We start from the raw sequence: 143,449 nt of genomic DNA, 5'->3' as shown, positions 1-143,449 counted from the left end.
TAGAAAAACCCTCTAGGGATGGAGATTCCATCACCTCTCTAGGTAACACATTTAAGCCCTTCACAACCCTCCTAGTGAAATAGATTTTCCTAACATCCAGCCTAGATCTCCCCCACTGTAACTTGTGATCATTGCTCCTCATTCTGTCATCCAACACTACTGAGAACAGCCTCTCTCCATCCTCTTTGTAATCCCCTTCAGGAAGTTGAAGGCGGCTATCAAATAGACCCTCACTTTTCTCTTCAGTAGACTAAATCAGCCCAAATACTGAAGTCTCTCCTCATAGGTCATATGCTCCATCCCACTAATATTTTTTTCTCTTTTTTGTCCCTGTGCTGAATCCTTTCCAATGCATCCACATCCTTTGGCTAAAGGGGAGCCCAGAACTGGACAAGCTATTCCAGATGTTAAATTACATGTGTATAAATGAGAACAAAGCTTCCTCACTGACCACGAGGTAAACCTATTGGCCTAAGACTTTATTTTCCATTTCCCCTGCACCCTCCCAAATCAGAAGGTTGGATAGTGCAGCCTTGCAAATGGGTACTTGTTGTAGTAGGCTCTTGTTGCCTGAGGGTGTGTCTACACTACAGAGTTATGCTGGAATAGCTTATTTGGAAGTTATTATTCCAAAATAAGCTATTCTGGAATAACATGTCCCCACTACAGAGTAGCCCCAAAATATGCAAAACTTAAGTCCAAACAGCACATCCACACACCACAGAACCTATTTTATAGAATCATAGAACACGAGAACTGCAAGGACCTCGAGAGCTTACTGAGTTCAGTCCCCTGCACTCACAGCAGAACCAAGCACTGTCTAGGCCATCCCTGAGAGATGTCTATCTAATCTGCTCTCAAATATCTCCAGTGGTGGAAATTCCACAATCTCCCTAGGCAATTTATTCCAGTGTTTATTCCCCTTTATTTCAGGCAGGGTCTACACTTACCTTGAATATCGATGGCTGCTACACAATTTTAGGTACACCAATTGCATATCAAAAATCGATTTTACAGCTGTCAATATTTGTCTCTGTCCCTACTGTAGAATGTTAAAGGGAATGCTCCTCCTGTTGACATTCGTTAATTCTTGCCCTCTCAGAAGGACTTCCAGGGTCGACATTGACCCCAGAACATGCCATTTTGTGCATGCACAAAATGGCACCCCTGAAGACAGAAGCTAAGCGTTCAATCTCCTGCTGCGAGTATAGACCCAGCCTCAGAATAAGCTATTCCAGAATAGCTTATTTCAAGATATCCCCTATCCCTGTTTACACAGCCACTATTCTGAAATATCTATTTTGGAATGCGCACTGTTCATCGTAGAATGATGTTTACAAATTCAAAATAAGTTGACTGCTATTTCAGTATTCTTTCAAAATACTGTTTGCATTGTGTAGATGCCTGCAAAGTTACTTTGGAATAGTGGATGTTATTCTCAAATAACTTTTCTGTGTAGACATACCCTGAGTGATTATCCTGTAAGGGGAGTCTGTTAAAAAACTGGCCTGTGCATGTTCGTTGCCTCAATTTTCCCTCTGTTCACTTCCCCCACCTCACTGAGTCGTTGTGAGGCTGAACACACAAAAAGATTATGAAACACACTGCAAGTCTGGGGATGGGGACCAGATAAGCACCATAAATCCTGGTAAGACACTGGAATAAATTGCCCAGGGAGGTTGTGGAATCTCCATCTCTGGAGATATTTAAGAACAGGTTAGATAGACGTCTGTCAGGCATGGTCCAGACAGTACTTGGTCCTGCCATGAGGGCAGGGGACTGGACTCGATGACCCCTCCAGTTCCCTTCCCTTCCTAGTGTTCTATGATTCTATCATAAAGAGTGACAAAAAGGAAAGTTTTCTCCCACCTCATGCAGCATTCCATAGACAACAGAGTAGGCCCAGAAATCAGTGAGGGAATAGTTCTCATCCTTAGCCGCCTCCAGAAGCATTTTCGTTGCCTTTGGGAGGCTCCAGGTCACCTTGTCCAGTCTGGCACACATACGTTCCTCCAGGGCTTGCAGTTTCTCTGTCCAGTTGTCATGTTTGTAGAGAGACGCCATACACCTATGAAAGAGACAAAACACACCGTTGTAGGTGGAATGGGATGTGGGCTATTTTCTTTATTAGGCTATTATTGTGCATTGTTCCTCAAAGGGTTAAAAATGCACTCTCCGTAGTGCCAAAACTGGGGCCAGAACACATGACCTATGAGGAGACGCTGAGAGATTTGGACTTATTAATTTGCAGAAGAGAAGAGTGAGGGGTGATTTGATGGCAGCCTTCAGCTTCCTGAAGGGGGGATCTAAAAAGGATGGAGAGAGGCTGTTCTGAGTAGTGACAGATGGCAAAACAAGGAGCAATGGTCTGAAGTTATAGTGGGGAAAGCGTAGGTTGGATATTAGGAAAAATCATTTCACTAGGAGGGTGTGAAGCACTGGAATGTATTACTTAGAAAGGTGGTGGAATCTCCATCCCTGGAGGTTTTTAAGTCCCAACTTGACAAAGCCCTGGCTGGGATGATTTAGTTGGGATTGATCCTGCTTTGTGCAAAGGGCTGGACCCAATGCCCTTCTGAGGTCCCTTCCAGCCTTTGAATTCTGTGATTTTATGATTCTGTGAAACTTGAGCCAAACTAAGTCCCAGGGCAGGTTATACTACATGGATGGAAGAAGTCTTCTGTTGGCTTAGCTATGGCCCCATCAGGAGCTGGTTTACCTATGATGACTGAAGAACACTGCTCTCCAGTGAAGGCAGTGTGAGGGGACCAAGTGTCATGATATTACAGAGATACAATATTTTGTTACCCCTCATATTCTGTCTTAATTTTTCACATTTTTTCTATCTGGTTGTCCAAGGTCAGTGTTTACTCCCACAGTGACTGGACTCAGCATTAGCAAGGGAAAGACCAAGACAATGAGGATCAGCCAGTCCAACAACAACAGCATCACACTGGGAAGGGATAAACTGGAAGATGTGGAGCAGTTCACCTACTTGGAGAGTATTGTGGGCAGAGACAGAGGAACAGATAAGGACATCAGTGCCAGGAGAGGGAAAGCAACAGCTGCATTCAAGACTCTCTGTCCCATATGGAGCTCACAAACAATATCTGTGAAGACAAAACTACGGATCTTCAACACAAATGTGAAGCATTTGCTCTTGTATCAATGTGAGTCTTGGCGTACTAAACAATCTTCAAATCACTATCTGCAGACATTCAAAAAAAAATAGGCCTGAGGTACATCCTTCATACCACATGGCAAGACTTCATCAGAAATGAGGAGCTTTGGGAAAGAGCAGGACAAGAACCAATTGACGTTCAAATCAAGAGAAGAAAGTAGAGATGACTAGGCCATGCTCTCAGAAAACCATCATCCAGTATTTTCATCGAGCGTTCACATGGAACCCACAAGGAAAATAAAAAAGAGGAAGACCTTAGATAACATGAAGATCTATTGAGACTGAAGGACAACAACTGGGGTGCTCCTGGAGTCAGCTAGAAGTTTTCTCCTGAGACAGAGTGAAGTGGAGGACACTTATAGAGGACCTATTCTCCACCCAGAGTACAAGGGTTTAAGTAGAAGTAGTAGCATTCCAGAATACCTTATTTTGAGATATGGCTGTTGTGTACACATACCCTAAGATTTAAATTAACTAAGGCGTTGGAACATGATGAGCCAAATAATTGTGTTATAATGGTCTTGGATTTGTGAAAAATAATGTTTTGTAGTTACTTCAGTTTGAAAAAAAAGGCTTGGTTAAATTATAGCTAAATAGAACCCCAGTTTTAATTATACAACCTGGTATCCAAAGGGAAATTCATGGGAACCTAATTCCAGGATACAGCTGAGGATCAGCGCTCCCACACTTCAGTACTGGGTGTGATGGGGTTCAGGAGTCCCCAAGCTCTGCACCCCCTCTGAAGACAGGAATGACTCTCACTCAGCAGGAGAACAGCGGGTTTATTAGCTGACAGGACACAGCGTCGTACAGAGGAGTCAGTACAGCAATCAGAGACAGGCAGTCCCATCCATGTTAGGGAGAGGAGGCCCCGAGGGGCCCCCAGAGCCGGGACCTTGCCCCCTCCTTTGTCTCTATCTCTCCCAGCCCAGACTCACTGCTTCCCATCTCCCAATTCAGACTCCTCAGGCTCCACTTCCCCATTTGTCTGCAGTCCAGAGATGTCACCTGGTCACCTCAGTTGCCCTCAGCCTGAGCGCCACACCCTCTGTGAGCCACACACACATACACACACCTATCCCCCACTATATCACACTAGACCTATCACATCACCCAGAAACTGGAGTGTTGGAAGTCCTAATCTTGACTGGGCATCAAGAAACATTGATTAGCAAAACCTGTATGCATAGCATAAGCATTCTATTTTGGTAACTGTTGGTAAAAAGAGGTTAAGGGTATTACTGCGTAGGGTTGTTTTGTTGGCAGATAGGCCCCACAAACTCCGAAAAGGTTATGCCTGACATGAGGATGAGTAATATTTGGTGCCTTATGTCTCAAGGCCCAGACTGGTAAGGGCTGGATACCAAAATGAGCCCATGTCGAGATAAAGGTGGTGTACTCTTGATTATGCATGTAATATATAGACATACTCACACCTTCTCAAGAGATGAGCAAACAGTGACTTTCCCTTGGTGATTTGGTGCAGAGCATGTTCTTCAGTTAACAATAATAAAAGTACAGGTTGAAACTCTCTCTTCCGGCTCCCTCAGGATCTCAGGTGCCGAAAAAAAATTGTCTGACAACAGGAGGAAAATATTTTCTAGCATATTACCAACACTTGCGCTTCTTAGAATCATAGAATCTTCGAACAATAGAGCTGGAAGAGACCTAAAAAAGCCATTGAGTCCAGCCCCCTTCTCTATGCAGGACCAACCCCATCAGATCAGCCCCGCCAGAGCTTTGTCGAGGCGAGACTTAAACACCTCCAGGGATGGAGACTCCACTACTTCCCTGGGGAGACCATTCCAATGCTTCACCACCCTCCTAGTGAAAAAGTTTTTCCTTATGTTCAACCTAGATCTTCCCAGCTGCAACTTGAGACCATTGTTCTGTGTTCTGCCATCTGTGACCACTGTGAACAGCCTCTTTCCAGCCTCTTGGCAACCTCCCTTCAGTAAGTTGCAGGCTGTTATCAAGTCCCCCCTCAGTCTTCTTTTCTGCAGATTAAACAGACCCAATTCCCTCAACCTTTCTTCATAGGTCATATGCTCCAGCCCCCTAATTATTTTGGTCGCCCTCCGCTGGACCCTCTCCAGTGTATCCGCATCCTTCCTATAAATGGGGGCCCAGAACCGGACACAGTACCCCAGATGCGGCCTCACCAAAGCCGAAGAAAGAGGAATAATCACTCCTCTGGATCTACTGGCAACGCTCCTCTTGATGCGACCAAATACGCCATTAGCCTTCTTGGCTACAACGGCACCCTGTTGGCTCATGTCCAGTTTCTCGTCCGCTACAACTCCCAGGTCCTTTTCTGCAGAACTACTACCGAGCCAGTCGGACCCCAGCCTGTAACAATGCTTGGGATTCTTCCGGCCCGAGTGCAGGACTCTGCACTTGTCCTTATTGAACCTCATCAGATTTCTTGCAGCCCAATCTTCCAATTTGTTTAAGTCAGTCTTCCTTAAGGTGCCCCTCCATGAGTTTTCCAGGGACTGATGTTAGACTGATCGGCCTATAGTTCCCTGGATCATCCTTCTCTTTTTCAAATATGGGCACTACATTTGCTTTTCCAGTCATCTGGGATCTCTCCTGATCTCCACAACTTTTCAAAGCTAATGGCCAAGGGCTCATACGCCAACTCCTTCAGAACCCTCGGATGAATTAGGTCCGGGCCCATCGATTTATGTACATTTAGCTTTTTTAGATAGCTCCTAACCTGTTCTTTCCCCACCAAAGGCTGTCCACCTTCATACCACAATGCATCACTTATTGCATTAGTCCGGGAGCTGTCTTTGTCCATGAAGACAGAGGCAAAGAAAGCATTAAGTACTTCAGCTTTCCCTACATAGTCTGTCACTGGGTTACCTCCCTCATCCAGTGGCGGCCCCACGCCTTCTCTGATCACCTTCTTCTTCCTAACATGCCTGTAGAAACTTTTCTTGTTATGCTTCACACTCCTCGCGAGTCACAATTCCAGTTGTGCTTTCTCCTTCCTGATAACTGCCCTACATTCTCAAGGTATACATTTATACCCCTCCCTAGACATCTGTTCAAGTTTCCACTTTTTGTAAGCTCCCTTTTTCTGCCTAGTTTTCCAAGGATTTCCCCAGTAAGCCAGTCTAGTCTCCTACCATATTTGGGCTTGTAGAAGATATTTTGGGGTAAATTACAGCACAGAACACTGAGAGCCCAGACTGGTGGCTGTGACAAACTGTATGGGATCACAGAAAATTTGTGCACACCAATGATAAGTGGTCTTCCAGTTAACTAAAACCAAGCCAGATGTTGCTGCATGAGACAGTTCCAGATTAGAGAGGTTCAACCAATAATACGATCCACTTTGTCAGTCCTACAGCAGAACCCACTTCCCTTCACACCTCCCTTGAGTGGACCTTACCAAGTGGAACCTGAGACCCCGCACAAATACATGATGGCATCCAGGAGGCCCTGCTTTTGTAGCTCATCCAGGGTCCCATAAAGGGCGATCATGGCCCGGAGACCTCCCCCAGCTCCCAAGATGGCAATATTGGGCACCTCATCCTGAGGGGAAAAGAAACAACATATAAACAAGAATTGCTGAAGAAACACCATTAATCACCTAAATTACTTCCTTGGTTTCTACGGACAAACATCCACGTTCCACTTGGGACATCCCACCCTGGAATTTAGAAGGATATTGTCCCAGTTCCGCAAGCTTTTTTGAATGTCAGTGTCTTTATTGATCCAATATTGGATGTATATGCATTGCGAGAAGATGCAGACTCAACATGGTCCACAGATCCTCACTGCCGCTGCTAACTACTGACTCTTCAGGTGAGAAGGGACCATCTATATACATATTTACACTGATTTAAATCAGAGAAATCCCATGGGTAACTTAGAATCATAGAATCATAGAACAACAGAGCTGGAAGAGACCTAAAAAAGCTATCAAGTCCAGCACCCTGCTCTAAGCAGGACCAAACCCCTCAGATCAGCCCAGCCAGAGCTTTGTCAAGGTGAGACTTCAACAGCTCCAGGGATGGAGACTCCACTACTTCCCTGGGTAGACCATTCCAATGCTTCACCACCCTCCTAGGGAAAAAGTTTTTCCTTATGTTCAACCTGGACCATCCTAACCGCAACTTGAGACCATTGTTCCGTGTTCTGCCATCCATGACCACTGTGAACAGCCTCTCTCCAGCCTCTTTGCAGCCTCCCTTCAGTAAGTTGAAGGCTGTTATCAAGTCCCTCTCAGTCTTCTCTTCTGCAGACTAAACACTCCCAATTCCCTTAACCTTTCTTCATAGGTCATATGCTCCAGCCCCCTAATTATTCACTTCACTCACACTTTTTCCTGACTGCTGTAATACAGGGATTCCCAGCCTATGGATCGGGATCCAAACATAGGTCACAATTAGATTTTCTTAGGGTTGCTGGCTGGGCTCTTCAGGAGCCATTTGTAGTCACCTCCTTGGCTCCCAGGCCCAGTTCTGCTGCACTGAAATGGAAGTCTATTTAATTGGTTTAACATCCAGCAGGAGGGGTCCTGCCCTGAGACCAATTAAACTATGGCCCATTTCAGCCTGCAGGGTAGGGAACTGCCCGCACTAAAGGTGGAGGAAAGCAGTAGGAGGGAAGGGTGGAGCTGGGCACAGAAGGAGGCAGCCCAATGAAGGAGCAGTGGGGGTCAGCTGTAGCAGCTCAGAGCTCCCCTGTGAGGTAGGTGGGGTGGCTGGGGTGGCTAAGGAAGGCTTAAGCCTGTGGTCTGGGGGTGGGGCTCCCCTGGCTGGAGTCCCATGGGTGGCTGTCCCACATAAGTTTTCCAAAAATCTGGCCACCTAAGCTGAGAGGGGTTTAAGCTGGGGGGACGGAGGGGTGCTTTTTTCCCAGGGGAGAGAGCTTCCTCCCCCCCCTCCCCCGGTTTTGAATTGCCTTGGGTCACAAGGACTTCCTGAATTGTCAAAATGGGTCCCCATCTCGAAAAGATTGGGTACCGCTGCCGTAATAGAGCCTGTTTCTACTTCTTTGTGAACAACTTCAATACGAGCTCGAATACACGACTTGTGTATGTACAGTCTTCCCCTGCCTTATGAGGGGAATTCGTTCCTGAAAAACTCCTCTTAGGGTGAATTCTTGTACATCAAAAATGTAATTACCATTAATTTCAATGGGGAAAATTTTATGCGTTCCTGAGCCCCAAAATTTACACCCATTTACGCTAAAACAACACCAAATCCCATTAAAATGAAGACAGTTACTTCAAGAGTTAACATTAGTTCTCATAACACAACCTAACAAGGCATTTTCCCTTCATTAATTACTCTACAATCTGTCTGTTCACCTGCACAGACAGGGGAACGGAAATCAAAGAGCGCCTGGGAGAGGGTGCAAAGCCAGGTAGCTGCCCGCGGCTGTAGAAGTGGGGCTGGTGCAAGGGGGTGGGTGGGGCAGAGCAGGGCATGGGGAGGCAGCCCGGCCTGAGCACAGCTTCGGTTAAGTGGGGAGTGGGCAGTGTCAGGGGCTGGCCGCGTGGGAGTAGGCAGGCACAGGGAGCGATGGGGCGATGCCTCACTCATGTGGGGCTGTGAGGCAGAGAGGCCCCTCCAGCAGCGGCCAAGGTGCTAAATGCAAAGGAACGCCACAGGCAGCAAATGGCTTCCAAGGCAGGGTGGGCAGCGGCAGCCCCTAGCCGCCTGGGGAGCGAGCAGCAGGAGCGGGGCCGGGATGGGCTCATGCCCAGCAGCCATGTCTCGGTGGAGTACCTGGGAGCCTGCAGCCGCTGGCTGGGCCGGGGCACTCTGCTGCTGCAGCGCAAAGGCGGAAACCCAGACCAGCCAAGGTAAAGGCTGGCCGGGGGCTCCGGGAAACCGCCGCTGAGTGCTACGGAGAAACGCACCGGGCGGGATGCAGCTGCGGGCAGATATTGCTTGGGGATGCAGCCTTTCTCCCGCTGCAGGGAGTCCGCGTCCCGCTGAGCCACACGAGATTGAAATCGGTCCTCGTGAATTCGAGGAAATGCCTCGTCAGACAAGGTCGGGGTTTTAAATCAAACTCCTGGTCAGCTTGAATTCTCATAACCCGAATGGGTGTATCTCAGGGTATGACTGTATTATGTATTCCATATGGCGTTAAATCCAAAGCTCAAATCCTAATACATTTGTTAATCTCTAAGGTGCCACAGGACTGTTTGTTCCTTGTGAAGCTACAGACTAACATGGTGACCTTGAGGGTTTTAAGTCCTAGCTGGACGAGGCCCTGGCTGGGATGACTTAGTGGGGGTTGATCCTGCTTGAAGCAGGGGGCTAGACTAGATGACCTCCTGAGATCCCTTCCAGCCCTGTGATTCTGTGAGACTGTGACCTCTGAGAGACTAGAAACACTGTTGATTACAAGAACTGTTGGAAAATATATCAACAGGGTTTTTCTTTTGTTTTGTTTTGTTTTGACTAATGGGCTTTCAGAATAATTTTTTTCATTAAAATGGTTGAATATTAATATTTGTTAGAGGTATAACCAAAATCAGGGAAAAATAATTGCTTAACAATCCAAAGCTGCAATGTGTACAGAATGCAAAACCATAGTGTAATTGTTTCAAGGAAACAGAAAAAAAACATACCCTGTCTGATGTTTTAAATACATTTCAGACCCCGTTTCACCCATCATTTATATTTCAACATGTATTTAAGTCCATCTGAATTGAGGAAAGCACTTCAGCGTGCATTTTAGCTATTCACTTGAGTCTCATCGGGTTCAGTTTGTTCTATCCTAAAACACTCTTTCTCAAAAACACCCAAGAAGGAACAATGAAATCCTAGGAAAACAAAACAATTCCTCCTGCCCTCACAAACCCACAAGACGTCAATGAACACATTTTCACCAGCTCTGCATAAGCAGTGATTCCCCTTGTTAATTTCCTTTTTATTCCTCTACAACCAATAAGACATTGATGGACTCCTACCAGATTGCAGGGAATCCCAAGGTTATCCAGGCATTTCTTCACCCGCACCTTTCGGTTGCTTGTGCCTAGTTTTTCCCCGGCTGAGAGATCATGGGAAATTCTGACTTTACCTTCAACCTGGGGGAAAAAATGTCAGGAGAATGTATTAGCTCTCAAAAATCTGTGAGGGATGGGCTCATGCAGACAGGTGCAGAAATTCCATTAACGTATGCTCCAGGTGGAACCTAAAGCCTCCTTAGCCAGATTCTACTTCTCCTACCCACATGGAAACAATGGGGAAGGGTGTAACTCAGAGAGGAGAAAGAGACACAAGGTGGGCAATGGGTATCTTTTATTGGACCAGCTTCTGCTGGTGAAAGGGACAAGCTTCCAAGCTCCACAGAGCTCTTCGCCACACCTGGGAAAGGTTCCCAGAGCATCCCAGATAAATTCATAGAGGAATAACTTGTTAGGCATAAGGAAATAACACATGCTGCAAGAAATCACTTAAAATCTAATCTCCCGGGACCAACATGGCAACAGCTACGAAGGAAACAGCCGACACCTGAGCACTCCTCAACCAGCCCAGACCAAGTTGGCCTGGATCTTTTTCTGAGCTCCCTCCAGTGGAAACATGTCCAGCTGGAGCGAAGTGGGGAAGGGAGCCTTTCGGGCCCAATGTTCCTGAACTCCAACATCCATCACCAGCACAGCGTGGATACATCACATCGCACAGTGGAAGTAGGAAGTAAGATAAAGTCTGTAGTTTGGACTTTAAGGTGCATTTTATGAAACCCCACAAATATAGCGAGACTGGGATCTATCTATCTATCTATCTAACCCCATACACCGTATCTATCTATCTATCTAGCTATTGATCCCTATACACCGTATCTATCTATCTATCTATCTATCTATCCCCATACATTGTATCTATCTATCTATCTAACCCCATACACCGTATCTATCTATCTATCTATCTATCTATCTATCCCCATACACCGTATCTATCTATCTAACCCCATATGCCGTATCTATCTATCTATCCATCTATCTACCTATCTATCTATCTATCCCCATACACTGTATCTATCTATCTATCCCTATACACCATATCTATCTATATCTATCTCTCTATCTCTCTATCTAACCCTATACATGTTATGCATCTTAGAGAGCATCTATCTGCCAATGCTTCTGTGAATCTGTTTATTCAAGAACCTCTCCTAACCTCTATGAGCTAGGACCACCAAACTGGGTTATTCAGCTTCCACTTACCCTGACTTAATAATCCAAGGCCAGGGTTTGGTTGTGGCATGAAAATTGGAAGTGCTTGAAATAGGATGTTTTTATCAGATCATGGGAAATGAGGGGCACTGAGAGAAGAGACAACATGTCTCACCATGGGGGGCATTGATCGCATAGAAAAGAGATAATGCAGAGTGACCTTTGGTGGAATCCAAAGTTGGAATACTGTGACCAGCTGTGGATGGAGCTCCACGTGGCTGACCACAGGAGATGGAAGGTGCCCCTGTTCCCCAGACTCCCACTGGACCTCAGCTGTAGCCCTGGACAGTAAGAGCCCTTTCAGCCCCAGGCCCTGCCCTACACAACCACCTCCAACAGCTGCTGAAACTAGGATCCCTGCTCCCCCGACCCCCTGCCCAGGATCCTCTATCCCCCACCAGAGCTCAGGTTAGGGCTGGGAAAAGCAGCTTAGACCTAGCTTCATAGGGCTCCTGGGAGCTCACACTGGAGCCCAGGAAAGCAGCCCAGCCCCAGACTCCAAGCACAGACTGATCTGAGAGCCATAGCCTGGACTGCACCCCACTCCCACCCCCATCCAGGGACATGCAGGGGGCCAGGAGCCACAGCCCATACTGGTCCCCGCTGCAGATAGGTGTGGGGAGGTGTCTGGGAGCTGCAGAAGACAGGCAGAGTGGGGAGCCATAGCCCAAACTGGCTCACCCAAAGATAGGTGGGGTTGGGCCAGGACCCACAGCTCAAACTGCCCCACCCCGTAGGACTGATGGGGGCGGGGCTAGGAGACTCAGTTACAAATTACCTCCCCCTTGAGGATAGGTGGATGCACATGGATCCCTTCTGAAAGAAGATTCGTACACCCGTCCCCACCAGTGAAGACGCCAGAGCCAGGATCCAAACCATGGCCTATTCCCTATCCCCCTGGAGGAGATGCCAGGACACTGTTGAGATGCCAGGGCCAAACACTGCAGGATCTTCCCTCCTGACCAGCAACACCTTTGTCACTGTGGGATTTCCCAGTAACCCACCATGTACCACACAGCTCCATGTGCTGGTCCTCCTGCCAAGCTCCCCCACACCTTCCCTAAGCCCCATCCCACCCCTAACCTGCAACGTCCACCGCCTGCCATCTGCCCTCACCGCCTGCCCTCAATCCTGCACCATCCACCCCTCACCTCAGCCCCCTCAGCTGCCCCAGCCTCTGCCCTGACACCTGCACTCCCACCCCCTGGCTCCAGCCTACTACACAAACCCCCTGCCCTGAGCCCTCCGTCACCCAACTTCTGTCCTGACTCCTGCACCACCACTTTCTTGCTCTTACACCCCCACTCCTCATTCCTTTCTCTGAGACCCATTATTTAAATACAGCATGTAAATTTGCATTTTAATTTAAAACATTCACTTAATGACCTGAGCAGTATTGTGGACACTTATACCCTCACCCTAAAACGATCTGTTCAGCAGTTGCATGCCGTAGTTACTGGCTAGCAATTTATTTAAAAAAAAAAATCTCAGTATCATTTATAAACACTTTACGAGCAGTGTGAATACACTCAGTACTGGGGCAATGAGCGGCCTATCAGTGGGTGATTTAGCAGGTCCTTACCAGACCCATTAAATCAAATCCTGGGAGATCGATCATGGAACTTTGATCTCTGGGTAAGTGCAGACATAGGTGCTGGAGAAAATTCTAGATGTGTGAGTAATTTACTTCCCTCTCCTTACAAAAGAACAGAGAATTTCTATATTGACACATCTCCAATTCGTTTGAACTTAATTTGCTAGCTAGCTAGTTAGCTAGCTACAATGTAGATAGACAGATACGTAGATAGATAGAATGGAAACGCTTATAGACAAATACATGATTGAAGATAGATGGACATTAGAAGATAATTAGATAGGTCTATTGATCAATCAATAGATCCTGAGATTTTCAAAGCAACCTAAGTATTTTCCAGGCACAACACAGCTTACGAATTTTAGTTGGCCATGGGCACCCAACTCACATAGGTTCTGCTGAAAAGACTAGCCCTATTAGTAAACTGTTCCCCTCTTGATACGAAAGACCAAAGCCTTCCTTTATTCACACAGGCTCCAACTAACAAAACAAAAAAGCACTCAAAGTGCTACTTGGCTGAATTTTTGATTTGATAGTATATAGACTAGAACGTCTCCCTCTCTGTTACAGCTCCAACTAATTGCGCACAAAGAAAACCAGGCCAGCCCAATGCTGTCATCGGTGCTGGTTTCTGACAGATCCTCTCAAGAGAGCACACAAACCGAGCTGACCCAAGAAAGAAGCATCGCAGAGCACAGCTGGCTTTGTTCTTCTCGGTGGAGGTCAGAGATACTGATTCTGTGAGTCTGAGAAATAGGCTTTGGTTGTACCTAGAACAACCTGCCTATCACACACTTAGCTTCTCTTCTCCATGGGTAATAAACAAAAGCACTTGGAGGACATGTGTGTAACCTTCCGATGCAGTGAGTGACACAGGCACTATTCTTTTCAAAGCAAAACTTCTTTATTAACATAACTAACCCTCCCTAGTATGGTGTAATCTGAAACTGAAACTCCAAGTTAGTTCCCGTATTTAAGTGAAAGAGTTTCTGACCCACACAGTTCAAACGTTTCCAAGATGTGGGCTTTGCTACCGATGGCCAGGTTGGAACGCATCGCCGACGGCAGGTTTGAAATTACATGCTCTACCATAATTCAAAACAAAAAGAAAGAAGTTGCTGGCTTACTCTGTCCATTGGTTTTGCCATATTATTTGTCTGCTGCTGGTGCTTCCTAGTCTGTACAGGTCAGTTGGTTCTGCTCTCGGGTCTCTCAGCAGCTTTTAACTTCTTTCCAGCAGCTCCTCTGGACGGCACCTTCTGGTCTTCTGCCTGTGAACAGGCAGTCTTTTATTCTGTCCACGCCCTCAGTTCTTTTATATGATCTATTCTTAACCTTAGCAAGCCCATGCTCACTCACAGCCATTCACTCCTCCTTGGGAGCTGCCGACAGCCCGCACAACTCCCCTCTCATTGTTTACCTCAGAAACTCAGAACTGCTCGAAAGGCATTGCTGTCAAGCTGCCATCTTGGAACCTCTTGACTTTTGGATAGTGAATTTTAGTCACGCTTAGAACCTGCCCAAGTGCCAACAAGTCTGTTCTGTGTGTGTGTCTCTGAAATAATAACCCTGCTGTCTTCCCGGCTGAATGAGAGTCACATCTGACTGCAGGTGGGGTACAGGGCCCAGGGACCCCCACACCGCATGACACCTCTGCAATGATTTTCTTTTGAAAAAACTCCACACAGCATCTGCTGACATCTTGCTATCTGTTCTCCTGGCTCCACAGTCTCCCCTTTCCTCAGGTCAGACTGACCTGTGACACTTACTCTCTAAATCATGTGTGGTGGGGTTCAGGGGTCCCCAAGCACTGCACCCCGCCCGCAGGCAGGAGTGACTCTCACCCAGTAGGTAGAACAGGAGGTTTATGAGGCGCCAGAGCCCAGCTCAGCACAGAGGGGTCAGTACAGCAGTCAGAGACAGTCATTCCAACCCGTCCTGGGGAGAGGAGCCCGAGGGGGGCCCCTCTGGGGTGCAGCTTCCCCCCTCACCAGCCTGGCTGCCTTCCAGCTCCCTCTCCCCCAGCTTCTAACTTCCGCCTCCCATTCAAACCCAGCTCGGCTCCTCCCTGCTCTGTGCTCAGGGCAGAGGTGTTACCTGCCAGCTTAGGGTACAGCCCCAGGGGTCATCCTTAGCTGCTGGGAGCTGCTCTGCCTGTCACACACATCCAGCCTGAGTCTCACATGCACTCCCCCAACTCCAGCACATCATGGCTTCTGGCTCAACTGGTTTACAGGCCATATAATAATCATCTGTGGGGATGACAAGAAGCAAGGACCTTTGTTCTCCTCAGGGTTCATCACTTCTGTAGTTTTGTGGGTTTCTGAGGAAAAGTGACACAATCTGCAATGGTCCCGCAGTATTGTCTTTCCCACCATTGGACCATTTCCTGTAACTGAATGACATTCTCTTCCCCCATTCTCATGACGCAGAGAAGTTGTGGAATCTTCATCCCGAGAGGTTTTTAAGTCCAGGCTGGGATGACTTAGTGGGGGTTGATCCTGCTCTGGGTGGAGGGCTGGACTCAATGACCTCCTGAGGTCCCTTCCAGCCCTAGGAATCTATGATTCTATGACAACTATTAGTCTCTGTTCATTTCTTTTCCTGTCCTAACCTTGTAACACATTACCTGATCCTTCTGCAAGGCTGCCTCAATGTCTTATTTCCCCTTTCTTTGCTGCAGACATATTGTTTAGACCTGCCCCCGCTTCGGTTCCCCAGAATCTTTTCTGCCTTCTTCCTCTTTTTCTAACTCCACACAGTGTGCAGTGGTTTCCTTCTACTCTTCCTCTTTCTTCCTAGCTCTCATCTAAGTGGGGCAGGGTAGGGGGAGATAGTACACATTCTCCCCTTGTTTTCTATATTCTGTTGTTCGCTAGGGTTCCAGGTGATGAGGATTTCTCAATGGGTAGCACTCAAGTCAGTGTTATAGACCAGAGACATCATAGCATGTATCAAATCTGACTCAGCGCTTCCACCAGGCAATATATGCAGAAACTCAGCCGATATCTTTTAAAAAGACAGGCAAAAGAAGTCAGTGACCCACAGCATAAAATATGGTCTTCTGTTAATGGTCAAGAGTTGGAATGCCGGGGTGTTGGATGGAATTAGCAGTGGTTGCATGGGGAGATGAACACCTCTGGATGAAGGAGGTGGCTGGAGATGGTTTTTTCTTTTTTTCTTCTGAGGGAAATTTTATTTTTTGACCCCAAGAAAAAGAAAAAACCACAGCCACAAAGCTGAAAAATACCTTTCAATTGTAAAAATATCCAAAATGTGGGTGTGATGCCTCCTGGGAATAGTCTTTCAGGTCATTCTCCTCTAAGGTCCACATTTCCATGCACTTCTAGTCAAGCTACCACAAGACATAATGTGTGTTTTGGCCGTAATGCATCATGGGAGAAGTAGTTCATTTGGGGAACATGGCCCACAGGGCAGACTGGGAGAATGAAACAGTGTACCAGCGCTACATCCGGCATGGATACTGAGCTAACATTGTCAAATTAAACAACAACAACGACACCCCAAATAAAGGAAACACCCCAAACGTTGTGGGGGGGCGACTTGATTTCAGAATGAAGCGTGCACGTTTTCCAGTTGTTTGGCTGGGAAAACCAGCTGGCATGCGTACAGCTATGTAAGAATGAGTGAGTGTCTTTCAGGACAAGTGCTGAAAAAACAATGCCTTTATCTTTAAAGACAACCTGAAACCCTTCCCCAGAGCCAAGCTTCAAGAAAGAACAAAGAGTTTAAAGGAAATGAACCTTAAACATCACAGAGTCCCTTTAGAATGAGTTGACTTTCTTCTGTTAGGATTGTGAAGGGCCACCTGATTGAATTAATGTGGGGAATACACAACCCACCCAGGAGAACAGTGCTAAGTGGATACTTTCTTCTGACTCCAAAACTGAAGCTAGATGTTTGGAAGGGCCCAGCTTAGACTTAAGTACCAGAAGTAGTGAGCACATTTTTGAAAGTGCTTAGGTTGTTCTTACAACTTGTTCTCAAAAGCTTGTTTCTGGGAATAAGTGAGCAGCCTTTTCTGAATTCCTGAAGCTGGAAAATCACATGCAAAAATGTAACTTGGTCAGGCTTTTTCTGATGATTATGGTAAAGCTATAATTCTTAGATTCAGACAATTATGCTAAAACCTCTCCAGGGAGTTGGGGTGATAATTCCTCACTCTTACAATCTCGCTCTTGCTTTCTATAGAGTCCAAGGCATAATTAATTTTTTTACTCACCAGAGGACAGTTTCAATGGGAGGGACTGAGAGATACGCACATTGGAATATTCCATACCCTGGTCATTAGGGAACACCTTTCCTATCTCACTTAACTATCTGCCATATCCTCATTTGCAGTTAGAGCTTCTAGTCTCTATATTCCTTCTCTTCCTCTTGATGGCACCTCATCTTCTCATCTTCTTGATGGGATCACGTCCACCCTTCTTCTTGATGGTACCTCCTCTGCTTTTTCTGTATAGCAAACCCCTTTACCCAGTCCCTGACTCAGCAAATTGATAAAGCCTACTAGGTTTGATGAAGGATAATTTCTCAGCTCTTCCTCAGCAGCTTGCCACATATGTGCCTGTAAAGCACATTTCCTGTTTCACTGGCATAATTACAGTTTAAGCCATTTTGATTCCCAGCCAAAGTCGGGAGGGTGTTCCTGAACAGAGCTCAGTTCATAATACATCTTGACGCTCGTAAAAAATCAGACAGCCTTCTCATGTCATTCGAGATTTTATCTCCAGCCTCAAATTCCTTCTGAAAACTCTCTGCTGCAAAACAAACAAATAATAACAAATCCACAGTATTAAAAAAAAACCAAAAACTAAATCGCAGAGAGAAGAAGAAACACAGTTGCACTCAAAGGAGTCTGATGGGCAGGACTGGTCACTCCATTTCAAAAGGGATATTTTAGAAATGGAAAAGTTACAGAAAATGATTAATGATGTGGATTGAAATCACAGACTCCTAGGGCTGTAAGGGACATCAGAAGGTCATCGAGTGCAGACCCCTGCCCAAAGCAGGAGCCACCCTAATTAAGTCATCCCAGCCACTTTGAACTTTAGGATGCATTAGCTACAGTGGTGCTGAAATCTCCATCCCTAGATGTTTTTAAGTCCCATCTTGACAAACCCTTGGGTGGGATGACTTAGTTGGGGTTGATCCTACTTTGAGCAGGGGGCTGGACTTGATGACCTCCTGAGGTGTCTTCCAACCCAAGGATTCAATGATTCCTTTCCCCTGGCTTCTTATCCGATGTCAATGGAGATCTCATTCCACCATGTCTGACACATTAAGAGAAGATTTTCATTAGGCTTAGTTCTGCTACTCAGTTTTCACCCAGGACTGAGTAGGAGATTTCAGAAGTATAGAAGTCAGAAAAATGCTTTATTAAACATCCTCAATCACTTGTTTTCTGTTACCATATAATTAATCCCAAGGGACAAGTAAGGAGAAAAAAGATCAGAAATGGTGCTGTCACTGGTCAGGAGACTGGTCAGCATCCTTGGCAGGATGGTGGATGTGTAGCGAGTCTCCAAGCAGGACAAGTTCTCCCCAAAGAAATGTATGTGTCTGTGAAAGTGCTGATCAGACACAATTATCATAACAATGAAGATGTTCCCTCAATGATCATAAAGCAGATCTTTGGAAACTGCATAAAGAGAAGGACATGTAAGGCTGAAAGATTTCTGAATCACAGGAAAATAAATTCCATCACTCGCATTTTATTTTTTCTGTCCTTGATTGCCTTGGAGTACACCTAAGGTAGAACAAAATATAATTCTACTTGCAGAAGGTAAGCCTAAAGCTTCATATGACACCCGCAGTTTAATGTCATCATTTTTGATAATTCTTCTCAAGTACCTGATTTCCAAGCCTAATATATAGTCCAAGAATGCAAATTTAGAAGATAGGTACATGGTATTTTCTAATGAGCCTTTGTATCTAAGATTACTCTGCTGAGGAGATAGATGAGACGAATAAGAAAGGATTTGACATTAACCTTCAACTACCTGAAAGGGGATTCCAAAGAGGATAGATCCAAGATGGTCTAATTGTTAGCAGATGACAGAATGAGGAGCAATGGTCTCAAATTGCAGGGGGGGACATCTATGTTGGAAATTAGGAAAAGCTGTACCACTAGGAGAGTGGTGAAGCATTGGAATGGGTTACCTAACATTGTGGTAGAATCTGCACCCTTACAGGATTTTAAGGTGAGGCTTGACAAAATCCTGGCTGAGATGATTTAGTTAGGGTCAGTCCTGTTCTGAGCCCAAAGATGGACTAGCTGACCACCTGAGATCTTTTCCAACCCTAATTTTCTACGATACTATAATATGGAAATGTCCAAAATGTACGTTCTAGAAATTATTTTGGGGCAGTTTTATGTCTTATACCATATAGGAGTTCAGATTAAAAGCTCTTAATGGTCCCTTCCAAACTTGGACACTATGACTTAACGAACCGAATTGGTATGGGTTCAAAGGGCCCAGAGATCTACAATGGGCCTTGAAATTTAAGTTCAAGTGTAAAAGTGAGTGAAAATTCATAAATTGTCATTGTGATCTTTCATATAAAAATGTTTTTAAAATGGGAGAAGAAAACTGTAGACTGAATTAATTTAAATAGTGGGGTTTTATTGATAGTATCAATGGACATTGTTAAAATTACAACTTGTAAACCAGAAGAGTCAAAGACCAGAAGTCAATGAACTAAAATCTTTATGTCCAAAAATTAGGTCTTATGGGTGGACAAAGAAAGTGATGCTGTGAGGAATAGTCAGGCCTCATGAATGTCAGATGGTTGGTTGTGAGTTCAGTGTCCAGTACATGAACTTGGCACTGGTATTTCAGGCATTGTTGATACACACAGAATGTGTAAACACATTCTTCTGAGCCAAGATAAGAACAGCCCAAAGCTGGAACACAAGAAAATATTTCAAAAAAGTGATGATGACTTTCTGGAATACAATAGCTGGAATGACTCTTAACGTCCCGGGATGGAAGAGTGCAAGAAAGGAAGAGGATGCAGTAGTGAAATGATAAAGAAAAAATGGATGGTGTAAAAATGATAAAGTCTGGATACCAATTTTAGCGGACAGGTGGATGCAACTGGAAGGGATAATCTTTTTGATAAGATAAAAATTAACAAAAATGTCATATGGAGACACCCCAAATTAGAAACAGGGAAGGAAAGGAAAGTTTTTATCTTGTGGTATGTCTTCTTGGGCTTTTGGAGAATATTGGTGAATCTTTTCCACCTTCTTTCCCACTTACTTTTCTTACTTCTTACTCATCTTCATTCCACTCTGTGTGACTTTAATAATAGTCTATGTTGGGCCAAAAGAAATTTGAGGAAGTTCAACATGAACAGATGCAGCATCTTGCACTTGAAATGGAAGAATCCCAAGCATTGTTACAGGCTGGAGACCAACTGGCAGTGCAGCAGAAAAGAACCTGGGGATTACAGCGGATGAGAGGCTGGATATGAGTCAACAGTATGTCCTTGTAGCCAAAAAGGCTAATGACATATTGGGGTGCATTAGGAGAAGCACTTGAGAAGACCTAGAGACTTTATTATTCCCCTTTATTCAGAACTGGTGAGGCCACATCTGTAGTATTGCACCCAGTTTTTATTATCTCAGTATAGAAAGAATGTGGATGCATTGGAGAGGGTCCAGTGGAAGGCAACCAAAATGATGATGTCACTAGAACACATGACTTATAGGGAGAGGCTGAGGGATTTGGGCTTATTTAGTTTGCAGAAAAGAAGAGTGAGGGGCAATTTGATAGCAGCTTTCAACTTCCTGAGGGGGGCTCTAAAGAGGATGGAGAGAGGCTGTTCTCAGTGGCAACAGACAGCAGAACAAGGAGCAATCGTCTCAAGTTACAGTAAGGGAGGTCTAGGTTGGATACGTATTTGGGAAAACTATTTTCCCAGGAGGGTGGTGAAGCACTGGAAAGTGCTATGGAGAGAGGTGGTGGAATCTCTGTCCCTAGAAGTTTTTAAGTCCCAGATTGCCGATTGAAAAAGTCCTGGCCAGGATGATTTAGTTGTGATTGGTTATGCTTTGGGCAGGGTGCTGGACTCTATGACCTTCTGAAGTCTCTTCCAGCCATAGGAGTCTATGATTCTGTGATTCTACAAGCTGACCAAGTCCAGCTCACTGAGAGACCTGAAGAAAGGGCTTTGTCTCTTCTCTGATATACTGAAACCTCTGATTAATGCTCTCATTTACATCCTGCGAAATACATCAGTTAAGGAGGCCCTGAGAAATTATGTAACGCTCCTTTTTCTGTATCCTTATTATCTCTTTCTTTTGGCTTTCACCTCATGCATCTGGTGAAGTGAGTTGCAGCTTACAAAGTCTTCTGTCATAATAAAATTGTAAGTCATTTAGATATGTGGCAGACCCAAGGCTGTGCGCTGCAGAAGCCTAATGAAGGCCCAATATACAGCAAGCTGGGTGAATGGGTTCCTGTTTCCAGCACAGAAAGCACCTGAAACTTAAGGTCTGGCTAGTCACAGCAGACTGACTGGACTCTTGCAGCCAGTTAAGGCCAGGAGGCTCACCTTCAAAAGCTTTCCCCATATCATGGGAAGGGGAAGGAAATAGTTCAGTGTTTTGTGCATTGGCCTGCTAAATGTGGGGTTGTGAGTTTGATCCTTGAGAAGACCATTTAGGGATTGGGGGAAATAGATGCCAGGAATGGTGCTTGGTCCTGCCAAGAGGGTGGGAGACTGGACTAGATGATCTTCTGAGATCCCCTCTGGCTCTAGGAAATGCATATCTCTGATTATTGGGGGGGAAAAAAAGGAGTGGACCAGGAGTCAAGTGCTGAGAAACTGGAGCTCTGTATTAAGAGGAAAAGCCCTCCTGGATACCTAAGAGATAGGGGAAGTGACCCAAGGAAAAGGCTGCTGTGTTTGGGGAATAGGAGAAGCCCCCTATTTAGGGTTGTGGGGGGGCCTGAGCTCCCTCCACCTATGCCCTAAGGGGAAGCAAGAACAGCTGCATTTTTCCCCCAAGCTAAGATTTACCTGAGAAGAGAATGGACTGGTAAGCAGAGTCCCTCATCTCTGGAAAGACAAGACACAGTGTGAGGATCACCTCGAGCCTCTAAGGCTCACTGAAAGACCACCAGGAAGCATGGGCCCAGAGTGAGTAACTGGAGCTCCACCCCAAGTGCCACTGGGCTCCTCATTGGCTGTAAGGTGAGTTTATACGCCTGTAGAGTTCGGGGGAAGCAAAGTGGAGGTTTAGAGAATCCCACTGGAGTTGGATTCTGGGATTTAGGCACTTCCAGTGGTTAGGAGCCAAAGTTCATTTTTGTATCTCACCCTCTTCTTCGTAGAATCTCATTCGGCCCCTTTCTGCGTCTTTAGGCCAATAAATAGTGTAGAAACTCTGGTCCTGAGTGTTTGAAAATAAAGGACCGGGGTGATAAACCCAGCCCCTCCAGGTTTCTGCTTGCATTTTTACAGACTATGAAATAATTGTCCCTCTCATCCACGTGAAACATGGATTGGTTACCATGGAAGCGCAACATGCTGCAATTCTTTGGTATTCTCCTTTTGACAGCGGTATTTTGTATCAAAATCATGTTGAGATGTTGGAACCTTTGAATGTCTACGGTGGCCCCAGGTCTCATATCGATGATGCTAGTGTAAATAGGGAGTAATTTTGCTTATTCCATGGACGTGTCTGTTATCAGAAGCTGGCTCCGTATCTCAATGATATAATAATGTTTGTTCAGACACACGCATGATGCAAGCACAGTGGAATGAGAGGAGTTACATCCGGGACAAGTTAGCCCATGCCATTGGAAATTCACAGCAACTTGCTAGCCATAGTTCATGGGACATGACTCGATCAATGGTGCTGTTAATTAATACCCAAAAGTCCTGATTGAAGTCCTCCATCCCCCGGGGGGATACATTCATGAAGATACAGTTTAGAGTCCTTTGAGAATTCTTGTATTGCATTTATACACCAGTGTTTAAATTCCAAATTCCCCAGGTATTGCAAACCAACTAACTCAAGAGGTTTGCAACAGTTAGCTGGGCTCTTCACTGATATGGACCCAGTAGGTTTTGCTGCTGTCCACATGGTGGTAAAAACCCAATGACAATTTGGTAACTTTGTCCCATTTCTTAGTGGAACCATGTCAAAGCCATGGCTTCAGCTTGTGGCTCAGCACCTGTCTGAGGCCAATAGATGGACCACTGATTACTTCAAGCAGAGTTTGACAGCTTCCTCAAACTATTTTGTTTATCATTCTGTACCTTAAATGGCATCACAGTCAATGGAAGTAGAGAAGTTGTGGAAATTTAAGTGTACAGCACGATGACCCAGCTAATTAATGCCACCCAAAATGGTACTAGTTAAATGCTTCAACATATTCACGAATAAATAGCCCATTTTCTTTGGGAAGAAACTCAGAAAGTGATGGTTTTCTTGTGGCTGAGAGTTTCCAGGAAAAGAAAGGCAAGTGGGTGCCCAATGTCATTAAAAATCACTCAGAGTTGGGCTTCTAACTCCCATAGGTCCCCTTAACATCCAGAACATTCATAGGTAAACATCACTTCATGTTTGTTCATGGAGTATCTCTGGATAGTGTTCTAGAACTATTTTCCAGTTCTCTAAGGCCTCCAGAACTTGGGTTTACGCACCCCCACCCCAACCAGGAGTCCATCCCCAGCCTCCCATGCTTCTCCCACTCGTGCAGAACTCCCCCCCGCTTCCCCCTGCTGACCTCCCTGAAGCTGGGATCAAGTCTGTAACACGTCCCGTGATGCCCAGCCCCTTGGTCTAGGGCGGGCGGCAACAAAAAGGGGGTTAGGGCACCAGCCCGTACTCAGTTCGGGCAGTCAGCGGCTCACCGCTGCCACCATACAGGCCCCTGCCCTCAGTCTAGGGCAGGGCAGCAGTTCACAAGAGTTGTATAGTTCTGGGCCCAGCCCTCAGTCCAGGGCAGGGCAGCAGTCCCAAGTAATAATACAGTTCTGGGCCCGGCCCTCAGTCCAGGGCGGGGCAGCAGTTCACCAGGGTTAAGCACCGGCCCAGCCCTCAGTTTGGGGCGGGGCAGCAACACAAGGGTTAAACACCAGCCCCAGCCCTCAGTTTGGGGCGGGGCAGCAACTCAAGGGTTTACAGACAGGCTCAGCGGGGCTGGCCCTGTCAAGGAGGGGGTAGGGGGTCGCAGGCCCTCCCACTCCACTGCGACCCAGCCCGGGGCCCTGGGGGCCGCTCACATGCAACCCCAGCAGTGGGGATCCAGACCGCAACACACTGCCATTGGTTCGTGAGCGTCGTTCCCTGGGCCACTTCCTACCTCACCCTCTGTTGGCGGCAGGTCCCAGTCCATCTGGTCGAGGGGTCCCCCTAGGTCGGTCTCCTCCGGGTCATCCACCTTCGGGGGCTCCGGCCAGTCGTCCATAACAATTTCGTTAGGGTAGTCAGGCGGCGGCAATACAGGAGATGAAAGGCGGTCCTGGGCCTGAGTGCTGTAAGGATCCGCCGGGGCTCTGGGGCAGCCCGCTCCCGGGGCCTCTTCCAAGGCGGGGGGTCTCCGCCGGTGGGAAGGTCCTGGTAGGTCTGGGAAGTCCGGGAAGTGTCCTTGGGGCATACGGACCCGGGATTGCGTGGAGCCTCTGGGGGCCTGCTCCTCTGGCCTGGCCGGGCGGCCGCAGGCCCTCTTCCTTTGGCTCCGAGGAGCTCGTGCAGGCACGTCCTCCCTGCCCGGAGGCCCAGGCCCGAATGATTCCTGAGTCCCGCCTTTGGCTCTTCTAGCCCTTGGCCCCGCCCTCTGAGGGGTGGGCCTCTGGTCTCCTGACTCCGGCCCCGCCCACCAGGGCCTCTGCATGGCTTCCCCTGCCTCCGGGTCTGCAGGAGGCCATACTGACTCACTACAAAGTCCATCCCCATCTCCAGGGAGAGAGGGAGTGCTGTGGGGTCTGGCCCTAGTCCCCCCAGCACCTCACCAGACCCAGCTGGAACGGCGATGTGCCACCCCCCATGAGGAAATCATGCTGCCATGGGGCCAGGCCCAGTACTACATCCCAACCCCAGGTTCAACAGCCCCCACCCCAACATACTCCATTATGTTTCCCAGCACAGAATTTAGGGGGGTGGTCTGTCATTCCCTGGGTGGTCTTTATTTTCTTTTTAATAAATGGACAATGCATTTGTGCTTTTCCAGTCTTCTGGAATCTCTTCCATCTGCCATGACTTTCCAAAGATGACAGTTAATGGCTCAGACAACTCCTCAATCAGCTCTTTGAGTATTCCAAAATACATTTAATCAGGCCCTGGTGACTTGATGTCATCTAACTTTCCTAAGGAACTTTTAACTTCTTCTTTTCCCATTTTAACTTCTGAACCTGCCTCCTTTTCTCCAGCATTTGCCATGCTAGGCACCCAATACCCACCAGCCTTCTTGGTGAAATTTAAGACAAAGGATTCATCAGGAACTTCTGTCGTTTCTACATTTTCAGTTTTTGTTTTTCCCTCTTCATTGACTAAGGGGCCTTAAACTTTCTTTTTCTTCTCATATACTTATACAAGTTGAACTTCTGTCATCTGTCACCCCTGGGACCCGGCCAGTGCCAGAAGAGAAAATTTGCTGAACCAAGGGAGGTGAATATTGTCTATTACATTACCAAAACTTTCACTACTTCCTGGTTTCTTAGAAGACATTTGGGGTAAATTACACCTAAATAACAGCACAGAACACTGAGAGCCTGGATAGGTGGCTATAAATAAACTTTATGGAACCATGGGAAATTTGGCCACACCCATGATAAGTACTCATCTGGCTAACTAAAATCATGTTGGATTACAGATGTTGCAGGATGAGAGAGTTCCAGATGAGAGAGGCTCAACCAGTAGACTGTTTTCTCATCACCCTAACTAGATTGAGCTCGTTTTCTGCCATCACCTTTCTAAATTTGCCCCTATGTACTTGTGTCATTTATTTATGATAATCTTCTGTAATTTGACCTAATTTCAGTTTTCATAGGACTTCTTTTTGATTTATATATCATTCAATATCTCCTGATTAAGTCAGGGTTGTTTCTTGCTTTACGTCGTATTTTTTCAAGTTGTACAATAGTGAGCTCTTGTGCCCTTAATAATGTCCCTTTGAAAAACTGCCAACTGGCTTTAATTGTTTTTCCTCTTACTTTTGTCTCATATGGAACTCACTCCCTGAGTCCATGTCTCCATTACCCTGAAGATCAACCTGCTCAGGGCTGATCTCCTGGGGTTCAGTTTCACGCACCTGGGAGAGAGGTGCAACATTGACCTATCAGGGACCAGCATTTGACCCCTGTACTCCTTGTTAGTGTGAAGAGTAAGACAGGACAACAGGAGAAATTCTGCTATCAATCTTCCTCATTGAAGACAGCCTGGTAAGTTGATTGCAGATAAGTTGATTCAAGCTACTCAATTGCAGTAGTAAAATTGTGTATCTGCAATTGACTTATCTGCCTAGCATAGACCAAGCCTGAGTTTGCTAAAGTCTACCTCCTCAAAATCCATTGTCTTTGTTTTGCTGTGCTCCTATCTACCATTCCCTGGAATCATGAATTCTATCATTTCATGACCACTTTCACCCAGGCTGCCTTCTGCTTTCAGTTTCCTAACCAGTTCCCCTGGTTGCTTACCCTCTGGCTGCTCAGATCTTTTCTCCTAGCTCAGCCTAACCCTCTCAGTAAGGGCAAAGTTTTGATACTGACCCAGGTATAATTCACAGTTATAGCATTAGGCCGATATTACAGCATAACTAAGACCCATTTCCTGCAAGACTGCTATTTTAAAGTGTCATTGAAAAGTTATGATGGAGTGAGGACAATTATCCTATTTGTATGTGAGACCTAAGCTAATTTCCCCCAGCACCCGCCTGAAGTTAGGCTGGACTTTTGACGGTCACCCCTCAGCCACCTGAGGCAAGGTGGGAAGCCCAGAACTATTGACTCGAGTATTGCCATGATACCCCTGTATATTGGGACAGAGTGGCAGCCCACTAACCCGAAGGGGGAGGAACCCCTCAGGGAGCCCCAAAGTGGCTACACTATGTCTGTGTCATGTTGGAATGTCGAGTGACAGACATTGACTCTGTAGCTATATCAGAAATGTTTTAGATCTAAGGGTACACAACAGGATGTGGGTCGCCTTCCCAGCCAGGACAATGGACTAAACAACAAAGGCCCAGACATCGATTCCACATATTATGTAAATGGACTGGGGCTTGTCGGCAAACTCAGCAACCAATGGCAACATGCCACAGCAGCCCACATGGTTGGGTAACACTGCATGGCCTATGGAAGGAAAAAAAAAGAATTTCCCTCCACATGGGCAAGGATATAAAGAGGACTCTGAGGCCGCGTCTACACGTGCATGCTACTTCAAAGTAGCGGCGTCAACTTCGAAATCGCGCCTGTCACGGCTACATGTGTTGGGCGCTATTTCGAAGTTGAAATTGACTTTAGGCGGCAAGACGTCGAAGTCGCTAACCCCATGAGGGGATGGGAATAGCGCCCTACTTTGAAGTTGAACATCGAAGTAGGGCACGTGTAGACAATCCGTGTCCCGCAACATCGAAATAGCGGGGTCCGCCATGGTGGCCATCAGCTGAGGGGTTGAGAGATGCTCTCTCTCCAGCCACTGTGGAGCTCTATGGTTACCGTGTGCAGCAGCCCTTAGCCCAGGGCTTCTGGCTGCTCCTGCGGCAGCTGGGGATCCATGCTGCATGCACAGGGTCTGCAACCAGTTGTCGGCTCTGTGGATCTTGTGTTGTTTAGTGCAACTGTGTCTGGGAGGGGTCCTTTAAGAGAGCAGCTTGCTGTTGAGTCCGCCCTGTGACCCTGTCTGCAGTTGTTCCTGGCACCCTTATTTCGATGTGTGCTACTTTGGCATGTAGACGTTCCCTTGCAGCACCTATTTCCATGTGGTGCTGCCCAACGTCGAAGTTGAACGTCAACTTTGCCAGCCCTGGAGGACATGTAGACATTATTCATCGAAATAGACTATTTCGATGTAGCGTGCACATATAGACGTAGCCTGAGAATCACCATTTGGTTTCCAGATTTCATGAACTGAGCCTATGTGAACTGGGGTCCCACCCCTCATTGGGTGTGCTTTCAGAGACTTTCAGGAAATCAACGTATAACACCACTGGCTGCATCAATAGCTGTAATTGATATAAGTAAAGTATTACTCTAACAAATTTTCTCTCTTACCCTGTTCCTTCTTTCTTTCTTTCTTTCTTTCTTTCCTTCTTAATAAACCTTTAGAGTTTAGATTCTAAAGGGTTGGCACGGTGTGCTGTCTTGGCTAAGATTTAAGTATATATTGACCCGGGAGAGTGGCTGGACCCTTTGGGGCTTGGAAGAATCTGTGTGGATTTGGTGAAATAAGTTTTAACAACCTCTCACCTGAGCAAAGGGGGCTGCTGGCTTGGGCCATTGGAAGCAGTGGGAAAATCTGTGGATTCGCTTGTGTAGCTTCCAGTGGGGCTGGCAGAGGTACTTTTGTAGCTGGCATTATTTGCCTTAATGAGATGGAAATCACAGCCTTGGCTGTCAGTGGCCAGGTTTTCAGCAAAGCCACCACAACGTTCTCCAGGCTAGCGAAGAGAGTCTGGGCTAACAATAAGCTCACTGTACACACCAAGGTGCAGGTCGACACTGCCTGTGTTTTGAGCACACTGCTGTACGCCAGTGAAACATGGACTTTGCACTCAAAACAAGAGCAGCAGCTCAACACATTCCACATGCGCTGCCTTAGGCGCATACTCGGTATCTCATGGCAGGACAAGGTCCCCAATAGTGCAGTGCTTGAGAGGGCGGGCACCGCCTCCATGGTCACCCTTCTCAAACAGAGGCGTATGCGCTGGCTGGGCCATGTCTCACGCATGACGGATGGCCGAATGCCGAAGGACCTCCTCTTCGGCGAACTGGCGTCTGGAAAGAGGCTGAAAGGGCGACCTAAATTGCACTACAAGGATACGTGCAAGTGTGACCTCAGCGCTCTCTCTATCAGTGTGAACACCTGGCACTCGCTCGCCTCAGACAGGCACGCCTGGAAACAGGGAGTTAAGGAAGCTCTTGGTATGTATGAAACTACCTTGGTGAAGGAAGCGGAAGACAGGAGAGCCCTCAGGAAGATCCGTGCCCGTGATACCAGAGCGACATCTGCCTACTGCTGCTCACAGTGCGGAAAGGACTGCCACTCCTGGGTTGGATTGCACAGCCACAGAAGACGCTGCTTGAATCAGTCCAACTGGGGCGCAAACGCATGATCCCTCGGGATCGAAGGATGCCTACTACCCAAGATTGGTTCCCTCAGCTGTGCCCAGAATTCCCCATCATATTATTACTGGTTTAACGGATGTCAAAATCTAGAATGAAATGGCTCATTCTCCATTCTTGAGCACTGGTTTACTCAGACTTTGTTCTTCACAGCCAGGAGCATCTTTTTCCTCTGGGTCTGTATGGTGGCTGGCACGGTGGGGTCGTGGTGCTTGACCAGGGAGATGCTCTGTGAGAAATTCAACTAATGAATGATGCAAAATACTTTCTTAGCCAATCAAGCGCACTTATAAATTGTATAGTTGTACCCTGAAGCTGGTCATACACAGGGTTTCAAGTTCTTTCAGGTGGAACGGTGCTTTATAGCAAATGGGCTGAAAGCTGAGGGGGAAGAGGGAAAGAGATGTCGCCGAGTGTATTAGTGACTGAGTGAAAGAGGGGAGACTTGGGCATAATCTACACACACTGGTATTGTGTACTGCTTGTAGACCTATTACAAGTCCACTCCGCAGCCCAGGATATTAGGGGACAGATCTATTGCTTTGAGGAGATGCATTGTAGCAAGACATTTCTTTGGTTGTCGCGTTGTCTTTGGCTGTCTGGGAGGTACCGAATATTACCTCTTGGCAGCAATGTCTTATGACTGATATTTAGCAATATATAAACCCCTACACTTAGCCACTCTTATGATCAGAATGTTTTGTCTGCTGCTGGCAGTCAGCTCCTGAATAAGACCTGGAAATCCACACGCAATGTCAACAAAGAGGTTGAGATGTGAGAGCTTAGGGGTTCTCTTGGCTCGTGTTTAGCGTTCTAGGTGAAGAGATCACACAGACCTGGGAGATTTAGCCAAGAATTTTTTACCTTGAAAGCACTAAATTTTCTTTTTGTACTAATAGGCACATTTGACTTTGGTTCTTTTTCTAATCTTCCATTAGATCTACTTATCTAACGCAACATCTGGATAAAGATTGCCAGTGAGGGGGAAAAAAGGCATAGGATGCCTTTCATAGGGGATATTCCTTTTTTCCCATGTCTTTGTCTCTTGTCTCTGTTCATTTCCCTTGGGAATCAGTTGTTTTCCGAGAATTCCCCTTTGTGTTGATAGCAAATCTATCCTGGTACCTTTGTTGTTCCCTTCTAAAAACAAATCTCATGTGTCCCATATGAAATTATTTCAAATTTCCAGAAGCAGAAAAATCTAGGCTGATGACACCATCACATATGAAGAAGAAATTACTAGTGAGGAGATACTCTGATTCCTGCGGAAGGGAATAACAACAAAATAGTCAGAGAAGTTCTGTAGGGCCCAGATATCCAAGTTTCCTGAGATAACCGAAGAGTATCAATAATATAAAATAAAGAAAAATGTAATTCTAAGACTTAAGTCAGAAAATCTAAAGGAAAGGCCAGGATGAGCTCACAGCTGGCAGTAGGTCATCCGTGAGAAAGGTTGACATTAAAGTATCGGAGGGGGAGCCGTGTTAGTCTGGATCTGTAACAGCAACGAAGGGTCCTGTGGCACCTTATAGACTAACAGAAAAGTTTTGAGCATGAGCTTTCGTGAGCACAGACTCACTTCATCAGATGGTCACGAGTGAGCATCAGTGAGTCTGTGCTCACGAAAGCTCATGCTCAAAACTTTTCTGTTAGTCTATAAGGTGCCACAGGACCCTTCGTTGCTGTTGACATTAAACAATCTGATTTTGAAAATAAAATATGTGGTTAGACATCCACCATGTCAGAAAAAAATATGATGGCATGTTTAATCCAGGGGAAGGTAAATGAAGGATGAGGTGTGACCCTGTGCTCCACATTATTCATAGTTATAGTATTATGATGCAATTTTAGCATAATTACAGTGCAATTTTTTTGCCAGATGGGATTTTTACAGTGTCACTGAAAAGTTCTACTTTGCTGACAGCAATTATCTTCTCTGTGCAGATGTATTATTTTTGTAGCTGAAGTTCTGGACATTAACTCCCACAAGGCAAGATGCTTTCAGTCCACTCTACAGTTTGGGAAGGTTGAAGGTGAAGCAGTCTGAAGCCTCTTCAGGGTAATGAGCCACTGAGGAAAACAATAAATATTGTCATCGTGAGACCTCTCCAGAGATTCTGTAACTAATGGTGACTGTGAGCCTACTCGGGCTGTGAGCAGCCACCTGAATCAGAACTCCACCTTGGGATGTCTGTATTTTTTCACTCACTAGTCTTGAAACAAATGGTCCCCATCATCTTCATCATCATCATCATCATCCACTGCCTGAGGAGGGTGTGCATGGTTGGGACTCCAGCTTGCTCGAGGACGGCGGTGTTGGTCCCTCTGTCCTTCCACAATATTCCAAGGATGCGCCTGAAGCAGCACAAGTGGAAGACGTTCAGCCTCTTTTCCTGGCAGGCATACAGGGTCCAAGACTCACTGCCATAAAGGAGGGTGAACCTGTACCTGTTACCTCCTGTGTTGGTTCAACGCTGTTAAGCGATGCGGGAGTACCTCTCCAGAAGCAAGCCTGGGCAATTTTTTTTGGGACCCTGGGCTGCCCAGATGCCCGTGTCCCCCTCTCAGCTCTACTGATATCGTCCAAAGGAGAGGATAACCTCTACGTCTGGTACCGGCTCAGCTGCAGGAGTTGCCAGGTCAATGCCAGAAGTTGGCACAGAACTGCCTTAGGACTCCCCTCCGGATTTTCTGTCAGGTTTTGCTCCCTTAGCCTTGCTCCTTCCTAGGATAACCCACAAGGCAATGGGGCAGTTTTGATAGCTGTTCAGAAAAGGCGTATTCAGATAATGAGTCCTTAGGGAAAATGACAGGGCTTAGGCAAAACTTCTATCCCACATGGGGAGTCCCTCAAACTCTGCACAGAGCCTGTAAATAACAGAGTCTACAAGGGCAGGTGATGAGATCACAGAATTCTGGGCACCATCTTGGGATATCGGTGTTTTTCCACACTCTGCTCTAGAAACAAAGTTGGTAACAAAGCGTCCCTGCCCTGTGCTAAAGCTATAAAAGGAAGGGACTCATGTCCTCAGTTCCTCTTCACTGCGGCTTACACAAGAGGACGGTGGAAAGAGCTGAAGAATAAAGGCTTAGCTAGGGTATGTGCTGGACCTGGGCTAAGAGATTTCAGCCTGTCTATGGAAACCTGAGAAACCCAAACCTGAAAAGTAACTGCAGCTCGTGCCTCGCGATTCTGCCAGTTTCCTGGTATCCTCAATCGGGGTGAGAAACCATTAATTCATAATCCACCTAACTGGAGCGTTACGTCCACTGCGCCTTTCTGTGGGCTTGGCTGTTAATCTGCTTCCATCTGTTTGTTATCCCTGCTAGCAAAGTTTCATGGTTAATAAATTGGTTTGTAGGTTAACGTAAAGTCGTGCGCCTTTAAATGAAATATCTAGGGCAGAATCTCAGTGTGGTCACACACACATGTGTCAATGCCCCTCCACATGGAGGAAGAGGCAAAGCTGGTTACTAGCTCCTATGGGTTGGTGCAGCTCGCAGTTCCTAGGCAATGGGCTGGAGCTTTTCCGTTCTCGGTTTATTCTGCATCTGCTCAGAGAATCTGCAGCTGGGTGTGCCCCTGCCTGAGTGAATATTTCTGAGCCCTGACTTCCTCTCCCCTGACACACACATGCTCTGCAGAGATGTGGTACGTGGGGAGAGAGAGGCCAAGGAAGAAGACCCACTGCTGTCAGTGCCTGTCTGCCCTGCCTCCTGGGCTGCACAGCAAACAGGAGGGTGCTGGGACCAGCTGGCCAGGACTCAAAGGCAGAGGACGGGAGAGATGCTGCTGCAGGAAACCGAACAACAAGCCAACCTGTTCTCCTCAGTGTGTAGAACATCATTCCTTGCTGTGAGGCCATGCAGCTGTGCAGCTTGGAGGGGATGTGGCTTCATCCCGTGGGAGAAGAGGTCCCTCTCCTTTTATCAGTGACCAGAACATGGTGGCCAGTTACACCATCAGGCACCAAAGCAGGGATGTCAAAGGAGCAGATAGCGATGAGGTGTCCACCTGCCTCACACACTCAAAAGTAGTCGAGTACCTCTGGTAGATTACGTTAAAAATCACAGCTGAGGGCAAAAAGAAGTCCAAAATATTGTTCCTGTGGCAGCTTAGGGGTTGTTTTAGCCAACGTTTAGCACTGAAGGTCTTGAAATCAGACTGAACTGGGAGATTTATAGAAGAATTTTTCAAGTTGCAAACATTGCAATTTTCTTCTTTCTGTAAAACAAGATAGGCATTGGCCCTTTCGCCCATTATTCCGGCTGATGTGCTCGTTTAGTAAATCACATACACAGAGATTTCCTTTGACATCAGAAGTTGTTGTCGGCATTAATTTCCATTGAAATGAGACATCACCCTTGTCTATTGCTTTGTCTTATGGATAAACAATTCTTTGTTCTCTGGTACTTTCAGTTTGGAAGAAGTTGTTTTTCATCTGTTTTTCAGGACTAAAAACATGACTTTACTTGTACCATGTTTTTTTTTTCCTTTCTAAAAATGAGTATTAACTATACTCCATGTAATAATTTCTAACCTTCCCTGCCCCCAGAGAAGAATTGAGGTAATTACACTATCTCATGGATGACAAAATAGCCCAAGACGAGCAGTAGAACTGAGACTTTCAAGTAGGAATAAGGTGAAGCCATGGTTTGTACAGGTGCACTATACGTCAGTGATTGTAGACATCAGACAATCAGAAGTGTTTAAGAGAAAAGAGCCTTAATGGCTCTGATACCTTTGTTTTAATAGTACAGATTGGCTACTTCGCTTTAAATCATAGAGCTATATTGTTGCTCGGAGTATTTGGAGAAATAATCTTTATCTCTCACACACATGTACTCTTCCTCTCTGCTTTTTATATCATTGAACAATAGAATCCGAGGGCGGGAGGTAACCTCAGGAAGTCATTGAGTCCAGCTCCCTGCCCAAAGCAGGATCAACCCCAACTATATGATCCCAGCCAGGGCTTGGTCAAACTGGGACTTAAAAACATCTAGGGATGGAGAGTCCATCATCTCTCTTGGTAAAGCATTCTAGTGCTTCACCACCCTCCTGGGGACATAGTTTTTCTAATGTCCAACCTAGACTTCTCTCACTGTAACTAGAGACCATTGCTGCTTGTTCTAACATCCATCACTACTGAGAACAGCATCTCTCCAGCCTCTGTAAAGCCCTGTTATGAGAGTTGAAGGCTGCTATCAAATCACCCCTCTGTCTTACCTTCTGTAAACTAAACAAGCTGAAATGCCTCAGACTGTCCTCAGAGGTCATGTGCTTCAGCCCCCTAATAATTTGCATTACCCTCTGCTGGTACTGCTCCAATGCATCCACATCCTTTTTGTACTGGGGGCCCCAGAACTGGACGTAATTCTCCAGATGTGGTCTCACCAGTGCCAAGTAGAAGGGAATAATAACTTCTCTAGATCTGCTGGAAATGCTCCTCGTAATGCACCCCAATATGTCATTAGCCTTCTTGGCTACAAGGGCAAACTGTTGACTCATATCCAGCCTCTCATCCAATGTAAGGCCCAGGTCCTTTTCTGCTGTACTGCTACTTAATCAGTCGGTTCCTGGACCGTAAGAATATTTGAGATATTCTTCCATCCCAAGTGCAGGACTCTGCACTTCTCCTTGTTGAACCTCATCAGATTTCTTTTGGCCCAGTCCTCTAATTTATCTAGGTCACTCTGGACCCTGTCCTTACCCTCCAACATATCTATTTCTCCCCTTAGCTTAGAGTCATCCAGAAATTTGCAAAGGGTGCAATACATTCCCTCATACAGGTCATTAATAAAGATGTTGAACAATACCACCCATAGAAATAATCCTTCAGGAGCTCCACTTGAAACTGACTGCCAACCAGAAATAGAGCCATTGATCACTGCCCATTGGGAGTGACCATCTAGCCAGCTTTCTATTCACCTTACAGTCCATTTATCCAATCCATACTTCCTTAATTTAAGGGGAAATATGTTATGGGACACTGTCTCAAAACCTTTGCTAAACTCAAGGTCTTTCACATCCATTGACTTCCCAATGTTCACAGGCCAGTTACCTCATCGTAGAAGCTAATCAGATTGGTCAGGCAAGACTTGCCCTTGGTGAATCCATGTTGACTTCTCTTCGTCACTTTCCCCTCTTCCAAGTGCTTGAAAATGGATTTCAAAATGGATCTTGTGCCTATTTCTCTCTTCCTCTTTTCTCTAGCTTTTTTTTTCTTTCATTTTTCTCAAGGCACATTCCTCCTTTTTAATAAATATGCCCCTTTTATATCTTCTTGAGACAAAATCTCTCAACTATATTGAAAGTAGTGGAGGACAACTTGATAGACTTTCAAACCACAGACTCTTGTGTGTTTTGGGGTATGTCACATGGGGATGTCGATACTTGACCTAGGCCCTGAAATTCTCTGCTCCAGCTGACTCAGAGGCAGGGACTTGAGATAAAAATTGTAGCCTTGGCAGCATAGAAAGTTACCTGAGCCTATTTGTCTGTGACAACCTATATAGGGACACAAATATTTGCTGCTTGTGCTTCCGTGTTCTCCGGGCTAATTTTCTGCCCCCAAGCTCGATCAGAGCTCATGTGTGTATATCCACCCAGAATGGAAAATAAACCCAAAATATCTTTCATTGCCCATTCACTGATTTTCTTCTCTCTTCCAGATTTGGAGATATAATGGTAATATGACCTACCTCTTTCTAATTCCCTCCTAGCTTACCCATGTTTGAACTCTGAATATCTCCCATTTCCAATCAGATGATTTTTAGAGATGTCTTCTGTGTTTCTCACGATGACACAGATGTCAGAAAAACATGTCAAAATCCCAGCCTCACCACTATATTTCAAGTTTGGGAAAGGTTGAGGGAGCGAGAAGGGAGATTTGTGTAATTCAGTGTTATTCCATGCTCTTGGTCGAACTATATTGGAAGCACAATCTCTCAGTGATATGAGTCTTCCTTTGATTGTTGTCAATTCCATTTTTGTAGTGGAGAGATGTTGTGGTTTGAGGTTTCTGCCAGTGTAACTGACAGCACAGCCTGACTGGGTTCACTCCATCAGTAGTTGATGGTTTCCTTCTTCCAGATACCTACTATGGAGAAAGCAGAAGGAAGAAATCAAACGCCCATTGAGGAATTCATCATCCTGGGATTTGGGAATGGCCCTGAGCTGCAGCCCCTTCTTTTCCTGCTGTTTCTTGTCATCTACATTGCAACGGTGTCTGGGAATGGCCTCATCATTGCGCTAGTTGTGAGTGATCAGCACCTTCACACGCCCATGTACTACTTACTTGTGAACTTGTCATTCTTGGAGATCTGTTACACCTCCAATTTCCTACCCAACCTTCTGGCCATCCTCCTGACTACAGACAGATCCATTTCTGTTAAGGATTGTATTTTTCAGCTGTTTATCTTTGGTGCCTTGTCATATTCCGAAGCTCTTCTGCTTGCAGCCATGTCTTATGACCGGTATTTAGCGATATGCCATCCACTTCATTACACTGCTCTGATGAATGGCCGGGTTTGTGGCCAGCTAGTGGCGGGGTCCTGGATAAGCGGCTTTGTGGGCTGCATGATAGCAAATAGTTTCTTGTGGCAATTAAAGTTCTGTGGTTCCCAAGAAATTGACCATTTCTTTTGTGATTATTCACCCCTGATAAAGCTGTCCTGTGAGGACACCCGTACTGTGGAACTTGTGTCATCTGTTGTTGCTGCCATAGGGGCATTTGTGCCCTGTCTGCTGACCCTGACATCCTACATTTGTATCATCAGCACTGTCCTGAGAATCCCATCCACCACCGGGAGGAGAAAGGCTTTTTCCACCTGCTCCTCTCACCTCATTGTGCTGACCGTTTTCTATGTGTGCGTGATCAGCGTCTATGTGGTTCCAGCTGCCAACACGCCCAAGGTCCTACACAAAATATTCTCTGTCTTCTATGTAATCATGACTCCCTTGATCAACCCTGTCATCTACTGCCTAAGAAACAAGGAAGTCAAAGAATCTCTAAGGAAAGCTATTTTCAAACTGGTTGCTTTCAGAATCCAACATAGAAATTTCCGGGAAACATTTTAGCATTTAGTAAAACAAGGAGAAACTGACATTTATTCTGAGATATTTGACAATTTAGTCTTTAGTAATAGGTTTGCTCTTTCTTTCTTTCTTTTTTCTTTCTTTCTGTTCCTATGCTACTTGACCCAAAATTGATTTAAATGTATTTAACATAAATTTCTTTCTACAATACTTGATACTGTAAGATACATTCCGCATAAAAATTGGGTTTTTTTTTCCCCAAAACACATTTCACTAAAGCACTCTCCTTCAGGCATGCATACGTGAAAGTTAGAGTCCAAATTCACAAAGGAGCTTAAATTCTTTGGTGGTGATCTGGGATCTTCTACTCCATGTGAAGTCAGTGACATTCACTCTCCGCTGCTTAGGACCCTCTGTAATATCCTGAGCCTCTCAAAAGTAAGGTGAAATATTTTGCAATGTAAGGGAGTGGAGCGCTTGGATGGGGTATCAATGTATGTAGATCTGTAGATGGGTAAATAAATATGTGGCCAATTGCAGAGGTTATGTCTACAGGGCTGCATTATTTCAAAATAAGCTGTTCCAGAAGAGATTTTTTGGAATAGCTATTTCAAAATAGCGCAGCCACATGCAAAATGCATTTAAAAATATTCTAAGCTATTTTGAAATAGAGCGTCTACACACACACTAGAGCCTATTGTGAAATAGAAGCATTGGACACACCTTTCAAAATAGGCTGTATTTCCAGACTACACTGCATCTATTTTGAAATACCTATTCTATGTACAATGAGAGTTGCTGTAGCCAACCAGGCTCGGGTTCCCCAGAGATGAGGCTGCACCCAGAAGGCGAGTGCTATATTTGGTTTATTGAAAGCGCGTGACACCCGCGGCGGGAGCCCTGGAGACGCCGCAGTCACCCGTGGGGGAAAACCCAACGCGCCAGAGCTTCGCTTGGGCAGAGGCTCTGTAACAGGCCTCCTAACACTAGCTGATAAAGCTGAGCTTATTAACACAAAATTGCCTAAAACTGCCTATGCATTTCTTATCACTATCTCTTGTGGCCTACTGTCAGCGTAGCCTTGAAATCTTGGCAAGCGCGGCTTGTTCTGCATCTGTTCCCATGGCAGTTAGTTTGCAGCTTTCACCTTGCACAGACTGGTCTGTTTAGAGTCTCCTGAGGATTCACAGAGGGGTCGATCTGCTCTCATGAGACCATTACAAACTCTTCTCGCACCCTACAGTTGCCAATTTCGAAATGAGATGCCCTCTATTTTCAAATGATTTCAAATGAGCAGTTGTGTTGTGTAGATGCTCACAAAGCTATAACTTTGCTGTGTAGCCACATCCTAAGCGTCTTGCCGTGTGAAATTTCCTGCCCATTTGTACATCTCGTTAGGGTCCAGGGAACATTAAAACAACTGTATCTAAATCAACTCTGCTACCAATGTGGATACATACAATGTCAAGAGAAGGTTGATGACCAAACTGTTCAAAGCCTATAAAAACCAATTTCTCGCTCTGATGAAAACCAAGAGCCATGAATAAATTCAAGTGAATGGTAAGTGACCACTCAGAGTCACTAGGTGACCTTACAAATCACAGTAACAGTGTCACATGGGCCTCCCTTGCCAAGAGAGAAATGTGCTATCCACATAATTTTTTTTTTTACCAAACTCTGAACAAAATATGAATTAAAGAATTAAAATCTCACTCAGTCTCCTTGATGCTTTTGTTCTTCCTTCAAATTTTGGGCTTTGTGTTTTGCCAACAAATTCTCTTTCCCCTGCTCCTCTTGCAACTTGTTCGGCATCCGTTGTCCCACTCCACCCTCCTGCTGCCGCTGACAGAAAGCTATCCTTTAACCCCAATTCTCATTCCTATACAGCTGTGTTTTAGCTCACCATGGCTACGTCTACACGTGCAGCCAACATCGAAATAGTTTATTTCGATGTTGCGACATCGAAATAGTCTATTTTGATGAATAACGTCTACACGTCCTCCAGGGCCAGCAACGTCGATGTTCAACTTCGACGTTGCTCAGCCCAACATCGAAATAGGCGCAGCGAGGGAACGTCTACACGTCAAAGTAGCACACATCGAAATAGGGATGCCAGGCACAGCTGCAGACAGGGTCACAGGGCAGACTCAACAGCAAGCCGCTCCCTTAAAGGGCCCCTCCCAGACACAGTTGCACTAAACAACACAAGATCCACAGAGCCGACAACTGGTTGCAGACCCTGTGCCTGCAGCATAGATCCCCAGCTGCCGCAGAAGCAGCCAGAAGCCCTGGGCTAAGGGCTGCTGCCCACGGTGACCATAGAGCCCCGCAGGGGCTGGAGAGAGAGCATCTCTCAACCCCCCAGCTGATGGCCGCCATGGAGGACCCAGCAATTTCAACGTTGCGGGACGCGGATCGTCTACACGGTCCCTACTTCGACGTTGAACGTCGAAGTAGGGCGCTATTCCTATCTCCTCATGAGGTTAGCGACTTCGACGTCTCGCCGCCTAATGTCGAAGTTGGTGCCGCTACTTCGAAGTAGCGTGCACATGTACACGCAGCTCATATGACCTTTTGGTGTCTCACCATACTGCAGGCATCACCCTGAAGCACAATTTCAAAAAAATAAAGAGAGAAAATTCTCAATTCTCAGTCCTGCTGGAAAGGTATAAGAAGTGGGGTTCCACAGGGGTCTGTGTTGGGACCAGTTCTGTTCAATATCTTCATCCGCGATTTAGATATTGGCATAGAAAGTACGCTTATTAAGTTTGCAAATGATACCAAGCTGGGAAGGGTTGCAACTGCTTTGGAGGATAGGGTCATAATTCAAAATGATCTGGATAAATTGGAGAAATGGTCTGAGATAAACAGGATGAAGTTTAATAAAGACAAAGGCAAAGTGCTCCACTTAGGAAGGAACAATCAGTTTCACACATCCAGAATAGGAAGTGACTGTCGAGGAAGGAGTGTGGCAGAAAGGGATGTAGGGGTTATAGTGGACCACAAGCTAAATATGAGTCAACAGTGTGATGCTGTTGCAAAAATCTGGCCATTAAACCAAGTGAATTTAGTTCCATTATTTCAGTGGTGGCAGGGCAGGGTGCCACAGAGAGCCCCTCAGTCACCCCACTACTTAAGCGGCTGCACCCCTCTGGTGGGCTGGGCTTGGTTCACCCCTGCAAGTGGAACACCTTCATGCCAACCTTCCTCCTGCTGGGGACACATGGCCACCTGGTGTAGGCTCCCCAGCCAGTCCGACCGATGGGAAGGTTTGGGGTTGGGAGTTCTTTGTGCTCCTCTTGTTTAAGCAGACTCTTGTAGCAGGAAATTAGGATGAGGTGAGTGTTTTGCTTCCCAAAGATCCTCATGCACATAGCTCATTACTGTGTGCACATCATCATTCCTGGAAGGACCAGAGGTACCTCAGCACATCAACATGGAACGATAAAAAACAGCAGCATAAAGTCAGACATAAGATTTTACTGAACACATTGGGTCAGGCCCAGCCCTGGTGTCACCACACTGCAAAGAGGGGGTTACACCAGGGAACAGCTTGGTCCATTCCACTGAAAACTCACTGCAACAGTATTTCAGGGGACCTGACATAATTGATGTTGCTGTTAATTCATACCCAAAGTCCTTAATTGCAAACCATCTATCCCCTAGGGATATATGACATACAACAAAGTCTAGAGTCCATTAAAATATCCCCCTGGGATTTTAGTGACATGAATCCAGATGCTTTTGCTATTGTCTAAATGCTGATTAAAAAGTGAAAGGCAATTTGGCAGTTCTGGCACATTTCCCAACGCACACAGTGAGAAATACCAAGCCTAGGACATGTGTGAGCTCAAAAGATGGAGAATTGTTGACTTCCAGTGGAGTCCGACCTGTTCCTCATTCCTTCGTTTGACACTCAATAATTTTATATTGAGTAGGAATGAATATATGTAAAGTAGCTATGGAAATGTACACGCATAGAGTGACTCATCAGTGAATTCATAGAATCATAGAATCTTAGGGCTGGAAGGGACCTCAGGAGGTCATCTTTTCCAGCCCCTGCTTCAAGCTTCTATGGAAATGATGACCACCAAAAGGGGTGCTAGGTAAACACTCCAGCATATTCATTAATACAATGTTTTTATTCAATATAAAAAGGTCCCAGAACTCAAGCCCCAGCACCCACCTGCTCAACATCCCCCCACTACAGCCCCACGCCCCTGCTCAACCCTCCCACCGCCCTGGCTCAGTCTCTTGTGTGGCTGCACAGCCCTGACTCAACTGCCATGCCCCAGCTCAACCCTCCGCCTGGCCACACAGCACTGGGTCAACCTCCCATGCTCTGCCTGAACCCCTTTCATGGCTGCATGGCCCTTGCCCCCCAACAGTCCCTTCCCCTGCAGGGTTGCATAGCCCCAGCTCAATCCCCTGTGTGTCCTCACAGTCCTGGCTCAACTCCTCTGTGCCCCAGCTCAATTCACTGTGTGACCCATCCAGCCCCGGCTTAACCCACAACCTCCCCCCAGCTCAAACTCCCCCACACACTGGTACGGCCCCAGCTCAACTCAAACCCCCGCTCCTTTCCCGTAGCCCTAATCCACCCCAGACTTAACCTCCTGCTTATCTCCCATGGCTTCAACCCACGCTGGGGCTTAACCCTTCCCAGATGGCAGACACATGAACCCAGGCCTACCATTTCCAAAGGAGCATAAAGTGCTCCTGAAGCTTCATTGTCTGCGTGACTCCACCCACGTGCAGCCACAGGAGCCTGAAAGATCAGGAGTCAATGTAATTGATTTAAAGGTCTGGCTGACCACTAAGCCAATTAAATCAAGTCCTGCTCTTTCCCCCAAAAGCAGGGACACAGCGCCTTTTAAAAATGGTGCCAGAAAAAAAGGTGGATGAATGCAGTTCTGCTGCTTTCTGCCAGAAAAATATACCAAAAGAAATGACTCCATCACTCAACAAAGTCCCTGCTTCAGTTTGGGACCAAATCCACCCAGACATGCTCATAGGGCTACAGCCAGGAATATTCTGTTTCCCAAGATCCACACACCTGGAACCCCCTGACATCCTATTATCTCCAGTATTGGCACTCCTAGGGTGTGTCTACACTAGCCAGCTACTTCAAAGTAGCCGGCACAACGTCAAAATAGCACGCGTTGCGTCTACATGCGCCATGCACTATTTCGACGGTGAAATCGACGTTAGGCGGTGAGACATCAAAATTGCTATTCCCATCTGAAGATGGGAATAGCACCCTACTTCAATGTTCAGCATCAAAGTATGGCATGTGTAGACGATTCATGTCCCATCTACGTCGAAATAGTGGGATCCTCCATGCCGGTCATCAGCTGAGGGGTTGAGAGACGCTCTCTCCAGCCCCTGTGGGACTCTATGGTCACCGTGTGCAGCAGCCCTTAGCCCAGGGCTTCTGGCTTCTGCTGCTGCTGCTGCTGCTGCTGTAGGTGGGGGGGGGTCCATGCTGCATGCACGGGGTCTGCAACTTGTTGTCAGCTCTGCGGACCTCATGCTGTGCAGGCCGAGTGTGTCTGAGAGTGGTCCTTTAAGGGAGCTGCTTGCTCTTGCCCCAGAAGGACTAATCCAGCCTGTGACCCCATCCGCAGGCTTTGCTGGCCCCTTATTTCGACAGGGAGTGCTTGTGAGTGTGAACACTCTGCATTTCCTTCTGGGGTGGCTCCTTTTGACGTTCCCTGTCTCTACTTCGATGTTGAACATCAACGGCACCAGCCCTAGAGGACGTGTAGATGATACGTGTCGAAGTAGCCTATGTCGATAGTCTTACTTCGAAATAGGCTACTTTGACATGGTGTGCTAGTGTAGACGTAGCCTTAGAGCAGGACTATCCTGTTAGGTTGACTCTCATCTCAAATCTCTTTCTGAGACACCATTGACTTCCCAAGGAAACTACAGGAACATCCGTAATCTCCCTGAAAATGTCGTCCTGGCTACCATGGACGTAGAAATTCTCCACACCAATATGCCACATGAGGATAGACTACTAGCTGTTAGGAACACCATTCCCAATGATGCCACCCTTGACCTGGTGGCTGAGCTATATGATTTTGTCCTTATCCACAACTCTTTCTGAACTGGGGACAATTTATACCTCCAAGTCAGCGGCACGGTATGGGCACCTGTATGATTCCATAATATGCCAACATTTTTATGGTTGACTTAGAACAACATTTCCTCAGCTCCTGTCCACTAGCATCCCTCCTTTACTTATCCTACATTGATGCCATCCTCATTCTATGGACCCATAGTAAGGAGATCCTTGAAGAATTCTACAGAGATTTCAATAATTACAACCCCACCATCAAGCTCAGCCTTGATCCTTCCACACAGGAGGTTCTTTTCCTGGACACTACAGTACAAATCAACTTAGGCCGTCTTAATACCACTCTTCACTGGAAACCCACTGAATGCTCATTCTACCGACATGCCTCCAGCTTCCACCCAAGACATACCACACGATTCTTTGTTCACAGCCAAGCCCTCAGACACAACCGTATCTGCTCCAATCCTACTGACAAAGGAAAAAAACTTATGGGACTTTTATGACGCATTTGTAAGACATAATTACCCACTGTGGAAAGAAAAGACGCAGATTGACAGGGCCAGATGAGCACCGAGAAGCCAGCAACTTCATGGTAGACCTAAGAAGCAAAACAACGGAACACCACACAGTGTCACCCTTATCTCTCTCCGTAAACCATTCTGGCACATCATTGAAAATCTACATGGCCCCACATTGGAACACAATCGCTCACTCTCAGAGGCCCCGGGTGACAGGCTTGTCCTCTCCTACCGACAGCTGCCCAACTGCAAGAAAATACGCACCAGCAGCCACGCACCCCACCACAGAAACTGTAAGCCAGGAACCTGTCCCTGCCACAAACCCCACTTCCAGCTCTGTCCACATATCTACACAAGAGAGACCATCACTGGACCTCAACGCATCAGCAGCACCATCACGGGCATGTTGACTAATGTGATATTTGTCATCGTGTGCCAGCAATGCCCTTCTGCCATGTGTGTTGGACAAATGGGAAAGTCTGTGCGCAAAGGAGCGATGGATGCGAATTTGACATCAGCAACCGGAAGACACATAAGCCTGTAGGGGACCACTTTTACCTCCCTGAACATTCAGTAAAGGATTTGAAAGTAGCCATTCCTCTAAAAAAGAGTTCTACCATGAGATTACAGTGGGAGACATCAGAATTGGAATTCTTTACAGGTCTGATGCATTTATCTCGTGGTTAACCCAGACTTCGATGATCTGATGACATGGGTCTTTGCCCACGAAAGGTTATGCTCCAACAAACCTGTTAGGCCATTTCTACACATGCCACTTTTTTCCGAAAGTGGCATGCTAATAATCGGCCCAGAAATGCTAATGAGACACAGATGTAAGTTTTTGGTGCCTCATTAGCATACAGTCACAGGAAGAAGGGGCTTGTGAAAGGAGGACTTCCATCGGGGAGATACCCCGAGGTTCGCACCTCTACATGCTGTTTTGGAGTCCAGAACACTAATGAGGTTCCAGAAATTTACATCCACATCTCATTAGCATTTTTCAGGACATTTATTAGCATGCCACTTTCAGATAAAGTGGCATGTGTAGAAACGGCCTTGGTGTATAAGGTGCACCAGGGCTTCTCATTTTTTTTTTTGTGGATATGGATTAACATGGCTGCCCTGCTACTACTAAATGATCTTATGCATTACAAGGTCAACTTCCCCACCTTTCCGACCCTTCCCATTTCACTTAATTTATGTCTTCCACTGATCCCTGTAGTGAACCCCTCACCCATGCCTTCATCCCCTCCTTTCTTCCTTCTCCTCACTTGCTATAGAAACTCTGGATTCTGTTCCAAATCTGTAAAACGGAAGAAGTGGGTCCTGCCCATGAAATTTCATTACTAAATCAATAACACTGCTAGTCTATAAAGTGCTACAGGAAGGCTTGTTTCTTGTGAAGCTACAGACTAACAGGGTTACCCCACCGAGACCCACTAGGGAATTTGCTTCAATTTGAACAGCTCTTTACAAAGGTCCTAATCGGGATAATGACCTTTTAGGGAGCATGATGGGCTGATGAGAGCTTTCTATCTCACTGCATGAGCCTTCCCGAGAACTCCCCACAGAGCCTATAAATAGCAGTTGCTATGAGTCTACAACGGCAGGTGAAGAGATCCCAGAACTCTGGGTATTGTGTTAGGAAACTGGTGTTTTTCCACGCACTCGTCTGATAACCAAGGCTGGGAACAAAGCGCCCCTGCCCTGCCCTAAAGCTATGAAGGGAGGGACTCATCTCCTTAGTTCCTCTTCACTGTCCACACAAGAAGACTTATGGAAAAAGCTGCAACAAAAGATTTAACTAGGGGAAGGGCTGGACCTGGGCTAAAGGGGTACTAATCTGTCTACAGAAACCTGAGAAACCCAAGCTGCGAGGTTACGGCACCTCATGGCTTGTGATTCTGCCAGTTTCTGGGTACCCTGAGTCAGGGTGAGAACCTGCTAATTCATAAGCCATCTAACCAGAGCGTTACGCTCGCTGTGCCTTTGTGGATTGGACAGTTAACCTACTTAGATCTGTTTGCTATCCCAGAAAAGCAACCTTTTGTAGGTAATAAATATGTTTGTATTACAACCTAAAGCACTGTGATTTTAAATGTAATATATAGGGCAGAATCCTAGCTTGGTTACTTAGGAGGGGCTATTCCTCTCCACATGGAAGGAGGGACAAGGTTCCTATGGGTCGATGCTTTGAGAATGTCCGGGCGGTGTAGTCACCATTCCTAGGCAGCGGCTGGAGCTTCCCCATTCTTGGTTTACTCCGGATCTGCTCAGCAAATTGGTGAGTAACCTCATCTGGGTGAGCCCCTGCCTGAGCAAATGCAAGTGGAAGTGTTTGACCCAGATTGGGTCTGCACTTCCCCATGGCAGCACAATGGGAGAGGGAGCCCAGCTGAGGGTGTTACAGCATGAGTGGAACCCCAGTTCCAGGGAGAACCCCAACAGCAACCTGGCACCAATATGGCCTCAGATTTAGAACATCAGTTCAGCCACATTGGTCCAGTGCAAAGGTCCATCTGGCCCAGTGCCTTTTCTTCCAACAGTGGTCAATGGTATCCTCCCTGAACCAATCCGGTTTATTTTTGTCTGTGCGTTTCATTCTTCACCACAAGTTTTCCATTGCCTCTAATATGTTTCAAACAAAATCACTAAACTCTCCTCTGTGTGTGTGTTCTTCTTGATTCCTTTTCTTCTGCCATAACGTTATCTTTCTCCTGTCTCAGGGCTCCACTGCTGCTTCCGGTTAAGCTATACTTGCATGGCTGTATTATAAGTCAGTGGTTGTCGAGATCAGACGATAAGGACTTATTGAGAAGTGCATAAGGGAAAAAGCACAGAGGAGATTTCAGACTTACTGGTTCTGATATCTTTGCTTTAACAATGGAGATTGGATACTTCTCTTTAAACAGATATCTGTTTTGTTGTTCATAGTGTTTGCAGAAATAGTAATCTCTCTCTCTCTCTCTCTCTCTCTCTCTCTCTCTCTCTCTCTCTCTCTCTCACCCCCTCAGTCTCTGTATTTTATCTCCTATTTATCTCTCCCTATTTCCTCTATTTTTTCTCTTCATTTTTCTCAAGGCACTTTCTCCCTTATGGATAAATAGGACCCTCTTATTTCTCTCTTGAGGAATTTTCATGTTTGTTTTACTTACCTTTCTTATTACGTGGTTGGATCCCAGGTCAACTGCATTTTTATAAATCGAAGGAGCTGTATGCAATTTATCAGGCTGTAACTAAGATCACCAAGCAGCCTGTTGTTTGTGTTTAAAGGGGATTTTTTTCTCCTTGCCTGTTTCCATCAAATGCTGCACTTTTTATTGTTTCTAATAGATGATTCACCTGCATATGTTCAAGATCTTAAGTGGCTATAAAATGAACATGAAAATATTTCCAAATCTGGGGCTAGAAGTCTCCATTTCAAGTCCAAGCGAATCTAAGGGAGTCAGATGGGTCCTTTTTGTAATTCCGTAGGAGATTTATGTTCTTCTTTCACCTATATTGGCTTTTAACATGAGCCTTCCTTCTTCCTTCTTTTTTTTAAAGAAGTGGAGGGATGCAGTGACACGAAGTGACCTACTCCAGGTTTCTATCTGTGCAACCCAGAAGAGAATCTGCAACTATCCACTTCATCAATAATTATAGGGTCTTTTTCTTCTTTTTTTCCCCAGATACATTCTATGGGGAAAGCAGAAGGAAGAAATCAAACACCTATTGCGGAATTTGTCCTCTTAGGATTTGGGAATGGCCCTGAGCTCCAGCCCCTTCTCTTCCTGCTTTTTCTAGTGATCTACTTTGTGACTGTGGCTGGGAACATCCTCATCATTGCGCTAGTTGTGTGTGATCAGCATCTTCACACTCCCATGTACTACTTACTGGGGAACTTGTCATTCCTGGAGATCTGCTACATTTCTACCTTTCTGCCCAGGCTGCTGGCCAGTCTCCTGACCGGGGACAGAACTGTCTCTGTTAAGGGCTGTATTGTGCAATTATATTTCTTTGGGATCCTGATAGCTGCAGAATCTCTGCTGCTCGCGGCAATGTCCTATGATCGGTATTTAGCAATATGCCACCCACTCCGTTACGCTACTCTGATGAATGGCCGGGTTTGCTGCCAGCTTCTGGCAGGGTGCTGGATAAGCAGCTTTCTCCTCTGCACCATGGTAAACATTTACACGTTCCAGTTAAGGTTCTGTGACTCCAATGAAATTGACCATTTCTTTTGTGACTTTTCACCACTGATAAAGCTGTCCTGTGATGATACCCACATTCTACTACTGTTTAGTTTTAGTATTGCTACCTTAGGGACACTTGTGCCTTTGCGACTGACCCTGACATCCTACATCTGTATCATCACCACCATCCTGAAAATCTCATCCTCTACTGGGAGGCAAAAGGCCTTTTCCACATGCTCCTCTCACCTCATTGTCCTTACAGTTTACTACGGGACCGTGATTGTTGTCTATGTGGTTCCAACAACCAACACTCCCAAGGTCCTACACAAAATATTCTCCGTCTTCTACACAGTCCTGACTCCCATGATGAACCCTCTTATCTACTGCCTGAGAAACAAGGAGGTAAAAGAGTCTCTAAGAAAAGGTATTCTGAAACTGGTTTCTTTTGGAAACAGTTATAGAAGATAAAGGGACAATTCTTGCATGCAGCCAAGTAGATATATAATTATAGAATCACAGAATACTTGGACTGGAAGGGACCTTGAGAGGTCATCGAGTCCAGCCCCCTGTCCTCATGTTAGGACCAAGTACTGTCTAGACCAACTCTGACGGACATTTATCTAACCTGTTTTAAATAGCTCCAGAGATAGAGATTCCACAACCTCCCTTGGCAATTTAGTCCAGTGTTTGACCACCCTGACAGTTAGAATCTTTTTCCTAATGTCCAACCTAAACCTCCCTTGCTGCAGTTTAAGCCCATTGCCTCTTATTCTATCCTCAGAGGCCAAAAAGAACAAGTTTTCTCCCTCCTCCTTCTGACACCCTTTTAGATACCTGAAAACCACTACCATGTCCCCCCTCAATATTTTTCCAAAGTAAACAAGCCCACTTCTTTCAGCCTTTCTTCATAGGTCATGTTCTCTCAACCTTTGATCATTCTTGTTGCTCTTTTCTGGAGCCTTTCAGATGAACTGGTATAGTTTCTTTGACGTGGCCCATTTGAGTGCTTAAGGACAGCACTACACCTTATTGACCTTCCTTCCTTTCTTTCTTTCTTTCTTTCAAGTTCCTGCATCCTGAATCTGTGGCTGCCCATCTCCAGGAGTTGGGGATGGGCCTCCTATATCATCCTGGGGCTAAGCCCAGTGCTGTGGCCTGGCCCTGGCCCTCCTGCCACTTACTTGCCACCACCAGATCTGAGGCTGGGGAAAGCTCTACCCCTATGTCATGCCAGGGCCAGGCTCACAGCCCCCTGCATCAGGGGTCGGGTCAGGTTTCACCCCACCCCAGCTCACCTGGGCGTTCAGTCATGTAGCCTTTCTTCTACAAAAGGATTTTACCCAGGGCTGTCAGTTAACACATGATTATCACAGGGAAGAATTAATGTGTTAAAATATAACATCTCTCACATATATGCTACATGATAAAGGGCATCTGGATGGACTCTCATGCAAATGACATCCTCTTGAGTCTTTTGGTGCATGTTGTATGTAGGATATCTGCACAGGTTGAAACTCTCATCCAGCGCCCCTGGGAACTGACTGGTGTGAATGTGAGAATTTGCGGTTGAGGGGAGGTCAATGTTGTCTAGCACATTGCCAACACTCCTACTGCTTCCTGGGGTTTTAGATGACATTTGCGGTAAATTACAGATAATGTGGTGGAATAAAGTCTGGATACTATATGTGAAGCAACAAAGGTTTATTACAACCAGCTGGTGGAGTGATTCTGAACTTGGCTGAGTTTCAGAATGCACTGACAGGCATCAAGTTGGGATTGGTTCTATAGAGATATGATAGGCAGAGGAAAGGATAGGAGCAGACAGTAAGGAAATAAGCATAATTAATGAGCAATCAATGGGAAATCCATGTGAATGGACAGACAATCTGGGAGTTACAAAGAGTTTCCTCACGCAGTGTACAGAACATTTTATCTACAAACAACAAGTCCTTTGAAGAGTGCAGTCCCCAACATCGATGTATAAAGTGATATCTCGTCTGCAATATGCTGATGTGTACAGCAGTGATGTCTCGTGTGGCGTCCTGACGTAATCTTCGTAGGGATGTGATCATTCATGTTATCTCTACAGAATCAAAGCAAGTGGGCAATGCAGGATCAAAGCAGAAGATAGAGAAAAAATTGTGACAGATGCCCAACGACCCTCCCCACAGGGTCCCTTCCTGAAATGAGACTGCCTAGGGAGCTATTTACACCAGCTGGGATGCCCTCCCCAGATGGCTGGGCTGGGGCGTTGGGGGGCTTACCAGACTCCATTTTGGAACAGTGGTTCTTAACAAATATCATGGCCTACTTCAATTTTTTTTCCTATTAATGACAGCACAGAACACTGGGAACCAGGACTGGTGGTGGAAAACAAACTTTAAGGGACCAAGGAAAACTTGGTCACACCAATGCTAAAGAGTCATCTGGCTAAACAAAATATTGATAGATTATGGAAGTTACCAGACAAGAGAGTTCCAAATTAGAAAGGTATGACCTGTACTTCATCTTGCCTATGAAGTTCTCTGCTTCAGTAGACCCAAAGCCAGACTGAAAGCTTGGGATAAAACTATTTTTTTCTAGATTTGGAGGTCTTGCAATACTATGAAAAGCCATTTCTAATCCCCTCCTAGCTCACCCATGTTTCTTCTCTGAAGGTGTCAGAATCCCAGCCTCAAAACTGTGTTTCAAGTTCAGGAGAGGCTGAGGGCATTAGAAGGGACATTTGTGTAATTCAGTGTGGTTCCATGATCTTGGTCCAACTATACTGGAAGTGCAACCTCTGAATTATGTGAATCCTCCCTTGTTTATTGACAACTTCATTTTTGCAGTGGAGAGATGCTATGGTCTGAGGTTTCTTCAGTGTGAATGACATCACAGCCTGACTGCGTGCATTCCAGCACACTTTCATGGATTCCTTTTTCCAGGTGCATACTATGGGAAAAGCAGAAGGAAAAGAAATCAACCCCCCATCATGGAATTCATCCTATCAGAATTTGGGAATGGCTCTGAGCTGCAGCCTCTTCTCTTCCTGCGTCACTCATAGTCTGCATTGCAACAGCGGCTGGAAACAGCCTTATCATTGCTCTAGTTGTGACTGATCAGCACTTTCACACCCCAATGTACCACTTACTGGGGAACCTCTCCTTCCTGGAGGTCAGTTACGCTTCTGCCTTCCTAACCAGCTGGCTGGCCAGTCTCCTGACTAGGGACGCACCCATGTCTGTTAAATCTTGCACTGTGAAATTGTGTTTCCTTGTTTGATTGTCCACTACAGAACCTGTGCTGCTGACGGTGATTTCTTACAATCGGTACTTAGCGATATGCCATCCTCTCCATTATGCTGCTCTGATCAATGCCTGGCTTTATAGCCACACAGTGGCCGGTCCTGAATAAGCAGCTTTCTGGGCTCCACACCAGCAAGTAGTTTCTTGGGGCACTTAATGTTCTGTGGTTCCAATGGAATTGATCATTTCTTTTGTATTTTTTTAGCCAGGATAAATCTGTCCTGTGATGACACCCGCACCGTGCAACTGGTGGCCTCTGTTTTTTTCTGCCATCAGGACACTTGTGCCCTTGCTGCTAACCCTGATATACTATATTTGTACCCTCACTGCCATCCTGAGTATCCCGTCCACCACCGGGAAGCAAAAGGTCTTTTCTACCTGCTCCTCTCACCTCCTTGTGCTGACAGTTTTCTACGGGTGCCTGATTGCTATCTATGTGGTTCCAACAGCCAACCCTCCCAAGTCCCTACTCAAAATGGTCTCTGTCTTCTACATAGTCCTGAGTCCCTCAATCAACCCTGTCATCTGCTGCCTCAGGAGCAAAGAGGTCTAAGAGTCCCTGAGAAAATGTATTTGTAAACGGGTTTATTTTTGAAATGAATCGTCATGAATGAATGCCTGTAAAGGGGGAAACCCAGGGAGGCTGGAATCTCTGTTGGTGAGCTTCCAGGTGAGCAAATGGGAAAAGTGAGGGATCTTTTTAATCGCATCAGGTACCTGCTAAGGAGGCTCTTTCTTTGTCTGGATGTAGCAGAAAGACCAAGCTGGCTGGCTTAATAAATTCAGGAACATTTAGGTCACAACATGATCTGGGCATACAGATATGTAAGTAGAAAGGAAATGTTTAGTCAGATATGATCAGGTTATTGTTTTATTTGGGTTTAGTGCAGAACTTCTGTGCTGGTCTATTTAGCTCCCTCTCTACTGCTGCCACCTTCTCTACACAAACTGCAACTTTTAAACTGAATCCCAAGGAAGTGATTTTCTGTGCTTTTAGCTAACTTTTTAAGTTAAACCTGTGAACCCCAAGTGGGGCATAGGTCATCCACAAGGCTCCTCCACCTGGTTCTATCTTGGGCAATGGATTCCATCTGGCCCCAGGAATATCCCAGTTCTTGTGCTTCTATGACTGTAGATCTCCTCCATGTTATTCGGGGTCGTCCTTGGCTGCGTTTCCCCTGAAGATTCCATTTTCGGGCATGTCAAACAGTGCTGGATGGGGGTTTCCTCAACGTATGTCCCAGCCATCCCCAGTTCCTCCTTTTTATTTGGATCCCCACTGGCTCTTGGCTTGTTCATGTCCACAGATGTTCCTTCGTGACTTTGTCTTGCCATCTCACTTGTAATATGTACCTCAAGCATCTATCCAAAAACATCTGCAGTTTGTGTGTTGAGGACTTTGTGGTGCGCCAATATCAATGCAGTTCCATCAAATGTCAACAGAAGGCTTATGGCCGCAACGTTCAAAGCCGATGAAACCCAATTTCCCTCTCTTATCCCAACAACGGACAATGAATGAATTCAAAAGAATGGAAAGTAAGCACTCAAAGGCACTAGACATCTTTGCAAATCAATGCCAGCAGTGTCTCACAGGAGTTTGTTGCCCAAGACAGAAATGTGCTATCCACATAAAAATTATTTACTCTCTTAGTTTGAACAAAATATGAATTAAAGAATTAAAATCTCACTGAGACTTCTTGTGTTCTTGTTTATTCTTCCTTTATTTTTTGTACTCTGTTTTTTGCCAAAAAAAGCTGTCTTTCCCCTGCTGTCCTCAAAAGTGGATAGGCGTTCCTTGCTGCCCCGACCACCCACTCCATCCTTCTGCTGCCGCTGATACAAGGCGATCTTGAAACCCCAATTACTGTCCCCACAAAGCTGCATTTTCATCCACCATCTGCTCTTTTGGTACCTCAACAACCTGTAGGCCTCACCTTTAAGTGCAGGTTTGTTTTAAAAGTATCAGACAGCAGATCAACAGCTGGTGGTGGGTTTTCCTGACAGAGGTTAGGACTTTTTATTGTGAAACTAAAAACCAAAATAGTTTGGTTTTTTTTTTTTTTTTTAATAATCCTAAACCACAATGTTTGGTCTGCAGATTGCTTGGCACTAATGGAAAGGACTGAAATTCAAAGATGTTGCGGATGAAAACTAATTTTCTTTGTTTGCCTTGTATCTGACTTAGTGTAAAGCTTTAAAGTCAAGACATTCAAATAATACACACACTTAACAACTCAAAGAAGTGAGCAGCAAAACAATTCTTTGCTCAGAATATCTGGTGAAGAAGTCAGAAAGGTGAAAACATTTCCTAATGGAATTCAAATTGTTTTCAAGCAGCATAAAGAAAACCATTGGATCATGGCCGGCTTTCAATGGTCGTTGGGCAATTTATTTTTGCACGTGCATCTGAAAATCTTAGCTTGATTTTAAAATCGGCTCTTTATTGTAAATCTTTTAAGCAGCTGGAACCACCAACTTCATTTCCTTTTATCTTTTGCTGAGTTGAAATATAGAATTATCATTGGCCCAATGCCATAGCTGAGCGATGGAATCTTTGGTATCGATCCCCTAAAAGACAAGTCAAATTGGAGCAGAAAGGGCTAAGATGTCCCTATTTCCAATGAGTCAAGTGAACCCCTTTGCCAAACCAGGCCTCTCTCTTTCCCATTGATAAACTGGTGTTCATGTCATCAGACACAGGGGCCAGAACTCAGGAGATGTGTGTTCTACACCCATTGCTTTCACTGGTCTCCTAGGTGATGCTGGACGGGTTCCATCACCCAGCCCTCCTGGGTAACCTAGCCCTATGCCAAGACATCTATACACCACTGGATTTCCTGATGTCCAGCCCCTATCTGTGCCTTTGAAAACATCTCCTCCATTTTCTGTGGCTGTGACACAGTTGGAAAAAAATGATTTTAAAAAATTAAAAACTACCCTGCTAAAAGAAGAGAAAGTAATCCCATTCCCCCAGCTCTTCTTCCAACCATCTTTGTGTTTGGTCATCTCAGAGGGCAGCCTTAATACCCCATAGCTTCACAGAACAAATAAGCAGCCCAAGAAATAATGGCTTAATCTGTGAACTAAACATGGAGGTAAGCAGTCCTGTAGCACCCTCAAGAGGAGCCATTTAATTTATTAGGTAAATAAAGAAGAGGAGGAGGAAAAAGGGAGGAATTCCAAATTCACTTGCAGCTTTGACACATTTAACCCGGGACTTAATGGAAATCTCAATTATCTTATGCATTACAAGGGCAATTTCCCTACCTTAGATATTCACAGAAATGGCTCCCATCCCACTTCACTTCATTTACTCTTTCCAGAGCTTCTGTTTATGACAGATAACTTCCCTACCATCAAACTCTTTTTTCTCTCCTTCCATACCCCACCCCACTGTCACTGTCCCCTGGTAGCTGATGGACAGACTTTGGCCATGGGAGATGGAAGTTCAGCTTTCTCTTCCAGCGGCGAGTCAATTGCTTACTCCAACTGCAACCCTTTTAGCAGGAAAGAGCAAGAGAGCTTGTTCAGGGAGTGTTCCCAGGCTTGAGTGTCTTTCCATTATGGGAGACTGAAGGTTTCCTCACAACAGAGAAGGAGCATTTGAGTGTGGGTTATCCACAACTCCTGCAACACACACACCCACGTGCTAATCACAAGGGCTACGTCTACACGTGCACCCAACTTCGAAATAGCTTATTTCGATGTTGCGAAATCGAAATAGTCTATTTCGATGAATAACGTCTACACGTCCTCCAGGGCTGGCAACGTCGATGTTCAACTTCGACGTTGCTCAGCCCAACATCGAAATAGGCACAGCGAGGGAACGTCTACACGCCAAAGTAGCACACATCGAAATAAGGGAGCCAGGCACAGCTGCAGACAGGGTCACGGGGCGGACTCAACAGCAAGTCGCTCCCTTAAAGGGCCCCTCCCAGACACGCTTTCATTAAACAGTGCAAGATACACAGAGCCAACAACTAGTTGCAGACCCTGTATATGCAGCACGGACCCCCAGCTGCAGCAGCAGCAGCCAGAAGCCCTGGGCTAAGGGCTGCTGCCCACGGTGACCACAGAGCCCCGCAAGGGCTGGAGAGAGAGTATCTCTCAACCCCCCAGCTGATGGCCGCCATGGAGGACCCCGCTATTTCGATGTTGCGGGACGCGGATCGTCTACACGTCCCTACTTCGAGGTTGAACGTCGAAGTAGGGCGCTATTCCCATCCCCTCATGGGGTTAGCGACTTCGACGTCTCGCCGCCTAACGTCGATTTCAACTTCGAAATAGCGCCCAACACGTGTAGACGTGACGGGCGCTATTTCGAAGTTACTGCCGCTACTTCGAAGTAGCGTGCACGTGTAGACGCAGCTAAGGTGAAATGTTAGTAAAGGGGCAGCATTTGCCCAGTATCCAAGTCCTGAAATATATGGATTGATTTTTGCTGGAATTATTTAGTTAAATTCCATAACGTTCATTCATCACTGTGGTAGTCTATCAGCCTCTTCCATGCCCATATCTTGGAGCACAGGCCTCTGACAACCATTTGGCAGCACACCCATCCTGGGCTATCTTTACCAATTCTAACCATGTGTCTTCCATCTTATTTGTGTCTGCCTTCTGGCCTGTACACCCAGCATTTCTTGGGTTACCTCTTTCCATTTTCCTTGAGGGTTCCAACTTATGCCTTGCATGGTGATGGTGGTGGTTGGTTTTCTAAGGGTGTGTCCAGTCCATCACCATCTTCTCTTCCTGTTTTATTCTTGGACAGGATGTTGGTGAATCGGTTGCCACAGGTCTTGGTTATTGATGGTGTATGGCCAGTGCATGCGGAGGATTTTATGGAGGCAGCTATTGATAAATGACTGGATTTTTTTGACAGTCATCTTTATTTTCACCAACATTCTGCTCTGCGGAGTAGGACTGACTTGACACTGGAGTTGAATAACCTGATCTTCCTCTGTGTTCTGATCTGCTTAAAGTTCCAAATGTTTTCTCACGAGAAGAAAGGAAGTTCTGGCAGTCCCAGAACTCTTCCTCTCAGCATCCAAGTTAACTGGCCTCACTAAGAACTCTGATGTAGAAATCAGCTGAGAAATTTACCCTGGGGGACAGTTCACACGGTGCTTCGGAGTGAAGACCAGAGACCAACAAGGCTGCTTGTTGTCACCATTCCTCTTTCTCCTGGTGATAGACTGGGCCATGAAGATGACAAAAGGAGGGAAAAGAAATGGGAACTACAGGACACTGTGGACCCAGCTGGATGACGTGGACTTTGCTGAAGATTTTACTCTTCTGTCCCACAGCCACTGACAGATACAAGAGAAGATGGCCAACCTTGCTGACATCTTAGCTACTGTAGGCTTGGTCATCCACCAGGGAAAAACTAAGCGCTTGAAAATTGACATCAGTAGCACCGAGGCAGCCATATTTGGTGGCAGGGCGCTGGAAGAAGCTGATGTCTTCTCATACGCGGGGAAAGTTCATCACTATGAGCTGACCAAATCAACCTTTCATCCAAACAACACCTGATGCATGAGACGACACATTATGTCTACCTCTGTCCATACACTCCTTAATGTGTTGCACCAGATGACACCATGAGGGTGGGATGGGTGGTCAGGTAGAATTACCATGTAAAAAAGGGGACAGCCCTGTGAGGGAGTGTGTCTGTATCAGCATCTACCAACTTATACTCTATGAATGTGTTATAGTATAGCTTGAGAGGCTGCGTCTACACTACAGCATAAATTTGAACTAAAGGCACTTAGATCAATTCAAAATCGTGACTGTTCACACATCAAATCCCATTATTTCAAATTTAAGGGGCCGATATTCTTACTTCGACAACCAAACTGGGATTCTGGGAGAATTTCTTCTGAGAGTGGCAGGAGTCGGTTAGCAAGGATTCAGGCGAAGAACTTCTCTGCCGTGGACAGGAGGGAAATACCATGATAGTTTCCACAGTCAGACTTGTTGTCCTTCTTGAAGAGACTGACAATCAGAGTGTGCCTGAACTCTTGTGGCATCTGCTCCCTATCCCAGACCTTGAGAACCAGGAGATGAAATTGTGGAGCTCTGACAAGGCTTCTTTGACGACTTTGGCAGGGATTCCATCTAGTCTAATTGGCTTGTTGCACTTCATTGCTTTAATTGAAGCTTGAACGGTTCTCTGGGTAGGAAGAGTTGCAAGATCTTCTCTCAAAGGCTGCTGGTCAAGGGATTCTAAGACTACCATTGAGGGGAAGTTCAAGAGCTCTTTATAGGGCTCCCTCTACTGAAAAGCAGTGGCTTTCTTGTCTTTCAACAGCTGGGTAACATTCTTTCATCTCAGGGGATGGATTCCTTGGTTTCTTGGTCTGTAAACTGCTTTGATGGCATTGAAGAACACTCGGCAACAAACCTTGAGTTGAGGTTAGACATTGATTAGCTACATTTACTGTAGATCAGTTCAACAACAGGCAAAGGAGTCTAACGAAAGAAAGCCTGTGAGAGACAGTAATTACCTAACATAAAAATAGAAATCTAGAAAAAAAATAAGAAAGACTATTGTCTGTGTCGGGAAAAAAAGACAAGCAATAAAACGCATGTGGCGAAAAATAAAATGCACACCCAGAGAGCAAGTCAACTGGACTGATTCGTGGAGGATGGCAAGGGATAGTGTTCCTAATCACTGTTTGCCCATAGCTAGCTAGGAACTGGGGTCAGGGAATGGATCACTTCACGATGCCCTCCAGTGCATTGTCAAACATCAGCGACCTATACCAGAAAATGATTCTGCATCTCACAGGCCTAAGGTGAGAGACCTGTGCTTGACTACAGAGAACCACATAACCTCACGAAAATTCTGTCTAGTGGCCACACAGCATAGCATAGAAAGACTAAGCCTGTTGCCAAATCTGTCCACATATTTCCCATGGAGACATCATCACTGGACCTAACCATACCAATTACACAATCAGGAGCTCATAGTCCTATACCTCCACCAATGATTATCTTTTTCTGATTTGTCCTCCTTGCTTACTGTTTTTTTTTTTCTCTGTGCCTTAAATATCGAGTCTGTTTTGGTCTGGCTATGGTCTGAAGAAGTGGGTCTGTCCCATGAGAGCTCACCTAATAAATTACTTTGCTAGTCTTTAAAGTGCTACTTGACTGCTTTTTGTTTTGATAGTGTATAGACTAGCGCGGCTTCCTCTCTGTTACTATTCAATCTTATTTATGCCGTTATGCGCAAGCAATGCCCCTCTGCTACGTTTATTGGACAGACTGGACAATCATTTCGCTGAAGAATGAGTGAATTCTTTGGTTAGCCATTAAAGTGCTACAGGACTGCTTTTCGGGTTTGGGATCATCACCTGTTCTGTCCATTCATTAACAAATGTCGGAAGACAGGACAATGGACTTCATGGACCTTAAGTCTTATCCAGCAAACTCTAAATCTGAGAGCCATGCCCAGCTGTTTCTTCTGCGTGTTTTGCTATAAATGATTGAACTTTCTTTTCTTTACCCCTGGCCTGGACAAGCCACTAAGTTCCCTCCGATATGGTGCATGCTGGAGCAAGTGTTTTCCTTTTCTACATCTGATTATTTCATTGTAATTGTGTTATTTTACCTTTCACATCGGTCATCTACTGGGGGCTGCACCCTCATCCTCATCTTTCCTTCACATAATCTGAGAGAAGGTTATAGCCTTTGCATTACATTTTCCAGTCTTTGCTACAATTGATATTCCTAACTGCTCTCAGTGAACTGACCTCTAAATTTTACCTCTACATGGGACGTCTGGATTCTGTTTCTCATCTTGGGGTATTTTGTTGTCCTTCCCTTTCATCCTCCATGCCCCACTGCCTTGTAGGTTATCCTGGAAAGGAGCAAGGCTAAGGGAGTAAACCCTGACAGAAAATCTGGAGGGGAGTCCTAAGGCGGTTCTGTGCCAACTTCTGGCATTGACCCGGCAACTCCTGCAGCTGAGCTGGTACCAGACGTAGAGGTTATCCTCTCCTTTGGACTACATCAGTAAAGCTGAGAGGGGAACGCTGGCATGCGGGCAGCCCAGGGTACAAAAAAATTGCCCAGGCTCGCGCCTGGAGAGGTACTCCCGCATCACTTAACAGCGCTGAACCAACATGGGAGGTAACAGATCAAGGACTGTCACTCTTGTGTGGGCCTTCACAGTCACAGTTGATGCTGCAAATGATGATCCCAAATGGAACTATGTAGAACTCGATCCATAGCTACGTAGACTGAAGGATGCTACTACTACTACTCTCTTTCATGGAAGACAACTGCGTCCAAAGTGAAAATATCAAAGACCAAACCATTGCTGATCCCTAAGGCAAAGCACTAGAAAAAAATGGAATTTGTAATTTCAATGGAAATTAATTGAGAGAGATCTTCTGACCTCAAAAGTAATTTCTGTGCATGTGATCTATTAGATGAGCACATCTGCTAGAATAATAGAAAAAGAACCAATGCCAATTCTATTTAACAGAAAGAAGAAGATTGGAAACCTCACAAGAAAAAAAAAACTGGGATAAAACTCTCAGTTCAGTCTGATTTCTGGACCTTTAACTTCAAACGTAGTCTAAGAAAGCCTCTAAGCTGACACATGAACAAAATTCCAGTCTTCTTCTTGACAGTGGCTGTTATTTTTCAAGTAACCTAGCACAGGTCCCCAACTCTCAATGAATGTACCTAGCATGTGGGCACCTCAATTCTCTGCTCCTTTGAAATCTCTACACCGGTTCCGGAGGGTCTAACTGGCCCCCGTCCTCTGGACACTACTAACAGGGAGAGGGGGGACTTCTCCCATGGGAGGAAGCTGCGTCCCCTCCAAGCTGCACAGCTGCCTGGCCGCGCAGCAGGGAACAACATTCTACAAATCGAGGACGAGATCCGCACAGAGTGACGTGTTGTTAGGTTTCCTGAAGCCACATCGCTCCTGACCTCTGCCTCTGAGTCCTGCCCCACTGGTCTCATTTAGTAAATCACGGACACAGAGATTTCCTTTGAGATCAGAAGTTGTTGTCACCATTAATTTCCATTGAAATGAGACATCCACCTTGTCTATTGCTTTGTCTTATGGATAAGAGTCATGGAGCCATGGCCTGAGCCCCTACAGTGAGGAGCTCTGCGGTTGAGCTGCAGCCTGACTTGGGAGAGGGACAGAGTTCCTCTGCCCAGCCCAGGCAAATGTGACAAAACTCCAAAATTATCACTCATGTTTGATCAGCATTTAGACAGCAGCAACAACTGGGCAATGTGGGATTTGAAGACACAGAAGAGTATTTTGGTGGACTCTAAACTTTGCCATTCCTCATATACCCATGGGAGATGGATGGTTTGCTGGGAGACCCCTCAGGATTAAGTAAGAGGAACATTAATTGCACTGTCCCCCCGATAATACCACTAGTAAGTTGCATGGAGTTTTCAATGGCATGGGCCAAGCCGTTCCCTGGTGTAATTCCCCTCTTGTCAATACAGTGAAACCAAGTCTAGGCCTGAACCAACTTGTTCAAAAAACTGATGTCTGAATTCATGTTGCTGTTTTTTATAGGGGCATGTTGATGTGCTGATGTACCACTGGTCATTCCAGGGACAGTGATGCACACACGGTATTAAATTAGGCACCGAAAGGTTTTCAAGAAACAAACCACTTACCTCATCCTAATTCTCTGCTACACCAGCCTGATTAAATAAGGGGAAAACAATGAAGGCTGAAGGCACTAAGCTTTATCTCTTTCATTCATTATACCAACAGATCTTATTTCCCTTTCTTTTAAATAAAAAAAAAAGTCACTTTGCCTTTTTTTTAACACCCTTCTTTCTCTTACCTCTTATATCGTATAGTAACAGAGAAAAACACGCCTGATCCACAAACCGGTCAGCCAGCATTTTCATGGAGTGGGCCATTCTGTTAATGACCTGAAGGTTTGCATCTTACTGAAGAGGATTGTGGGTCTATGCAGGGTAGTTGTGCTAGTGGGTAATTTAATGTGGGTAAGTGTAAGGTAATGCATGTTGGAAAAAATAACCCAAATTACACGTACTACATGATGGGGTCAAATTTAGCTACGACAGATCAGGAAAGGGATCTTGGAGTTATAGTGGATAGTTCTCTGAAGACATCCACGCAGTGTGCAGCGGCAGTTAGTAAGGCAAATAGGATGTTAGGAATTATTAAAAAAGGGATCGATAATAAGACAAAAGATATCATACTTCCCCTATATAAAACTATGGTACGCCCACATCTCGAGTACTGCGTGCAGATGTGGTCTCCTCACCTCAAAAAAGATATATTGGCATTAGAAAAGGTTCAGAAAAGGGCGACTAAGATGATTAGGGGCTTGGAAAGGGTCCCATATGGGGAGAGGCTAGAGAGACTGGGACTTTTCAGTTTGGAAAAAAGGCGATTGAGGGGCGATATGATAGAGGTATATAAAATCATGAATGGTGTGGAGAAAGTGAATATAGAAAAATTATTTACCTTTTCCCATAATACAAGAACTAGGGGACACCAAATGAAATTCATGGGTAGTAGGTTCAAAACTAATAAAAGGAAATTTTTCTTCACACAGCGCACAGTCAACCTGTGGAACTCCTTGCCCGAGGAGGCTGTGAAGGCCAGGACTCTATTAGGGTTTAAAAAAGAGCTTGATAAATTTTTGCAGGTTAGGTCCATAAATGGCTATTAGCCAGGGATAAAGTATGGTGCCCTAGCCTTCATAACAAGGGCAGGAGATGGATGGCAGGAGATAAATCACTTGATCATTGTCTTCTGTTCTCCTTCTCTGGGGCACCTGGCATTGGCCACCGTCGGCAGATGGGATGCTGGGCTTGATGGACCTTTGGTCTGACCAAGTATGGCCATTCTTATGTTCTTATGTAGTCTGTAATATCACAAAAAACAAGCAGTCCTGGAGCACCTTAACGACTGGCAATTATACTGATTAGGTAATGAACTTTCATGGGTAAAACCCACTTCTTCAGATTTTTCAGACTGCGAGTGGAAATTAAGAACCCAGGGTTTATATAAAGGGGTGGGAAAGGAAGGAAGGAGAGGAAAAGAGAAGGTGACTCCTGTCTCTAACGGGTCCAGTAGAAGAAGTAAGTTCAGCGAAGTGAGATGGGCACCATTCCTGTGAACATTAAAGATGGGGCAATTGTCCTCATAATTCACAAGATAACTGAGATCTTTGTTAAGCCCCAACTCAAAAGTATCAAACTTGGAAATGGATTCCAATTCAGACGTCTCCCTGTGTAATCTCGGGTAACATTAGGGTTGTCAAATGATCTAAAAATTAATCACAATTGATCACATGATTAAAATGAATCATGATTAATTGTGCAATTCATTGTGCAGTTAAACATCAATTCGTTTAAAAAAAATCGCCTTCATGGCTGTAGAGAAGAAAACTTGATCATGGGATCCTTAAGGGACCAGAGCCCAGAAAGCAAACCAAATGCCAGTTTTATTTTTCCACAGATCTCCTGATCTGCAAACCAAAGCTCCTAGTTTTGGAATCCTTGGCCTTAGCGATATGGCAAGCTCTGCAGCATGCACTTTCCCCAATGCGCACAGGATTTCCTATCAGTGCTCGTTCTACAATGAGATCTGCTAAAGTAGACGAATGCAGAGTCCTAGGATGAGAAACTGGCACACATAAAGGCCGTCTCGTGGAAGGACCAGGATTTTGTTTCCTATTGTGCCTCTGGCAGAGGCCAGGGTCGGACACGGGAAAGCGAACCAGCCAGCATGAACCAGGCCCATGTGTGGGGACTGCAGTGAGGGGAAGTCCTACGTAAGACCTGGGAGCTGTCAGCCTGCAACCTGAAGCAAAACCTTCCAGACACCCTCATTACAAAGAATATTGGGATGCTGCAGGCCTTGACATTTATTAAGTGTTCTCTAGACCAGTAGATTTCATCTTCATCAAGGTATTCCTATGGCTATCATTCTGCACGTCAGTTGTTTTCCAAGAGTTCCTCCTCCACCTTTTCCCCCTCCGCCCTGCCTGCAGCACCTCATCAATTACTTTCCAAACAACTCACGCTTTATCAAGGACTGAAATATCCCATATATAAGAACATGTATCTGTTTGTCTTTATTTTACAATCCGCTAAAAAGTTTCCCGGAAGTCTCTATGTTGGTTTCTGAAGGCATCCAGTTTACAAATCCCTTTCCTCAGGGACTCTTTGACCTCCTTGTTCCTGAGGCAGTAGATGATAGGGTTGATCAAGGGAGTCAGGACTATGTAGAAGAGAGAGAATATTTTGTTTAGGACCTTGGGAGTGTTGGCTGTGGGAACGACATAGATAGTAATCACCGTCACATAGAAAACTGTCAGTACAATTAGGTGAGAGGAGCAGGTGGAAAAGGCCTTTCTCCTCCCCGTGGTGGACGGGATTCTCAGGACAGTGCTGATGATACAAATATAAGATGTCAGAGTCAGCAGACAGGGCACAAATGCCCCTATGGCAGCAATAACGGATGACACAAGTTCCACAGTGCGGGTATCCTCACAGGACAGCTTTATCATGGGTGTAAAATCGCAAAAGAAATGGTCAATTTCTTTGGAATCACAGAACTGTAACTGGAACAGGAAAATATTGACTATGGTGCAGAGGAGAAAGCTGCTTACCCAGCATCCTCCCACTAGCTGGCAGGAAACCCGGCCATTCATCAGAGCAGAGTAACGGAGGGGATGGCATATCGCTAAATACCGATCATAGGACATGGCCGCAAGCAGAAGCGCTTCTGCATTTGATAAGACCCCAAATATATACAATTGTAGAAGGCAAGCCTTGGCAGGAATGGGTGTGTCCCTAGGCAGGAGATTGGCCAGCAGCCTGGGCAGGAACACGGAGGTGTAACAGATCTCCAGGAATGACAAGTTCCCAAGTAAATAGTACATGGGGGTGTAAAGGTGCTGATCACACATGACCAGCGCAATAATGAGGCCATTCCCAGCCACAGTTGCAATGTAAATCACTAGAAACACCAGGAAGAGAAGGGGCTGCAGCTCAGGGCCAGTCCCAAATCCCAAGAGGATGAATTCTGTGATGACTGTTTGATTTCTTCCTTCTGCTTTCTCCATAGTGCGTATCTGGAAAAAGAAAACCATGAAGTACTGATGGAGCGTGCACGGTCAGGCTGAGCTGTCAGGTGCACTGGCAGAAACCTCGCATCCCAACTTCTCTGCACTGCCATAAGGAAGTTGTCAGGAATCAAAGTAGGACGTATCATTCAGAGGTTGAGCTTCCAATAGAGCTGGACCAACAGCACGGCACCACATTGAATGACACAAATGTCCCTTCTCACTCCCTCAACCTCTCCTGACCTTGAAATACAGTGGTGAGGCTGGGATTCTGACTTGTCTCTATCATAGCTGTGCCATAGTGAGAAACGTAGAAGACAGAACCAAAATATCCTTGGTTGGAAATGAGAGAGACTCAAAGTTCAAGCATGGGCATGCTAGAAGGGGATTGGAAATAGCTTCATGTTACTGTCATAGCTCCAAATCTACAAGACGTAAGAAAAATCAATGAAAGGGCAATGAAGGCGACTTTGAGTTTACCGCGAGCCCTGCACTCGGGAGGTTAATTTCCCAGCCTGGGCAGATGTACATGCATGAGCTCTGGTCGAGTTAGTGAGGATAAAATCAGTGGTGAGAACATGGCAGCACAAGCAGGGGTGTGGGACAGACATCCAGGTGTGTATCTAGGATCTCAGATAGGACTGGACTTGGGCAGCTTGTCTATGCTGCCAAGGTTATCCTGCTATTTGTAGCCCAAGACATCAGTCCGTCTTTGGGTCAACTGGAACAGGACATTTCTCAGCCCAGATGAAGTAGTGACATCCCCCTTGTGACATACACTGAAAAAAACCCAAGAGCTGGTGGTTTGTATGAAAGTCTATCCAGGCGTCATCTATCAGGTACTATATATTTGATAGGTTGTGTGTATCTTTGACGGTGTTTGCCTTTCTGTCCCTCTGTCCATCTGTCTTTCTGTTTGTTCAGGAATTCCTCCTAAACAATAAGAGTGAACATCACCAACTTTGGCACGTAGCTTCCTCTTATCTCACCTTAAAACAAGGTCAGGGCTGGCTCTACCAAGATGATGGGAGCTGCTCTGGTTTATGATTACAACCACCCCCAAGTGGACACAAACCTGGGACTCCTGGAGCTTAGGGCATGAAGCTCTAGAGTTTGAGGTAAAATCCAGCTGGTGCTCAGCTATGGCTGTAGAGGAAGCTTGGTCTTTCTCTCTGGAAAATGTCTAACTACCCCTACATGGGACAGTAAACCAAAGCCCAAGATGTCTGGGTTACATCCTTCCCCTAGTTGAGCAAATGGGTTCCAAGCTTCAGCGACCCCATTGAAATCCTGAGAAGCCCCATTTACAATGGCCCACAGTTGGACTTGAACCTCTGAAGTTTAGTGCAGGAGCCTCTAAAGTGTGAACAAAAAGCCAGACGCCTCTTAGCTAAGGATGTAAAAGAGACACTTTCTCTCTCTGTATCTGCACGAACCAGGAGATCGACCCAATAAGTGTCAAACTCCTGAGGTTTACTTTTGGGGGAGTCGGATGCTGTGGGGACATGCGAAATCAAATGATCCGGGGTCAATAATCAATGCCTGTACTCTTCATTCTCGAAAGGAGCAAGGGAAGTCAATGAAGCAGGGGGCTGGAGTAGATGATCTGCTGAGGTCCCTTCCAGCACTATGATTCTATGAATGGGAGATCTTCTCCCATGGATCCCCCTCAATGAGTACAGCCAGATAAGTTGATTGTAGATACATTGACTCCAGCTCTGCAATTGATGTAGGTGAAATTGCATATGTATGATCGACTTTATGGCCTAGTGTAGACCTTCCCTAAGTACCCCTACATGGGGTGGTGAACCACACCTAGGTGGGGCCTGCAGGGTATGGAGTAGAAAGCGGGGCCAGATAAACTGCATGATGAGCACAGGGAGGCAGAAAGCAGATGGAGATGGGGACTGGGACAGCTCTAACCTCATTGGAGCTGCAGGAAGGTTATCCATATTTCAGGAAGTTTGTGTGCCTGCCTGTCCCCCAGTGGGGGGGAACACACCCCCTTCTCTGGCTGTGCCCACTACAGCTTCTTACCTGCCTCTGAGCTGCTGCGGAGAATGTTCCTTGAGAAAAATGAGACAGACTAGAGAAAAAGAAACAGACATAGACAGGAGGCAAATACAGTGGCAGAAAAAGGGTGTGCATGTGTGCGAAACAGATTCTTATTTCTACAAACACAACGAACAACGACATAGATCTCCGCTTACAGAGAAGTGTCTGATCTGTGATACTAAAGCAAAGGTGGCAGAGCCAGGAAGTCTGAGATCTCCCCCTTACTTTTCCCTTCACACCCCTCTTCTTATCTTACCACCTTTACCTCCACTGACTTACGATGAGCCCATAGAAACAATGGCTTCCCAATGTTTGGCAGGGGAGCTCTAACGCAGGTGCAAGAAAAGCAGAAATCGTAGCAAACGTGCATGCACAGAGAGGCGAGGTTATTGTTTTTCTTGGAAAAACTCTACAAGCAATTAAAGAAACGCAGTGAAAAATTAAATGAACAGACGGGCAGAAAATAAACTAGACTGATTCACGGAGATTAGCATCAGCCACTGTTGTAAGAAAAGACACTGGGCCACATAGCATTTGGGCAGGCCAAACTTATACTCTAAATCTGAGGCTATTCCTTGCTGCTTCCCATCTGGGCAAAGTTCCTCTCGGGGCGCTCTCAGGGGCGCGAGTTCCACTGATACTCTGATGTACTGTGCTGGGCTCCCTGTTGCCCTGTGCTACAGAGCTCCTCTGGGTCAAACACTTCCTCCGGTGTTTGCTCAGGCAGGCACACACCCAGCTGCAGCTACACACAGGTTCGCTGAGCGCATACGGTGGAAACCAAGAATGGAAAAAACGTCAACCCACTGCCTAGGAACCGTGAGCTGCATCACCCGGCCCAGCTCAAAACACCGACCCGGAGGAACTTGGGAGCACCTTTGCTTCTCCTGCCATGTGCAGAGGATTAGCCACAGGTATGCAGCCAGGCTGGGATTCTGCCCTAGATGTTCCACGGAAAGACACAGGGGTTGAGGTGAAACTACACCCACATTTATTAGCTGCAAACGGTTGATTTTGCAGGATAGCAAGGAGATCAAAGCAGATTAACTGGCAAACCCACGAAAAGGCACAGTGAACGTAATGCTCCAGTTAGGTGGATTATAAATTAGCAAGTTCTCACCCTGACTGCTGATACCAGAAACTTGTCAGAATTGTGAGGCACGAGCTGCAGTAGCTTTGTGGTTTGGGTTTCTCAGGTGCCAACAGACAGGCTGAAGTCCCTTTGGTCGCGTCCAGCCCTTCCCCCAGTCAGCCCCTTTTTCTCAGCTCTTTCCAGGAGTCCTCGTGTGTGGGTCGTGAGAAGGGACTGAGAAGATGCGTCCCTCCCTTTTATAGCTTTAGCACAGGACAGGGACGCTTTCTTTCCAGCCTTGGTTCTCAGAACAAAGTGTGGAAAAACACAAACAAGACAGAGAAGGTTCTGGGATCTCAGCACCCGCCCGTGCAGACTCACAGCAACTGTTATTCACAGGCTCTGTGGAGAGTTCCGGGAAGGCTTCCCAGGGGAACAGAAGCTTCTTCTAAGGCCCATCATGTTCCCTGAAGGCTCATTATCCTGATCAGCCCTTCCTAATGATCTATCACAACAGAAGCAAGTTCCCTTATGGATCTAAGCAGAGTAGCTGTGTTAGTCTCTAGCACCATGAAAACCAGCTGTCCTGTAGCACCTTAAAGACGGGTAATTTTATTGATTAGGTAATGAGCTTTCATTGGGGATAGAAGTAGTAGGCATCCTTCAGTCTACGTAGACTATGGACCACGCCTGTCGTAGTTCCATTTGGGATCATCATTTGCAGCATTGACTGTGACTGTGAAGGCCCACACGATTGTGACCGTCCTTGCTGCATCTGTTGCACATATAATGGGTGTCTGGCAGGTCCTTACTGTGCTTTCTGTGGGCTCGCTTCTCCTCTGCTAGCTGTCTGATCCTCATCTCACCCTTCTGAAGGCCCTTGTGTAGTTCCTGCCTCCATCTGCTGCGATTGTCTGCCAGCTCCTCCCAGCTGTCCGGCTCGATGTCTACCTCCCTGAGGTCCCTCTTGAGAACATCTTTGTAACACAACTGGGGGTGTCCGGGAGGTCTTTTGCCAGAGGCTAGCTCGCCATACAGGATGTCTTTTGGGATCTTTCCATCATTCATCCTGTGGACATGGTCAAGCCAGCGGAGCCGCTGCTGCCTGAGGAGGACGAGCATGGTTGGGATTCCAGCTTGCTCGAGGACGGCGGTGTTGGTCACTCTGCCCTTCCACGATATTCCAAGGATGCGCCTGAGGCAGCGCAAGTGGAAGAAGTTCAGCTTCTTTTCCTGGGGGGCGTACAGGGTCCAAGACTCGCTGCCGTAAAGGAGGGTGCTGAGGATGCAGGCTCTGTTAACTTGCATTTTGGTATGAGTGTACAGCTTGTTGTTATTCCACACTTTCTCTCTGAGTCTGGACAGAGTTGTGGCTGCTTTTCCAAACCTCCTATTTGGCTCAGAGGGGGATAGAAGTAGGAGGGGGAAAAAGGAGGAGGTACCTGTCACTAAGAGGACCTGTGGAAGTAGTAACTTATCTGAAGTGGGATGAGTCCATTCCTGTGAAAACTGAAGCTTTGGAGATTGCCCTTGCAAGGTGTTAGATAATTGATATTATTGTTAGGCCCTGTCTAAAATACATCCAACTTGGAAATAAATTCCGACTCAGAAGTTTCCCTCTCTAAGCGTGTGGTACAATTAGAGCAGCTAAGCAATTTAAGAAACTAATCATGTGATTGAAAATGAATTGTGGTTAATTGTGGAATTCATCAGGGTATTAAACCACTATTGTTTTTCTTTAAATGACCACAGTCTCAGGGTAGGGCTGCCATGGGCCCAAACATGAAATGAGATTGGGGACCCACCCTCAGAACCAAGGCCTCTGGCCACAGCCCTGATGTCGGGGGACAAGGTCCCAGCTCAGGGAGAACAGGGGGATCACTGAGGCAGGCTGCTGCTCTGGGGTGTGGATTGGGGCTGAACCGTGCCCTCACAACACAGGAGTGAGGTGTGGGGACAGCCCCAGCCCGGGGTGTAGGTCTGAGGGGGCCAGGCCTGAGCTGCAGTGCTGGATTCAACACCCCCATGTTGTGAACTCCTGGGACGCCAATCCCAGACCTGGCTGTCAGGGGTGGAGGCTGGGGCTGGGCCAGCTCCCCACCACAGCTCCAGATCCTGATCCTGAGGTCAGAAGGGAGGGAGGGAGTCAAGAATTAGATTAAGCCAAGTATGCAAAAGAGCCCCTCAAATGACCCAGAAAATTCCAGTCCTGGTTCAAACCACGTGTTAATGTGTCGAATTTGAATATAAAAGAGAGTTCGGCAGCCTCTTTTTCAGGACTTTTGTGAAAATTCCTCTTCAGTAAAATGCAAACTTTTAAGTTATTAACAGAAAGGCCCACTCCATTAAAATGCTGACTAACAGGTTTGTGGATCAGGAGTGTTTTTTTTGTCTGTTTTGTGGCCATTAACTCTTTGTCTAAGAGAGTTTGAAGTCTGTCCATTATGCAAAGCATGCGGGCATTGTTGGCACATGATGGCATTTGTGATGTTAGCTGAGGAACATGAGAATGTGCCCGTGATTCTGTGAAGATCCTGGTTAGGTCCAATGATGGTGTCTCCAGAATAGATATGTGGACAAAGCTGGCAGAGGGCTTTGTTGCAAAGAAAAGTTCCAGGACTGGTATTCCTGTGGTATAGACTCTGGTTGTTGGTGAGAATCCTTATAAGGTTGGGAGTTTGTCCGTAGGAGAGAACAGGCCTGTCATCCAGGGCCTTCTGGAGTGTGGCATCCTGGTTAAGGATAGGTTGTAGTTCTTTAATAATGCGTTGCAGTGGTTTGAGTTGGGGGCTGTAGGTGATGATCAGTGGTGTTCTGTTCTTGGCTTTTTTGGGTCTATCTTGGAGTAGCTGGTCTCTGGGTATTCGTCTGGCCCTGTCAATTTTTATTTATTTATTTTTTTATTTCTCCTGGTGGGTAATTCAGGTTTATGAATATTTGGTAAAGCTCTTGTAGTTTTTGGTCTCTGTCAGTAGGATCAGAGCAAATGCGATTGTACCTAAGGGTTTGACTGTAAACAATGGATCTAGTTATGTGTGCAGAATGGAAGCTAGAAGCATGTAGGTAAGTATAGTGATCAATGGGTTTCCGGTAGAGTATGGTACTGATCATGCTCACCTTTATTTGTACAGTAATGTCCAGGAAATGTATCTCTCGCGTGAAGTAATCGAGGCATAAGCTGATGGTGGGGTACAGATTGTTAAAGTCTCTGTGGAATTATTTTAGAGTCTGTATACCATGGGTCCAAATCAGAAAGATGTCATCAATGTATTGTAAATATAGGAGGGGAAATAGGGGACGAGAACTGAGAAATCATTGTTCCAGGCCAGCCATAAATATATTGGCATATTGTGGGGCCATGCGTGTGCCCATAGCAGTTCCACTAATCTGGAGGTATAAATTGTCCCCAATTCAGAAATAATTGTGGGTGAGAACAAAATTACAGAGGTCAGACAACAGATTGGCTGTGGTGACATCAGAGATGTTATTCCTGATCGCTTGTAATCTGTCTTCATGTGGAATATTAGTGTACAGAGCCTCTACATCCATGGTGGCAAGGATGGTGTTGTCAGAAATTTTTCCAGTGGTTTGTAATTTCCTTAGGAAGTCAGTGATATCTCGGATATAGCTGGGAGTGTTGGTGGCATAGGGATGGAGGAGGCAGTCCACGTAACTGGATAGTCCAGTGGTAAGGATGCTAATACCCAAAATGATAGGTCATCCTGTGTTCACAGGTTTGTGGATTTTGAGAAGTAAGTAGAATAATCCAGGCTGCAGCTCAGATGGTGTGTCTGAGTGAATAAGGTCCCGAGTAACAGCAGGGAGTTCCTTAAGTAGTTGTTGTAATTTCCTTTGGAATTCCAAAGTGGGATCAGAGGATAGAGGTCTGTAAAATGGGGCATTGGAGAGGTGTCTGGATGCCTCCTGTTCATAGTCTGACTTCCCCATGATTATTTTGTATTTTGGTGGACTCTAAATTTTGTCACCTCTCTTATATCCTGTCCTTTGCAACCTGTCCTATATCCTCTTGGGTATGGATGGTTTGCAGATAGTGCCTTTGGGTGTTAGTTAAGAACAACATTAATTGTGTCATGTCCCCTGAAATAATGCTAGTGACTTGCAGACGTGACAGAGACATAGCTGGGCTAAGCTGCTTCCTGGTGTAAGTCCCCAAAAGTGTGGTGACACCAGAGCTGGGCCTGAACCAACATGTTCGAAAAAAAAAAAAATCCTGTGTCTGATTTAATGCTGCCATTTTTTATAGTTCCCTGCTGATGTGCTGAGGTACCACTGGTTGTTCCAGGGACGGCAATGTGTGCACACGGTACTGAGTTATGACCCCATTTGGCTAAAATGGCCTGATTAAACAAAAGGAGAACAAAGAAGGCTGATGCCACTAAAATGTATCTCTTACTCTCATTAAACCAGCAGAGATCTTTCCCCTTTCTCTTAAATTATAACAAAAATGCCTCTGTTATAACCCTGCCCCACCCACTTTTCTGCTACCTGTTACGTTGTATGTTGGAATAGGTCCCGCTCTTAGAATCCATCAGTCACAGGGAAGCAAAGGCCTTTTCTCACAGATCCTCTCCCCTCATGGTCATTTCAGATTTCTATGAGATCCTGATGGCTGTGCAGGTCTTACTCAAACATGATGCCCTGAAGAATGTGCTCTTGGTCTTCTGTAGAACCCGGAATTGCCTGTCCAATTGCCTCATCTCCAGGATGGAGACTAAGGTTTTGTACTGCTCCCCTGACTAGCCACGCACCCCTCCCAGTCTGCCCTGAGGCAGGGATGCCCAGAGTTCACCAATGCAGTTACATATAGTTGAGGTCCCTTGTGTGAGGCTGCATCTGGTTGAAGAGTTGATTTGTGATTCATGAATTTAACTCAAATTATTGGCTATTTTCAGCAAAAAGCAACCACCGTTTTCAGGACCTCCCCCAACAACCCAACATTTATGAATGTGAACTGACCCCAGTGGTCAGTCACTGCCTGTACAGCCAACAAAAGTACCCTGTGCATTTGATGTAGCTGTATGCCCAATGTTCTGGGGGATGCATGAGCCATTGATTATGTGCCAGCAGTTGAGGAAGACCGTGGCAGTAAGTCCCTTGATGATGATGTTCACCTCTGCCAGGCAGATGAGTCTGCACAGCAGGATTCTGTTGATGGCCCTGACTACCTGGGAATGGGACCAGCTGGGTCTCACTGGGGTGCCAGGGCACCTCCCACTTCCTCCCAATCACCCATTCCCCCTTCACTCGAAGCAACCCCCACACCCACCTCTGGTTTGGCTTTGCGAGGGTGGGATGGGATAGAAGAAATTCTGATGGTCAGGGCCTTGTACCACCTCCCTGTTGTCTTTGGAAGCCTATCCATCCTCCCCACTTACAGGCTAGTAGCCGAGAAGTCCCCTACCTACATGAGCAGGACCCTGACGGTCAAATTCCCCATGCTGAATGAATTAGGAGCTGTCCTGGGTGGTGAGCTTCCAGAGGGCAACGGTGACCCACATCTGGAGGGAGATGCCTAGCCTCAGGTATGTGTCCCATTGCTGTGGGGCACAGATGAGCCATTCGTAAACCTCCAAGAAGGTGACCTTCTTCATCAGGAAGTTCTGGAACCACTGCTGATCTCCCAAGCAAGCCAGCATGACGTGGTCCCACCAGTCCACACTGGCGCCCAGACGCCGGGACACAAGGACCGATCGCTGGCAGGCAGCCTCCTATCCGTTTCTGCAGCTGCCCAGTAGGGTCTGCCACATGGGCATGGGGTGGGTTTTCTGCAGGATGTAGGACTTGGCCAAAGCAGGTGCAGGAGCCGCAGGAGGTTGGAACTGGCTCTGGCTCCGGCTCCGTGGAAGGGTGTGCAGTGGTGTCTTGGCCCAAGACAACCCGAACATTCACTGACAACGTTTTTATGTGCCACAGAGTGGTGGGAAAGTAAGCAGGGAAACTGAGAACCGTCTGTCCAGGCGGTCCGTTTAAACAGAAGCCTCGGAGACCTCAAGCAGCAGCCATGGGAAGCTCTCTTGATGCCTTGCCTGAACAGCTGCCCGGCAACTTAAAATGCAAGTTAGCATTCCACAGTTTCGGATGCTCCATTTTGAAAAAGAGATTTGGACACAGAGTGTAAGTGTAGCCAGTGAATTTTTCCATTACGAAGGCAGGATCCCCACCTTCGATAGTCGCACGAATGGTACCCCTTCCTCTTCATTTACTTCTGCCACGGGTCCTATTAATGAGAAGGGCCCCTCTCTTCTCACCTCCTCAGCTCTTCCCACAAATCCTCCTTTCCCCTCTCTCCTCGCGCCACTGACCCTGAATTCTTCTTGGCTGAAAATGTGAAGAAGTGCGTCTTGCCCACAAAGGATGACTATCTGCTACAAAAAATGACTAGTCTTTTAAAGTCTACGAGACAGCCTGTTCTTTGCGATGCTACAGACTAACACAGCTACTTTGCTTAGAGCCACAAGGGAAGCTTCTTTCTGTCATGATAGCTTGTTAGGCAGGGTCTCTTCAGCATCATAAACCTTTCGGGAACATGATTGGACTTCGGAGAAACTTCTATCTCCCTGGGGAAGCCTTCCCGAGAACTCCTCATGGAGCCTGTAAATCCTGTAAGTAACAGTTGCTGTGAGTCCACAAGGGCAGGTGAGGAGATCCCAGCACTCTTGGCACTGTGTTAGGAAATCAGTGTTTTTCTACACACTCGTCTGAGACTCAAGGTTGGAAACAAAGCGTCCTTGCCCTGAGCTGAAGCTATAAAAGGGAGGGACTCAGCTCCTCAGTTCCACATCACTGCCCACACAAGAGGACTGGTGGCAAACCTGAGGCATAAAGGCTTAACTAGGGTATGTGCTGGACCCGGCTAAAGGGTTTTTAGCCTGTCTATGGAAACCTGAGAAACCCAAGCGGCAAAGCAACTGCAGCTTGTGCCTTGTGATTCTGACAGTTTCCTGGTATCACCAGTCTTGGTGAGACCCTGTTAATTCATAATCCACCTAACCAGAGTGTTATGCTCAGTGAGTCTTTTTGTAGATTTACCAGTTATCCTGCTTCCATCTGATTCCTATCCCTGAAAATCTGCAGGTAACAAATGTGTGCGTAGTTTAAGCTGAGCCAGTGTGTATTCAAGGAGAACATTTCAGACTTACTGGCTCTGATAACTTTGTTTTAATATGATAGACTGGACACTTCTCTTTAAACAGATTTCTATTTTGTTGTTCATGGTACTGGGAGAAAATCTCTCTATCATAGACACATACTTTCATTCTCTGTCTCTGTATTTTATTTCTGTCTTACTATTTCTCTCTTCTTGTTTTCTCTAGGATTTTTTTTTCTTTTTTACAGTTATTCTCAAGGCATTTTCTCCCTTTCGGTTAAATATGACCCTCTTATTTCTCTTTTGAGGACTACATATTTTTAGTTTGCTTCTATTTCTGAATATGCTCTTGGTTTCTGGTATCAGTGGTGCTGGTGTAAATTAGAGAAGTCCGATGCAATTTATCATGCTGTAACTGAGATCAAAAAGAGACAAAAATGTCTCAAATATACAGTACCTGTCAGAGCACATCTGGCTCGACTTTTATACAAGCCACAAAGTCATGAGTCTTTCGGTGTAGGTTGTTTGGTGGATGTCTATACGGGTTGAACCTCTCTTGTTTGGGACCCTCAGGAACTGTTGAGCGCCAAATGAGAGAACTGGCCAGACCAGGGGAGACCAATATTGTCTAGCACTTTACCTGCGCTTCCTCTGCTTACAGGGCTCTTATAACACTGTACCATTAAATTATAGCTAAGTAACAGCACAGAACATTGAGAACCGGGAATAAACAAACTTTTATGGGTGTGAAAACAAAAAAGCAGTAAAGTAGCATTTTAAAGACTTACAAAATAATTTCTTAGGTGATAAGCTTTCGTGGGATAGACCCACTTCTTCAGACCAGAGCCAGACCAGAACGGACTCAATATTTAAGGCAGAGAGAACCAAAAACAGTAATCACGGTTGACAAATCAGAAAAAAAATTATCAAGGTGAGCAAATCAGAGAGCAGAAAGGGGGCGGGGTGTCAAGAGCTAGATGAAGCCAAGTATGCAAAAGAACCCCGAGAGTGTCCCAGAAAATTTGCATCCTGGTTGAAACCACGTGTTAATGTGTCAAATTTGAATATGAAAGAGAGTTCAGCAGTTTTTCTTTTCACAGCAGACTGAAAACTCTTCTTCAATAAGACGCAAACTCTTAAGTCATGAACAGAATGGCCCACTCCATTAAAATGTAGACTAACTGGTTTGTGGATCAGGAATGTTTTGATGTCTGTTTTGTGCCCATTAACTCTTTGTCTGAGAGAGTTTGAAGTCAGTCTGACATACAAAGCATCTGGGCATTGTTGGCATAAGATGGCACATATGATGTTAGCTGAGGAAGATGAGAATGTGCCGGTGATTCTGTGACTAACCTGGTTAGGTCCAGTGATGGTACCTCCAGAATAGATATGTGGACAAAGCTGGCAGGAGGCTTTGTTTATGGGTGTGATGGAGTGGGGGATACATGTGTGGCTCGCAGAGGGTGTGAGGCTCCTGGTGAAGGTAAACTAGGTGACCAGGTGACACCTTTGTACTGCAGACAAAGGGGGAGGTGGAGCCTGAGGGGTTTTCATTTGGAACTGGGATTTGGAAGCAGAGAGTCTGGGCTGGGAGAGAGAGAGACAAAGGAGGGGGCCAGGCCCCAGCTCTGGGGGCACCTCATGGCCTCCTTTCCCCAACGTGGATGGGACTGGCTGTCTCTGCCTGCTGTACTTACTCCTCTGTACGACGCTGTGTCCTGTCAGCCAATAAACCCGCTGTTCTCCTGCTGAGTGAGAGTCACTCCTGCCTGCGGATGGGGTGCAGAGCTGGGGGACCCCTGAACTCTATTTCAATGGGACCATGGGAGACCTGGCCACAAGCATGATAAGTGGTCGTCTGGCTAAATAAATTCTTGCTGGATTATGGCTTTGGTCATCTTCATCTGAGCGGTGAAATTCCCTGTGCCAGTCAACCCAAACACAGACTGAGTGCTTCGGCTACAAATATCAGACAGTGTTCCCCAGCTCAGTTCTATGCGAGATCCTAGATATGTACAGAGATTTCTGTCCCACACTGGTGCTTGTGCTGCTGTTTTTGCACCGTTAATTTTCTTATTCCTAGCTCAATCAGAGCCCATGCATGTACGTCTTCACAAGCTTGGAAATTCAGCTGCAAGCGGCAGGGCTAGCGTTAAACTCAAAATAGCTTTCATTGCTCAATGATTGATTTTTCTCATGTCCTCTAGATCTGGAGAAGCAACAGTAATATGATAAAGCTTTTTTAAGTTCCTTCCTAGCGTACCCATGTTTGAACTCTGAAAATCTCTCATTACCAATCAAATGGTTTTTGGATTATGTATTCTACAATTCTTGCTGTGGCACAAATATGATAAAGATATGACCAAATCCCGGTCTCGCCAGTGTATTTCAAGTCCAGGTGATGTTGAGGGAGTTTTGTGTACTTTTCTTCTTCTGGTTTTCTTTTTCTAGATACACACTATGGAGAAAGCAGAAGGAAGAAATCAAACAGTCATCACGGAATTCCTCCTCTTAGGCTTTGGGAATGACCCTGAACTGCAGCCCTTTCTCTTCCTGCTGTTTCTTGTCATCTACATTGCAACTGTGGCTGGGAACAGCCTCATCATTGTGCTAGTTGTGACTGATCAGCACCTTCACACGCCCATGTACTACTTACTGGGGAACTTGTCCTTCCTGGAGATCTGTTACACCTCCACCTTCCTGCCCAGCCTGCTGGCCAGTCTCCTGACTAGGGACACACCCTTTCCTGCTAAGGCTTGTATTGTGCAATTGTTCATCTTTGGTGTCTTGTCCACTACAGAACCTGTAGTACTGGTGGTCATGTCTTACGATCGGTATTTAGCGATATGCCATCCCCTCCGTTACTCTGCTTTGATGAATGGCCGGGTGTGTGGCCAGCTAGTGGCAGGGTGCTGGATCAGCTGCTTTGTGGGCCCCACAGTAGCAAATAGTTTCTTGGGGCAATTAGCGTTCTGTGGTTCCAAAGAAATTGACCATTTCTTTTGTGATTATACATCCGTAATAAAGCTGGCCTGTGAGGACACCCGCACAGTGGAACTGCTGATATCTGTTCTTGCCGCCATTGGAACATTTGCACCCTTGCTCCTCATCCTGATGTTCTACATTTGTATCATCACTACAATTCTGAGAATCCCGTCCACCACTGGGAAGCAAAAGGCCTTTTCCACCTGCTCCTCCCACCTCATTGTGCTGACTGTTTTCTATGTGTGCGTGATCAGTATCTACATGGTTCCAACAGCCGACACGCCCAAGGCCCTACGCAAGACGTTCTCTGTCTTCTACGTAGTCCTGACTCCTTTGGTCAACCCTGTCATCTACTGCCTCAGGAACAAGGAGGTCCAGGAGGCCCTGCGAAAAGGGATTCGTAGACTGCTTGCTTTCAGAAACCCACTGTCATGAGTGAATGTAAATGCAGGACTTCTCAGGCTTGCTGGTGTACTCCCTCCCCCCACATATACTCTCACTTTTAAACTCATTTCCAAGGAAGTGATTTTCTGTGCTTTTATCTACCCATGTTTTAAGTTGTTCTCTATCACCTAACAACTAAGTATACTCTGTGACATTATTTGTATGCTTTATCTTTTGTTTTGTTAATACATCAGTTTTTAAGGCAATGATTTGATTCCTGTGTCTGAGAGAAGGATCTGTTCAGATGTATGGTTATGGGTGGAAGTTCAACTAACAGTTTGCAGCTGAATTTCTTCCTCTTTCTTTTCAAGCTCTCTCTAAAGGGACCTTTGGGAACTTGGTGTGTCTTCCTGAGATTTAAAAAAAATGTGTTCTGTCACTTGAATAATGGCAGCTACCTCTCAGGGTCAAGGAATCTGTGACCTTGGGAAACTTACAAACAGAAGCCTATAGAAGCAAGGTATTTTTAAGGACACTTGCAGGTCCCCACCATCTACACTTGAAGTGTCAAAACGGGGATCAACCTTGACAACAACATGCAAACTTCAGGGACTCATTCTCATATATCGTAAAATCGAGATAAACTGATATATGTTCTTAGATATGTATAATTTGAGTCCTTGATAATACCTTTCTTTCTTTCTTTCTGATGAAGTGGGTCTTTGCTCATGAACGCTTATGTTCCAAAACATCTCTTAGTTTATAAGGTGCCACAGGACTTCTTGTTATGTTTGCTTTCAATGGCCTTGAGGCAATTTACTTTTGTAGGTACCTTTGAAAATCTTAGCTTGATTGCAAAATAAACTCTTCGCTGTAAAGAGTTCAACCAGCTGGAACCGCCATCTTTTTTTTTATCTGTTACCTCTTGCAGAGATGACCTGTGGAGTTATCAATAAGCCAATACCATAGCTGAGTAATGGAGCCTTGGTATGGCTGTTCTACAAGACAAGTCACATGATAGCTGGTGTAAGACCATAAGTGAGGTGGAACATTGCCACAGCACATTAGACATGTGTCTGTCAGTACCAATGTCCTCTTCTGGCTAAGGCTAATGCCAGATATTTCAGAGGCAGACACAAAGCAGACAAGCAATTTATGTATCTACCAGATGTAACACCTTGCAGCACTGTTTAGATGCTGACATTGCTGAAAGCTCACGAGAGATATCGCAGCAGTTAAAATGTGAGTTTGAAAGGGGTTAGGGCTGGCAGCAGCCTTTGTCTGGCCATGGGCAGTGTAGAGGGGGTCAGTAGGAAGGGCAGGGTTTAGGAGCGGCCAGCTCCCAGTGCAACCCAGGCATCATATCATGTGAAAAGAGAGATCATAGATCACAGATATCATATGGAAAGGCAAAAAATAATGCTGGGTCCAGATCACCAGCTGGTAAAACACCATTGGTATCAATAGAAGAGAACCCCAGTCATGGAAACACAGGATAATTTATAGAAGTGAATGGCCAGCTTCCCAGATGGAGCCAATCAGTCAGTGGAGAAATGCTTGTTTACATACATCGAGGATCTGACTATTGCATTGTAAGTCTATTTCAAATGATCATTTTATCTCCATCGTGACAGAGAGGGAGCCATGTTAGTCTGTATTCTATCAAAACAAAAACGGGAGTCAAGTAGCACTTTAAAAACTGAAAAAACAATTTATTGGGTGATGAGCTTTTGTGGGACAGACCCACTTCTTCAGATCTTTAGCGAATAAATTATTTTGTTCATCTTTAAAGTGCGACTGGACTGCTTTTTTATTTTATCTCCGGGTTATTTTCTTCTGAAATAAAGCTCTTGACGAGCCTTCAGTTCATGGTGCTTAGTTCGCTGATATAGTTCCTCATGACCTCAGGCTTATCTTCATTTCATGGAGTGAAAATGAGAACACTGAACATTGCAGTGAGGCTGGAACTGCAAACAGAGAATGGTGCATTGATACCTATTAAAGGGTTGGAAAACGATAGATGTGATGGGATTCCCGATGTGCAGCCTGGTAGTATGGAACAACTGTGCCTCTGTCTGTCCTCCGCCTTCGCTGTCTCTCACTATCTTTTGCTACTGGGAAGAAACAAAGCACTCCATGAGCTTGTATCACTCAGCACAACACCATAGGGAGCCCCGCTCCCCTCAACTGCTAAGTTGCACAAATTCCTCTAGAGCCACTCATGTATCTCTTAGATTAAGGCACCAGCTGCAACCCCAACTCTCACCGACCCCTACTGTCGTGCTCAGTGCAGAGCTGAGCAGTTGGTATTTGAAAATTCATTCTCCACCCCATCCTTGAAAAACGGAAATACATCAACTTTTGTAAACCCACTGCGCAAATTCACCAAAAACTTTGGGTAAACCCACTGCTGCAGTTAAAGAGTTCAGCAAGTTTACTGATGACAAAAGATACACCATAAAATCATATAATCCTAGGGCTGGAAGGGACCTTGGAAGATCGTCGAGTTCAGCTTCCCACCTAAAGCAGGATCAACCCCAACTAAGTCATCCCAGGCAGGACCTTGTCAAGCTTGGACTTAAAAACCTCCAGGGATGGAGATTTCACCATCTGTCTAAGAAATGCATTCCAGTTCTTCTCCACTCCCCTGGTGAAATAGTTTTTTCCAAATATCAAACCTCCCCCGGCCATAAATTTTAAATTTTTTGTGATTATATGTTATAGGCCCATACTCAGAGTTAGTTATCAAAGAAATATAACCACTGAGTTATACACCTTTAACTTTTTTCAGTAATCATCCTGTTAGCCATAAAATAAGCTGTGTAAGACCCCACTTTGGTAGAATTAATACACATTGTAATACGAATTTGCTTTGTGAAGCGGAAGAGAAGCACCTTAAGTATGTATATAAGTTGAATGGTTATCCAATGAATTTTATTAGAAGGTAACAGAGAGTAAGCCGTGCTAGTCTCTACACTATCAAAACAAAAAGCAGTCAAGTAACACTTTAAAGACGAGCAAAATGGTTTATTAGGTGAGCTTTCGTGGGACAGACCCACTTCTTCAGACCAGAGCCAGACCAGAACAGACTCAATATTTAAGGCACAGAGAACCAAAAACAGTAAGCAAGGAGGACAAATCAGAAAAAGATAATCAAGGTGAGCAAATCAGAGAGTGGAGGGGTGGGGGGGTAGGTCAAGAATTAGATTGAGCCAAGTATGATTTGCCCACCCCTCCACTCTCTGATTTGCTCACCTTGATTATCTTTTTCTGATTTGTCCTCCTTGCTTACTGTTTTTGGTTCTCTGTGCCTTAAATATTGAGTCTGTTCTGGTCTGGCTCTGGTCTGAAGAAGTGGGTCTGTCCCGCGAAACCTCCTCACCTCATAAACTATTTTGCTAGTCTTTAAAGTGCTACTTGGCTGCTTTTTGTTTTATTAGCAGGTGTTTATATAAAAATCAAAAACCTATAACCATGGAATCTCCAGTCAAAAGAATAGGTTTACAATACCTTAGAAATGTTTCTGAGAGGACATCAAGGTTCTTAGAGCCATTTGGGGTTAAAGTTGCGCACAGACCGACAAATACGACGAGGAACATCTTCTCTAAACCAAAAGACTCGGTTGAACATACTTGTAAAAATCATGTGATTTAATAGCTCCAATGCTCAAATTGTCTAGGCAGGGAAGAGAATTTTTGGACGCGTGGTTCTCTGGAAACGATGCAATTAACCGGCAAATTTACACGGACCCAGTGTTGGATCCTATGAGATTGAGATAATAGAAGAACAGCTAATGAGAATCAAAACAGTGGTGGTGACAGGCCTGTTCTCTCCTTCAGACAACCTCCCAACCTTATGAGGATCCTCATCAACAGCCACAGTCTATACCCCAGGAATACCAGTCCTGGAACCTTTCGTTGCAACAAAGCTCACTGCCAGCTTTGTCCACGTATCTTCTCTGGAAATACCATCACTGGACCTAACCAGGTTACTCACAGAATCACGGGCACTTTCTCATGCTCCTCTACTAACATCATATATGCCGTCATGTGCCAACAATGCCCAGATGCTTTGTATATTGGACAGACGTCTAACTCCCTTAGACAAAGGGTCGATGGGCACAAAAAAGACATCAAAACACTCCAGATCCACAAACCAGTTAGTCAACATTTTAATGGAGTGGGGCATTCTGTTAATGACTTAAGAGTTTGCGTGTTACTGAAGAAATATATTTGCAGTACTCTTCAAAGGGAGACAGCTGAGCTGTCTTTTATATTCAAATTCGGCGCATTAACACATGGTTTGAACCGGGATGGGAATTTTCTGAGTCACTACAGGGGCTCCTTTACATACTTGGCTTAATCTAATTCTTCACCTTCCCCCTCTTCTACCCCCTACTCTCTGATTTGCTCAGCTTGATCATTTTTTTCTGATTTGTCCTCCTTGATTACTGTTTTTGGTTCTCTGTGCCTTAAATATTGAGTCTGGTCTGGCTATGGGCTGAACAGGTGGGTCTGTCCCATGAAAGCTCACCTAATAAATTATTTTGTTAGTCTTTAAAGTGCTACTTGACTCCTTTTTTGTTTTGATAGTGTATAGACTAGCATGGCTCCCTCTCTATTACTATTCAACTAAGGAGAATGTGGTCATTGACAATCGGTTCAAATTAGAAGGCACAAGTAGCCAATCAAGAACTAATCATTGATTAGGACTATGTAAAAGAGCTATATGAAGACTGGTTTTAGAGGATCTCTCACTAAGCACTGATGATGTTATTTTGTTTAGTAACATAACATTTGTAATTAAAAATTGTGAATCTCGGCGAACATTTTGAATACTAAATGTAATTTCCCGAGCTACCTGGTTTTTTTACTTTTATTTTAAAAGGTCTGTTCAGTCATGGAGGATGTGGCCCCTTATCAGCTCATTAGCCCTTGATCTTCACACCTCCACATTAGCTACTGGTAATGGGCCACATCCTCAGTGCCTGAACTGACCTCATTTCTCCTCTCTCAATGTTCACAGCTCCACATTAATTGATGATAATGGGCCACATCCTCCATGACTGAATAGACCTTGTCAACTCTGTCCGTCACCTTGACTGACACTCTCTCTTCAAACCCTCCTCCTCAACCCCCTGACTCATGCATCTGATGAAGTGGGTCTTTGCCCACGAAAGCACAGGCTCCAAAATATGTGTTCGTCTGTAAGGTTCCACAGGACTTCTTGGTTTTGAAAATACAAACTAACTCCTATACCTCTCTGATACGTGCCACTATTGGTGAAGTATCTAAGGTGGGGCTTTTAAATTGTTTTGCAGATGGAGGCTTTAATTCTCATCACTCTCTTGAAAGGTGCAAAATACTCTTTTTATCCCCTGAAATTTATGATCATGAGGTAGTTCTTTAGCTGAGCTCTCAACCATCATTTGATATTTCACACTTAGCACCATGAGGGTATTTTTGTTCACTCATCTGACACTGGACCTCTGTTGCCTTTGAAAATTGCTCTCACAGATCCTGCTGTAAGCTTCAGAGGAACAGAAAGGACTCAGAGATATGGCTGTCTGCAATTTCCAGAGCAACACCAACAGACCTAAGTTGTCAGTGGATGGGACCAAACCAGTGACCATAGGGTCTAAAGCCCTGGGGTCTACCACACAAAATAAAGACCAGATGGATTTCAGCAAGGCCGTAGAGTACAACCTTCACTCTCCCTCACACATGGTCTCATTGCCTCTGGGGTTACATCAGTGATTCACATAAACCCCTTTACTAAACTAGGCCTCTCTCTCGCTCCCATTGATAAATTAGTGTTTATGTCATTAAACAAAGTGGCTAGAGCTGAAGGTTCTATACCCATTGCTGTCACTGGTCTTCTGGGTGACCATGGACAAATTCCACCATCTGACGGGGCATATTTTCCGTTTGCTGAGGCACTCATTTGCCATAGGATATCCTGATGCCCAGGATCTATCTTTGCCTCCGCAAACTCCTGCTCCAGTGTCTGCAAACAGGACATAGTTGGAAAAAAATTAAAATAATTTTAAAAAATACAAGCAACCCCAGCCTAAAAGAGAAATTAATCCCGTTTCCCTGGCTCTTCTTCCAACCATCTCCATGTTTAGTCCAGTCAGAGAAAACCGTAAAACATTCTTGCCTGGAGGGTGCATGGCAACATAATGTTATTTATTTATGAGAATTCAGATCCATAAGCGTGCAAGAAAATGCAATCCAAGAAACAGAGCACCTTCTTTCTAAGACACAGGCATATCTCCACACTGGTTGGCTATAAAAATGACTTGCAACAATTAGAACAATGGTTCATTACAGAGCGCACAATCTGCTCACTAGACCAGAAAAAACAAACAAACAAAGCTACAGAATGTTGTTTCGACGTATCTTTCAACATGGCTAAAAAGAAATCATTTCTGACAAAGTTATTGCCCTACCGGGATAAAGTGATTGATACAGAAAAAGATTCGTGATTTTCACACCTGTGTTGTAACCACAAGATACACAACCCTTGGTAGAGCACCTATGCGCTGATTTTTCATTTCGTCAGCAGTTCTGGACTCTACAAGCCTTTCTGTCAGATTAAGAATTGATTCTTACTTGCTTCTTCCAGTCCATTGGCTACACCTCGTCATGAATGACAAAACTTCTGACATCACAGTGTAGCCCCACACACTCCGCTCTGTCAACAGAGCAGCTGGATTGCCTGGCTGCTCTCTCCAACAAAACAGGTGCCCAGTGGCACAACAGACAGGGCTGCCCATTGTTCTTGGCATCCTGCGTGTTGAGAGAAGGCCCCCAGAGAGGCCACACCACTTTGTCATTGACAGAATCTGTCAGCAGCATCATTACGTGTCATGGCCAAGAGGCAGAACGCTGCTAGCACAAGTTCTGAGACTGGTCAACAAAGTCTCGACAAAATGCATTTTGTGCGTGGACGTTCCACCAGTTTTGTTCACAGTGCCGGGCTTTTGTTGGCAAAACTTGCTCGCGTAACCATAACCACACCGCGATTTTTTTCTATAATTCATTTTTGGTGGAACTTGCATTGTCTATAATTTTATGCATAGAAGGTATTGCCTGTGATTTTGGGTGATCATTTCTTCTGCATTTTTATTCCCTCATTTAATTTTCTATTTGGCAGGTGAATCAGGTCTTACGAACTTTGAAAATTTTGGCCATACATTCTATGTTTTCATTTTATATGTAGGTATCTCTGTCAGAGTTAACGTCAGTGGCCTTGACCAGGCAAAGATGTATGAATAGGTCATGTCATGGTGCGTGGGGTCACCAGGCCCTGCAACCAATCCACAGACAGACGTGACTCTCTTTCAGCAGGGACAGCAGAAGGTTTATTAGTGTACAGGGAGATGGCATAGACCAGTCCCTTCAGCACCGAAACCAGAAGCCGTCAGTACAATCCATTCTGGGATTGAGAGGGTCCAGAAGGAGAGCCCCCAAAATGGGACCCCGGCCTCCTTTGGCTTTCTTGAGCCAGAAACAACAGACTGCCTCCCAACAACCCAGTTCGAATTCAAACCAGCCAGGCCACTCCTCCCTCCTTTGTCTTGTTTCCTGGGAGAAAAAGTTGTCACATGATAGTAAAGATCAGGAACTTCCGTGGCCTACGTGTGTGACATCATAACCCCGAAGTATCCCACTACCACTATGCACGGGGGCTGGGCCCAGGAAATCTTAGAGAAACCCAACCTAACCAGAGGAATAAAACTCTCACACCCGCTTTGTTACAGGCAAAAACCTGCAAGTGGCAGGACACCAAGACACCAAATCTCCACAGACTTTCCTTATTTGTGTAACCCGCCACAAATCTCCAAATTTCTCACAATTTTGGAAGTAGACTAGACAACAGCAGTTCCTAAGCAGTGGACACTAAATGACAATAACTTCAGTGGGGTTGGAAGAGGCACAGAAACCCAAGGGCACCAGTTTGGAAAGGTGGCGGGGGTGCAGTGGGCATGTGAGCCAGGATGCTGCTTGAACTTCTTCCTGTTCCCCTAAGAGTCAGGGACTGAGGGGAAAGGACGCGGCTAGTGCATATGCCCCGACTCCTGGCCCATGAGTGGAGGGGGCAGAGAAATCATTCACATTTTCTCCACGTGTCCCAATATTCTGGAGAATGGGAAGAAGTGGAAGCATCTTCTTGGTAGGCACAGCTGCTGCCTCCCCAGCAGACCAAAATGGCGCCCTCAAAAACTCACCCAAACTGATGAGCTCCTTGTAGACTTTAGCCACTAACATTCCTTACAGATGAATGAAGCAGGGTGACCTCCCACAGGAACCTGGAACCTTTGGAGCTTAAAGGTTGGAGCTGCTACAGTTTGAGCTAAAAAGCCAGATAGTTGTCAGCCATAGAGAAGACTCAGCTTTGTCCCTGTAAGTGGTCAAATTGCCACTCGATAGTACAGCACGCCTAGGTGCGTGGGTTACTTCCGGGGAAAAAAAAAGTGCACTTTCATAAAGAATGTCTTGTATAGTATCAATTTTTCTTTTCATGAAGAAAGAAAGAAAGAAAGAATCCACAAGAAGTAACATTATCAGGCACTCAAATAGGCCATGTTGAAAAAAATAGGTCAGTTTATCTCTATTTCACCACATGCTAGAATTTGTCCGTCAGGCTTCTATGACTTCTCTGATTATTGTCTCCTAAAGAAACCAGGATCAGGAGAGTTTTTCTTAGAGACTCTTTGACCTCTTTGTTTCTCAGGCAGTAGATGACTGGGTTGATGAAGGGAGTCAGGACAGTGTAGAAGACAGAGAAAATTTTGTGGAGGACCTTGGGCGTGTTGGCTGTTGGAACCACATAGACACTGATCACACTCACGTAGAAAACTGTCAGTACAATGAGGTGAGAAGAGCAGGTGGAAAAGGCCTTTTGCCTCCCCGTGGTGGACGGGATTCTCAGGATGGCGGTGATGATACAAATGTAGGATGTCACAGTCAGTAGCAAAGACACAAGTGTCCCTATGACAGCACTAACAGCTGACATCAGTTCCACAGTGCGGGTGTCGTCACAGGACAGCTTTATCATGGGTGAATAATCACAAAAGAAATGGTCAATCTCTTTGGTGTCACAGAATTTTAACTGGAACAAGTAAATAAGTACTACGCTGCCGAGCAGAAAGCTGCTTGTCCAGCAACCTAATACTAGCTGGCAGCAAACCCTGCCACTCATCAGAGCAGCATAACGGAGTGGGTGGCATATTGCTAAATATCGATCATAGGACATAGCTGTGAGCAGCAGATTTTCTGCAGATATGAGGATACCAAAGAAATATAACTGCATGATGCAACTCTTAACAGAAATAGTTCTGTCCCCAGTCAGGAGACTGGCCAGCAGCCGGGGCAAGAGGGTGGAGATGTAGCAGGTCTCTACACAGGACAAGTTCCCCAGTAAATAGTACATGGGGGTGTGAAGGTGTTTTTCAGTCACAACAAGCACAATGATGAGGATGTTCCCAGCCACGGTTGCAATGTAGATCACTAGAAACACCAGGAAGAGAAGAGCCTGCAGTTCAGGGCCATTCCCGAAGCCTACCAGGATGAATTCATTGATGATTGTTTGATTTCTTCCTTCCATTTTCTCCACAGCATCTAGAAGAAGAAAATCTAGGTGACTTCATATCACCAGATCCCTCCACTTTTTATTTATTTATTTTTTTAAATAAGAAGTTGTGAATAAAAGGAGAAAAATTAAAATTAAAAGATTGAGCTTCCAATATAGGGGAAGGAAGAGCACAAATCCTTACTGAATTACAAAAATGACCGATCTAAGTGTCTTATGGTATGCCTACGCAGCAGCCTTATTCCCAAGTAAGCTACTCCAGGATAGCTACTCCCAATTAACTTATTTTGAAATAACACAGGAACACACAAAAATAATTTCAAGAAAGCACTTAGCCAGCTCAAAATACAGCATCTACATATATAAGGTTTATTTCAAAATAGAGTCATTGGACTCACTGGCTACGTCTACACGTGAAGCCTACATCGAAATAGCTTATTTCGATGTAGCATCATCGAAATAGGCTATTTCGATGAATAACATCTACACGTCCTCCAGGGCTGGCAACGTCGATGTTCAACATCGACGTTGCACAGCACCACATCGAAATAGGCGCTGCGAGGGAACATCTACACGCCAAAGTAGCACACATCGAAATAAGGGTGCCAGGCACAGCTGCATACAGGGTCACAGGGCGGACTCAACAGCAAGCCGCTCTCTTAAAGGGCCCCTCCCAGACACACTTGCACTAAACAACACAAGATGCACAGAGCTGAGAACTGGTTGCAGACCCTGTGCCTGCAGCATGGATCCCCAGCTGCAGCAGCAGCAGCCAGAAGCCCTGGGCTAAGGGCTGCTGCCCACGGTGACCATAGAGCCCCACAGGGGCTGGAGAGAGAGCGTCTCTCAACCCCTCAGCTGATGGTCGCCATGGCGGACCCCACTATTTCGAAGTTGTGGGACGCGCAATGACTACACGGTCCCCACTTTGACGTTGAACGTCTAAGTAGGGCGCTATCCCCATCTCCTGATGAGGATAGCGACTTCGACGTCTCGCTGCCTAACGTCGAAGTTAACTTCGAAATAGCACCCGACGCGTGTAGCCGTGACGGGCGCTATTTCGAAGTTAGTGCCGCTTCTTTGCAGTAGCGTGCACGTGTAGACACGGCTACTGTGGCTTATTTTGGAATAGGGTCTGTTCCTGATTAATGGTACATATTTTGAAATAGATGCTTTGAAATAAGTGCTGTTCCTTGTAGAATGTGGTTTATCAATTGGGAAATAAGCCAATCCCTATTTCAAAATTATTTCTAAACAGCGGATGTGTTGTGGAGATGCTAGGAGAGCTGCTGAAAAATAATGCCTGTTATTTCAAAATAACTTTCCTATGTAGACCTACCCTCAGATTCTCTTGAGCTTTAAATAGCATGGGATTCTGAAGTATCTTTATTAAATGAGTTTCATATCAAGGTAGGAACTTGAGAATATCCAGGTAAATCTTCTAGTAGAAATATAAAAGAATGCAGCAATAACGATAACAAATAAGTGATAGATGCAGCTGAGAAATAGACAATGGGAAAAACAAAAGCAAAAACCTTTCAAACACAGACCACGGGGTGTTTGCTGATGTCAGTTAATGATATAATAAATTGCATCAGCCTCATTTGATTGACACAAGTGCAACTGTTATCGGAATCCAACCCGTACACTAAGAAATACAAGAAAAAAGGAAAAATGAAAATTCCACTAGAGAGAAGTCAGAGGATCATATTTATCTAGGGGGGAGAAAGTGCCTGGAGAAAAACGAAAGCGCAAAAAAATGGAAAAGAAAAGAAACGAAACAATTTTCAGAAAACAAGAAGGCAGAAATAGACGGAAGGAGATTAAATACAGACACAGAGTGAGTGTGTGTGTGTGTGTGTGTGTGTGTGTGTCTGTGCGTGTGTGCGTGTGAAACTAAGAGAGAGAGGCGGTTATTGCTACAAATACTATGAACAACAAAATAGACATCTGTTTTAAAAATAGTGTCTGATCTGTGATATTAAAGCAAACGTATCAGAGCCTATAAGTCTGAAATCTCCTCCTTGGTTTTCCCCTTGCACACTCCTTGAAATGTCTTTATGTTATGCTCTCTAAATCCACTGACATGACTCACCCATACCAAACTAGAGCTTCACCACGAGTGGCAACAGGCATTGTGACAGTGCAAGACAATTATATGATGGAAAAACAGAAATCAAAAAGCAAACCCACCCAGAGAAGAAAAACAATTACAAGGAACATAATCCATGTGGTGAAAAATAAGCTTCATGCACAGGTAGCAAAAAAAAAAACAAAAAAACCTAGATTGATTCATGGACGATAGCATTGGCCACTGCTGGAGGACAGGGTACTGGGCTACCTGGACCTTTGGTCTAGACCAATATGGCCAAATTTACTTTCTATACCTGGGACAATTCCTTGCTGTTCCATATCTGTGCCAGGTTCCCCTCGGAGTGCTCCCGGGAACTAGGGTTCCCACTGACTGTCTGATGCACTAGGCTGGGCTCCCTCTCCCACTGTACTGCTGTGGTGAGCTTCAGACCTGCTCCAGGTCAAACACTTTCTCCTGGGTTGGCTCAGGCAGGGACTCACCCAGCTGCAGTTACACACAGATTCTCTGAGCACGGCTGACATACACCAAGAATGGAACAGCTGCAGTGCACTGCCTCAGAACTGAGCTGCGCCACCCTGGTCGCACAGGTTCTCAAGGCACAAGCTGCAGTTGCTTTCCAGCTTGGGTTTCTCGGGTGTCCATAGAGAAGGTAAAATCCCTTTGCCTGGGTCCATTACTTTCCCCCCCGTTAAACTTGTTTTCTTCAGCTCTTTCCGTAAGTCCTCTTGCACAGGCAGCAAGATGAAACCGCTGAGTCCCTCCCATTTATATCTTTAGCACGGGGCAGGGACACTTTGTTTCCAACCTTGGTTGGGTGTGGGAAAACACGGGATTCCTAACATGGTGCCCAGACTCACGCGGCCTCATTACCTGTCCCTGTAGAATCACAGCAACTCTCATTTATGGGCTCCGTGGAGAGCTCTCAGGAAGTCTCAGCTCGTAGGAGACAAGATTCTCCTAAGTTCCATCATGTTCCCTAAAGGCTTATCCTTCATCAGCTCTTTCTAATTAGCTGTCAAGATTTAAAGCAACTTCTCGAGTGGGACTCAGCGGGGTAGCCATGTTTTTCTCTGTAGCTTCACACAAAAACAAGTACACCTGTAATACCTTAAAGACTAACAAACATATGTATTAATGCTCTTTGGTTAGTAGACCCACTTCTTTAGATTTTCAGATTTGGAGTATGCAGTGAGAACACATGGTTTATAGATCTGTGTCCCACTACTTTGAAATAGTGGGGTCCTCCATGGTGGCCATCAGCTGAGAGGTTGAGACGTGCTGTCCAGCCACTTCAGGGCTCTATGATCACCGTGCGCAGCAGCCCTTATAGTACCACGTACCTGGATGTCCTGTGGCAGGAAGCTGAGAGCGTGCAGGCAGCAGCAAATGCATGTGTTAGCCCTGCACGCCCTCTACGGACCCCACCCTGACCACCCAGCATCATGGCATCTAGCCAGCTCCCTGATTGCCCCCAAGGTTGCCCCCCCCCAGAGGGGACCCAGGGTGCCCCAGTAGCCAAACTTGGAACCAAAATGTGGCGGGACCCTTCCTGGTTGGAGGCCAAGCTCTGAGACCTTCTGGGGTCTGGGGTGAGGAGGAGGTGCTCCACATGATGGGGAGCAAGGGGCAGAAAGCGGCAGCGTTCGCTCGACAGGCCGAGGGCCTGGCCACCTGGAGTCACCCTGCCTGCATTGCGGATCATGTCCAGAGCAAGGTGAAGGAGTTGTGGCAGGGTTACTCCCAGGCCCAGTACTCAGCCGGCCAGTCTGGGGCTGCCCCCACCACTTGCCCCTATTACAGGGAGCTCAGGGCCACTCTGGGCCCCCGGGGAACCTCCTCACCCCAGGCCACACTGGACACCGCAACCGAGGAGTCCCAGTAGGCCTCAGTGCCGGAGTCCAGCCCAGAGGCCAGCCCCACACCCCAGGGCCCACCCGAGGAGCCTCCCCTTGGGACAGTAGAGGAGAGGTCCAGCAGTGAGTGGGGGGTTCTCACAGACCTCCCTTCCCAGAGCACTATCCGGGCGTCTGCCCACCGGGGTTCCCCCGACCATGGCAGTGGACGGTCAGATACATAACCCATAGGGCACACACCCCTGAGCCACAGGGAGGGGGCACCAGACATGACCACAGGCCCCACACACCCCCAGCAGACCCTGACCTGCAACTGCCCAGCCACAGCACAGTCCCACGATGGCAGCACAGCCATCAGTGCCTGTCAGCACCCACATCCGTGGACAGCACTGTGCCCTAACCCCAGGAGTGGGGGAACCATGCAATGGGGCCACCCAACAGGGACACCACACCCACCAATGGGGGATGGAGACCCAGCACCCAAGGGGGGACGGGGGGCATGGGCCACGGGTGAGGGCACAGTACTAACAGCCTTCCCCTCCCTCTCTCCCTCTCTTCAGCTTCACCTTCCGAGTCCCCAGGCAGACAGGCACCCTCTGTGGCCCCCGAGAGCCCATTGGAGGTCAGGCGCCACCAGTACCCAGGGTCACCACCAAGGCCAGTAGGATGGTCACACCAGTGCCGGACCCAGCGGATGGCCCCCGTGAACTCTGCAGTGGCATTTGGAGTTGGCTGAGGAGCAGCTCTGCTTCGACAAGGAGGACTCCACCTGGTGCTGGGCAGTGTGGCAGGAGTTCATGGGCGTATTCCAGGATATAGCCGGGTCGCTCTGGGAGGCTGTTACCCAGCTGCCACCTCCTACTGCCCCCCTGCTGCCCTCCCCACCGCTCCACCCAATGCACCCCCTGCCACCCCACCTGCCTCTCCCACTGTCCCACCTGCTCCGCCTGCTGCGTCGCCTGCCATCCTCCAGGACTGGAGCCCCCTGGGGCTAAAGACCAGCAGGTGGAGGCATCCCGGCTGTACCTTCTGGTCCTCCCGGCCCCCAGCCAGGCACGCTGGGGACCGCGGACAAGGGGAGGGCATGACCCGTACCCACTGGGGTCACGCCCCTCTACCCCCACCCCAGATTGATGGGCCAATGGCTGAGCCATCCACTGGTCCCCCATTTCTATATAGTTGTCCCCCTTGTATATTGTTGTCCCCCTTTGTACATTGGTTCTAGTTTTGGTTGTGCACATAAGACAGTTTACCAGTATTCAATAATTCACAGTTTAATTTGCCAAAGAACCTGAGACGCGTGCTTGTTGGGGGGATGGTGTGCAGGCGGTAGGGACAGTGTGCAGGTGGTGGGGTTGGTGTGCGGGAGGCCCTATGGGGAAGCCCAGGGAGGTGCTCAGGGTGTCCCCTGATCAACATGGGCCCATAGGGCCTCACGGACCCATACCCCTTCACAGTGTGCCTGGCGACTGGGTGCAGCGGTGGGCTGAGGGAAGCCCGTGCCAGCGTCAACTGCCCACCCTGGATGAAGGCCTCCCCCTTGCTCTCAGCAATGTTGTGGAGCATGCAGCATGTGCCCACAACCCGGGGGATGTTCTGGAGGCTGACGTGTAGGCGGACAAGAAGGCACCACCACCGGCCCTTCAGGCAGCCGAAGGTCCTCTCCACCACCTGGCAGATGTGGTTCAGTCAGGCGTTGTAGCTCTGCTGGCTGGTGGTGAGGTAGCTGGTGTACAGGCACATGAGCCAGGGCTGAAGATGTAGGCCGCGTCTGCCACAAGGCATAGGGACATGGTGGTGTCTCCAAGAGGGATCTCCCTCTGGGGGATGTAGGTCCCCGCATCCAGCTGGCAGCACAGGCCCAAGTTCTGGAAGATGCGGGCATCATGTGTACAGTCAGGCCAGCCCATGTAGACATCCTGGAAGTGGCCCTGGCTGTCCACCATGGCCTGCAGGACCCTGCAGTTGATGTATCTTCCCCCGCTGTGGTCTGGGGTGTGGATGGGGATGTGGGTCCCATCTAGGGCCCCAAAACAGTTTGGGAACCCCATGGCAGCAAATATGATGAAGGCTGCATCCGGGTCCCTGACTTGGATGACCCTCTGGAACAGCATGGCATTGAGCACACGGACCACCTGGGGGGAGAGGTCACAAGCGCCCATGAGGCTGTTCAGGGTACCCCAGGCCCCTCACCCCCAGGTCCCCTTACTGGGCACCTCCCCATGCACCCCCTTGCCTACCCCCTCCCTCCCCGGCACCCATCCCTCCTCTGCCCCACACCCAGATCCCCCTCCTTGCCCCCCCAGTGGGTGCATGCCCAGGCCTCCTTACCTCCATGATGACAGCCCCGACGGTGGCCTTTCCTACTCCAAACTGGTGTCCCACGTTACGGTAGCTGTCTAGAGTGGCCAGCTTCCAGACGGCCATCACGACCCTCTTCTCGATGGGGAGGGTGCGCTGCATCCGGGTGTCCTGGTGCCTCAGTGCGGTGGTGAGCCACTGGCAATGCTCCAGGGAGGTCTGCTCGTGCATGCAGAAGTTCCACAGATACGTCCTCCCACTTGCCTATGACCAGCTGCTCCCACCACTCAGAGCTTGCGGGATAGCTCCAGAGTCAGCAGAGCAACCGGTGGGGGAGGAACGGGGAGTCTGGTGGTCAGGGGCATCCCTGTCTGCCCCCAGGGAGGGCCCCCCTGCCAGGAGCTGCTGGGAAGCCTTCCATGCAGCACCTAATAGGGCACTTGCTCCCTGGGTGACAACCTGGAGGGCCTCCAGGTCCTGTTGCTGCTGCTGCTGCTGCTGTTGGGGGTCCATGGCCACTGTGCGTTGGTCTTCGAGAGTGTGGTTAGCACTCTGCAGACCTCATGCTGTGCAGGCGAGGTGTGTCTGGGAGGGGCCCTTTAAAGAAGCAGCTTGCTGTTGCCCTGGAAGATCTAGTCCAGCCTATGACCCGGTCCGCGGGCTTTCCTGGCTACTTATTTTGCCGGGGAGCACTTGTGTGTGTGGATGCTCTGCTTTTCCTTCCAGGGTGGCTCCTCTCAACGTTCCCCATTGCTACTTCAACACTGAACATCGACAGCACCAGTCCCGGAGGATATGTGGACAATACGTGTTGACGTAGCCTATTTCGATGGTCTTACTTCGAAATAGGCTACTTTGACGTCATGTCCTAGTGTAGACGTAGCCTATGTGTGGGTCACTGAAACACTGAAGGTGGTTCTGGTAATAGATACTGGAGTCAGGGAAATTATAAGATCATAAGAACAGCCATATTGGATCAGACCATAGGCCCATCAAGCCCAGTGTCCTGTCTTCTGACAGTGGGCATTGGCAGGTGCCCCAGAGGGAATGAACACAGCAGGTAATCATCAAGAGATCAATTCCCTGTCGCCCATTTCCAGCCTCTGGCGAACAGAGGCTAGGGACACCGTCCAGGCCCATCCTGGCTAATAGCCATCAATGGACCTATATCCCATATATTTATCTAGTTCATTTTTAAACTTTACTATGGGCTTGGCCTTCACAACATCTTCTGGCAAGGAGTTCCACAAGTTAACTGGGAGTAGTGTGAAAAAAAAATTTCCTATTGTTTGTTTTAAACCTGCTGCCATTTGGTCATTTGGTGACCCCTAGTCCTTGTGCTGTGAGAAGGAGTAAATAACAATTCCTTATTTATTTTCTCCACACCAGTCTTGATTTTATAGACATCTGTCATATCCCCCCGAATTGTCTTTTGTCCAAGCTAAAACGTCCCAGTCTTGTTAATCTCTCCTCATATGGCAGATGCTCCAGACCCCTAATCATTTTTGTTGCTCTTTTCTGAATCTTTTCCAACTCCAATATGTCTTTTTTGAGTTGGGGTGACCACATCTGTACACAGTGTTCCAGATGTGGAATACCATGGATTTATATAAAGGTAATGTGATATTTTCTGCCTTCTTATCTATTCCTTTCCTAATCATTCCCAACATTTTGTTAGCTTTTTTGGCTGCCACTGCAGACTGAGTAGATCTCTTCAGAGAACTATCTGCAATGACTCCAAGATCTCTGTCTTGAGTGGTAACTGCTAAGTCAGACCCCATCATCTTATATGTATAGTTGGGATTATATTTTCCAAAGTGCATTACTTTGCATTTTGCAACACTGAATTTCATCTGCCATTTTGTTGCCCAATCACCCAATTTATTAAAATCCTTTTGCAGCTCTTCACAGTCTGCTTGGGACTTAACTATTTGGAATAGTTTTGTGTCATCTGCAAATTTTGCCACTTCTCTGTTTATCCCTTTTTTCCTATATCATTTGTAAATATGTTGTACTGTATCTTTGTATTACATACACCCTTGGGCCAGACATCTGGAGGCATGCATTTCAGAGTTCCTCCACCTAAAATCACCTTACAACATTTAACGTTCAACTGAGTATTCTAGCCTGTTCACTGTGTGGGATATACAATTATAACAATACCATTGTGAAACCTCCTTTGGTCATTGTAAAAAATTATGATTTCATAAATATGATTCTCCTATTTGTCTGAATATATATATTTTTTTTATCTGAAAGGATGACTATTAACTATGCATTTGTATTTCCAAAGTAGTTACACCAGGGTAATGCCCACTAGGGAAGACGGTTCAGCCTAGACAACAGCTTGGGAGGCAGTGTCTGGGGTGTAATGATGGGTAATGCTATTCCAGAGCAGAAGTTTATCTCCCATGTGGTGAGCCTTCCTGGTAACTCTCCTGAGAACCCAGAAAAAATATCTGCTGCGACTCTGTGGGGACAAGTTACCAAGTGACCCAACTCTTGGGATGTTTGTGTTTTTCCGCCAACCAGCTGGGGAACCAAGATTTGACCAGAAGGCCTTCCACCCTATGCTGATGCTGTATAAAGCAGGATGTGATATCATGAATTCTTCACTTCGTACTCTAGTGTGTTCCTGGAAAGACCAGAGGAAGAAAGACACAGCAGAGGGAAGTTCTGGATCTAGGCAAAACAGATTTCTGGCCTGTTTATGGAACACAAGACATCCGATCTGCAAAGCCCAGGCCACATTTGTCTCGAGAATACACCAGACTGCGGGTCTCATCAGACGGGGTGAGAAAATGCTCATTCATAATCTACATAATTAGAACATTTAGGTTGGTTTGTATTCATGTTTATTTGCTGGTAGTATGCTCCAATCTGTTTCCTAACCTCAGTGGTCTCTTAAAACCTGCCTTTTGTGGTTAATGCACTTCTATGCAGTTAACCTAAAGCAGAGTGCTTTGAAGTGAAGTGTCTGGGGATAGATCTCCACTTGGTTAGCACACGTTAATTAATAGGTAGCCAGTCTAAAACAAACCAGTGAAAAAGCAGTCCAGTAGAACTTTAAAGACTAACAAAATAATTCATTAGGTGATGAGCTTTCATGGGACAGACCCACTTCTTCAGACCATAGCCAGACCGGAACAGACTCAATATTTAAGGCACAGGGAACCAAAAATAGTAATCAAGGTTGACACATCAGAAAAATGACCTGGGGCCTTCTGGAGTGTGGCATCCTGACTAAGGATGGGTTGTAAGTCTTTAATAATTCATTGCGGTGGTTTGAGTTGGGGCTGCAGGTAATGACCAGCGGTGTTCTGTTCTTGGCTTTTTGGACCTATCTTGCAGTAGCTGGTCTCTGGGCATTCACCTGGCCCTATCGATTTGTTTTTTTATTTCTCCTGGTGGGTAACTCAGGTTTATGAATATTTGATAAACATCCTGTAGTTTTTGGCCTCTGTCAGTAGGATCAGAGTGAATGTGATTGTGCCTGTACCTGTTCTTTTCTGCAGACAACTGCCCAATCTTATGAGGATTCTCACCAACAACCACAGTCTATATCACAGGAACACCAGTCCTGGAACATTTCCTTGCAACAAGGCCCATTGCCAACTTTGTCCACGTATCTATTCTGGGGATACCATCACTGGATCTAACCAGGTTATTCACAGAATCACAGGCACATTCTCATGTTCCTCAACTAACATCATATGTGCCATCATATGCCAACAACGCCCACATGCTTTGTATATTGGGCAGACTTCAAACTCTCTTAGACAAAGAATTAATGGGCACAGAACAGACATAAAAACACCCTGATTCTCAAACCTGTCAGTCACCACTTTAATGGAGTGGGCCCTTCTGTTAATTACCTGAAAGTTTGCATCTTACTGAAGGGGAATTTCCACAACAGTTTGGAAAGAGAGGCTGCTGAACTCTCTATTATATTCAAATTCCATTCATTAACACATGATGGCTACGTCTACACGTGCACCCAACTTCGAAATAGCTTATTTCGATGTTGCGACATCGAAATAGGCTATTTCGATGAATAACGTCTACACGTCCTCCAGGGCTGGCAACGTCGATGTTCAACTTCGACGTTGCTCAGCCCAACATCGAAATAGGCACAGCGAGGGAACGTCTACACGCCAAAGTAGCACACATCGAAATAAGGGAGCCAGGCACAGCTGCAGACAGGGTCACGGGGCGGACTCAACAGCAAGTCGCTCCCTTAAAGGGCCCCTCCCAGACACACTTTCACTAAACAGTGCAAGATACACAGAGCCAACAACTAGTTGCAGACCCTGTATATGCAGCACGGACCCCCAGCTGCAGCAGCAGCAGCCAGAAGCCCTGGGCTAAGGGCTGCTGCCCACGGTGACCACAGAGCCCCGCAAGGGCTGGAGAGAGAGTATCTCTCAACCCCCCAGCTGATGGCCGCCATGGAGGACCCCGCTATTTCGATGTTGCGGGACGCGGATCGTCTACACGTCCCTACTTCGATGTTGAACGTCGAAGTAGGGCGCTATTCCCATCCCCTCATGGGGTTAGCGACTTCGACGTCTCGCCGCCTAACATCGATTTCAACTTCGAAATAGCGCCCGACGCGTGTAGACGTGACGGGCGCTATTTCGAAGTTAGTGCCGCTACTTCGAAGTAGCGTGCACGTGTAGACGCAGCTGATATGAACCGGGATGAGAGTTTTCCAGGTAATTATAGGTACTCTTATGCATACTTGGCTTTATCTAATTCTTGGCTCCCCCCATCCTTCTGCCCCTCTACTCTCTGATTTGCTCACCTTGATAATATTTTTCTGATTTGTCAACCTTGATTACTATTTTTGGTTCCCTGTGCCTTAAATATTAAGTCTGTGCTGGTATGGCTATGATCTGAAGAAGTGGGACCGTCCCATGAAAGCTGACCATCTAATAAATTATTTTGTTAGTACCTAAAGTGCTACTGGTCTGCTTTTATGTTTTGATAGTATAAAGACGAACATGGCCATCTCTCTGTTACTACAAACCAAAGGAAGTTTTTCTTCACATAGCACACAATCAGCCTCTGAAACTCCTTGCCAGAGGATGTTGTGAAGGTCAGGATATCATCAGAGTTCAAAAAAGAGCAAGATAAATTCATGGAGGTTGGGTCCCCCAATACTGATGAACCAGGATGGGTAGGAATGGAGTTTGTCAGAAGCTGGGAATGGACGACAGGAGAGCGATCAGTCAGTGATTACCTATTCTGTGCTTTCCTTCTTGTGAGCACTTGTTATTGCTCACTGTTGGAAGACAGGAGACTGGAGTAGATGGACCTTTGGTCTCACCCAGCGTGGCTGTTCTTATATTCTCAATACATATTTCTCTCCAGAACGAGGTGAAAAGGTAACAAATCTTTTGACCAGAGCAGTGAAGCTCTTCGGGCCAAGGCTCTGGAGCTGGTGGTTGTCATCATTGGAACAACACTATTGTTCTTCCATGCAGTGGCGGTCAGAGAGCCCACATGTAACTGCAGCTGGATGTCTCACTATCGATATGAATGGAGCACAGTGTGAATGGGAGCCCAGACTGGGTGTTCAGAAGGAACAACGGAACCCAGTTCCAGGTAGCACCAGGGGGAAATGGTTACAGCACAACATGCCTAAGAAATCGCACTGAGTGGCTCTCAGATTCAGACAATAAGAGCAACCATCAAAGGTTGCATGAAAGGTCCTTCTCTTCCAGTCTCATTCTTGCTGTAGTGGCCAGAGCCAGGTGCTTCAGAGGGAATGAGTAGAACAGATGATCATCAGGCGACCCGTTCCCTCTCACCTCTTCACATCTGCCAAGCAAAGGTGAGGAGCATCATCCCTGACTTTCCTGCCAAATAACCATGGAAGGAGCTATGCCCCATGGAGGTATCTAGTTTAGTGATCCCTTACATGAGTTTTCTCTATTTTCCACCATATGAGTTTTATTGTTTGTAGACATTTTGGAAGAAAAAGAGCGGCCCTTCCCTGTATGTGTTCTTTTTCCTCTTCGGTCCCAGATTTAGTTTACAATTTTATGTTGCACCAGAGTTCTTAGACATTTTAAGGCTGGGTTTCACAAAGCCCTGACTGCAACAGCTTAGTTTGGGCTGGTCCTGCTCTGAGCACAGGGTTGGGTTGTATGATCAGAGGTCTCTTCCAGCCCTAATCTTCCAAGATTTTATGATTACATTTCAAGAAGTGTGCAGGAGAAAAGTCTGGGGTAAATTTCATTTTCATTGGTTCTGATACCTTTTCTTTTACAGACAGCATCTTCTACTTCTCTTAAGAGATCTGTATTTTATTAATCAACAATCTCCCTCTGTATGTATCTCCATGCTTTTGATACAGTCAGGTTTTCTCCAGGTTTTCAATTTTCTCCAGGGACATTCTCCATTCAGTGTGTGTGTGTGTGACCGAGAGACCCTGTCTTATTTCTCTCTTTTTCAGTGTTCTTCCTCCCCCTTGTTTTTTCTTTTTGCTTATATACCTTCATAGGAGTCAGATTCTGATCTAAGCTGTGCATGGGTAAATCCACATCGGCCCAATGAGACTTACCCTTAGCGCTACATCCCTTCAGGATATCATCATAGTCATCATCAGTAACCGCGGGCTCAGCGCCCGTTGGTGTCTGATGTCTCTCCCACTATTTCCTCCCATCTTTCCCTGTCCAGTGCAGAGCGGCTTAGTTTCTGCAGACTAGCTCTGCACCAATCTACTGCATTATCTACCCATTCTCTGTGGGGTCTGCCTCTCCTATTCAAGCCATCCATAATGCCGAATACCAGGGTTTTGATTTTTTGTTCGTTGTTCATTCTGCAAATATGTCCAAATAGTTGTAGCTTCCGTTTTATAACCTTCTGCAGCAGGTTCTCTTTCGGCTGTATCTTCCTATGTAATTCCTCATTGGTGACCCTCTGCATCCATCCTATTCTCAGAATCTTTCTACAACAACTCCTTTTTGAATGTCAATATTCTTCTTTTCGAATCTTTCATTATCACCCATGTCTCACATCCGTACAACATGCTGCTGAATTCACAAGTTTTCAAGACACCCAGCTTCGTTCTTAAGCTAATTGCTCTGCTTTTCCAGATCTTATCCACAGCCTTCAAACTCGTTCTTGCTTTTGCTATTCTAGTCGCTATTTCCTTCTTACAGTCTAGATCATACCTTATGTTGCTCCCCAGATATGTGAACTTCTCTACATTTTCTAGTTCAATACCATCCACACTGATCTTCCTTCCTATTTCCTTATCTCCAAATACCATTGTTTTTGTCTTATCAATGTTCATAATCAGTTCGTACCGCTTCCCTTCTTCGTTTAACACCTGCACAGTTTTCGCTAGCTTCTCCTCATCTTCCTCAAAGATAACCGTATCATCCGTGAACCTCAAGTTATTAATTCTTTTCCCGTACACAGATATCCCTTCTACCTCTTCCTTGATCTTGTCCGTCACTCTCTCCAGATGCGCGATGAAGATACTTGGTGATATTGGGTCTCCTTGTCTGGGCAACATAATTCCTGCTCCAGTAGAACAACACACAGGGGCTATGATTATATTATTGTCCCAAAAGCAGCAGTGTAGCCTCAGCAGTGCAGGCTAGCTACCTGAGCTTTAACCCAACTGAGATCCTAAGTAAGAACAAATGCCACTCTGCTGACCTGCTATTGTACTCTTGCTGGCTTGCATTTTACTTCCCAGCTGTGGCATAGACTGACTGATGTTTAAACTATAAATGTAATTCAGCTGATTTTCTTACACATTTCAGATTGGTTAATACAGGTTGAACCTCTCTGATCTAGCACCACTAGGACCTGACCAATGCTGGACAAGAGAATTTGCTGAACCATGGGAGGTTAATATTGTCTAGCAGCATTACCAACATTTCCACTGCTCACTGGACTCTTAGCAGAAATTTAGGGGGTAAATTACAGCTAAATAACAGCACAGAACACTGAGATGCAGGTGGAGGGTTGTAAACAGACTTTATGGGACCAAGGAAACTTGGACACACCCATGATAAGTGGTCATCTGCCTAACCGAAATTATGTTGGATTACAGGTGTTGCTGTATGAGAGAGTTCTGGGCAGATACATTCAACCGGTATGACAGTGATATGATAAACATATTTCAAAATCCCTGCCTGGTCATGTTTTATTTAATTATAAGAGATCTGAAGGGTGTTAGAGGTGACATTTCTATAATTCAAGAGGTGTCCATACGTTTGGTTCAACTATACTGTACACCCCACCTCTTACTTACATGAGTCTTCCGCTATTTACTGGCACCGTCAATTTTCCGGTGGAGAAATGAACAGATAGGAGGTTACTCACATCAGGTTCTTCCAATGTAGCCGTCAGCAGAACCTGACTACACGCACTCCATCAATATTTAATTCTTTTTTCTTTCTCTAGATACATATTATGGAGAAAGCAGGAGAAAGAAATCAAACACCCAAAGTGGAGTTCATCCTCTTAGGATTTGGGAATGACCCTGAGCTGCAGCCCCTTCTCTTCCTCTTTTTTCTAGTGATCTACATTGTGACTGTGGCTGGGAACCTCCTCATCATTGTGCTAGTTGTGGCTGATCAGTACCTTCGCACCCCCATGTACTACTTCCTGGGGAACTTGTCATTCCTGGAGATCTGCAACATTACCAGCATCCTACCTAGGCTGCTAGCCAGTCTCCTGACTGGGGACAGAACCATTACACTTAATGGCTGCATTGTCCAGTTAGGCACCTTTGGTTTAGTGGCAGCTACTGAATCTCTGCTCCTCATGGCAATGTCTTACGATCGGTACTTAGCGATATGCCATCCCCTCCGTTACGCTGCTCTGATGAATGGCAGGGTTTGTTGCCAGCTTGTAGCAGGCTGCTGGCTAGGTAGCTTTCTGTGCGGTCCTCCAGTGAGTAGTTTCCTATTCCACTTAACATTCTGTGATTCCAAAGAAATTGACCATTTCTTTTGTGATTTTTTACCCATGATTAAGCTGTCCTGTGATGACACCCAAACGCTTCAACTGACTACATTTACAGTCGGTGGCATAGGGTTATTTGTGTCCTGTTTACTGACCATGGCATCCTACTTTTCTATCATTAGTACCATCCTGAGAATCCCATCCACCTTCTGCAGACGAAAGGCCTTTTCCACCTGCTCCTCCCACTTCACTGTGGTGACAATTTTCTTTGGGTCCATGATCACTGTCTATGTGTTTCCAAGAACCAACACTCCCAAGGTCCTACACAATATATTCTCTCTCTTCTACACTGTACTGACTCCCATGATCAACCCTTTCATCTACACCCTGAGAAACAAAGAGGTCCACGAGTCCCTGAGAAGAGTTAGTCTGAAATTGACTGCATTCAGAAACAGCCATAAAAAATTTAAAGGACAAATGTTAACCTGTGGGAAAAAAGAGATGAACTGACACCGTCCCTGCAACACAGCCCATTTTTGAGTCCATGAGAACATGGTTACCTATTATTATTGGTCTTTCTTTCTTTGGCCTGTCACTCTGCTTCTCTTGCACCATTCATTTTTCATGCATTTAACACAGACTTTCTTTTTACAATTGTTCATATTGTAAGAGCCGGGCTTCATAATGTGTTGGCTTTCTTCATACACATGCTGCACCTCTTTCATCCAGACGGGAACATTAGTGACCAAATTCTCCAAAGCACTTAAAATCTTTTGAGTGGAATAAGGTTCTGATGAAACCATGTTAGCAAGTGACTGGTTTCATTCTTATTGGAACTCGTCAGACATGCGTAAAGTGCCATCTCTAGCGTCATTTGAACCCAGGACACCTTTGTCAACTGATCTACATCTTTTGAGTGGCTCTGCATCTCTGGCACTCCATCAGAAGCCAATGACATGCATTATCTGTTGATTTGGATCCTTGGTTGTCAACTAGGCCTCTGAAAATTAGGTGGAAAATCATCCCATCAGAGTGAATTGAGAACATTCCCTGAGTTAAATTTTATGCAGCTCTGTAAATGGACAAAGAAAGAAATGAAAGTCTGCAGGGGTTTTGGAACCTGTGTGTCCTGCCATGTAAAAGTTTCTGCCTCTTAATATATCTCTGCAGCATGAAGACAACATTAAGATATCTATAGTGATGCTGATTTTAATACTGATACAGAGATATAAAGGAAACAGAAGTTATATGGCCATGTTTTTCGAAACTCATGACATCCAATTTTCCCATCTCACCCAAACAGGAATGAATGAATGAATGAATGAAAAAGACTGGGAAACGGGCACAAAAAGTCACTAGGCAACATTGCAAATTAGAGAGGCGATAGAGTCATTTTGCAGCCCATTGCCTCAGAAACACATGGGATAGACACATAAAAATAGTGGAAAAAAGTGCGAGCAAAAATGACGTAACAAAGGAAATCACAGTGAGTCTCCCTGGTATATTTGTTCTTCCTCCACATTTGTGGGCCTTTTTGGCCAAAAAGAAGGTAAAGCTCTTCTTTTATTTTAACTGGTTCACCTCCCATTACACAACTGATCATCCAGACCAACCCTCTTCTATCTCCTGAGGTGCTGACTTACGGGGCTCTAGAGTTTTATAGAGTTTTATATAGTGTGTGGCCTCAAGCTTTGCTCGTATGAATAATTAGTTTGCCCAAAGTAACTATCAAACTACAGAGTCAACCTTGGACTTGCTTTCTTCTCCAGGGACTATTGATTCTCAGAGTCGATGACATGGAGTAGCCCTTGAGCTAGGAAAAGCAAATAAGAATGATTTCCTCAGCTGGTGGGAGGCATTTATTTTCAGAACTGCCAGAGAAATGATAAATCAGTGGTTCTCTGAGCTCTGTCATCTTTAGCTCGAGAACAGCTGGAAGTACAGAAATGAGGAGTAAGGGAATATAAGGGCTGGTTATGGTGAGTAATTCTGTAGCCAGATGACCTTAATTTATTGCTCTGTGTTTTAGGGAGCAGTCTGGTTTGTCTCTCTCTTTTTCTGTCCCATGTATCTGAATTCTAACAAATTAAGCAATGTTGCATTGCCACCTTTAAACAGGACTGGTTTATGTTTTTATCTAACAGTGAATATGATACAGATGCTTGAGAAAACAGGTGATGTGATGGGATTTTTTCTCATTTAAAATAGTTTAATTTGTATTATATTTTCTGACTTTTTTATTGTCACAGGTGCTGGAGAAGGTGTTCACATAGGCAAAGGTAGGAGCTGGCCACCAGGAAAGCCAGTGTAGCATAGAAGCATAGGAGAATGAAAATTTGCCGAATACAGACTGCTGATGTAACTTGTTCCTGATCAGCCATCAGAACAGTGAAAGGAATTGGAAAGGAACAAAGGTCCTGCCTCTCATGACACAAGCCCCCATTTATCAAAGGAAACAGATTTGGGTTGGGAAAGAGGTTCACAGGAGAGAAGCGATGTTCCAGCAATTTGGAGTCCTAAATGCTTTTAGCGCCTTTGAAAATCCCACCAGATCTTGGATGAGGAGAGGAGCTCTGGGGTAATTTTCAAAGGCAGGTGTAATTTACACCTTGCTGTAAAGAGAGGTAAAGTTACAGAAAGAGTTGAAACCCTGGGACTGGCCCTGAAGGGGGAGAAGTAGCAGGGGTGAGGGGAACTCTGAATTCTCTCGGGATTCTCGGGAACAGCTTGGGGCGGGGCGAATGACATGGGTGGAGCTGGGCCTCCGGAAGGAAAAGAGAGGAAGCGCATTAGCAATTGAGGAAATGGTTCTCCAGAGCATGGGAATGCAATGAAGAGCTTGCTAAATGTTGAGCCAGACAGGCTGGAAAATATCCGTTTTGTATGTTACCGGACTCTTTGTTTTACCCAATAAAGATGGGGCAGAGAGTGTCCTGGCTGGTGGGACAAGTCACAAAATGAATGGACCACTATGAGTGGTCCTGTGGCATTGGGTGGCCGTGAGTGAGGAAAGGACCCTGAAACAACATGAATGGGCATAAGGCGGCACAAGTAAAGGTGAGACAACCTTCCACAGCCCCTGTTGCGCATCTGCCCTGCTGCCTGAGGCAAACCTACATTTCAAGTCTGATCTCCAGAGGCACAGAAGTGACAAACAGTGAATCCTCTGGTTGGGGCCATAAGTTTGTGTCAAGAATACAGAGGCCTGTCTACACAAGGGTACATCCACCCTTACCAGTCAGGGTCACTATTCCAGGCTCTGGTTTTGTGTACCTAGTTGGACGTGAGAAATTGAACTCTTAGGACTTGACAGTCAACCCCTGTGCTCCTCATTATAGCAAGGAGTAAAGCAGGTCAACAGGAAAGCTCCCTTCCTGAGGACAGCCAGATAGGTCGATCCTAGATAAGTTGATTCCAGCAACACAATTGTCCTAGCTGGACCTGTATATCTTGGACTGACTTTCAGGTCTAGTGTGGACCAGCGTTTTGAAACCAAGTGAGGCTTTGAAAAGGTTCGTGCCCTGGGTGACATAGTTACACCAAACTAACCCTCAAGCTAGACGAAGGAGTATTTTTCTATGAAACACACAACTGCCTCTTAGTAACAGATAGGTAGCTCTTTAAAGACTAACAAAATAATTTATTAGGTGATGAGCTTTCGTGGGACAGACCCACCTCTTCAGATCATAGCCATACCAGAAGAGAACAGAAGACAGCTGCCTCTTAGGTAGGGGATTCACTGCCCTAGTGGAACATCCCCTTCTAGCCACTCAGTCAGTGTCTATACTAAGGCTTTCAAGTTCTGCCATAACTGTCTTGGGAGAGCCCCTGGCCTACACACAGCAAATGCTGAGAGAAGGAGTTTTTCTGCTGGAGAAGGAAGAACACTTTCTGAATGATGTTCGCGATGGACCCAGCAGCCCTCTTCTGTCTATAGGCTTGTGTCTACAGCAGTGGTTTTGTTGGCCGAGCTCTTTTGGTTAGGAGTACAGTTAAGGGTAGACCGAAAAATTGAGCAAATGATGTCTCATTATGGGAAGTGTCTGCAGACCAAGTTGTAAAAGAGAGACCCTGGGACTGATTCCATGAATGAGAGAAGGCTCCCAGGGATAGCCGTGTTAGCCAGCGGTGAGCCTGAAGTATGTTGAGCCTCCTTTGTGTACCCCTCCTATCCATGTGCTGTACCCCAGCACCCCACAGTGGGAGCCCGGCTGCTTCCCCGGGACTCCCACCCCCCACATCGCTTGAGGACAGGAATCTAATTTCCTCTAGCTCTTTTGCTAAGAAGGAATCCAACTCCTGCCACATGTTTCATTTTGTTCCCTGACCAAATGTCTTTGCAATCGCACATCTCTCCTGATGACATCCAACGCATCGCTGCCAGTCCAAGTATGTCACATCAGTATCTCTCCATCTCCTTTGGAGGCAGCTCTAACATTCCAGTTGCCCACAGCATTCAGACTTTCCACATTCCTGTTGCTAGCATATGTCTTAGTTGTTGTCTGCTACAAACCTGAAAATCTGAAGGTGTGGGTCTTACCCATGAAAGATCATTATCTAACACATAAAATTGTAAGTCTTTGAGGTCCTCCAGGACTGCTTGCTCTTTGCGATAGTACAGACTAACACAGCCACCCATCTGAGACACCCACTAGGGAAGCAGCTTGCAGTATTGACCTGTCATTAGGAAGGGTTAATCAAGATAATGAGCCTTTAGGGAACATTATGGGCTTTAGGAGAAGATTCTTTCCCACCAAGTGAGCCTTCCTGGGAACTCTCCACAGAGTCTGTAAAGAACAGTTGCTGTAAGTCTACAAGGGCAGGTGATGAGATCCCAGAACTCCAGGCGCCATGTCAGGAAATTTGTGTTTTTCCACACTCTGGTCTAGAACCAAGGTTGGAAACAATGCGTTCCTGCCCTATGCTGAAGCTATAAAAGGGAGGGACTCAGCTCCTCACTTCCTCTTCACGGCCCACACAAGAGGACTTGTGGAAAGAGACAAGAAAGAAGGCTTAACTAGGGTATGTGCTGGACCCAGGCTAAAGGGATTTTAGCCTGTCTAAGGAAATCTCACAAGTATCAGCGAGATAGCCGTGTTAGTCTGTATCTTCGAGAACAACAAGAAGTCCTGTGGCACCTTATAGACTAACAGATATTTTGGGGCATAAGCTTTCATGGGCAAAGACCCGCTTCATCAGATGCATGGAAACCTGAGAAACCCGAGCTGCACGCAACTGCAGCATGTTCCTAGCAACCTCAGTCAGGGTGAGAGCCTGCTAATTCACAATGCGTCGAACCAGAGCGTTACCCTCACTGCGCCTTTTTGTGGATTTGCCCATTAGCCTCCTTCGGTCTGTTTGCTAACCTGGAAAATCAACCTTTTGTTGGTAATAAATGTGCGTGTAGTTTAACCACTGCTTCTTTACATGAAATATCCAGGGCACAATCCTAGCTTGGTTACAGATGTGTGGCTACTCCTGTCCACACGGAGGGAGAGGCAAAGCTGGTCAGAATTTCTTAAGGATCAGTGCAGCTTGCACTTCCTAGGCACTGGACTGGAGCTTTTCCAGTCTTGGCTTACTGCTCAGAGACTCTCTGGCTACGTCTACAAGTGAAGCCAACATCGAAATAGCTTATTTCGATGTAGCAACATCGAAATCGGCTATTTCGATGAGTAACGTCTACACGTCCTCCAGGGCTGGCAACGTCGATGTTCAACTTCGACGTTGCGCGGCACCACATCAAAATAGGTGCTGCGAGGGTACGTCTACACGCCAAAGTAGCACACATCGAAATAAGGGTGCCAGGCACAGCTGCAGACAGGGTCACAGGGCGGACTCAACAGCAAGCCGCTCCCTTAAAGGGCCCCTCCCAGACACAGTTGCACTAAACAACACAAGATACACAGAGCCGACAACTGGTTGCAGACCCTGTGCATGCAGCATGGATCCCCAGCTGCTGCAGCAGCAGCCAGAAACCCTGGGCTAAGGGCTGCTGCCCACGGTGACCATAGAGCCCCGCAGGGGCTGGAGAGAGAGCATCTCTCAACCCCCCAGCTGATGGCCACCATGGAGGACCCGGCAATTTCGACGTTGCGGGACGCAGATTGTCTACACGGTCCCTACTTCGACGTTGAACATCGAAGTAGGGTGCTATTCCGATCCCCTCATGAGGTTAGCGACTTCGACGTCTCGCCGCCTAACGTCGAAGTTAACTTCGAAATAGCGCCCGACGCATGTAGCCGCGACGGGCGCTATGTCGAAGTTAGTGCCGCTACTTCGAAGTAGCGTGCATGTGTAGACACAGCTTCTGTGTATCTGCAGCTGGGTGTGTCCCTGCTTGAGCGAAAACAAGAGGAAATGTTTGACCCAGAGCGGGTCTGAAGCTCATCACAGCAGCAGAGTGGGAGAGGAGCCCAGCCCGGTGTTACAGAGGGTCAGTGGAACCCCAGTTCTAGGGAGCACCCCAAGGGAAACCCGGCACAGATGTGTTATAGCAAGGAATGCTCTCAAATTTGGAAGATAAATTAGGCCACACTGGGGCATTCCAGAGGTCCATCTAGCCTAGTACCCCTTCTTGCAACAGAGACACAGCATATGTGTGAACGTGAGTGTATGACAGGGACACACAGAGACTCTGTGTGTGTGTGTGTCAGATACACAGAGGCAGTCTGTGCGTGTGAGTGAGAAGGAGAGCCAGAGATAGCTGGTGGATGTGTGCCACCCACTGGGGAAGTCCATGCCAGACCACAGGCTTTTATTTTAGGCATTGACTTCACATGCCTGAGGGTGCAGCATCTGCCAGCATCTTTCCTGGTCCATGAGCCCTGGCTCCCTTCCATACCCGGCTCTGTGTGGAGATGGGGTACTGTAGCCAGACAGAATCCCCCTGCTCTGCTCCATCTTGCCCCTCTTAGGTGCCTCGGAGCACAAAGGACAAAGAAACAGCACAGTCTTAGAATATCTGAAAGCACAGATGCGCTTATCTCAAGCCCAGTCTTTTGAGGCGTCAAAACACAGATGTGATGTCTCAGCATGACCCTGGACTGAAGAATACAGACAAGTGGGCGAACAGGCCAGCTGTTGACCACAGGGCCTCAAACTGCCCTTGGCTGGTATTGATAACTGATACACCCACACATTGTCCCAGAAGAGGAACCTCCCGCCCATGTGAAAAGAATGTTCTGTCTTAATGATTTAGTTATCGCTATCTTACAAGTGTCAATTGAATTGCAACTGCCTTGTAAGAACTGGCATCACAAAGATGAACCAGCACAATTGTATGTTTAGATAAGGAACAATGTGCATGACCCAAGGGGTGTAAAGAAGGGTCCGGCAGCCCACTCTAACTGAGCTCCAATTACTTACATCTGCCAGTCAGGTAAGGTCTTTGCCTCCCGAGGACCCAGAGGATGCCCTCCTCGCATTGTTCTTCCCGAGGGATTCGTTGAACCACGTTGGCTATGCCAGGAGTCGAAGGAGGCAGGCGTGTGAATTATACCTGCAATGTATTTTGTGCGCATTTAATAGTAAGAGCTCTTTAGGCTGAGGCGTCTTGTCCTCAAATGGGTAACCTTTCACTTGTAATCTAATTAACATGTCATACGTATCATCCTACGAGTATTTAAGAAGATAGAGCAATAACCTTGTAACCATTAAGATTCTTGTTTCTGCTTTTAATAAATAGCCACCATTTAAGCTTTCAGCCTGACTCCTTCCAGTTACTGTAACTCAACTGAACACAAACAGAGAACCTCAGCCATTTGGCAACATCAGCCTGGTCAGTGGTAAGGTGCAGTAAAAGCTGAGCACTGAGTCATGTTGCCTGCACGGGGCAGACTCCTGGGGCACCCGACAGCCATCCTGGCTGCCCACAGTGAAGGGACAGTCTGCCCTAGCAGTTAAAGATTCGGGTGGATCTTTGGGGCGTTCGTCAGCCATTCTGGCTGCCCACTGCGAAGGGACTGCCGGTCCTAGCAGTAAAAGACTCAGATGTAATTAGGCTCACAGACCACTCATTACCCAGCCATCGGCTAACAGGTACCTGGCCAGAGAGAGGCCGGGGAGGGAGACCCAGTGTTGGCAGTGCCCTTCTGTCCCATCTCCTGCTCCTCACAGCGAACAGGAGGGGGATGGGAGCAGCTGGCCAGGACTTCAAGGCAGAGGCCGGGAGTGATGCAGCTGTGGGGAGCCTAATAACACACCAACCCCATACGGATCTCCTCCTCCATGGATGGAACTTTGTTCCCTGCTGTGGGACCATGAAGCTGTGAAGCTTAGAGGCCTTCTAAACCTACGTAGGCCATCAAAGAAATCAGACTGAACTGGAAGATTTATTTCAGATTTTTTCCCTTGTGAACATTTCTTCTGTGTGCGTGTGTGTGTGTGTGTGTGTGTGTTCTCCAGTGTTACAAAGAGGCTTGAAACAATTATCTGGGCTTTTCATTGATTTGGCTCCTGGCACTTTTGCTACCTTTTTCATTCTGGTAAAAGTTGATGACATTTTGGTCACTTTTCCTAACTTCATTGTATGAATATGACAAAACCATGGTGAAAGCCCCTTATATAGGACTGTATGACACCAGACGGTGATGTTTTGGTGAATTCTAATAGAGTTTGACCTCTCATCATTGCTTAGCATTCTGTTTCTTAGATTGGGTATGAGTGTACACATGCAGAGCAGTTATGGATATGTAAATGTACAGCATGCCCAACCAGCCAATTAACACCACCGAAAGACCACATCTACATGAGCGAGTCCTTTCTGAAAATCAGGGCTTCTTCTGAAAGACAAAGTTGAGCATCCACACAGAAAGAGTGGTCTTTCGAATTCCTTTAGAACAGGCGTGTCCATCCTGCGGCCCACGGGCTGCATGCCGCCCTGGACAGCTAGTAATGTGGCCCCACAAGATCGGAAAATTTTAACATTATTATGTGATTTATATATATTAACTATATTATATATTTTGTACGCCGCCCAAGACTATCTTCACTCAATGCGGCCCAGGCAAGCCAAAAGGTTGGACACCCATGCTTTAGAAAGAACACGGTGCTTCTGTGGAAGCCCTTTTCCCCTCCCAAAGGAGGAAGACCACCTTCTTTTCCAAAAGACTCTTTCAGGGAAAAGCATGTGTAGATGTTGTGGGGGTCCTTTGTTTAAAAAAGTTGTCCCCATGATTGCAGATTTTTCAACCCCTGGCCCAGTCTTTCAAAAGAGAGGAGGCTGTGTAGACGCTCTCTTTCGAGAGACCAAATTGCCCTTTTGATCCGCTTTTTTTGGGTGGGGACGTGTTCTTGCAAAAGAAGATCATGTTTCGAAAGATCACTGTGGTGTAAACGCAGCCCAAATGCATTCGGAATAGCTCTTAGCTATTTCGAAAGAGAGTGTCGGCACACAACAAAGCCTATTTCAAAGTAGAGTCGTTGGATGTAAAATGGCTTTTTGTGGAATAGGCTCTATTCCCTCTCTACCAGTCCCCTAGTTTGAACTAGCTGAGACTACATGCACTCCACAGACATCCATTTTTTGTTTAGGTAATTGCTCATAAGCTATTTTTCAGAGGCATAGTTGAAAACAGGCTCCTCATGAATGGATAATCAACCTATTTGGACTCAGTGAGCGGAGAAAAGACTCAGAACCACTCAGAAGATGTTAAATGTCCTGCAGAATTTGGTCCCTCGTGTTAATTTACTATTAACTGAAGCAGAGCAGTCTACTTTAACCTGTACCGGGGAAAAAGCAACCTTTTTTCAAAGTGCTTCTATTACAGTAGGCAGTTTCGTAGAAAGAAACATAGAAAGGAGTGCGGAAAAAAAGAAAGAAATGTGGCAAGAACTGTTGAAAGGAATGTTAGAGGCTGGAAATGGATGACAAGCGAAAGATTATTTTCTAGATTAGCTATGTTCAGTCCATCTGGGGCATCTGGCATGGGCTACTGTCACAAGACAGGATAATGGGCTGGATGGACCTTTAGTCTAAGCCAGTGTGACTGTTCTTCTATGGGAGAACTTACCCAGTTCCAAAGAGAGCAGCAGAATCCCAGTTTATTGCAGGGAGGGAAAGAGGCCACAAATTCAAAGAGGGACTAAGTGAGATTTTCTTCCTTAATGAATTTTTCTATCAAAAGTCAGTGATTGATATTTTTATGCATGTTGCACATTTCTGTTTGGACAAGGGTGGCCCAAGTGGCATTGTGTAGGATGTGATTTGGCGTGGTTGTGTGCTCATTGTCTCTTCAGTTTAATTCATGCATTTCCTTTTATTTGGCAGGGGGAGGCAATGTGTGGCCATTTATTTTAGAATAATAAAATCAGAGAACACTAGGACTGGAAGGGACCTCGAGAAGTCATCGAGTCCAGTGCCCTGCCCTGAAGGCAGGACCAATCACCGTCGAGACCACCTCCAATAGATGTCTATCTAACCTGCTCTTAAAAAGCTCCAGTGATGGTGATTTCACAACCTTCCCAGGCAATTTATTCCAGTGGTTAACCAGCCTGACAGTTAGGAAGTTTTTCCTAACGTCGAAGCTGAACCTTCATTGCTGCAGTTTAAGCCCATTGCTTCTTGTCCTATCCTTACAGGTCAAGGAGAACAAATTTACTCCCTCCTCCTTGTAACCCTCTTGAAGGTGTTTGAAAACTGCAATCGTGTCTCCTCTAAGTCTTCTCTTATCTAAACTAAAGATGCTCAGTTCTTTCAGTCTTCCCTTATAGCTCGTGTTCTCTACACCTTTTAATCGTTCTTTTTGCTCTTCCCTGGACCTTCTTCGGTTTCTGCACATCTTGCTTGAAATGTGGTGCCCAGAACTGGACACAGGACTCTAACTGAAGCCTAATGAGTGCAGAGTAGAGCAGAATGACTCCTCAGGTCTTGTTTGCTACTTTCCTGTGAATACATCCCAAAAATGTGATTGCTTTTTTTGCAACAGCATTACATTATTGACTCCTCTTTATCTCGTGCTCCACTCTGACCCTTAGATCCCTTTCTGCAGCACTCCTTCCGAAACAGTCACATCCCATTCTATATGTATAAAGCTGATTGGCCTTCCTAAGTGGAGTGCTTTGCATTTGTCTTTATTAAACTTCTGTTTACCTCAGACCATATCTCCAATTTGTCCAGATCATTTTGAACTATGACCATATCCACCAAAGCAGCTGCAACCCCTCCCAGCTTGGTATCATCTGCTAACTTAATAAGCATACTCTCTCTGCTATCTAATATTCACTTTTCGTATATCTGTATCAATTATCTTTATTGATCTCAGCACACACACAAATAGAAACATTTAAGTGTTGTCTTGAGCTTGCCAGGATGTATTAACAGGCACCAGCTATCTAATGGTGGGACACAGAGACTCCCAACCATGCACAGATTTTCATTTTATGTCTACCATGTGCAGAATGGCATAGAACGATACCCAATGAACATTCTCCACTCACTGTGGAATCAACTTCCCCCGCTTTTCAGAGGTGTAATGGAAAAGTCATGATTCTAATCTATGGATAATGAAGTTCATTGGCTCCCATGGAAGTGCAAGGGACCCAAAAGTACTGAAAAGATGTGATGCTCCTTGCAGAATTTAGACACTAGTTTTCAGGTACAGGTGAATAAAATGTTAGTTTGGTAAAAAGCTCACTTTTTAAAAATAGCGTCAAATCCTGGGAATAGAAATGTGCATTAAATGTATGAAAGAAGAATTCTGCACAAGTAGCAGAGAAAGAAAGAAAGAAAGAATACAAGCTTAAAGCAAGTTGAATAGTAACAAAGAGGAAGCCGTGCTAGTCTATCCACTATCAAAACAAAAAGCAGTCAAGTAGCACTTTAAAGACTAGCAAAATGGTAAATATTGAGTCTGGTCTGGTCTGGCTATGGTCTGAAGAAGTGGGTCTGTCCCACGAAAGCTCACCTAATAAACCATTTTGTTAGTCTTTAAAGTGTGGCTTGACTGCTTTTTGTTTTGCAAGCTTAAAGCAAGGTGATCAATGAGGGGCTGTATTCTTGAGGTCTAAAATGGCTCATGTCTAAGGAACCGTATGCGTTCACCTGCATTGTACCGTAAGCTAAAATTTGTCTTTTCCCATTCCAAGCCTTTTTCTCAAAGCCAATGGTTTAAGAATATTTTTCCTGAGAGATTCATTGACATCCTTGTTTCTCAAGCTGTAGATGACGGGGTTGATCATGGGTGTCAAGACTGTGTAGCAGAGAGAGAAGATTTTGTGTAGGACCTTGGGAGTGTTGGCTATTGGACCCACGTAGACAGTGAACACGGTCCCATAGAAAACTGTCAGCACAATGAGGTGGGAGGAGCAGGTGGAGAAGGCCTTTTTCCTCCCAGTGGTGGATGGGATCCTCAGGATGGCAGTGATGATACAGACATAGGTTATCAGTGTCAGTACAGAGGGTATCATCGTCCCTACGGTACACACAATAAACGTTATCTCTTGCAGAGTCCGGGTGTCTCCACAGGACAATTTTATCACAGGTGAAATATCACAAAAGAAATGGTCAATTTCATTCAAACCACAGTATGTTAATTGGAACAGGAAAATAATAACAATGCCACAGACCACAACACTACTGATCCAGCACCCAGCCACTAGCTGGAAACAAACCCGGCCATTCATCAGAGCAGCATAACGGAGGGGATTGCATATTGCTACGTACCGATCGCAAGACATTGCTGTAAGCAGAAGAGCTTCTGTGTTTGCCATAATACCAAAGAAATACAATTGCACAAGACAGCCTAAGACAGAAATGGTCTTGTTGCCAGTCAGGAGACTGGCCAGCAGCCTGGGCAGGATGGCAGAGCTGTAGCAAATCTCCAAGAAGGACAAGTTGCCCACAAAGATGTACATGGGTGTTTGAAGGTGCCGATCAGTCACTACAAGTGTGATGATGAGGATGTTCCCAGTCATGGTCACAATGTAGATCAGTAGAAACAGCAGGAAGAGAAGGGTCTCCATTTCAGGGACATTCCCAAATCCTAACAGGATGAATTCCACGATGACTGTCTGATTTCCATCCTCCATGTTCTCCGTGTAAGGGATCTAGAAAGAGAAAATCACGAAATACTGAGTGCGTGCAGGCAGCAGGTTCGATTAAAAAATGGTCAGGGATGGTGATGGATCCTGTGTGAGCACAGGGGACTGGACTCAATATCCTTTCTAAGTCCATTTCAGCTCTATGAGATAAGTATATCTCCATGTTTCAAAAATGGGGTCCCCAATGAACACAGGAAAACTTATCTACTTAAAACAATAATGAATTTTGTGGCAACTTAAAGACGTCTACACAATACTGATCTTTCGAAAGAAGTTCCTCTGGAAGATCTCTTCCAAAAAATCTTTTCTTGAAAGGGCACATCTACACTCGAAGAATCGGATGGAAGGATCGATCGGCTCTTTAGATAGAGACCATCCAGGCAGCCTCACCTCTTTCGAAAGAACGGGCCAGAGAACAATAAATCCAGCACCATGAGGACTGCTCTTTCATAAAATGGGCCCATGGAGCGTCTGTCAACATTTTTTTTTAAAGAAGTTTTTGAAAGGAGGTGCTCTTCCTGATCCGGGATCGGAAGATGGCTTCCAGAAGAAGGGCCGTGCTGTTTCCCTTTTGCATTGAAAGACTGCATTTGCCTGTGGATGCTCCAAGAGTTCTTTCAAAAATGTGCCTGATTTTCTGAAATTTCTTGCTAGTGTAGATGCAGTCTATCAGATTTCCATGGGCATATGCTTTTGTGGATTAAAAAACACTTTGTCAGACGCTTTTTACTCAGGAAAGCTTATGCCAACTAAATCTGTTAGTCTTTAAGATGCCACAGGACTCCTTTTTGGTTTTTTGCATGGACCAGCTAACGTGGCTACCCCTCTGAGACTTGTCGTTATACAATTGAGAGATGGATCTTTGAATATAGATGAGCCCAAAACACAGAATCTTACTGAATTACAGAAATGTCACCTCTATTCCCTTAATCTCCCTTGAATATGATTTTACACTCCTAGGCACAGATTTTGAAATATCCTTACATCCACAACTCTTCACAACAAAATGGCAAAGATTTGAACTCATAGGAACATCTGCCCTGAGCGTGAAGCACTAGAATGTGTTACCTAGTGAGGTGGTAGAATCTCCATTCCTGGAGGTTTTATGCCCTGGCTTGACAAAGTCCTGGCTGGCATGAGAGAGTTGAGGTTGATCCTGTGTTGGGCAGGGGGCTGGACTCAAGGACCCCCTGAGTTCCCTTCCATTCCTAGGATTCTGTGATTCTATGGAGACACGCACATCTCACAGACCTGGAAGGGACCTCAGGAGGTCATTGAGTCCAGTCCCTGCCCTCTTGGCAGGACCAAGCACCATCCTTTTTTTTTTTTTTTTTTTAAGTCTATTTGCCCAGATCCCAAAATGAACCCTCAAGGACTGAGCTCACAACCCTGCGTGTATGAACCCTGGGAGTGTAAAATATCTATAGCTATCTATCTATCTATCTCTATTTACTTTGATCACTGTAGCAGCAGTTTGGAATAGCCACCTAATATATCAGTAACAGAGAGGAAGCCGTGCTAGTCTATCCACTATCAAAACAAAAAGCAGTCAAGTAGCACTTTAAAGACTAGCTAAACAGTTTATTAGGTGATGAGCTTTCGTGTTACAGACCCACTTCTTCAGACCATAGCCAGACCAGAGATGACTCAATATTTAAGGCACAGAGAACCAAACAAAGTTATCAACCCCCTAACTTGGGAAGAAGCTGTTGGCATTTCTTTAATCCCAGTAGGGTGGGTAATTCACCATGGAAAAAGGCTTTTAAGGTCACAAGCGGTGGTTGAGATCATGGCCAATGAAACAGGAGAGAGCTTAAAAGCTCTGGCCAAAGAAGTAGGAGCGGTCCGACAAGTGGCTCTCCAAAACCGTCAGGCATTAGATATAATACTGGCAGCCAAAGGAGTGACCTGTGCTCTAATTGGAACAGAATGCTGTGTATACATACCTGATAATACTAATGAGGTAATAAATCATTCTAGCCATCTGGAGCAAATTGCAGCACGATTTATTGCCTCATTAGCATTATCAGGTATGTATACACAGCATTCTGTTCCAATTAGAGCACAGGTCCCTCCTTTGGCTGCCAGTATTATATCTAATGCCTGTCCTGCTGGACCAGAAACTCTGGTCTCCTCACCAAGGCACAGAACTGGGGTTGCCACCTCCTACAGAGCAACACAGAGACTGAAGCAGTTCAGTACTGGGTACACTCGGCTATAGGGCTTTTGACATTGAAGTGACATTAGAGGAGGTTTTGGAGTTAATTGATAAGCTGAATAGTAACAAGTCTCCAGGACCGGACGGCATTCACCCAAGGGTTCTGAAAGAACTCAAATGTGAAATTGCGGAGTTATTAAGAGTGGTTTGTAACCTATCCTTTAAATCCGCTTCGGTACCCAATGACTGGAAGACGGCCAATATAACGCCAATATTTAAAAAGGCTCCAGAGGAGACCCTGGCAATTATAGACCGCTAAGTCTAACATCAGTATCAGGCAAATTAGTAGAAACAATAGTAAAGAATAAAACTGCAAGGCATGTAGAAGAGCACGAATTGTTGGGCAAAAGTCAGCATGGTTTCTGCAGAGGGAAGTTGTGTCTAACTAATCTATTAGAATTCTTTGAAGGGGTTAATAAACATGCGGACAAGGGGCACCCAGTGGACATAATATACCTAGATTTCCAGAAAGCCTTTGACACGGTCCCACACCAAAGGCTTTTATGTAAATTAGGCGGTCATGGGATAGGAGGAAAGATCCTTTCATGGATCGGGAATTGGTTAAAAGATAGAAAACAGAGGGTTGGAATAAATGGTAAATTTTCACAATGGAGGAGGGTAACTAGTGGTGTTCCCCAGGGGTCAGTCCTGGGACCGATCCTGTTCAACTTGTTCATCAACGATCTAGAAAATGAGGTAAGCAGTGAGGTGGCAAAGTTTGCAGATGACACCAAGTTGTTCAGGACAGTCAAAACCAAAAGGGATTGTGAAGAACTATAAAAAGATCTCAGCAAACTGAGTGATTGGGCAGCAAAATGGCAAATGAAATTTAATGTGGGTAAGTGTAAGGTAATACACATTGGAAAAAATAACCCAAATTACACGTACAACATGATGGGGTCAAATTTAGCTACGACAGATCAGGAAAGGGATCTTAGAGTTATAGCGGATAGTTCTCTGAAGACATCCACGCAGTGTGCAGCGGCAGTTAGTAAGGCAAATAGGATGTTAGGAATTATTAAAAAAGGGATCGATAATAAGACAAAAGATATCATACTTCCCCTACATAAAACTATGGTACGCCCACATCTTGAGTACTGTGTGCAGATGTGGTCTCCTCACCTCAAAAAAGATATACTGGCATTAGAAAAGGTACAGAAAAGGGCGACTAAGATGATTAGGGGTTTGGAACGGGTCCCATATGGGGAGAGGCTAGAGAGACTGGGACTTTTCAGTCTGGAAAAGAGGCGACTGAGGGGTGATATGATAGAGGTATATAAAATCATGAATGGTGTGGAGAAAGTGAACATAGAAAAATGATTTACCTTTTCCCATAATACAAGAACTAGGGGACACCAAATGAAATTGATGGGTAGTAGGTTCAAAACTAATATAAGGAAATTTTTCTTCACACAGCGCACAGTCAGCCTGTGGAACTCCTTGCCGGAGGAGGCTGTGAAGGCCAGGACTCTATTAGGGTTTAAAAAAGAACTCAATAAATTTTTGCAGGTTAGGTCCATAAATGGCTATTAGCCAGGGGTAAAGTATGGTGCCCTAGCCTTCAGTACAAGGGCAGGAGATGGATGGCAGGAGATAAATCACTTGATCATTGTCTTCTGTTGTCCTTCTCTGGGGCACCTGGCATTGGCCACTGTCGGCAGACGGGATACTGGGCTGGATGGACCTTTGGTCTGACCCAGTATGGCCATTCTTATGTTCTTATCAAATTTTTTTTCTGATTTGTCAACTTTGATTACTGTTTTGGTTCTCTGTGCCTTAAATATTGAGTCTGTTCTGGTCTGGCTATGGTCTGAAGAAGTGGGTCTGTCCCACGAAAGCTCACCTAATAAATTATTTTGTTCATCTTTCATGTGCTACTTGACTGCTTTTTTGTTTTGATACTTATCAAGGTTGACAAATCAGAAAAATTGTAATCAAGGTGGGCAAATCAGAAGATCAGAGGGGTGGCAGAGGGGGGTGGGAAGTTATGAGTCAGATGAAACCAAGTATGTAAAATAGTCCATATAATTGCCCAGATAGTTGGTGTCCCAGTTCAAACCACATGTTAATGTGTCAAATTTGAATAGATAAAAGAGAGCTCAACACTGTCTCTTTGTAGGCGATACTTCAAGTTCCTTTTCAGTAAGGAACGCACACACATCTGAAAGTCAAGCTACGAGCTTTTTCCCAATCTCATTAACAGCAGGGTTAATTGTATCAGCCTCATGTGAACTTACAAAAATGCAGATGAGATGGGTATGCCACCCCATATGAAATAATGCAAGTGATGTAATGAGGCAAGATCATTAAAAGAGAAATAAGAGAGCTATTTTTATCCAGAAAGGAAAACATGCCTTGGAATAATGAAAAAAAAAAAAAAAAGGGAATGAAAACAGATCAGATACCCACCGAATGTGATAAAGATGCATGGAGAAAGAATAAATGAAGGGAGAGATTGGTTTGTTCTTCAGTATTTTATGAGCTATAATATACACGGTTTTAAAAAAGATAAATTGCAAATATTTGCTATTAAAGCAAAGGTGTGGGAGCAAATCAGTCTGAAAGCTCTTGCTTACCTTTCCACCACAGACTTCTTGATCTGTCCTATCTTCCAGTCTCTTCATCCATGGACTGATGATGTCCCCTTATGAACTGGATCAACACCGGGAGGGGCAACGGTATATTGTCCCCAGTGCATCATAAATACATAACAGAAAATGGAAATCCAGAAAAACGTGGAGACACGCAAGAGACACAAGTTTATTTGATGTCTTTTTTAGGAATGAGGAATAAAAACAGAACTTTGCAGTGAAACTGAAATACGCGTAAGGATCCAAGACACTGTTGAAAATTAGAAGTCAATGGGTAGCTATTCTCAAGAAGGGGTATGGATGATATCCCTACGTTGGTTTGCCGGAACTAGGAAAGGGAAACTGGGCGTGAATCACTCGGCAGTTACATGTTCGGTTCATTCCCTCTGAAGCAAGTGCAATTGGCCGCTGTGGGAAGAAGGATACTGGGTTTGACAGACCTTTGGTCTGAGCCAGTGGGGACATTCAGATATTGTAAATCTGAGAACCATTCATTGTTCTTTCTTAGGCGTCTTTTTGCTCCAAGCCCTGTATTGGACATCTAACCATATTCTTTGAAACACCGTGGATCTCTTGTTTAGTTAGCTGATTTAGTTCGGGCAGATTCTGCTTTGGGCAGGGGGCTGGACTACAGTATTTCCTGAGCTCCCTCCCAGCCCTAGGAGTCTATGATTCTATGATGCCTCAGCAGATATTTCTCTCCTCCAAATAAGACTATTTGATTTTCACCCTGCCCTTTTACCTTCCCCACTGATGTTCTCTTGCTAGCTTCCCCCATCCATAAGCCTTCCTTCACATTTGCCAAGAGAAGATAATAATCTTTGCACCAAGTTTTCTAGCCTCTTCTACTATTGATAGTCTTTAGTTACCTCAGGAAACTGAGCTCGGGGCTCTTATCTGTGTGTCTGTATCCCATTGTGCTTCTTTGCTTATGTCATTGTTATATGCTCTGGCAGAAATTAACACTTCCCCTGAATCATAATTTCGCCTTTGTGTGAGATGAGATAATCTCCCTTAACATATCTCAGAAGGGAATTTGAAAAAATTCCACAGAGTAAAGTTCCGACTTGTTGTTTAAAATGAAAAAAAAAAATACAAGGACGGTCTTATTATGAACCTGATCACAACCGGGAAAATAAGGGCAACTGGAAAACAGTTAATATAAACAAGCCAGCCAGAAAATGGAATTCCTCGTTTTAAAGACAACTAATACAGGCACCATTTTATATCAATCAAAATATCTTTTGTGAAGGAATCTCGGAGAGTTAGACACCCAACAGACTTTGAATGTGAAAGGGAATTGGGCACTTAACCCAGAATCACAGAATGACGGAATCACAGGGCTGGAAGGGACCTCAGCAGGTCATCTAGTCCAGCCCCCTGCTTCAAGCAGGATCAACCCCCACTAAGTCATCCCAGCCAGGACCTTGTCCAGCCAGGACTTAAAAACCTCAAGGGATGGAGAATCCACCACCTCTCTAGGCAACGCATTCCAATGCTTCACCACCCGCCTTATGAAGTAGTTTTTCCTAACATCTAACCTACACCTCTCCCTCCTTAACTTCTGACCATTACTCCTTGTTCTGCCATCTGACACCACTGAGAAGAGCTTCTTACCCTCCTCTTTTGAGCTCCCCTTCAGGAAGATGAAGGTGGCTATTAAATCACCTCTAAGTCTTCTCTTCTGTCAACTAAACAAGCTCAAATCCCTCAGCCTATCCTCATAGGTCTTGTGCTCCAGACCCTTAATCTCTTTTGTTGCCCTTCGCTGAACCTGCTCCAGCAAATCCACATCCTTTTTATACTGGGGGGCCCAAAACTGGATACAATATTCCAGATGTGGCCTCATCAGTGCCGAATAAAGAGGAATAACTACTTCTCTAGATCTGCTCGAAATGCTTCTCCTAATGCACCCCAGTATGCTGTTAGACTTCTTGGCTATAAGGACACACTCTTTACTCATACCCAGCCTTTCATCCACCATAACCCCAAGATCCCTTTCCATCGTACTGCTGCTGAACCAGTCGGTCCCCAGCCTGTAACAATGCTTTTATGCTCCTTTGATAATGCCCACTTTGATGCCCAATGGCTTAAGCGCGCCCATCCTTCTGGTATTTGGTGAATGTGTGAAAGAACCCAGAGGCTGGAGAGGGGCTTGGGGGGCCTGGCACACCCTGCACACACGTATAGGTTTCTATGTCCCCTTCCTGCAGGTGGTCCAACAGCACCACTTTCCTACTGAGGGTCATCCACATCGAGGACCTGGACACATCCATCGCGAACTTGGGTTCACTGGGGTTCCTGAACTGCTTCATGGCCCTCGATGGGACGCACATACCCATCTCCACCCGGGAGCACAGTAGAGGACAATTTATAAATAGGAAGGGCTACCACTCAGTGGTCTTGCAGGTCATGGTGGACAGCAGGGGCTGGTTCTAGGACATCTTTGTGGGCTGGCCTGGCTACACCCATGAAGCGTGGGTCTTCCGGAGCTTGGGTTTGTGCCGTCAGCTGGAAACTGGGACCTATAACCCCCAGAGGGATATCCCCCTGGGGACGCCACCGTGTCATTCAGTATGGGGGCTGAGAACACATACGCGCTTCTGGCCCTGGCTCATGTGGCCCTATATGAGCCACCTCACCCTATACAGGAGCCCTTCAATGGCAAGCTCAACCACACCTGCCAGGTAGTTGAGCACACCTTTGTCCATTTGAAGGGGCAGTGGCGCTGCCTCCTTGCCTGCCTGGATGTGGGTGTCCTCAAAGACCCACAGGTGATGGACACCTTCTGCACGATACATAGCACCATAGTAAGCAAAGGGGAGGCCTTCATTTAGGGGTGAGCAGGTGAGGTCAGCAAGGGCTACCCGAACCAGCTGCTGCCACTAGACGCCTGGCCAACCAGGGCGGGGTCCAGATCTGGGAGGCCTGTGTTGGTACTTCGACCATGGTCCCAGTGAGCCCCACCTTGGCCACCCCGGCAGGAACTCCCACATGCTCCCCCTACCTCCCTCATGCTCTCCCCACCTCCCACACACCCTCTCCACCTCCCGCACTCCTCCCCACCCCCCACTAAACACATGGCACACAGAGGTTTGGGAAAAATAAATTAGTATATTACAAACTATTAAAACTGCCCGGAGGAGGCTGAGTGGGTCCCGATATGAGCCCAGATGTCTTTCAAAGTGGTCATAATGTCCTCCTAGGCTACCTGGCAACAGACGGCCTACCCATCCTCGAAACAGAGGTACCACTCCACCAGTTGCACCTGGCACTGGATGGAGGCGGCGATGTGAGGGAGTTCTCGGCTGGCTGCCTCTGGCTGTGCTGAAAGCAGACCCATAGAAGTGCTGGTGCTACCTCCATGCGGTCGCTGTCCCTCGCCTCCAGGGGGTTGTCTGGGCTCAGGGATGTGGTAAGACTCTCCTGGCCCTCGGATGGTGTGGCTGTAGAAACGGGGAAAGGGAGAAAAAGGGCGTGAGTCCCAGCCACTGCCCCGTAGTCCATGCACCCCCAGTCCTCCATGGGTGTTGAGTGCACATCCCCTGTCTGTGGGTGTGGTGGCTCTGGGGGTATTCCCTTTGTGTGGTCTGCCCCCACCCTCCAGGGCAGGGCAAGATGCTGTCTGTGGGAGTGGGTGCTGATGAGCACTGGTGGCTGTCTGACATCCTGAGGCCATGCTCTGGCTGGGCCCTGGCGGGCCAGGGTCTGCCAGGGTATGGGGGCCCCCAGTAGTCTATGGTGCCCACACCCCATGTGCCGGTGGGGGTGCCCTGTGGGGTACGTACCTGAGGGTCCACCACAGAGGTCGGGGGAAGCCTGTCTGGCTGATACCCGTCTGGAGGTGTGGGAGGGGAGGATGACGACCAACTCCCCCTCCTCACTGGACCACTCCGTTGCCTGGGTGCCAAGCTCCAGCTCCGTCTCTGTTGGTGCAGGCCTGGGTGATGGTCTCGGCTCCTGCTCCTCAACCTGCTGTTTTTCCTTGGCCATGGTGCTGAGGATGGGTGGTAGGGAGGATGTGTTCCAGAGTTCCAGGATGACCCTGGGCTCCCTGTAAAAGGGGCAAGTGGCAAGGGGAGCCCTCAACTAGCTGACATAGTCCTGAGGCCAGGCACAGCTCTTTAAGCTTACTCCTGACATGTCAGGACTGCAGATGGGGTGACCCCGGGCAGTCAGGCTCTCAGCCAGCGGGGGAAGGTGGCCACATTGCACTATTTTCTCTCCATCACCCAAAGCACCTCCTCCTTGCTCCAGAGACCCAGCAGCTCCCATGCTTCTTCCCCCTGTAGCCGGACCTCTGGGAGCCCTGGGGACGGTCGGAGGGGGAGCCCTGGGACTGCTAGGGTGGCTGACTGATTGCCATCCCTCCCATGGGCTGCCGGGGGTTGCTCTGAGGTGTTCAGGGGCACCACAGGTGATGGCTTCTGCCTGAATACTCTCAGCTTCCTGCCATGGGGTTTCCTGGTCCAGGCGGCTTTCAGAGCCATGGTGCGCGCAGACCATAGAGTCCCTCAGGGGCTTGGCATCACATCTCGGCATCCCAGCTGATTGCCACCATGGCAGACCCTGCTCTTTTGAAGTAGAGGGATGAGGGGGGTCTACACACATAGTTTTTCCAAGTTACACCTCAAAGTAGTGTCCTATCCCTATTTTCTCTGTGGAATCGTGGTTTCGACCGCTGCGGTGCCTACCGTCAATTTCAACTTTGAAGTAGTGTGTGGCGTGCGTAGGTGTGACACGTGGCACTTCAAAGTGGTGCCTGCTTTTTCAAAGTAGCAGGCTCGTGTAGACGTGGCTAGAATGAGGTTTACCCATTTTGAGATAAGCCAACCACTGTTTCAAAATTAGTTTCTAATAATGGTGGCATTGTTTTGGTGGGAAGGAGGAGTCTTTCAAAGTTGGCGTTTACTTTTGAGAGAGCAGGGTCTACACTGGTTTTCTTCTTTATTTCAAAATAAGAATATGCAAATAGGGTGTCAGATATGCAAATCTGCACCTCATTTGCTTTTTGGATTTCCCTCATTTGCATACCTCTTTCGAAAGAGGAATGCAAGTGTAGACACAGCCTTAGAGGTGGAGGAGAAGCTTAGACCTCCTCAAATGTCTTTGTTTTGCTGGCAATGGATGAGAGCAAGAGCCAGGTTATCCCAGGGCAGAGGAACAGGAGAAGAAAGAGAATGCTGGTTACAGCTGCCAGATACTTGAGATCACAGACAACATAGTCCTCTGTCTATACGCCTCATGTCACCCACCTTCGGGAGATGGCAGCAGGGTAGAAGTGGACAGCAATAAGCACCTGACACACTAAAAGGAATGAGGATGTTTTTGGCAAAACATGGATCCTGAAATCTTGGAGAAAGAACAAAAAACACAAGGGAGCCCTCGCAGGGTTTCACACCTTTTTGTCCATCTTTCATGGGAATTATTTTCAAAGAGTTAGTTCACAAGAGAGAATCCTGAGCAGTAGGGAATGAATTTTAGTGGCTTCAGTGGAAGTTGAAGGGACCCAGAAGCATTCAAAAGATACTACGCTCCTTGGAGGATAAAAGAACAACAAGAAGCCCTGTGGCACCTTCTAGACTAACAGATATTTTGGAGCACAAGCTTTCGTGAGCAAAGACCCATATTGTCAGATGCATGAGATGAAGCGGGTCTTTGCCCACCAAAGCTTATGCTCCAAAATATCTGTTAGTTTACAAGGTGCCACAGGACTTCTTGCTGTTCTCGAAGATACAGACTAGCACGGCTCCCTCACTAATACTTGGAGGATTTGGGCACTAGTGTTCATGTCAGCTGTGGATACACTGTAGCCATAACTCAAGATAACTTATGCAACTGGTGTTGAGCAAATTGTGTGTTATTTCTAGCTACCTTATTTCGAATTTGGTGCTGTCCAGACCTTTCCGAGGTTAGAAATAAAGGGCTGCTTTGGAGTTTCTACTATCTTTTATATGGCAAGTAGTACTGGAACCAGAATATCACACGCAAAATAGCAGACTATCAAAACAAAAAGCAGTCAAGTAGCACTTTAAAGACTAGCAAAATGGTTTATTAGGTGAGCTTTCGTGGGACAGACCCACTTCTTCAGACCAGAGCCAGACCAGAACAGACTCAACAGAAAGAAAGAAAGAAAGAAAGGAAGAAAGAAAGAAAGAAAGAAAGAAAGAAAGAAAGGCATTCCACAAAGAATTCACAAACATAAATGATATAAGGAGAGTAAGTTGCGACCCTGTGTAATTGGATAGTGCCAGTTCATCTTTATTTTTCTATATACAAACAAGCCATCTGTTGAGAATCTATGCCTCCTTCTGAAAGAAACCACTTTGAGAATAGCTTTTCCCAGTGCTTCCTTCACCTCTTTATTTCTCAGGATGTTTGGAATCACAAAGACAGTTATTCGTGTCCCATACAAAATAGTCACCACAATGAGGTGGCAGAAGCAGCCTTTTGCCTCCCGGTGGTGGGTGGGATTCTCAGGATGGAAGTGATGATGCAAATGTAGGACGTCATGGTCAGTACACAGGGCATAAGTGTCCCTATGGCAGCCATAAGAAATGTTACGAGTTGCAGAGTCTGCGTGTCGCCCCAGGGGAGCTTTACCAGGACTCAAAAATCACAAGAACAATGGTCAAATTCCTTGGAATTACAAAATCTGAGCCAGAAAAAGAAAATGTGCAGTTGAGGAAGCTGCTTATCCAGGACCCTGCCACTAGCTGGCAACATACCCAGGCATTCATCAAAGCTGCGTAAAGGAGCGGATATCATATTGCTAAATAACAGTTGTAAGACATTGCATTGAGCAGAACAGATTCCGTATTTCCCATGTTGCCAAGGACAGACAACTGCACAAGGCAGCCCTTAACCCCTATGGTTTGGTCCCCAGTCAGGAGACTGGCCAGCAGGTGGGGCAGGATGTTGGAGCTGTAGCAGATCTCCAAGCAGGATAAGTTCATAAGGAAAACGTACGTGGGGGTGTGAAGGTGCTGATCAGCCATAACCAGTGCAATAATGAGGAACTTCCCAGCTATAGTCACAAGGTAGATCAGTAGGAATCGTCAAATCATAGAATCATAGAACACTAGGACTGGAAGGGACCTCAAGAGGCCATTGAGTCAAGCCCTCTGCCCCAATGGCAGGACCAAGTACTAAGGATCTAAACCATCCCTGCTAGACATCTATCTACCTGTTCTTAAATATCTCCAGTGATGGAGATTCCACAACCTCCCTTAGCAATTTATTCCACTGTTTGACCGCCCTGACAGTTAGGAACTTTTTCCTAATGTCCAACCTAAACCACCCTTGCTGCAGTTTAAGCTCACTGCCTCTTGTTCTATCTAGGAACACGAGGAACAGAAAGGGCTGCAGGTCAGGGTCATTCCCAAACCCTACCAAGAGGAATTCCATAATGAATGTTTGATTTCTTCCCTCTGTTTTCCTCTTAATATGTATCTAGACAGAGGAAAACATTACAGATGAAAGGAGTGCACACAGTCCCGTATCGCTCTCTGTTGCATTGACCAAAACTTGGTGTATTTAGTCATGTCACAATACATCTCTTCACTAAAAGAATTAACTTATCAACAAACAAAGGAAGAGCCATGTCATTCCAAGGTTGACATTCCAATACAGGTGAGCCAAGAGCTTCAGACCCCAATAACTTACAGCTCTCCTGAACTTGAAATAAAGATGTATAGGCTAGGATTTTCAAATATTTTAGCACCGTGACTCAGTAAAAAACAGTATGTGTCAGCCTACTGAAACAGAAAGGTAGGCTTCTGAAGTTCTCTCTCTCTCTGTGTGTGTGTGTGTGTGTGTGTGTGTGTGTATCCCGTAAGCCAAATCCCAAAACACCAAAGAGGCTGAAGTTTGTATGAAGGTCTCTCCAGCTGTCCAACGGCACAGCAGATTCAAAGAAAAATCAAGAAAAATCTAAGGGGGATCTAAAGAGGATGGAGAGAGGCTGCTCTCAGTAGTGGCGGACAGAAGAGCAATGGTCTGAAGTTACAGCGGGAGAGGTCCAGGTTGGATATTCAGAAAAACTATTTCACTAGCCCTGCGTCTACACGAGCCCCTTCCTTTCAGAAGGGACATGTTAATGAGAGGCTTCAAAAGATGCTAATGAGGTGCTGCTGTGAATATACAGTGCCTCATTAGCATAACGGCGGCCACAGCGATTCAAAAGTGTGGCCTTGCGAATCACACGCCACGCATGGAGATGGGGACCTTCCGAAAGAACCCCCCCAGTTTTCAAAAGCCCCTTCTTCCTAACACCAGAAGGGTGATAGGAATAAGGGGATTTCGAAGTTGGTGGGTTCCTTTCGAAAAGGAGCCCCATCTGGACAAGCTGCGTGGCAGTGAGCCGTGTCACTTTTGAAGTGCCGCGGCTTCCGGCATTCTAAGGAGGCGCTGAATATGTATTTCAGTGCTTCATTAGTAAACTTCGAAATGGCCATTTGCATTTGGGCTTGTGTAGACACAGCCGAGGAGGCAAATGGCAACCCCTGCGTCAAAATTTAGTTCGGGTTGGTTCTGGTTTGAGCAGTGGGTTGGATTAGATGGCACCTCCTGAGGTTTCTTCCATCGTTAATATTCTATGGTTCTATGAAAACAAATGTCATTCAGCTGAGGTAAATGGATTCAGGTCCATGCAAACCTAAGTTAAGTAAGAAATCTCTCCTTCAATGGGATTGTAAAGTCTTTGATTAGGGAATAATAATTTCTGGGAAGCTTTTAGCATTCTTCAGTGAGCTATAAAATTATAAATAATGTTGCCCTGAACAAAATACCTCTGGAAGAACTTAAAAAACATTGTTCTTGCTAGCCTGAGATGTCTTGTGAACTAACACAAAGGGGGCAAAACTCAATGACCCTTCCGGGCCTAGGATTCTATGATTCTACAATTAAGCATAAGCTGATATTTACTCCTATGGGAGTTAGAGACCAGCTGTGAATGATGGCAAACTGGGTTTGCCACTCCCTTTGGTTCCTTTGAAAATATAGGCCTTAAAAATCAGTGCTCTAAGTACATTCTCAGTGAATTTTGCCTTGTTATTAATGTGAACGATTGAATGTTTAACAGTTATCATTCATTTTCTTTATTAGATTCTTAGTCACTGTATACACCTACATTTCTATGACCACTCTACATATATTCAGAATAGAAAGTGATGAAATCTAATGGTGAGGAATCAGTCAAGCCCTTAGAAATTATGAATTGTCCACTTAAGGGATTCATGCCGGTCCCAGGGCTGGAGCTGAAGTCATGGTTTTAACATCATTCTACTAGAGACAAGGCCAAACCACCAACTGTCTTCACATTTGAACATCATTTAGACAGCACCTGCATTCATATCAGTGAAAGCCCAGCCGGATGTTTCAGACTCCTTGATCTAGCCTCTTTGCAGCAACTGGGGAAATTGGGTTTTCGGTATCTGATGTAAAACATAACGCCAGAAATCCTCCATGAACTCTAATCTGTGGCTTCACTAATATATCCCAGTGGGGATGGAGGGTTTTCAATTAGGACCTGTGGGGTTTAATTAACATCAAAGATGATTGCTCATGTCCTCTGCAATATGCTGCAAAGTTGCAGTGAGTTTTCAATAGCATGGTCCCAATTGTTCCCTGGTGTAACTCCTGTCTTTTCATTCTGGTTACACCAGGAGTGCCTGGGAACCAGTGATGTTTTTTATCACAGAAACACTGAGCTCAGTTGTCATGACAGAGACCCGTAAGATCTCCGTGAACTTCGCCCGTGTTTACACCTCGGTCATTGAGATCAGAATTTGGGCCATTGCAGACCGTGAAAGATCTCCAGCTTCTCAAAATGATACGTGACAAAATTGCTCCGGGCCGAAGGAGAACACAGAAGAAGTACTGTGCTGTGCTTCCATTAGAACCAGCCCAGGCTGGCCCTGGATGGAAGACACAGTTACCACACCGCCTGTAAAACACACCAACACGCACCCCGCTCATATCTCTGGGGACCTGTGTTTAGTGCCCTGGTCCTTTCTTTCCAAGTACTTAGGGCTGGAGTTGCAATGGTATATATTTGCACAAAGCTGAATCTAGGAACACAGTGAGATTTTCAAAAGCAACAGGTAGTGAGATATAAAAAGGTCGACTTTGGGTCCTAACTCCTGTAGGTGCCTAAATCACAGAATCTTGTCCGGACAGATTCTCTAACGGCCACTCAGTAGCCTTCAAACTTGATAGGCAACTAAACTCACCTTGAAGACCTCCTGTTTGGAGCCATAGTACCTAGAAAGCTTGGGTTTCTGACCCTGCCAGAACTCATGATGGTGGTTTTCATTGGTTCACACCCATTGTCTCAGCTCTCTTGTATAGTTCCAGATGTGAAGATGGGACCACTGTTGTTTGTTTGTTCTGAAAGCGTTTCATGCAGCAATTTACTCATCTGACCCTCATTTTCATCCAAATAAAACTTAATATCTGAAGCAGCTCACTATATATATCTGCAGGTATGCCAGGGTCGGCAGTAATTTTCTCGGTGGTGGGGGAAGGGAATGAGAGACTGCACACATCTTACTTGGTCTTTGGGGGCTGGCTCAGGACCTCTACAAAGGTGACCTCAGGCCAATGGGACTGGGATGGGAGCTTGAAAGACAGGGTGTACGGCTATGTCTGCACGAGCATTCCTCTTTCAAAAGAGGCACACAAATGAAGGAAACTGAACATGCAAATGAGGCACTTATTTACATATCTGGCACGTCATTTGCATATTTTTCTTTTGAAAGAATTACAACAATGTAGACATGACTCTTTTGAAAATAATCACCATCTTCAAAAGAACCCTGATTTTTTCAGAAGAAGGGGTCTTTCGAAGGTGGGGATTACTTTCAAAAGAGTCGCATCTACACCTTTTGTCTTCTGTCACAAGAAGAATATGCAAATGAGGTGCCGGCTATGTAAATCTATCCCTTATTTGCATTTTTAATTTCCTCCATTTGCACGCTGCTTTCGAAAGACGAATGCCAGCGTAGACTGAGTCTATGAGTGAAAGAGATACAGAGGCTACAGTTAGGCTGCAATAGTGGTTCTTAACCTGGGGTGCATTCACTCCCTGGGGGTGCAAGACATGCCGGATTTTTTTAGAGGGTAAGTCATCAAAACCACAAGTGAAGCACAGACTTGCAAGTACAACTACTTTGAGTCATCAAACCTATTTATTTCTTAACATTATACATTTTTTTAACGATTACTGAAATATGCAAAACAAACTTCGAGTTTTTTAGCTAATCGTAGTGAAGTTACCTGGCTACAAAATACAACATACTGCCGCGCTGCAGGGTATTTCTTCAGGCTTGTGCAGCTGATAACATGGCGGCTCAGCAGCTTTGTTTGAATTCAGGTAGCTGCTAACTGTTAGAGCTTTGGTTAAAGTACATGTCCACTACAAAGCTCCGTAACGTCTCTGGGTAGTAACTGAGTATTTTTGCATGCCTACTGTACTAGTAGTTGTGGTGAGTAATAATAGAAACTGACTCTACCTCTATTTAATATGCATTTAAAAGCGTATAGGCCCCCATCTCCAGTTTTTATTTTTGATAAGAGATGCAAGAACATATTTGATTTTTGCTAAGGGGTGTGAGAACATATTTTTGAGAGCCATAGGGGTGCAGGCTGCAATAAAGGTTAAGAACCACTGCACTCGAGGGTTTTTGTTTCGAAAGAGAGTGTCGGCACACAACAAAGCCTATTTCAAAGTAGAGTCGTTGGACGTGCAATGGCTTTTGGTGCAATAGGCTCTATTCCCTCTCTACCAGTCCCCTAGTTTGAACTAGCTGAGACTACGTGTACTCCACAGACATCCATTTTTTATTTAGGTAATTGCTCATAAGCTATTTTTCAGAGGCATAGTTGAAAACAGGCTCTTCGTGAATGGATATCTAACCTATTTGGTCTCAATGAGAGGAGAAAAGACTCAGAACCACTCAGAAGATGTTAAATGTCCTGCAGAATTTGGTCCCTCGTGTTAATTTACTATTAACTGAAGCAGAGCAGTCTACTTTAACCTGTACCGGGGAAACAGCAACCTTTTTTCAAAGTGCTTCTATTACAGTAGGCAGTTTCGTAGAAAGAAACATTGAAAGGAGTGCGGAAAAATAAGAAAGAAATGTGGCAAGAAATGTTGAAAGGAATGTTAGAGGCTGGAAATGGATGACAAGCGAAAGATTCCGTTCAAGATTAGCTATGTTCAGTCCATTTGGGGCGTCTGGCATGGGCTACTGTCACAAGACAGTATAATGGGCTGGATGGACCTTTAGTCTAAGCCAGTGTGACTGTTCTTCTATGGGAGAACTTACCCAGTTCCAAAGAGAGCAGCAGAATCCCAGTTTATTGCAGGGAGGGAAAGAGGCCACAAATTCAAAGAGGGACTAAGTGAGATTTTCTTCCTTAATGAATTTTTCTATCAAAAGTCAGTGATTAATATTTTTATGCATGTTGCACATTTCTGTTTGGACAAGGGTGGCCCAAGTGGCATTGTGTAGGATGTGATTTGGCGTGGTTGTGTGCTCATTGTCTTTTCAGTTTAATTCATGCATTTCCTTTTATTTGGCAGGGGGAGGCAATGTGTGGCCATTTATTTTAGAATAATAAAATCAGAGAACACTAGGACTGGAAGGGACCCCTCCCAGCTTGGTAGCATCTGCTAACTTAATAAGCATACTCTCTCTGCTATCTAATATTCACTTTTCGTATATCTGTATCAATTATCTTTATTGATCTCAGCACACACACAAATAGAAACATTTAAGTGTTGTCTTGAGCTTGCCAGGATGTATTAACAGGCACCAGCTATCTAATGGTGGGACACAGAGATTCCCAACCATGCATAGATTTTCATTTTATGTCTACCATGTGCAGAATGGCATAGAACGCTACCCAATGAACGTTCTCCACTCACTGTGGAATCAACATCCCCCGCTTTTCAGAGGTTTAATGGAAAAGTCATGATTCTAATCTATGGATAATGAAGTTCATTGGCTCCCATGGAAGTGCAAGGGACCCAAAAGTACTGAAAAGATGTGATGCTCCTTGCAGAATTTAGACACTAGTTTTCAGGTACAGGTGAATGAAATGTTAGTTTGGGAAAAAGCTCACTTTTTAAAAATAGCGTCAAATCCTGGGAATAGAAATGTGCATTAAATGTATGAAAGAAGAATTCTGCACAAGTAGCAGAGAAAGAAAGAAAGAAAGAATACAAGCTTAAAGCAAGTTGAATAGTAACAAAGAGGAAGCCGTGCTAGTCTATCCACTATCAAAACAAAAAGCAGTCAAGTAGCACTTTAAAGACTAGCAAAATGGTAAATATTGAGTCTGGTCTGGTCTGGCTATGGTCTGAAGAAGTGGGTCTGTCCCACGAAAGCTCACCTAATAAACCATTTTGTTAGTCTTTAAAGTGTGGCTTGACTGCTTTTTGTTTTGCAAGCTTAAAGCAAGGTGATCAATGAGGGGCTGTATTCTTGAGGTCTGAAATGGCTCATGTCTAAGGAACCATATGCGTTCACCTGCATTGTACCGTAAGCTAAAATTTGTCTTTTCCCATTCCAAGCCTTTTTCTCAAAGCCAATGGTTTAAGAATATTTTTCCTGAGAGATTCATTGACATCCTTGTTTCTCAAGCTGTAGATGACGGGGTTGATCATGGGTGTCAAGACTGTGTAGCAGAGAGAGAAGATTTTGTGTAGGACCTTGGGAGTGTTGGCTATTGGACCCACATAGACAGTGAACACGGTCCCATAGAAAACTGTCAGCACAATGAGGTGGGAGGAGCAGGTGGAGAAGGCCTTTTTCCTCCCAGTGGTGGATGGGATCCTCAGGATGGCGGTGATGATACAGACATAGGTTATCAGTGTCAGTACAGAGGGTATCATCGTCCCTACGGTACACACAATAAACGTTATCTCTTGCAGAGTCCGGGTGTCTCCACAGGACAATTTTATCACAGGTGAAATATCACAAAAGAAATGGTCAATTTCATTCAAACCACAGTATGTTAGTTGGAACAGGAAAACAATAGCAATGCAACAGAGCACAACACTACTGATCCAGCATCCAGCCACTAGCTGGAAACAAACCCGGCCATTCATCAGAGCAGCATAACGGAGGGGATTGCATATTGCTACGTACCGATCGCAAGACATTGCTGTAAGCAGAAGAGCTTCTGTGTTTGCCATAATACCAAAGAAATACAATTGCACAAGACAGCCTAAGACAGAAATGGTCTTGTTGCCAGTCAGGAGACTGGCCAGCAGCCTGGGCAGGATGGCAGAGCTGTAGCAGATCTCCAAGAAGGACAAGTTGCCCACAAAGATGTACATGGGCGTTTGAAGGTGCTGATCAGTCACTACAAGTGTGATGATGAGGATGTTCCCAGTCATGGTCACAATGTAGATCAGTAGAAACAACAGGAAGAGAAGGGTCTCCATTTCAGGGACATTCCCAAATCCTAACAGGATGAATTCCACGATGACTGTCTGATTTCCATCCTCCATGTTCTCCGTGTAAGGGATCTAGAAAGAGAAAATCATGAAATACTGAGGGCGTGCAGGCAGCAGGTTCGATTAAAAAATGGTCAGGGATGGTGATGGATCCTGCTGTGAGCACAGGGGACTGGACTCAATATCCTTTCTAAGTCCATTTCAGCTCTATGAGATAAGTATATCTCCATGTTTCAAAAATGGGGTCCTCAATGAACACAGGAAAACTCATCTACTTAAAACAATAATGAATTTTGTGGCAACTTAAAGACGTCTACACAATACTGATCTTTCGAAAGAAGTTCCTCTGGAAGATCTCTTCCAAAAAATCTGTTCTTGAAAGGGCACATCTACACTAGAAAAAGCGGAAGGAAGGATCGATCGGCCCTTTCGATAGAGACCATCCAGGCAGCCTCACCTCTTTCGAAAGAACAGGCCAGAGAGCAATAAATCCAGCACCATGAGGACTGCTCTTTCATCAAATGGGCCCGTGGAGCTTCTGTCAACATTTTTTTTTGAAAGGAGGCGCTCTTCCTGATCCGGGATCGGAAGCTGGCTTCCAGAAGAAGGGCCATGCTGTTTCCCTTTTGCATTGAAAGACTGCATTTGCCTGTGGATGCTCCAAGAGTTCTTTCAAAAATGTGCCTGATTTTCTGAAATTTCTTGCTAGTGTAGATGCAGTCTATCAGATTTCCATGGGCATATGCTTTTGTGGATTAAAAAACACTTTGTCAGATGCTTTTTACTCAGGAAAGCTTATGCCAACTAAATCTGTTAGTCTTTAAGATGCCACAGGACTCCTTTTTGGTTTTTTGCATGGACCAGCTAACGTGGCTACCCCTCTGAGACTTGTCGTTATACAATTGAGAGATGGATCTTTGAATATAGATGAGCCCAAAACACAGAATCTTACTGAATTACAGAAATGTCACCTCTATTCCCTTAATCTCCCTTGAATATGATTTTACACTCCTAGGCACAGATTTTGAAATATCCTTACATCCACAACTCTTCACAACAAAATGGCAAAGATTTGAACTCATGGGAACATCTGCCCTGAGCGTGAAGCACTAGAATATGTTACCTAGTGAGGTGGTGGAATCTCCATTCCTGGAGGTTTTATGCCTTGGCTTGACAAAGTCCTGGCTGGCATGAGAGAGTTAAGGTTGATCCTGTGTTGGGCAGGGGGCTGGACTCAAGGACCCCCTGAGTTCCCTTCCATTCCTAGGATTCTGTGATTCTATGGAGACGCACACATCTCATCGACCTGGAAGGGACCTCAGGAGGTCATTGAGTCCAGTCCCTGCCCTCTTGGCAGGACCAAGCACCATCCTTTTTTTTTTTTTTAAGTCTATTTGCCCAGATCCCAAAATGAACCCTCAAGGACTGAGCTCACAACCCTGCGTGTATGAACCCTGGGAGTATGAAATATCTATAGCTATCTATCTATCTTTCTCTATTTACTTTGATCACTGTAGCAGCAGTTTGAAATAGCCACCTAAGATATCAGTAACAGAGAGGAAGCCGTGCTAGTCTATCCACTATCAAAACAAAAAGCAGTCAAGTAGCACTTTAAAGACTAGGTAAATAGTTTATTAGGTGAGCTTTCGCGCAACAGACCCACTTCTTCAGACCATAGCCAGACCAGAAATGACTCAATATTTAAGGCACAGAGAACCAAACAAAGTTATCAAAATTTTTTCTGATTTGTCAACTTTGATTACTGTTTTGGTTCTCTGTGCCTTAAATATAGTTGGTGTCCCAGTTCAAACCACATGTTCATGTGTAAAATTTGAGTAGATAAAAGAGAGCTCAACACTGTCTCTTTGTAGGCGATACTTCAAGTTCCTTTTCAGTAAGGAACGCACACACATCTGAAAGTCAAGCTACGAGCTTTTTCCCTATCTCATTAACAGCAGGGTTAATTGTATCAGCCTCATGTGAACTTACATAAATGCAGATGAGATGGGTATGCCACCCCATATGAAATAATGCAAGTGATATAACGAGGCAAGATCATTAAAAGAGAAATAAGAGAGCTATTTTTATCAAGAAATGAAAACATGCCTTGGAATAATGAAAAAAAAAAAAAAAGGGAATGAAAACAGATCAGATACCCACCGAATGTGATAAAGATGCATGGAGAAAGAATAAATGAAGGGAGAGATTGGTTTGTTCTTCAGTATTTTATGAGCTATAATATACACGGTTTTAAAAAAGATAAATTGCAAATATTTGCTATTAAAGCAAAGGTGTGGGAGCAAATCAGTCTGAAAGCTCTTGCTTACCTTTCCACCACAGACTTCTTGATCTGTCCTATCTTCCAGTCTCTTCATCCATGGACTGATGATGTCCCCTTATGAACTGGATCAACACCGGGAGGGGCAACGGTATATTGTCCCCAGTGCATCATAAATACATAACAGAAAATGGAAATCCAGAAAAACGTGGAGACACGCAAGAGACACAAGTTTATTTGATGTCTTTTTTAGGAATGAGGAATAGAAACAGAACTTTGCAGTGAAACTGAAATACGCGTAAGGATCCAAGACACTGTTGAAAATTAGAAGTCAATGGGTAGCTATTCTCAAGAAGGGGTATGGATGATATCCCTACGTTGGTTTGCCGGAACTAGGAAAGGGAAACTGGGCGTGAATCACTCGGCAGTTACATGTTCGGTTCATTCCCTCTGAAGCAAGTGCAATTGGCCGCTGTGGGAAGAAGGATACTGGGTTTGACAGACCTTTGGTCTGAGCCAGTGGGGACATTCAGATATTGTAAATCTGAGAACCATTCTTTGTTCTTTCTTAGGCGTGTTTTTGCTCCAAGCCCTGTATTGGACATCTAACCATATTCTTTGAAACACTGTGGATCTCTTGTTTAGTTAGCTGATTTAGTTCGGGCAGATTCTGCTTTGGGCAAGGGGCTGGACTACAGTATTTCCTGAGCTCCCTCCCAGCCCTAGGAGTCTATGATTCTATGATGCCTCAGCAGATATTTCTCTCCTCCAAATAAGACTGTTTGATTTTCACCCTGCCCTTTTACCTTCCCCACTGACGTTCTCTTGCTAGCTTCCCCCATCCATAAGCCTTCCTTCACATTTGCCAAGAGAAGATAATAATCTTTGCACCAAGTTTTCTAGCCTCTTCTACTATTGATAGTCTTTAGTTACCTCAGGAAACTGAGCTCGGGGCTCTTATCTGTGTGTCTGTATCCCACTGTGCTTCTTTGCATATGTCATTGTTATATGCTCTCGCAGAAATTAACATTTCCCCTAAATCATAATTTCGCCTTTGTGTGAGATGAGATAATCTCCCTTAACATATCTCAGAAGGGAATTTGAAAGAATTCCACAGAGTAAAGTTCCGACTTGTTGTTTAAAATGAAAAAAAAAATACAAGGACGGTCTTATTATGAACCTGATCACAACAGGGAAAATAAGGGCAACTGGAAAACTGTTAATATAAACAAGCCAGCCAGAAAATGGAATTCCTCGTTTTAAAGACAACTAATACAGGCACCATTTTATATCAATCAAAATATCTTTTGTGAAGGAATCTCGGAGAGTTAGACACCCAACAGACTTTGAATGTGAAAGGGAATTGGGCACTTAACCCAGAATCACAGAATGACGGAATCACAGGGCTGGAAGGGACCTCAGCAGGTCATCTAGTCCAGCCCCCTGCTTCAAGCAGGATCAACCCCCACTAAGTCATCCCAGCCAGGACCTTGTCCAGCCAGGACTTAAAAACCTCAGGGGATGGAGAATCCACCACCTCTCTAGGCAACGCATTCCAATGCTTCACCACCCGCCTTATGAAGTAGTTTTTCCTAACATCTAACCTACACCTCTCCCTCTTTAACTTCTGACCATTACTCCTTGTTCTGCCATCTGACACCACTGAGAAGAGCTTCTTACCCTCCTCTTTTGAGCTCCCCTTCAGGAAGATGAAGGTGGCTATTAAATCACCACTAAGTCTTCTCTTCTGTTAACTAAACAAGCCGAAATCCCTCAGCCTCTCCTCATACGTCTTGTGCTCCAGACCCTGAATCTTTTTTGTTGTCCTTCGCTGAACCTGCTCCAGCAAATCCACATCCTTTTTATGCTGGGGGGCCCAAAACTGGACACAATATGCCAGATGTGGCCTCATCCTACTGAGGGTCATCAGCATCGAGGACCTGGACTCGTCCATCGCAAGCTTGGGTTCACTGGGGTTCCTGAACTGCTTCATGGCCCTCGATGGGACGCACATACCCATCTGCACCCGGGAGCACAGTGGAGGACAATTTATAAATAGGAAGGGCTACCATTCAGTGGTCTTGCAGGTCATGGTGGACAGCCGGGGTTGGTTCTAGGACATCTTTGTGGGCTGGCCTGGCTGCACCCATGAAGTGTGGGTCTTCCGGAGCTTGGGTTTGTGCCGTCAGCTGGAAACTGGGACCTATATCCCCCAGAGGGATATCCCCCTGGGGACGCCACCGTGCCATTCAGTATGGGGGCTGACAAAGCATACGCGCTTCTGGCCCTGGCTCATGTGGCCCTATATGAACCACCTCACCCTCTACAGGAGCCCTTCAATGGCAAGCTCAACCTCACCTGTCAGGTAGTTGAGCACACCTTTGTCCATTTGAAGGGGCAGTGGCGCTGCCTCCTTGCCTGCCTGGATGTGGGTGTCCTCAAAGACCCACAGGTGATGGACACCTTCTGCACCATACATAGCACCATAGTAAGCAAAGGGGAGGCCTTCATTTAGGGGTGAGCAGTTGAGGTCAGCAAGGGCTACCTGAACCAGCTGCTGGCACTAGACGCCAGGCCAACCAGGGCGGGGTCCAGATCTGGGAGGACTGTGTTGGTACTTCGACCAGGGTCCCAGTGAGCCCCACCCTGGCCACCCCTGGTAGGAACTCCCGTATGCTTCCCCTACCTCCCTCATGCTCTCCCCACCTCCCACACACCCTCTCCACCTCCCACACACCCTCTCCACCTCCCGCACTCCTCCCCACCCCCCACTAAACACATGGCACACAGAGGTTTGGGCAAAATAAATGAGTATATTACAAACTATTACAACTGCCCGGAGGAGGCTGAGTGGGTCGCGAGATGAGCCCCGATGTCTTTCAAAGTGGTCATAATGTCCTCCTAGGCTACCTGGCACCAGGCGGCCTCCCCATCCTCGAAACAGAGGTACCACTCCACCAGTTGCACCTGGCACTGGATGGAGGTGGTGATGTGGGGGAGTTCTCGGCTGGCTGCCTCTGGCTGTGCTGAAAGCAGACCCATAGAAGTGCTGGTGCCGCCTCCATGGGGTCGCTGTCCCTCGCCTCCAGGGGGTTGTCTGGGCTCAGGGATGTGGTGAGACTCTCCTGGCCCTCGGATGGTGCGGCTGTAGAAATGGGGAAAGGGAGAAAAAGGCCGTGAGTCCTAGCCCCTGACCCATGGCCCATGCACCCCCAGTCCTCCATGGGCGTTGAGTGCACATCCCCTGTCTGTGGGTGTGGTGGCTCTGGGGGTATTCCCTTTGTGTGGTCTGCCCCCACCCTCCAGGGCAGGGCAAGATGCTGTCTGTGGGCGTGGGTGCTGATGAGCACTGGTGTCTGTCTGTCATCCTGAGGCCATGCTCTGGGTGGGACCCGGCGGGCCAGGGTCTGCCAGGGTATGGGGGCCCCCAGTAGTCTATGGTGCCCACACCTCATGTGCCAGTGGCGGTGCCCTGTGGGATACATACCTGAGGGTCCACCACAGAGGTCGGGGGAAGCCTTTCTGGCTGATACCCATCTGGAGGTGTGGGAGGGGAGGATGATGACCAACTCCCCCTCCCCACTGGACCACTCCGTTGCCTGGGTGCCAAGCTCCAGCTCCGTCCCTGTTGGTGCAGGGCTGGGGGATGGTCTCGGCTCCTGCTCCTCAACCTGCTGTGTTTCCTTGGCCATGGTGCTGAGGATGGGTGGTAGGGAGGATGTTTTCCAGAGGCCCAGGATGACCCTGGGCTCCCTGTAAAAGGGGCAAGTGGCAGGGGGAGCCCTCAACTAGCTGACATAGTCCTGAGGCCAGGCACAGCTCTTTAAGCTTACTCCTGACATGTCAGGACTGCAGATAGGGTGACCCTGGCAGTCAGGCTCTCAGCCAGCGGGGGAAGCTGGCCACATTGCACTATTTTCTCTCCATCACCCAAAGCACTTCTCCTTGCTCCAGAGACCCAGCAGCTCCCATGCTTCTTCCCCCTGTAGCCGGACCTCTGGGAGCTCTGGGGACGGTTGGAGGGGGAGTCCTGGCATGGCTAGGGTGGCTGACTGATTGCCATCCCTCCCATGGGCTGCCGGGGGTTGCTCTGAGGTGTTCAGGGGCACCACAGGTGATCTCTTCTGCTTGAACACTCTCAGCTTCCTGCCAATGGGGTTTTCTTCTCCTGGCGGTTTTCAGAGCCATGGTGCGCGCAGACCATAGAGTCCCTCAGGGGCTTGGCATCACATCTCGGCATCCCAGCTGATTGCCACCATGGCAGACCCTGCTCTTTTGAAGTAGAGGGATGAGGAGGGTCTACACACATAGTTTTTCCAAGTTACACCTCAAAGAAGTGTCCTATCCCTATTTTCTCTGTGGAATCGTGGTTTCGACCGCTGCGGTGCCTACCGTCAATTTCAACTTTGAAGTAGTGCGTGGCGTGTGTAGGCGTGACACGCGGCACTTCAAAGTGGTGCCTGCTCTTTTGAAGTAGCAGGCTCGAGTAGACGTGGCTAGAATGAGGTTTACCCATTTTGAGATAAGCCAACCACTGTTTCAAAATTAGTTTCTAATAATGGTGGCATTGTTTTGGTGGGAAGGAGGAGTCTTTCAAAGTTGGCGTTTACTTTTGAGAGAGCAGGGTCTACACTGGTTTTCTTTGTTTCAAAATAAGAATATACAAATAGGGTGTCAGATATGCAAATCTGCACCTCATTTGCTTTTTGGATTTCCCTCATTTGCATACCTCTTTCGAAAGAGGAATGCAAGTGTAGACACAGACTTAGAGGTGGAGGAGAAGCTTAGACCTCCTCAATGTCTTTGTTTTGCTGGCAATGGATGAGAGCAAAAGCCAGGTTATCCCAGGGCAGAGGAACAGGAGAAGAAAGAGAATGCTGGTTACAGCTGCCAGATACTTGAGATCACAGACAACATAGTCCTCTGTCTATACGCCTCATGTCACCCACCTTCGGGAGATGGCAGCAGAGTAGAAGTGGACAGCAATAAGCACCTGACACACTAAAAGGAATGAGGATGTTTTTGGCAAAACATGGATCCTGAAACTTGGAGAAAGAACAAAAAACACAAGGGAGCCCTCGCAGGGTTTCACACCTTTTTGTCCATCTTTCATGGGAATTATTTTCATAGGGTTAGTTCACAAGAGAGAATCCTGAGCAGTAGGGAATGAATTTTAGTGGCTTCAGTGGAAGTTGAAGGGACCCAGAAGCATTCAAAAGATACTACGCTCCTTGGAGGATAAGAGAACAACAAGACGTCCTGTGGCACCTTCTAGACCAACAGATATTTTGGAGCACAAGCTTTCGTGGGCAAAGACCCATATTGTCAGATGCATGAGATGAAGCGGGTCTTTGCCCACCAAAGCTTATGCTTCAAAATATCTGTTAGTTTACAAGGTGCCACAGGACTTCTTGCTGTTCTCGAAGATACAGACTAACACGGCTCCCTCACTAATACTTGGAGGATTTGGGCACTAATGTTCATGTCAGCTGTGGATACACTGTAGCCATAACTCAAGATAACTTATGCAACTTGTGTTGAGCAAATTGTGTGTTATTTCTAGCTACCTTATTTCGAACTTGGTGCTGTCCAGACCTTTCCGAGGTTAGAAATAAAGGGCTGCTTTGGAGTTTCTACTACTTTTTATATGGCAAGTAGTACTGGAACCAGAATATCACACTCAAAATAGCAGACTATCAAAACAAAAAGCAGTCAGTAGCACTTTAAAGACTAGCAAAATGGTTTATTAGGTGAGCTTTCGTGGGACAGACCCACTTCTTCAGACCAGAGCCAGACCAGAACAGACTCAACAGAAAGAAAGAAAGAAAGAAAGAAAGAAAGAAAGGCATTCCACAAAGAATTCGCAAACATAAATGATATAAGGAGAGTAAGTTGCGACCCTGTGTAATTGGATAGTGCCAGTTCATCTTTATTTTTCTATATACAAACAAGCCATCTGTTGAGATTCTATG

At 45.9% G+C, this 143,449-nt stretch overlaps 8 protein-coding genes across 8 annotated transcripts in view; 3 read left to right on the top strand and 5 right to left on the bottom strand.

The window, feature by feature from the left end:
- LOC142004679 (cytosolic phospholipase A2 gamma-like) overlaps window positions 1–14,341 on the bottom strand; it is a 32,452-nt gene extending 18,111 nt beyond the window's left edge. The window contains exons 1-4 of the mRNA XM_074982319.1: window positions 14,112–14,341; window positions 10,125–10,241; window positions 6,582–6,724; window positions 1,870–2,068 (exon numbers count right to left, since the gene is read on the bottom strand). Coding sequence (XP_074838420.1) covers window positions 1,870–2,068; window positions 6,582–6,724; window positions 10,125–10,241; window positions 14,112–14,132 — 480 coding nt within the window. The 5' untranslated portion in view covers window positions 14,133–14,341. The remainder of the gene's footprint in view (window positions 1–1,869; window positions 2,069–6,581; window positions 6,725–10,124; window positions 10,242–14,111) is intronic.
- Window positions 14,342–36,382: 22,041 nt separating this feature from the next.
- LOC142004495 (olfactory receptor 6F1-like) lies at window positions 36,383–37,387 on the top strand. Its single transcript, XM_074982138.1, has one exon. It carries the CDS (start codon window positions 36,383–36,385, stop codon window positions 37,385–37,387), a length of 1,005 nt encoding a protein of 334 aa, XP_074838239.1.
- Window positions 37,388–47,625: 10,238 nt separating this feature from the next.
- Window positions 47,626–48,588, top strand: LOC142004494 (olfactory receptor 5V1-like). The gene has a single exon (XM_074982137.1). It carries the CDS (start codon window positions 47,626–47,628, stop codon window positions 48,586–48,588), a length of 963 nt encoding a protein of 320 aa, XP_074838238.1.
- A 14,935-nt stretch (window positions 48,589–63,523) lies between these two features.
- Window positions 63,524–64,501, bottom strand: LOC142004493 (olfactory receptor 11A1-like). The gene has a single exon (XM_074982136.1). The coding sequence runs from the start codon at window positions 64,499–64,501 to the stop codon at window positions 63,524–63,526; it is 978 nt and encodes a 325-aa protein (XP_074838237.1).
- Window positions 64,502–86,685: 22,184 nt separating this feature from the next.
- On the bottom strand, window positions 86,686–94,464 carry LOC142004491 (olfactory receptor 6B1-like). Its single transcript, XM_074982135.1, has 4 exons — window positions 94,392–94,464; window positions 92,589–92,708; window positions 92,217–92,360; window positions 86,686–87,731 (listed from the first exon to the last, which is right to left on the bottom strand). The coding sequence occupies exons 1-4, from the start codon at window positions 94,462–94,464 to the stop codon at window positions 86,737–86,739; spliced, it is 1,332 nt and encodes a 443-aa protein (XP_074838236.1). The 3' UTR covers window positions 86,686–86,736.
- A 7,923-nt stretch (window positions 94,465–102,387) lies between these two features.
- On the top strand, window positions 102,388–103,392 carry LOC142004490 (olfactory receptor 6C75-like). Its single transcript, XM_074982133.1, has one exon. It carries the CDS (start codon window positions 102,388–102,390, stop codon window positions 103,390–103,392), a length of 1,005 nt encoding a protein of 334 aa, XP_074838234.1.
- Window positions 103,393–114,942: 11,550 nt separating this feature from the next.
- Window positions 114,943–124,725, bottom strand: LOC142004489 (olfactory receptor 11A1-like). Its single transcript, XM_074982132.1, has 3 exons — window positions 124,521–124,725; window positions 124,093–124,178; window positions 114,943–115,929 (listed from the first exon to the last, which is right to left on the bottom strand). The coding sequence occupies exons 1-3, from the start codon at window positions 124,723–124,725 to the stop codon at window positions 114,943–114,945; spliced, it is 1,278 nt and encodes a 425-aa protein (XP_074838233.1).
- A 9,559-nt stretch (window positions 124,726–134,284) lies between these two features.
- On the bottom strand, window positions 134,285–141,169 carry LOC142004488 (olfactory receptor 5V1-like). The gene is made up of 3 exons (XM_074982131.1): window positions 141,061–141,169; window positions 140,388–140,503; window positions 134,285–135,271 (listed from the first exon to the last, which is right to left on the bottom strand). The coding sequence occupies exons 1-3, from the start codon at window positions 141,167–141,169 to the stop codon at window positions 134,285–134,287; spliced, it is 1,212 nt and encodes a 403-aa protein (XP_074838232.1).
- Window positions 141,170–143,449: the final 2,280 nt, after the last annotated feature.

The sequence above is a fragment of the Carettochelys insculpta genome, chromosome 32 (assembly GCF_033958435.1).
Source record: "Carettochelys insculpta isolate YL-2023 chromosome 32, ASM3395843v1, whole genome shotgun sequence".
NCBI classification, from domain to species: domain Eukaryota; kingdom Metazoa; phylum Chordata; order Testudines; family Carettochelyidae; genus Carettochelys; species Carettochelys insculpta.
The sequence above is the reverse complement of the archived record's forward strand: the minus strand, read 5'-3'. Positions and strand labels throughout refer to the sequence as shown.

Coding starts and splice junctions, on each gene's coding strand:
- LOC142004494 (XM_074982137.1), top strand. CDS start 47,626: ATGGGGAAAGCAGAAGGAAGAAATCAAACACCTATTGCGGAATTTGTC.
- LOC142004493 (XM_074982136.1), bottom strand. CDS start 64,501: ATGGAGAAAGCAGAAGGAAGAAATCAAACAGTCATCACAGAATTCATC.
- LOC142004488 (XM_074982131.1), bottom strand. CDS start 141,169: ATGGCCAAGGAAACACAGCAGGTTGAGGAGCAGGAGCCGAGACCATCC. Junction 140,504..141,060: donor CCAGGCAACGGAGTGGTCCA/GTGGGGAGGGGG, acceptor GTCTGCTTTCAG/CACAGCCAGAGGCAGCCAGC. Junction 135,272..140,387: donor GGGAGGCCGCCTGGTGCCAG/GTAGCCTAGGAG, acceptor TTCTCTTTCTAG/ATCCCTTACACGGAGAACAT.
- LOC142004495 (XM_074982138.1), top strand. CDS start 36,383: ATGGTTTCCTTCTTCCAGATACCTACTATGGAGAAAGCAGAAGGAAGA.
- LOC142004491 (XM_074982135.1), bottom strand. CDS start 94,464: ATGGACCCCCAACAGCAGCAGCAGCAGCAGCAACAGGACCTGGAGGCC. Junction 92,361..92,588: donor CGACGCAGCAGGCGGAGCAG/GTGGGACAGTGG, acceptor ATGCCACTGCAG/AGTTCACGGGGGCCATCCGC. Junction 87,732..92,216: donor TCTGCCTGGGGACTCGGAAG/GTGAAGCTGAAG, acceptor TTCTTCTTCTAG/ATGCTGTGGAGAAAATGGAA.
- LOC142004489 (XM_074982132.1), bottom strand. CDS start 124,725: ATGGCCAAGGAAAAACAGCAGGTTGAGGAGCAGGAGCCGAGACCATCA. Junction 124,179..124,520: donor CCTCTGTGGTGGACCCTCAG/GTACGTACCCCA, acceptor CCGTTTCTACAG/CCACACCATCCGAGGGCCAG. Junction 115,930..124,092: donor GGGACAGCGACCGCATGGAG/GTAGCACCAGCA, acceptor TTCTCTTTCTAG/ATCCCTTACACGGAGAACAT.
- LOC142004490 (XM_074982133.1), top strand. CDS start 102,388: ATGGAGAAAGCAGGAGAAAGAAATCAAACACCCAAAGTGGAGTTCATC.